This window comes from Callorhinchus milii, unplaced genomic scaffold (genome assembly GCF_018977255.1).
Source record: "Callorhinchus milii isolate IMCB2004 unplaced genomic scaffold, IMCB_Cmil_1.0 Scaffold25, whole genome shotgun sequence".
Classification (NCBI taxonomy): Eukaryota; Metazoa; Chordata; class Chondrichthyes; order Chimaeriformes; family Callorhinchidae; genus Callorhinchus; species Callorhinchus milii.
Window position 1 is genome coordinate 3,899,209 of NW_024704766.1, and position 121,896 is coordinate 4,021,104.

Here is a 121,896-nt window from a genome sequence, read left to right on the forward strand (position 1 = left end):
AAAGAGTATTTCAGCTGCACTCGAGTTTCAGTTTGAGTGATTGATTAGAGTATTTCTTGAGTTGCAAAACAATTTAACATTGATGCCATGGTTTGTGCAACTGAATCCATCTGTTCCAAGTACGTGTATGATCTTAACCTTTCAGGCTGCATCGAGAAACTTGATGTAAAAGTTTCTGTTCATTTAGTGCTCATTGGGAGGCAAAATGTGGTGTAGTCCTGGAGCTCAGTGGTTACAGCACTCGCCTCACAAGCAAGAGGACCTGGGTTCAATTCCCGGACAGGAAAAAACATTGGGCAAGTTTCATTACTCCACCTAGCAGAAAGTAGGAACCCGGCTGATAGTCGATTTTGGATCACTTCTCTCGGGGTAATAATCCCTCCAAAAATCAAAATAAATAGTAATAATTTGGACACTCAATCCACGACTGTTTGTGAGACGCTGCTGTGCACAATTTGTTGCCGGGTTTTTCCCACAAAATATACAGTCAGTTCAGTTTACAGTATATTCAGTATATCTCGAAGACGTAATAAGCGCTATATCAAATGCAAGGATTATCATTATTATTATGCACGATGTGATTTTATAAATATATCTGATGGCACATTTTTCCCACCATTTCGGGCTATCTGTTCAGTAACGAACAGAATTTTGCACAGTGGCCTGGTGAGTAATAAGGGCTTCTTTGGAACAAATCTGGGGTTTGTGGGACCAACAATCCTAAAACGAACCTTGTTCTGATTCGAGCCTCCTTGCCTGCTGAAGTGCTAATGACCCGCAAAGTTTATTTCTTTCAAAACGCACATCACCTGCAGGGTTAAAAAAAAACATTCCACTATTCCGTCTGATGGAAGACGTGCTGTTACGGTGTGGGCTCTGGGGATTTCACGCTTTTATTTCTTAACTTCAATTCATAAAAGGCTATCTTTGCTTTTCTTTCCAGCGGTGATCTTATTAAAAGGTGTATTGTGGGGAGGGCGTGTAAGGGATGCATTATATCCTTACTTTCCGCCCAGTGGGGGCCTGAGTAGCTGTCTATAGTTTAATGATAAGTAGCTGGTCAGAAATGGCTTGAGGTTCCGACCACCAAGGTCTTAAAACCTGGACCCAACCGTCCTAATTACAGCCTCTCTTCAGTTTAAAGTAGATATACTGTCATTGCCGCCTTAAACTTTAGGTTGCATACGTGTCAAGAGCAACGTACAGCTTCCGCTTTCTTTTTTCTTTCTTTCTTTCTTTCTTTCTTTCTTTCTTTCTTTCTTTCTTTCTTTCTTTCTTTCTTTCTTTCTTTCTTTCTTTCTTTCTTTCTTTCTTTCTTTCTTTCTTTCTTTCTTTCTTTCTTTCTTTCTTTCTTTCTTTCTTTCTTTTTCTTACTTTCTTTCTTTCTCTCTTTCTTTCTTTCTTTCTTTCTTTCGAGAAAAGGTCAGTGTAGTGTTTTTTGCACATTCATCAGAACGTTCACACTACCTTGGCCTCATCCTCCATGAGAAACGTCGAGCCCCCAGCCTCACTGCGCTAAGCTGCAACACAAAAGGATTAAAGCCAGGCCAATTGCCGCCCTCACAGCTGATCGGATGGAAGATAATGGCTGAAAATAAGTGAAAGGAAAATGGCCTCTTTACCGCAATAAACTTAAGGCACCCTGTATCAATAAATACAGCCTTGTAACAAGCAAATGCTTTTCGGTTAGAAGTGCACTCTTCGCCCATCCTTATTTTATTTGGCTAAAAAAAATATTTCCCGGTTGGTTCCTGCCATGCACGGTACTCAAAGCATTCCATGATTACCAGCTTCTGTTCATCTGGGACCTTTGATCCAATACAGTGAATCCCCCTCGTCAATGTTCTGGCTATCTTGTTGCGCAACAAGACATTATTATGGGACCTAAATTAAGGCCTTGGGAAGTGAAAGATATTTAACATTCAATCGAGTGAGTTGATGCCTGGTCAGACCTGTGCACGTGAAAGTGAAACACAAGAGGCCAAATCAATTTCTACTTCCTGAGGATAACCAGGAGAGCATTATGAACAGATAACATCGAAGATCTATGCTACCTTGAACTTCTTCTCCTTGATTTTTTTGTAAGATAGCAGGTCAACAAAACCATTTCTGTCTCATCTCAATACATGTGACCAGGTCAGAGTATCCTTCTGAGGCTGTAACGTAAGCATGAGGTTTTTGTTAGTAACCGCAAAGTCATACAGTGCTTTAAGAGAGCTTTGGGGCTCGGGAATGAGACGAGAAAGCACGGATCGATGATACAACAATAATCTTTGCGTTTGATATAGCACAAACAATAATACGTTGCATTTATGTAGCACCTTAGATCATCTTTGATGTCCAGAATGACTATCCTGGAAACTTGCTTCACCAAGTTTCCAGGATAGTCAGTTGCATACTAGGAAACAGCTTTGCCGACTGAGCCATTGACCCAACCATAACATCAAAATTACATGAAACGTTGCGCAGAAACAAGACACAAAGCATCCATTTTAATATGCAAAGGCTCATCACTTTACTACGGCACTGTTTGTGCAGTGGGTGAACAGAAGCAGTACATACTACATTCATTTAGATAATGACAAGGTAATGGCTTATCTCTGTCCTTGATTCCGTTACTGATATCCAAAGACCTGAACTTGTTTCCTGAGTTTATTGTTCGCTAACCAATGCCAACTTCATTTACAAGAGCAGACATCAAAGAAAATGTAATTCTGTTATCAGAAATATTAAAAACAGCATTGAATGCTGATTAATCCATTCAGTGGGGGTAAACATTTCAGAGAATGTTAAAATATCAGAAGGAAATCATTTGGCTTATCACGTTGGTGCCAGCTATCTAATTTAATTCCAGCCTCTGCTGTTTCCCTATACCCTTTAATACTATGTTTTCCTTCAAGTTAAATGTTTTTATTTCACCCAACAAAATACATGGTCACTACACCCTCATAATATATCCCGTAAAGCACTCCTCCCAATGTGAAAGCCGCTATAATCAAATGCAATTCATTTCATGACCTTTTTTTTGCCCTTATCCTGTTTTTATACCAAGTATCTTTGCATTTCCTTTCAAGTTAGTGTTATGTTTTAACTGGGTTTTTTGCTTTCCCTCCTTTGTTATCCTTCCGCTCCAAAACTCAGCATAACACTACTCCTTGAGTAGCTAAGAGTGCAGATAAACAGGTCCCAGAGCGCTCCGATTTTATCAATCCAGCTTGCGCAGTAGTTCATAAACTGTTAATAAAATATTATTATTATTATATGTTGTTACGTGCACTGGTTCAACCAACAACATTGAATAGCAAAGAAACGTTCAATGTCAAGGCTCACATGTGAATGATAGTCACTTGGGTGTGTGCCTTAAGAATGATAACCCATTGGAAACTGTGGCCAAGTAGAAGAAGGCAAACACAAGTGAAAGGGCTTTGGGAGTGGAGAATTTTGAAGGAGAAATGATGTACAACAAACAACAAATTTCATTTCTATTATGCCCTTCACGAGGGGTAGCCTCCAGGAGCGATTCACAGTGGCGGAGTTTGACACCGAGCCAGGGAGAGAGGGAGGGGGGGAGGTGACCGTAAGCACGATCAAAGAGGAAGATCTTTAGGCGGGACTTGAAGATGGGGAGGGAGGGGGCAAGGGGGAGGGATTGAGGGAAAGAGTTCCCGAGCGATAGTGGCCAAAAAAGCGATGGTGGAACAGAGAGACCGAGGGATAAATGGGAGGCCGGAGCTAACTTAAACGTACACTAAACTAAAAGCCACAACTGATTGATGAAAGGGTTGAAATACAATCAAACTATATGGCGACAAATTTACAATACTATATAATACTATATAATGTGCTCGCAGTACTCAAACGAATTGAGTTTCATCAAGTTCATCTGGTTGACATTTTGTGTGACAGGTGACTGAGGAATCTTACAAATTATTTTATTATCATTTTTACTTATCAAAAAATAGATCTTCTGTGTTTATAAGACTGTAACTGAGTTTGATCTTTTTAAAAAAATCCCCAATTACCTTACAATCCCTACACTAGAGATTTCCACTGAAACAGGGTCTGATTTTTTTTTCCCCCCCTTGAAACGTCTTAACTGTGCTATGGTTTGGTTCAGGAGTCAAAGGTAAAATCAGAAGACTTTTTAAGATTTAGTTCGAGATTTACTGTGCAGAGAAAAAGCTGACTGTCGAACGTTACCTATTCCAGATAGAAGTATTCCAGATAGAAGTATTCCCGGTCATTGCGTAACTCAATGTAACTGCCTGCTGAATTTCAGGAAGAATACCCAACAGCACACGTTTCACTATTTTGAATGAATTCATGAATTAAATCAAAACTCCCCCAAAAATCAAAAATACGAAAGCAACGCTTGAAATGTCAGGGCTAAAATAATGTCATCCTTCACATGTGAAGAGTTTCACGTGAATGTAACCTGTCCAATTAAGATTCGATATCGAACTTTCTAAGATTCGATCCACGAGATCATTGCTTCACACACAGTCTATCGGAGCCTGAAAGGAAGTTTAAGCTTGACATTACGAGGTCAAAATGTGATGTTTCATGACAAACTCAAAGTGATAAAACACACTGAATAATTTGTGAAACAATGCCGACATTCATCCTGATATCTATCAAAGGTTTTTAAACTCTTGAAAAATATCTTTTTATGAAAGGATTTATCACTTGTCAGAATCACTCGAGCTATTAGTAAATCAACTTGGAGACGCGATTTGACAGTAATGTAAAGCTCCTTTACACAACTGATGAATGTACCGAAAGCCCAATGCTTGAACATGTTCCCATTATTGAGGAATGGGTGATTAATTCATGTTCCCACCTCTGATGCCTGCAAGTATCAAACCAACATTGTTGTACAAAGTCTTGAGGCTGCTAACATTTATCGGAGGAGGAAAAAAAATTACAACCGGTTTCCATGGCAAACTCACAATCACGTCATTCCTTCTCCAGTCTTCAACGATGATCTTAATAAATGGGATGCTCGGCTGACCGGCTTGACTGAAAACTGTACTGAGACATCTCACTCATTTTTGCAAGTCAGTTGCCAGAACAACTTAAACCAATTACCTGCAGAAGTTTATTTTTTTTTCCAAAAAAAATCAAAGTTAAATCCTTGTCCCCAAAGTGATTAGTATCTCGGAGCGCTTTAAGATTGAAGGTAAACATCTTCTACGTTTCTCCTGATGTTAAGCTTTAAGACCAAATGGTCTTACGGGCTAAAGCTGGTCGGAATTAACTTTATACCTCTCAGTTTACAGTTTCGGGTAACTCTAAGTTTAAAGCGTTTTGCCAATATTACACGTTGGAATTGGAAGCTAGAGAAACAGTCAGGAATAACCTAGTGTATAGTTCTCATGGATCAACAATTGACCACAAACTGGTTAGTCCATTATAAGTCAATTATTTAGCCCATGTTTTCATTCCTGGCGTTTCTTCATTGGTGAACAAACAAACACTGAACTATTCTCTTTCCCCATAGATGCTTCAGAGATACGCTATTGATTCAAACCAGTTTTGCACACCTTTAAGGAAAAAGTAGTGGAGAAAGTTAGTCTCAAACTTCCCATTATCTCACATTTCTTACGCCACAACATTGAACATGTCATAAACACTGAGGAAGTAGTGAGGTCTACATGTGCTGAACACTAAACAATATGCAATCTTTTCATGACATCTTTATAAGAGATTTGGCATTTGGCAAAAATCCCATTAATTCCTCTCAAAAACTTTAGTTTAAGGTGCTGTGATTTCAAGGTCCTGTCACATTTTTACAAGCTTTCGACAGGTAACACCAACATATTTGTTATGTCTGTGTTATGTCCCTTTCAATTTGAGAGAGAAAAAAAACAATCACAGATTAGGAGACATATTGGTTGGAAGATTAACAGTGTTGCATTTCACCGGTTGAACACATCAACTTTTAGTCACATATAAAATGTAATTTGTTGTAAGTAGAGACACGAGAAAAGATTGACAATCTAACATTGTCTTTATATATCTAGTAATAAGTCACTAATTATAGTCACAGGTCATACCTCTCAAACAATTGCCATGACCTAAACCTACCAGTGGGTCATTGATTGTCTCACTGTGCTATTTTGTGTGAGATCTCTTTGTGTCATCAGCAGATTTAGTTTGTCGGCTTAAACTGTCAAATTAATGAAGGCCTTTTACTTCAGTCATTCCGTTTCAAAAGAAAGTGCTCCATTGTAGAAACCAGTTGCCAGGCCCCTTATTAGCAAAAACATTAAAGGCCATCCATTCACTTAATTGTGGGATGCTCAATGCACATCAGACCCGCAAACTACGCAGTGCTGAATGAAACCTTTATGAATAAAGATGGCACAAACTTGACAATTCATAACCGAGTCTGACAGGAAGAACGCATCTGAAACTGCTTTGTATCTCAGCTGTCTTGTCACTGCTCATTTAACAGCTGTAATCGCCCCCATCCCTCTCAATCCCTGATCGTCACCCAGAAAAAAAAAAGCAGGAATAATTTCACGTAAAAGGTTATGATATTCGGTGTTTGTTTGGCTCCGAAGGGGCTATGGAAAGCCAAATCAAAAGACGCAACAGTTTTTCAAACCAACTCGGCTTTCCATGGCAGGTTTTTGATCTTCTCGGCTGTTTAATTATGGGGGGAAGGAGTGAATCCCGTGATTAGCATTATTCGATTAAAGAAAATCAAATCACTCTGATCGTTTCAAGCGAGCAATGTTTCGTTATTACTCCAACCCCTTTTCCTGCTGCGGCACCATTTGTTCTGAGCAAGCGATTTCAAACTGCTTTGGGACCAGGAATGATCCCACCTTCACCCACAAAATACACAATCTATCCACTTTGCAATATATTCTGTGAAGCACTTTGAGATGTATCAACAACGTGATAAGGCGTTATATCAAAGGCCAAGGATTATTATTATTATTATTATTACTAAGTTGGCATCATCCACTTCACTGACCTGCTCAGTGCTACAACAACAACATCAACAACTTGCATTTATATAGCACTCCTCACGCAGGCTTGCGTACCAGAGCGCTTGCATGGTTAGAAGAGGCAATGAAGCAGAGGGCAAAACATTTCCCCCAAAGACAAGGAAAGGGGTGGCGGGGGGGGGGGGAGAGAGAGAGAGAGACATCCCAATTGCTCCTCACATATCCCAGAGCAGTTGAATCAGAACAGTTTCAGAGATCAGAGGTTGATCCCTTGGCCATGGCTTGTGTGTGGGATAAGGGGAACTGAGCAATAAATAAGAGATTTCAGGCTCAGAAAAGAACAAATGTGTTTTAAATATCTTTAAGATGTTCTCATGACAGCGCGAACAATCTTGGCCAAACTCTGACCATTCATTTTCGATCTTTGAAGTGCGTTCCCAAATTAACCCTTCTACCTCTGGGTTTGAATGGACAAACTGCCAGCAGGGCAGAAAGTTTCACTGGGTCAAGCTACACAACAACAACAACAAAATTACATTTATAGAGCGCCTTTCACGTCAGGAGGATGTCCCAAAGCGCTGAACAGTCAGGTGTCGGGGCCCGAGCATGGGGGAGGGGTGGTGTAGGGGTGAGGGAAGGCAGAGAGGTGGGAGGGAGACTATAGGCACGGTCAAAGAGAAAGGTCTTGAGTCTGACCTTGAAGGAGGCGAGGGAGGAAGCGAGGCGAAGGGACCATGTGTTGGAGTTCGAGAGGTTGGGGGCAGAGAGGCTGAAAGCCCGGCCACCGATGGTAGGGCGGGTCGGGCGGGAGACATGGAGCGGGCCGGAGCCCGCTGAATGGAGGGAGCGGGCAGGTTGGTAGGGAGTCAGCAGGTCAGAGAGGTAAGAGCGGGCAAGGCCATGGAGATCTTGAATTTACTAACACGTTAGTGTTACTAAGAGCATTGGCTTCGACGTTGCTTGTACCCCTACCCTCCCCGCCCTCCACCCCTCCTGATCTCAACCACCAGCTCGGGAAGGGATCCCTGACTGTCCAGCGCCTTGGGATGTCCTCCTCACATGTAAGGTTCTCTACAAATATAATTTGTCGCTGTTGTAGGGTGTGCTGAATTGGCTTTAACTTTTAATGCATCAATTCTTGGCTCATTCCACTGGTTCACCTACAAAAAACACAGTCACTTTACAGTAAATCCTGTGAATTGCTTTGAGACGCACTCTTGACATTAAATACGCTATATCAAACGTAATGATTATATATCTTTTTCAAATCCAGATTAAACGAGAACGGAAAACACATGTTATAACAATTTGGCAATGCGACAAGTCTTATAGCATTTTGCGGTAATTCCTGCTTTTGTACAAATTCAGAAGCCATTTTGCACGTAGCAAAGTCTGACAAACAGCCACGAGCCATCCAACCCACCTGGTGCATGGTTGGCAGGACAGTCGGAGAAACTCATACACAAATAATCTCACGGGATATTTAACATCAATCTGTACAACAGGCCTCAGGTTAACATCTTGTCTGAAGGATGTCACCTCTGACAATGATTTATGCCCAAACACTGCACTGGAGTATCTAAATGGATTATGAACTCGAGCCCTTTCTGTTCCACTGACAACCGATCCAGTGAGAAGAGTCAAACTGAGCCCTCAATTTAATTACTACTTTACACATGAGATCCACACTCGGTCAAAATAGACACAACTGATGCTCCTCATTTTTTGAAAATCACAGCCGATGAAGCTATTTCAATTCCCGAATACCCTGATGTCAGCTTATATTTATATAAAATATGCAGTCACTACGCTTTACAGTACGTCCTGTGAAGCCCTTTTGAGACGTCTCGAAGACGTGGGAAAGGCACTGGGTCAATTGCAAGGATTATTATTATTATGTTCAGAAGGCACGTTTCATTCAAATGTACAGTTAGGTCAGTCTGAGTGAAAGGGTTAAAAGGCTTTTGACCGTTTCACTCCACCCGCTTGTGAAACGCCTGCTTTTCAAGTTACTTTCTTGTAGTGCACGTCATATCTAGGGTTACAAAAAACAACCTGTTACCAATTAGCATTATTTGAGTTTGTGCTGCACTGCATCTATATATAAAAAAAACTGTCTTTTATTCCATGTAAGATTATCCTGTGACTTTTGGTCCGATTTGATTTAATGGAGCTTTTTCCCTGCAGCCTATCAAAATAGCACAGATTAAATACAGATCCTCTTACATAATCTGATGTGAAATACTGGCAGGGCTGGGACTGATTAAACCACATCTATGCAAGTGACTTGCTGTCAAATGAGCGGAGGGAGAGCGAGCGAGGGACACAGTTGCCCATATAACTGGTTTGGGCAGAAGCTTAATTGGTATAGCGTTAATTTAACTCGGCATTCTGTTCTACGATAATAATAAATCCTTGCATTTGATATAGCGCCTAATCACATCTTTGAGACGTCTCAGAGCGCTTCACAGAATATATGGTCGAGTGGAGTGACCTTGTGGGCGAAATGCAATGAATTTTCATCTTATTAAGAGTATTTCATTACTCTTTCTGCAATGACGTAAAGAGACGTGCTTTGGCCCACAGCACACAGCTTTCTGTAGCTTGTTCTGAGACCTACTCCCCTCTCCCCTCCCTCCCTCCCTCCCTCCCTCCCTGCCTTCCCTCCCCCAAAACCTGGCTGCTCAGTTGAAGATTGATCAGACTCAAATATCACACGTATAAGGGTATAAGAGATTAGAGTTATCTCCAGGGCCCCAGATTAGTTGTCAGAATAAAACGAGCTGCTTTTGATGTTTGTTATTTTGTTTGTTTGACTTGATAAAATGCTTCGAAGGGCTTCCTGTAATCGAGGCTGATTAATATAGCTCTCACTGTGTGCGCTTATAGGACACCTCTGGTTTGACACATGCTATCAAGCAGCAGTCAGATTGGGTCCAAGTTTTCCGCTGGTAATGCAGTGATTGGAAAACATTCGGGCTTGTTTCTGCCGGGTCAATTTTAGGATGTGGTCGTTTGATTTTCCTGGTGACACTGCAGCCTTTGAACGATTCAGCCTGTGACTCTGGAGTACTTGTGTTTGAAAGCGTTGCTTATGAGTGGGAAGTGTTTACAACCAATTGAGTGGATAACGAAGGCCGCGTTTACACTTGTGGGACCCAAGGCAGCTTTGAGCTCAGCAACATAGTTATGTACGGCAGGAAACTAGGTCCACTCTGGCCACAATCCTGAGACGTCTTTGAGGAATTTACCAACAGGAGAAGGCCATCCAATAGCCTTCCGGGGGTAATAATTCCTTCAAAAAAATAATGATGATAATTTGGTCACTCAATCCATGACTGTTGGTGGGACACCGCTGTGCTCAATTGGCTGTCGCGTTTCAAGATAGATAGTCAATTCACTTTACTGTATATCCTGTGAAGCGCTTTGAGACGTCTCAAAGACATGATAAGGCGCTGTATCAAATGCAAGTATTATTATTGTTGTTTATTCAGCTTGTCAAGGCTGTTCCACCGTTATATTCGATCATGGTAGATCTTTCAATCCCATTGATTTGCTATTTGGTAAAATTTATGCACCTGGACCCCCAAACTCTTTTGTGCATTGACTCCCCTATAGTTTCCCCATTTCCAATGTATTCCCATCCAACATCTTTATGTGTAAAGTGTTTGTATCTCATCATACGTGCCCTAGATTCCTTTGGGTCAGCAGTGGCTTTAGTTTATGGTGTACTTTTAAGAGTTAAGTAGTATGTTCTTTAAGGCGCTATATCAAACACATGCTCCTACGTTAATTTCGAAATTCCAGAAGGCTTTTCTTTGGCATCAACAAATCTGCAGTAGCGCTGTCAAAACCTTAATTATACCTTGTTAACTGGTTATTTATGGACCGGCTTAACTTTATTCTGTGAATTCTGTGTCTTTTGTTCACTTTAAAACAAATGTCCTTTTATTGTTGTTAGATTTGGCACGAGCAATCTCGAAGCTCATTCTGGAAGAACCACACGTCAGTTTGGAAAGATTTTGAAATAATAATAATAATAAAATAATCCTTAGTGTTTGATGTGGGGCCTTTTACATCGGGAGGATGTCTCAAAGTGCTACACAGGAATTTCCAATAACAACAACAGCAAATGTAGTGACTACTTAATTGTGAGTGAACGCAGCAGTGAATTTGCACAGCAATGTCCCACAATCAGCCATGACGTGAATGACCAATTTTACTTGGGGAATTGTTGACCAGACACCGGGAGAAACTCCTTTCCCTTTTCTGTCCACTGGCACCATTCCCACCCCTTAAAAACAGCCGTCATCATCCACACTCTCAAAAACCCTTCCTTCGACCCACCTCTGGTTTCTAACTACATTCTAAACGCCAAACTTCCTTTCCTTTCTAAGATCCTGGAACAAGTTGTTGTTTCCAAGCTTCGCTCCTTCCTCTCCTATCACTCCTCTACAAACCCCTCCAATCGGGTTTCCGTGCTGTTCGTGTCCTCTCCCGCATCAGGCTCTGTGACCCTATCACTCCCACCATCGCCCGGCTCCACTGGCTCCCCATCCCTCAGAAGATAGAGCTCAAAATCCTCATCTTTGTCTTCAAAGTCCTCCACAGCCTTGCTCCTTCCTACCTCTGTGATCTGATAACCTCATAAACCTGTCCACTCCCTCCGTTCACCAGGCTCCAGCCTGCTTCATGTCCCCCGTCCAGCCCACCATTGGCAGTCGGGCCTTCAGCCTCTCTGTCCAGCGCCTTGGGACATCCTCCAGACGTGAAAATAATTACATAAATGCAATTTGTTGTTGTTTTCAAATAGTGACATGAGATCATCAACGTCCACCTCAAGAAGCAGACGGGATCTTGGCAAATGCCTTATCCAAAACGTACAGTTTATGATCTAAGTTTTCAAAGGAAAATAAGTTCAGCAAATGAAATATAATCAATTTTCAGTTTTAAATGCAATCATGCATATAAACAGAATCTTTGTCTCTAATGTTATGGTCGCACCTTCTAAAGAAATAGCTGGGAGGCATCTATTACAACATGATGGGCCTCAAGTCATCTTCAAGAACTACCTGTTCAATTTAGACACGGTACTTAACATAAAATGTACCTTTATGTGAAGTGGAATTTGTTTGAAGTTGTATTGATCATTGAATAACCTTGTTACAAATGTAATGTGGGCACTTCTCCAGTTTTTTATTATCGTCACGTGATTCAATCTGAAGCTGCCTTTTTACCATTTGGTACATTTTGTCTTTTTGAAAAAAATAACGTTATGAAAAAGCACGGAGAAATATCTACGTGCAGGCAGACACGCGCACATCCATAGCATATACGCACTCCACCCTGCGTGTAAAGAGATCTCCTCTTGCACACACAAAGAGAAACAGTATGTTATAATAATAATAATTCTTGCACGTGACATAGCGCCTTACGTCTTCGAGACGTCTCAAAGTGCTTCAAAGAATACACTGTAAAGTGAATTGACGGTGTATTTTACGGGCGAAATTGCAAGTGGAGTTGATTTACAATTGCGTAGAATGATACAACACAGGCAGAGAGCATTCTGCCCCACTAATGTGTTCATACCCCACAGGAGCCTCTTGCCCTCCTACTCTCCACTCCTGTAGCCCTCTATTCCCTTCTCCCTTATGTTTGCTTTACGTTCGCTGTTAAATACTGTCACAAAGTTGGTCTCCCTGAGCGTGGACAAATCCTATCCGCCTGGCTTGCACAATTCTGGCACCTGCTCGATCAACATAAACTCGACAGAATTTAGTACCTTCTCAAAACTGCTATCGTACTATCTTGAAACAAAACCTTTAAATTAGAGGAAGTCCTTGTATTTATTTACAAGGAGGGGAAAGAGCAGTGGGAGCAGTTTCGCCAGGAAGGGGGTAAAAGGCCAACACATTGGAGTCATTTACAAAACAGCTGGACACGGGTTTGGGAACACAATAACGGTTGATTCTCTGGATGGGTGAAATCAAACTAAATGACAAAGGGTCTTTTTCGTCTGAAGCCCTCTTTTGATATAGTCAATGGCATTTTGTCAACAGCTATTTCAAGTCATGGATCTTCCTGTTCCTTTCAAAGGCATATATATATATTGAGTTCCTTGTTTTATCAAGTCGACGGTGGCTGTCTCGCTCAGTTATTGGCTCTCTTGCCTCTAGGTCAGTAAGCTCTATGTTGGGAGTTTCAGTTCTCAATCCAGGCTGACATTCCAGTCCAGTGATGAAGCAGCTTTTCATTGTCGGAGATGTTGTCAACAACAACAACAGCAGCAAATTACATGCGTACAGCGCCTTTCAAGTCAAGAGGACGTCCCAAGGTGCTGGACAGTCAGCGATCTGCACTCGAGCTGGTGGTTGGAATCAGGAGGGGTGGAGGGCAGGGGGTAGGAAGGTGACCGAAGGCATGGTCGAAGAGGAGGCTCTTGAGAGGGGTCTTGAAGTAGACAAGGGAGGGTTGTGCGAGGCGGAGGGACTTCAAATAAGACAAGAAACAAAGATCCTGTCTACCAAAATCCATTGAACATTGCAAGGAATGATTAGAAAAGTAGGTTTTACTATTACTTAAGGCATCTCCTGTATTTCTAAAGTAAAATGCCAACACCAGCTGTATCCTTTCACTGTACTTTATCGGTGAGATAATTATTTTACATCTAACAGTCATACAGAATAGTTATTGGAATATGAATCTCCATTGGCGGATTGCTTTCCGTGGGTAATAAACCCTCCAAGATAATAATAGTAATAACGTTGTCACCCAATCCACGACTGTTTGTGGGACTCCGCTGTGCGCAATTGGCTGCCGCGTTTTGCCCACAAAATACACAGTCACTGCACTTTACAACGTATTCTGTGAAGCGCTTTGAGACGTCTCAAAGACGTGATAAGGCGCTATATCAAATGAAATGATTATTATTTATTTTATATAACTTACAAATGTTTGGGCTGTAAAGCAAGCCCGTTTACACTGCTGGACTTTCACTGACTTGTATTTCACGAATCCATCTAAAAGCTTTTATACGGTGTCTACAACAACAACAACAAGATTCCATTTATAATCCCATTGAGCCAACCTTACAATACTAAAACACTATTGGTCTCTCTTGATACCATTACAGTCAAAGCACACATGTCTGTACACACTCAATATCTACATATAAATGCTGTGGTTAGAAACTTGAGCTTCCAAACCAAATTCTTTGGGGTTTTGTGGTTGGACAGTGCTCCATCTATTTGCTTTAACCAGTCCTCTTTAAAAACTGACCGTTCTTTAAACCATAACCTATAAAGAAGATCCTGGATAGAGATACTTCTTTTAAGCCATTTTCTTTGAGCAAATATGACTTGATTTGATCCAAACTTGTCTTCATTTCAGATCCCAGCTAATAAGACTGGAAATTGGATACTCCAAATAGAACGTGAGTGAGTACACACAGATCGTTCATTGATTATTCTGTTATTTCAATATATAATTCCTACCATTATTAACCCAAAACCCTTTTTTAAGCTTTTGTTATGAACTCCTTATATCGATGCACAACACGTTAACATGTCCATTGACTTCTGAAGTAAAGATCTGTTTATCTTTACCTTTAAAAGGTTGAGGCTGCATTGTTTGATTGAAGAACTAATGTTGATGATGTCCATTGAAAACAATGTGATTAATTGGAAAGGGGGAGAAAAGCTTCTAACACGAGCACTGGCCTATCTATAATCTGACGTCAAACTCTCCTGCACCTATATGAAGCTGAGGCAGCTTTGAAGTCAGGAATTTCAGAAATACCTCAATGTAAATGATGGTGAGGTCTCGGCACAAACAGTAGCAGACGTGAGAGCTATTTTTTGTCGCCTGGTTGTTTCTTAACTCCGCAGATGTTTTGAAATGTTTCGAACAGAGGCTTCTCCAAAGGCCAACTGAGTAAAGCCACTGCCTGGTGAAGGACTAGACAATACAGACCCGACAGCGGCAAGTCCAAATCCTACTCTGCGTTGAGTTAGTTGTTCTCAGATACTTCAGCAGCTGAGACACGACACTTAGCTTCTGCATTCCTGTGTTAGGGAAAGAAAATCAGAGAAGATTTCTGCCCCTGATTGATATCCAGATGCCAATGCTTCAAGATGGCTTGGGTGTGGATATCAGGAGAGGGCAGGATCGGGATGAACTGTGATGTCCTACTTGCAGTTGACTAGGCAGCCAGGGCTCTGTGTCAAGACTTTACGTTAGTCTTGACATTGTGTGTAAATAACAGAAATAACAGTGTAAATTCTCCCACAAAATATACAGTCAACTCGCTTTATAGTATATTCTCTGAAGCACTTTGAGGCGTCTCGAAGACATGATAAGGAACTATATCAAGTGCAAGAATTATTATTATTATTAATTTTATTAAATAACATAACACTGCTGGGGGCAATTGGCTGCCGTGTTTCTCACAAAATATACAGCCAATTCACTTGCAAGTCTCACCACTTGAAAAATCTCAGGGTTCTATTGCTATTTTCCTTCCTTTTCCAATGAAAACTAATACTAATGTTCCTTGCATTTGATATAGCGCCTTATCATGTCTTCGAGGTGTCTCAAAGCTCTTCACAGAATGTACTTAAAGTGGAGTGACTGTATTTTGTGGGCGAAACGCGGCAGTCAATTGCCAATTACCAGTCTTCCCAAATGCAAACATTCTAAAGTTTAAAATCACCCTTTCCCCCTCGACAAATGGGTTTAACGTGTAACAGTAATATCCGGGGATCCAAGGGAACCATAGAGCCAGGAGGAGATGCTCTTCCCCAGCCCTCTTGCTACAAACTCCTTTTTTCAGCATCCACTAAACTGATGCTATCTACCCAATATTACTTGCCACTCACATATGCAGGCAATTAACTTAAATGAAATAATTTCTCAATTATACTGCAGCACTAAAGCCATGCTCGTAAGAAGGCATTAAATAGGAAATATGTTGAGCGAGATGAATGATTTTTGACTTGGGTAGATTTACATTCTTTAACTTTTAATAATGGTTTCACATTTCACTGGCAACACTTCATGGAATGTACTCTAAATGATGGGTATAAACACTCAGGTTCCTAACTTTACATTGTCTTCTCGTTATATCAATTGGAGGTGCTCCGTCAGTGGCAAGCGCTTTGGGACGCTATCCTGCTTGGGGGGGCGGTGGGGCGATATATAATGCAAGTAGTTGTTGTTGAGAAGGCATCCTAGACGCCATCGATAATGTGCCATTGTCTAAAGGTAGGAGGTTGCCTTGCCCCCTTCCTTGCCTCCTTCAAGACCCGTCTCAAGTCCCTCCTCTTCGACCGTACCTTCGATCACCCGTCTACCCCTACCCTCCCCGCCCTCCACCCCTCCTGATCCCAACCACCAGCTCAGGTGCAGATCCCTGACTGTCCAGTGTCTTGGGACATTGTCCTGACAAGAAGGCGCTGTACAAATGTAGTTTGTTGTTGTTGCTTTCGCATATTGGGGTCTATAACACGTGGTTGCTACAAATGGACAGTCCTTGTACCTTAGAATAAATCCTTAGCTTTTTATGATGTGATAAAGCACTAGATCAAATGCAAGGAATAATAATAATATTTGCATTTGATACAGTGCCTTATCACGCCTCAAAGCGCTTCACAGAATACACTGTAAAGTGAATTGACTGTATATTTTGTGGGCAAAAGGATTATTGTTATAAAGAGGTAAAAAATTATGTTGCATAGTGGGTTCATTGCAAGTATCAAATAACATGGAATGCTATTCTTTTGTAACTTTAGAGAATCTCTTCAATTTATTATTTAATTTGTTCTGTATTTTGAGGCTGCTGAGTTGATCACTACAAGGAGAAAGGTACCTTTCACTAATAATAATAATCCTTGATATAGCGTCTTATCACGTGAAATGCAGCAGCCAGTTGTGGACTGAGTGACCGTATAATTGTTTTTTTTTAATTCTTTTTGAAGGGATTATTAGCCCTGGAAAAGTGATCTGCCAATCGACCAACAACCAGGTTCCTACTTACTGCTGGGTAAACAGAAGCCCGTGGAGTAAGGAAACTTGCCCAACTTTTCGCCCTGCCAGGAATCAAACCCAGGTCCTCTCGTTTGTGAAGCGAGTGTCCTAATCACTGAGCTACAGGACTCCACTCTATCAGTCTGGGCTCGGCTGGAACCCAGATCCCAGTGGCTAACTCAGTGCTGGAGTCGATCAGACAACTTGAATTAATGTGAAAGTTTTTCTTCACCATTCAATGCTGTATTTACATAACACGACTGCGTAAAGACGTGGGTTTTGTGATGTAGCTGAGGTTTAGCAGTGTTTCACATTACAGCCACGATTCATAGTAACTTTAATAACGAGGGGAAAACAAACCAGCATTTTGCAACTGTTTCTGCTGTGGACTGGGAAGGAACCCAAGGATGGCTTATTGTTTTTGTTCCAGATACCAAAGGTGTTGGCCCAGCCCACCCTTTTCTGCCTCTACGGATGAGTCTTGGCAGCTTCGGAAGCAGAACCTCGAGTGCTTCATTTACTGATCGGAGCTGCCGCTGAAATGGTCTCTACCAGCATTAAACGCAGTCCAAGGATTTGTGTTATTGTGATCTGTCCGAGGTGTCACACAGGCACAGATAGCGAGCGTTTAGTGAGAAATACCATCAGACCACTTCACACCACGGCTGCCAAGTTTACAAAGCCATAAATTGCTCTTGCACGCTAGATAAATGGCAGGGTGCAAGCCAATTTGTCTCTCAGGTGGATCCGGGCCATTTTTCCTAGTCTGTTCGGCAGTTGCAATACATGCAGCGCAACCACACATTGTCCACTGACTTAAACATATTTTGCCCATTAAAACGGTTAGGCTGGTGCTTGTGCGGAATGAATAGAGAGGTAGGTGTTCCTCTGTAGAAACCTGCTGGTGTGATTCTGGATCCATTCCACAATGGGGTAGGGGTGGTGGTGGGGGAAGAGAAGGGAAAGGGGCTATTTTATTCTGTTTCTGGCAGGCAGTGGACTGTTAGCTGATGGATAGCCAGTGTCATGGTAACAGATGTTACTTATTAGTGAATTAACTCCATCAGTCCTTGGTTCACGGGACAAAGGGATACGATGGACAAGTATTTGTTTCTATATTTCGGCTAAAACAAAAGCTTACCCATGACGGTTGTTAGCGGAGAGCACTTCGCGCATCGTTTGTCCATACATAAGTTGTGGAAGGTTTTGAGAGTTTGCTTATATCTTCTGTTGAGTGTATTTCAATGGATGGCCACCACCTCCTCCAATCAAAGGCAGGATTCTAACAGCCCTGTTGCTGTACCATGTAACCTGACAACTGATATCAGATTTTATATCACCGCATGTTACAGAGCAAAATGGCAGGATGACTCATATGATCCAACCACATGCGGAGGACAAGTTTGCAGGGCTATGGTGAGGGTGCGGGGGAGATTTGAATAGCTCTTCTCAAAAAGTCGGCACAGACACGATGGGCCGAATGGCCTCCTTCTGTGCTGTATAATTCTATGATTCGGATCCAACAGCCACAAACAAATGGACCTAACAACTTTCAAGTGCAGCCCCTCTACTTAACCCTTTAATTGGGTTGATGGAGAATCTACGTACGACACTATCGATTGTTTCTTTCGCCGCGATACACCGGCCTCCAGAATATTCAAGGTCTCCAAATTGACCAAATGTTAATTAACAGATCGCAACAATCCTTGAAATCGGTAACCTTCAGTGTTAAAACATCTCAAACGCGCTTTGCAGATAATTGAGGTCAAGTGTAGTGACTGTGCTTGCAGGGACATCCTCCCGATATGAAAGGCGCAAATTTTGTTGTTGCTATTGTTGTTGTTTCAGGCAATCAGGCCAACTGCGTGATGTTTCTCTAGCATCTCAGTAAATCAAATAGATTCAGAACTGGTTGGATTTGGATATCTACAGTCGGATTTTCACACCAAGTTGGCAAAACTTTGCAGACATGGAGTTACTGTGATACACTGAGGACACCTGCTGGCTCCTTCAGTATTAAATAGAATCAAATACGTAGCATAAGATTAGTAATAATAATAATCCTTGGTTTTGATGTAACACCTTATCAGATCTTCGAGTTATCTCAAAGCGCTTCACGGAGTGTATTGTGAAGTGGATTGACTGTGTATTTTATGGGCGAAATACAAGCATTAAAAAGAGTTTACAGTGCAGCACGTGTCGACGTACTCCAAAGTGAATATTGCACTGAACAAAAAAAATCCTGAAGTCTGAACACGACAAAGAGATAAGTTAACAAAATAAATTAAAATGGAATGCTCCTTATCAAAAAACAGAGGTTGCTGCACATCAATAATAGTTTTTTAAAAAGGGGTACTGGACAAATATTTGAAAAGTATATTAAAGGGCTTGTTTAGGGAAAAAGCAATGACTGGGATTAAATTTTTATTTTGAACTGTAAAGGCAAGAGGGGTTGAATGACCTTAATCTCTGCTAAAAACAATCTATGCTCGTATAGATGCCACCCTTCTACTTTACCCCTAACCTTCCTGCCCTCCACCCTCCCTGATCCCAGCTCCCAGCTCGGGTTCAAATCCCTTGATTTGACATCCCAGCGCCTTGGGATGTCCTCCCGACGTGAAAGGCGATATACAAATATAATATTGTATTGTATTTCCCACCAGAAAGCTGCGCAGGGNAAAAAAGTATTGACAAGTAAGAAATATTTAACCTCAAGAGAAGATCTCATTGCTGTCAGCAAACACCAGCGAAATATAACTGAATACAGGGTATCTGTAAGAGCTTTGTAACCTGAGCTACGTCACGTTTTGCCCCTTAACTCAAGGCAACTTGTCAGTTGTCTACAACTTTAAGTCACCACATTTGAATCAAATAAAAACCGTTTGGGATGTCAGCACGCAGTAAACAAAGTTTTTAATCTGGTTTCCAAAAGCATCACAGGTCTATAAAACAGGAAAAAGAAGGCATTACATCTACCATCTGTTGAGAAACTTTTTTTTTAAGCTGCTATGCAGAAAGCTACACAAGTTTTAAGCTCATGGATCTGGAGGTAAATTGCTGTTTATTACGCTTGATGCTCCGAGTAAAGACAAAAGCCGAGTGGAAGTTTATATCTCATTCTGACATTCAAGCCTCTTTCCACTGCGCTGGAGGGGAATTCTTTTATAATGAAATCTCATCCATCCACCATGGTGTCAGCCTGGCTCAGTTGGTAGCACTCATACTCAAATGGTCAGGATTCTGAGCTCATAGTCTCGGATAACACTCCAACACTGGGGAGGGGCGGTTGGGAAATGCTGCACTGTCAGAAGTGCCTTCCTTTGGATGAGATATTAAACCACCCTCCTACCCCCTCCCCTCCTCACTCTCCACAACCGCCTGATCCCAACCACCAACTCAGGTGTGGAACCCTGACTGTCCAGCGCCTTGGGACATTCTCCTGACGCAAAAGGGCGCTATACGAATGCAATTTGTTGTCGTCGTTAAAGATCCCATGGCATTATTTGCAAAAGCGAAGGGAGTTTCTCTTGGTGTCTGGTCAACAATCTTTCAGATAAAATTGGTTATTCACTCCACGGCTGTTCGTGGGAAATTACTGTGTGTAAATTGGTCGCCACAAACATTCACAAAAAGTCTCTACACTTTATAAGGTGTTGTACTAATTAATTCATGGATGTTGTCGATGATGATGATTATTCTTACTGCCAGAAGGAGGAAGCAAAATTGAGTATTCCCAGAATGTCGTGGTGATGTCCATGATCCAGCTTCCAATTGGGCTCCAGGTGAGTCGGGAATCTTTGAGTGTGGTCTATAAACCCCCATAATAATGAGAACGCAAGCACATTTCCTTATTTAGAGCATTCTCTAATTAACCTGAAAAAAAATGTCTGTCTCTAACCATTGGACCCGAGGGTACATTTTAAAAAAATAACATAAAAGTAACATAAGGTCCTCATGTTTTGGTAATAAAACTTAATGCAGCGAAGCTATAAAAGCACCATATAATTGTTTCCAGAGAAAAGCCCCCATGTAATACAGTTCCTATGTGAAGTCAAGTGCACAGTAACCCCCAAGAAAATGATTAGGAGGCCCGGGCGAAGCTAAAAAGCTGGTGTCATTATGTCGGAGGTATTACATAAATAACATTGACTCCCTTTAACATTTTCAGATGGTGAATGTGCCCATTCTGTTAACCTGTACGCCTTGGGTTTCAAGGAATTTTAAGGATATTTTGGGAAGTCATTAAAATTCCGAAAAGAAAAAAATGAATAAATCCTGGCTGCTCCTGCTGGCACCTCCTGAGCTTTGTTTGGGTTGAGTTTAGTGCCAAGTGGGAGAGATTAGATTGCGCGGCTGCAACAAAGGTGATGGGGATGATATTGCGAAGGGTGAGATGGCCGGTTGGTGTTTCGTTGTCAGCTGGAAGCAATTAGAGCTCATTTGACCTCCTCTTTCGAGGAGTGGGCCCTTCGCTGGTTACACACGCCAATGCCCTGCTGATCGCACGCACCAAAGAGATCTCCTCGGCCTTCCAAGGAGTTATGATGATATATAATAATAATCCGTGCATTTGATATAGCGTCTTATAAAGTCTTCGAGACGTCTCAAAGCGCTTCACAGAATATACCGTAAAGTGAATTGACTGTATGTTTTGTGGGCGAAAAATATACAGTGAGCAATGTAAATGGAATCATGTTAACCAGACACTAATCTTACCTGTTACATGTTGCAGTACTTTACATTGAGGATCCTGCTCCCTCCCATGGTATTCCCATTGACATGTTTTGGTATTCTGTCCATTGAAACGGTAGTCCAATACCGCAACTCTCTGTGTGCACTTCATCATTCATGAGTTATGACCTCGTCCACACCAGCAAAATACAGAACAGATTAAGGAGATGTCTAAGTCCCTTCTTATCTGGTTTTGTACAGAACCATTTAGCTAACCATTCATATTTGCTTGCTGACTCACTTGGAAGAGTATTTGGTTTGAAATGGCCCAGCAAGTGTAATGTAGCTTAGTTTAACATGTGTTTTTTCTGTGCAAATTAGGATTTCAGTTAAGGGATACCAGGATTTAACATTGTGAGTTAATTAGAAAAAATGAGAAAATCAAATAATTAACAAATATTCTAACTCAGGTGTTTAATAATAATCCTATAGTAATAATTCTTGCATTTGATATAGCGCCTTACCACGTCATTGAGGTGACTCAAAGCACTTTGCGGATTACTTAAAGTGAATTGACTGGATATTTTGTGGGCGAAACGCGGCTGCCAGTTACTCACAGCAGTGTCCCACAAAAACAGTCATGAAATGAATGACCAATCTTATTTAATGCCAGTTACCATTCCAATTGATCTATGTTATACCCCTCCACAGTCCAAGATGTCGTGACTGTGATACAGTATGCAGTACTCCACATGAATTTGGGCCAATTTCCTATACAACTTCAACATTAGTTCCTATGAGTTAAACTCCATCCCTTCAGCTGTATATCCATAGAACCAGGAAATAAACAGAATTGTTTCAATAAAATCCTACACTAAAACTTTAGTCCGAGGAAGTTAGGAGTGAATTGTGAGCCAAAAAAATATTTGCTCCTGATCTCGTGTTCCCCCGGCATCTTTCTGATTCTGTTGCTTGCCCTTAACCAAGAGATTATATATAATAATCCTTGAAATTGATCCTGTGTCTTTTTACGTTGAAATGCATTTCACAGCAAATACTGTTTAGTCTAGTGTAGTCTAGTGTATCTGGCCAACAAATCCTCCAGTTAAAATTGGTCATTGAACTCCTGCCTGTTTGCTCTATAAATGAAAATGCGACAACAACTTGCATTTTCACCGATATAGCGCCCTTCACCCAAGGTAGCGTCTCTGAACATTTGTGCTGGTCTTCTACTCCCACAACCTTCTGACCCAGAAGCAAATGTGTTACCAACTGAGGCAAGCTGACACCCTTACATTGTCATAGAGGACAGCACGATTGGAATCTTATTCCCTTTGGTAATTTTAGCTCCGCCGGGTGATGTCAATATTGCTCTGCACTGTTCTACGCATTTCACAAAGGCTTTGGATTTGCAAGCCCGGTTATTTATGGCCTGCTGTTTAATGTTACATTGAGGAGGGTGAATAGTTTCACAACTCCGTCCAAAAGAATCCGATATTCTGTGAGGTATTGTGTTGTTCGGTGTCATTGCCTGATAGAAGCAGAAGGTATGAGCAGTGGCGCCAGCAGATGTTTATAGGTATTGCTGGGTGGGTGTCAGAGAATTGCGGAGAGTTGTTCAATATCAGGCTTCAACAGATTGCTGAAGCTTTGCTCTCGCAGTTAATGGCCTCTATTATCTGGATCCCATGTTTGCACTGCTACCTTGTAATTGGAACTGCACATTTTTCACAGCCTGCCTGGATTTCCTGAAGTCCATGAAATTGGAAAGACGCCATGAAACCTTTACTAGACGTCCCAGATAATGGGATGGTAACTCTTGATAGCCAGGCAGGGAAGGGCATGTTACCCAACACCTTTCGTAAGAGTTCTCGGTCTCTCGAAAATTAAAGGAGTAAAGCCAGGCAAAGTGTGACAGATCCATACTGTTTACTCCACACGACAGGTCGAAATATATTTCTCTCCCTTGGCTATGCAGTGCCGGTGGCTGCTGGCATGAATTTTTGGCTTGCAGGTCAGACATTACAGTCGATCGTGTTTCTTTTCTCTCTTAAAAAAAGGTGTTCAGAACATTTTGTGTCACGTGGGCACATATCGATTTACCTTCCTGAAGCGAATTTGTCACGGAAACTGCTCGAGATTACAAAGGGGGTGTTTTTGTCATCGGGCTAGGGAGAGTCTGACAAAACGGGCTGTACTCATGGAACGACTGAAACAGTATTAAAAGCTTCCTTGACTCACACTAGAGAATGATTGTACTGGATACCTATTGTCTTAGAATTTCTCCCCAAAAGATCTTTTGCAAACAAAAGGTAAATCTCATTCTCTAAAATGGAGAGTTGTGCATTGTAAAGGGAGACCTTGACCTTGGTGCCTGATACATAAAAAGGTTCCTACACATAGAAAGGTTTCCCCAAATGTGCTTCAAACCAACCCACCAGAATCCTGCCCGAATGCTGATAATCTTTTTGCACGTTGGAGTCGAATTTCGGTTGGAGCTTGGCAGATTGGTGTCTGAGCGGAGTTCTGTTAACCAATATTCTATATTTAGGAAAGCTTTTTTCGAGTGGATGCTCATTACCTTCATCCGTGGAGTGTGTTCGAGTGAACCTTTTTGTTCAAAAAACAAGTTTATTTAAACAGAGGAGAAATGATAGTAATACTGGCATTCGATATAGCACACGATCATGTCTTCGAAATGTCTCAGAATATATTGTAAAGCGAGTCGACTGTATATTTTGTGGGTGAAATGCAGCAGCCAATTGCACACAGTAGTGTCCAACAAACAAACAGTCGTAGATTGAGTGAGCGAATTATTTTTTTTTTTAGTTTGTATTTTGAAGGGATTTATTGCCTCGCGAAAAGTATTCCATCATTCGACTAATAACCAGGTTCCTACTTACAGCTTGGTAAACAGAGGCGTGTGTGTGGAGTAAGGAAACTTGCCTTTGGTTTCGCCCCACTGTGCAAGACTCCCTTTCTCGAGCTGCAAGTTACATAGCGCAGGTCAAGTTACCAAGTGCTTACGGACAGACCTGAGCAATTTTTAAACCAGGCAACAAACACAGTGTTGAGTAAACTAGCAGAAATAAGTGCTTAACTGTGCAATGTTCCTACTCTGCACCACCTAACATTGAGAGGTAAATAGATGGTGTGCAGGAATGATTGAATGAGCAGCATCAACTCCCCTCACCTCACACCACGTCCCTCCCCAGCAGCAACATCACCAGCTGCACTTGAGGCAGTGAAACAAATCTCTCAATTGGCTTGAGGCTACTAATAATGTGCTACTGATCCAATTGACATAGAAAAGAAAGGCGCTGAAACCGGCTGAGGCAACTGAAATCAACAAGGGTCGACATTCCATTCCTCTCAAATCTTCATTCCAAAAAAGGTAAAGGCAAGCTATCCCGACTTATTCTATAACTCTAACCGCATCCTTCCCAGTACCAGCCGTCTAAATTAAAAATGACAAAGGGAATCTGAGCAATTGAACCACTTCAATCGCACTCGGCTTCTAAGAATCACAACTCAATCCTACATGGGAAGTTTAGAGGAATGATTATTTCAATCAGCACCTGTTGATCAAAATGTGGCTTATGATCGTTCATGAAGACCTAATTTACTAGAGAAATAAATCGAGATCAAGCAACCTTTGGTCATGGTGTAGACATTTATGGCCACATTCAAAGCACCAGCAGCGAGAATCCTCAACATCTGTTCGAAGGCTAATTGCTTTGTCATTATCTGCAGGAAGGGTGGGATAGTTACAACAATCCCTTACATTTGATATCCCGCCTTCGTGCTTAGGGTTTACTGGACTTGTGCACTGAATTTACTGTGAAGGGTGGGGACTCTGTTTCAATTTGCACACAGACATGTCCTGCGACCATGAATTGAATGACCTATTTTATTTTCATTTTGATGGATTCTCCTTCAAATAAATAATAATAATAATAATAGCAATAATCCTCGCATTTTGATATAGCGCCTTATCATGTCTTTTAGACACCTCAAAGTGCTTCACAGAGGCTTCTTGTATTTATTCACAAATAAAGGATTCTTGTATTTATACCCATGATATAATTCTATTTAAAAGTGTGAACACCGGTTTAACTTTTCTCATTTCTACACTGATCTGCACTAATCAACACTGACCCCACTTTATACTTGGGTCTGAAATTACAGTATCAATGTCACTATCATCAAAATGTCCTTTGGGAGATTACTCATTGAAAAGCGGAAATGGAAACGGCATTAGAATAGTCGTTCCACAGTGGGAAGAAACAAGTGCTTAAAAATATGTGTGTGAATGAGTGGAATATAATTCAATCTCAAGATTCTGACCAAATTCAGAAGCTGCTTTTATTTCACTCTCTTCGTTTATGAGCCCAATCCAAACGCTCAATTGGATTACAGCCTTAATACCCAGATTTCACTTCACTTTGTGGTGCAATAGATCCCAAGTCCTACTTTTGTTCACTTTAAAACTCGCCTCTTAACTTTACGCACCTATATTGTCACTCGCTGCTTCTCACTCTCTTCATGCAAACATCCTGATGTTCTGGGAAAAAGCTGAATAAAGGAGTAGGAAAGGTCACTTGGGCCACATGATAGTCCATGAATAGCAATTCATTTGTTCTACCCGGTTGGTTTATTTATTTTTGGACAAAGCATGAAGCAGCTCTCCAGAAGCGAAGGTTAATAAATTTCTCCTGAGGTGGTACAGAATCACTACAAAAGCTACACGGAGCTAAATGCTAAGCTTCAACAAAGCTGTTGACATTCAGTTAGCGTGTGGACCGGCAGGTTCTGTAAAGCAAGCTTGCAACTGTCATGTCATGTCGGAGAGTTTGAAGCCACTATTTGTGCTGCTGGCAATGTTTTATTCAACTCTTTATCATTTCTTCCCATGAATTAGTTTTGATTAGTCACTGTATTTCATCGACACAACGGAGGAGTTTCTCAATGTTATGGAAGGTAACTAATCCATATATATCTCGTTTGTAATCTCCATTGATTTTCGTGGCCAACCTGTTTCTCTAAAAGATAAATTAAAAAGTATTTAAGGTACTGTCTAAGAAACTCTGCCTCCAATTTTAGAAATGCTCTCAGCTTTAGATATTGTTGGGGAGAAATTCCACCTGGGTCTAGATTTACTCTATTTATGTCACATTTCAAAGCATCCAGAATTTTGTTACGTTCTTGAATTCATCCTTTCCTTTCAAGTCATTTCTCTTTCATTTCTTAAAGGAATTTACAGAATACCAGCTTCCGAATTAAGGCCAAATTGAAGAATTTGCCAAAATGTCTCCCTTAGAATTCCTTACATAGGATATCCCATCACCTCACCCCTCTTACCCCCCACCCCCCACACCAAATCTAACCCCCAGCTCGGGTGTGTTGCCTTGGGTTGTCCTCCCGACATGAAGGAGGCTATATCAATGCAATTTGTTGGTGGTAGTTGTTTGTGTGTGAGAAATCTGAGTTGCTCTGTTGTCTATCATGCAGCTGAACTATAGGCTGTTTTCCTTTTACATTACTAATGTCCATTTTGATGTCAACTGCTTGTGTTTGAGCCCCACGGACTGGCAAAGAGGCGATGTATGGATGTTTAGGATGCTAAAGTGATGGGAACCATTTCCTCCCCTCTAATGTTCACAGCACATTTACATTTACAGCACTTCTGAGTAATTCTTACTGGCCAATCCTGACGAGAGACTCCCTTACACCAGCTCCTATTTATACACACTTCCCATAAGCGAGTACACTCCCTGAAGTTTAGAAGTTGGATCTTTCCTTACGAGACGATACAATAGGTGTGGACCTGAGTCTAACAATGATCCTTTGTGAGAGAGAAGTATCAGTGGATAGCAGAGTGGAACCAGAAAGCGTTGTTTGTTTCAAGAACAAATTAGATAGATTTCTGCGAGTATAATAACTCGGAATACAGTATATAGTTTGAGACAGGACATGTCAAGCGACTGCCAGAATGGTGGAAGGCAAACTAGATGGACTTTGGACTTCTTTCGGCTAGCAAATTCTTATGATCTTATTAAGTAACTGCCAGCAAAGCAACAGATCTGCAATGTGACCAGGAAAGGGATAAGAGATTTCGAAATATTATTCTGTGGAAATTTGACACCGCCATTCAGGATTTCATTAATACTGTCACACACGACAATCAAACATCTTCTGAAAGTATCCTGAAACAAAACTGACACCTTCCCATATGTTAGGAAGCGACTGCTCATTAAGCAACGGATTTGCTGAAGAATACCACAAGGTAACAGATCATGCTTTGGTTATCAGGGGCCTGACCCATGACCAGTCTTAAGATCATTCCAAAACAAACCGTGCGTTCCATCTCCCCACGGGAATTTCCCTTGGTCGAGAATGACTCTCTCCCCAGATAGCCTAATTCTGCAAATATTCGGCGTAGTTTGGCAAGAGCCAAGGTTTGGGGGACAACAGAAAATGACCATAAGTATCACTGAGCAAAGGCTACATTCTGGTTGACCCTTGGTTATCTAGTAACCCTGAGAAAATAATATCTTTTCGAAGCAAATTAGTTCCATCCAGTGCTTTTCTGACTTAGACAAATGACTTCTGCTTCTATGTGCTTTACAGCACACACACCTTCATAGAAGCACACTACAAACTGAAGGTTAATCAAAAAATAGGTCGATTTGTGTGTTTTTTTTAATGTAATCTTTTCCAGATTCCACGCATTAACATGGATTACGAAGATAAATGATCACCGAGTGGCAGGTGGATTCGAATGTTAGGTAAATGCATAGTAATACTCACGAAACAAGTAAAAGGGAACAGTAAAAAACACGTTTCACATTTGCAGAGATGGAGAAAGAGAAAATTCAGGTGTGATTGTCAATTAACTACTCGCTGAAGTTTTCTGAAGTGAATTTTGCTTGTAACACGCCTAATGAAATTATGGATTGATTTAAGGGCATTTACCTGCACATCAAGAGAGTTTTCGTTTAACCTTACATCAATCATTGGTGAGGTTACATTTGGAATATAGGGGTGCATCACAAATCAATCATTAACATTAGTGAACCTTTCACTGTGAATTTAGAGGATTTTCCAACATCGATGATTACAGGACTTTGAGCTGTAAGTTACAGGGTGTGGGTCACTGACTCGAACTTGCACTCATTAGAGAACAATGTCCAGGTTTTTAAGTAAAGACAGGAGATGGATGAATACTGTGCCGGTTGTGAATTATGGGTTCAAGCCCCATGACAAGGCTTTGACCTCATAGTCCAGGCTAACCCTCCAATGTAATGCGGGGTAGGGGCACTTTGTCGGAGGTGCTGTTCTTCGAATGAGACGTGAAACCGAAGTCCTGTTTGCCTATTCAAGCGACTTTAAAGATCCAATGGCATGACTTGAAACGAGAAGGGAAATTTTCATTGTCTTGACTAGCAATGTCATTCACTTTATGGCTGTATGTGGTCATTGCTTCTCCATCCAATCCAATCCCGTGATCTTAATAATGATAATCCTTGTATTTGATAATAATCCTTAAGAAACGCAGCAGCCAATTGCGCACAGCAGTGTCCCACAAACAGTCGTGGGTTAAAAGCTTGTGAAAGCACCTCTCTTTCCTCACCTGCTCTTTCCCTATACCCTTTCATACTTACATTTTCTAAATGTATATCTAATTTCCTGATTATCGGTAAATTACTTGACAAAATACTGACCTCAATTTTCAGGTTCTGATTGAGCAATATCAGATTTACCGTTCATGTTTAGATAATAAGCAGAGCTGAATAGTCAGGCATTATAGCTCACTTTCAGTCAGCCCTAATAAATGGAGAACAAGAACAGCAATTTAACATTACTGCAGTTAATTGCCTCAACTAGTTACTCGTTACAAGATATGCGTTGCCTCTGTTGTTTGTCTTCGAGACTGAAGTAAAAAAGTTTAGGCAATCTAATGGAAACCAGTGCTGACAATACTCTCACTGTCCAGTAATCTTCCTTAGCCAAGTTAATGCTTCTAACCTTTCTCAATCAGCCCACTCCGTTCTGAAAGCCTGGTTCGCTCCCACCACCTGTCTCTCTTCTCCTGCCAACACCCCATCTGTAGCAAAGATCAAACAAACATTATCAAATGGTCAAATGTTCTGAAGACTTATTCTGTTTCACCAAAATTTGTTCCAAATCACAGACTGCACTCTTCCTGCTCATAATCAAAATCTGCAATTACTTATGAACAACTGGATTGTTGAATCCTTTCACTCAGCGTCTGAAATGGAGCCAATAGACACTAGGATTAATCCATTACAGTAAACTGTACCTTGTGATGTGTTTTTAACACAGCTTTCTCTTGTTCCTCAGGGCTTTTTCTCTCGCTTTGTCTCAAGCTTTTCACGATGCCCATCCGGTTTAGTTTCCAACATATTATGCTTCATATTGGACGGATGTCAGCGAGTTATATTGTTCCCTGACATCCAATATTGATGATAATAATAATCATCCTCGCTTTGATATAGAGCCTCTTCACGACCTCTCAAGTCGCTTCACAGAAATACTGTAAAGTGAATTGACTGTATATTTTCTGGGCGAAACTCACATTGATCTTCTTGAATGAGCTCAACTTTGCTGTAGGGTTGGACTAAAGTGTCTGCTGTACTTACGATGAATTAGACAGTGAAGCCTTGATTGAGATCAGATACAAACACTTACGTACATGGACTTAGAATTACATAGACTGTACAGCATCAAAATAGTCCACAGCAATGTTTATGCTCCACCTCATCTATTCGCCTCTCCCTATCACCCTCCCATATTCCTCTATTCTCTTCTTCCCCATGCATGCATCCGGTTTCCTCTTAAAAACATTGTTTTCTGCTTCGGCCACAGCTTCTATCAGTGAGTCTTACCTTCTCACCAAGTTGCTCCTAAATCTCTTTTACATCTGCTACTGGCTATCTTGTGTTTATGCCGCCCTTGTTTTGAACTCATCAACAAGTAAAAAGAGAGTATTTATGTCCACCTTATTGAGCTCTTTCATGATATTAATATTATTATGTGAGCAAACTCTACTTTTTATGTATCTATTGGAGGATGGGAGATAACTAGAGGGGCAAGGGCGTAAAAAGATTATAATAATAATCCTTGCATTTGATATAGTGCCTTATCACATCTTCGAGATGTCTCAAAACGCTGGACAGAACATATTATAAAGTGAATTGACTGTATATTTTGTGGGCGAAATGCGGCAGCTAATTGCCCTGCAGCTTAGAACATTGTCCCACGATCCATAGTCGTGGATTGAGTTACCAAATTATCATTATTATTTATTTATTTATTTGGGTGGGGGTGCTATTACCCCCCAGAAAAGCAATCCGCCAATCGACTAACAACCAGGTTCCTAGGTAAACAGAGGTGTGTGGAGTAAAGAAACTTGCCCAACGTTTCGCCCTGCTCGGGAATCAAACCCAGGTCCGTTCGCTTGCCAGGCGAGTGTTCTAACTATTGAGCTCCGGGACTCCACAAAGATTCTCGTCTTTGCAATAGCGCATGATAAGATACTCCCATGCCAGGCTATATGGTGCCTGATTTAGATCCAGGGGTAAAGATCCTGTTTGTTGAACTGATCTAACGCTTTCAAACTGCAAAGCAAGTTGTGCGGCACAAATGTAACATTCCGTTCCCATCGCTTTGTATTTTTGATGCCTCTGACGAAACTGTTAAACTTGTACTAAATTCTAGGCCAGTTGGCGATGTTGTCTCATGTTCTCTTGGTAATAGATTATAAATCTCATGTGAGCCATTTCTCCAACTCAAAAAGCTACGGCAAAGCTAAGTGCAGGAAATAAGAGCCTTCAACATTTCTGCAATGCCTGAACAGAGGCGATGAAATAATGGGGTGAAAAATGGTGATCGCATACTACATTTCCCAATAGTTCTAGTTGATGTCCAGGAAAAAAAAAACAGGTGACATTGGTATTTGATTGAACCGATTCTCATCTTACAGTGATCAAAGCAGAAATTCACAAACTTTAGTTTGTAAGCACCGTGGTACATGATTACAGCTGCCACTTCTATAATCACAGTTGAATGTTTGCCAGACATTAGCAGGTCTGGGATAAAGTATCTATAGTTAAACTGTCTGCCTGGCTCAGTTGGTAGTATTCTCACTTCGGAGTCAGAAGGTTGTGAGTTCAAACATACTCCACATTGGGACTTTGAACCCGGGCTAGACTAGCATTCCAATACAGTGCTGGGGAGCGCTGTATTTTTGGAGGTGTATTTTTAATGTCTTTCGGCTGAGATGTTAAACCTAAATCCTGTCCGTCTATTCAGGTAAATGTTAAAGATCCCATGGCACCAACCAAAAAGTGAAGTGTGTTTCTCCGGGATTCCTGGCCAGCAACACCCCCGGAAAATATTGCCAGTTATGCACGCTGGCTGCCACTTTCCTCTCCAAAGTAGACAAGTCACTACACTTTACGGTAAATGTGAATTGCTTTGAGACATCCTCCTGACTTGAAAGGCATTACATGGTGGAAGAGTAAGGCTGAATTACTTGTTATTCAACTTAATCATCCCACTAATATTTACGTAAAAACCAGACCCAAGACCAACATTTAAAAATACTCTACGGAACTCAGAAACAAAAATAAAAATCACTAGTGTGTTGATTATTTAGGCAATGATGACTGTTATGCAATTGCCTTCAAAATACCCTCATGTAAAGTATCCTCTGTTTACAAGAGAGACCGTTCTTTATAACGGGTTGAAAACTCAATCTATTTATAAAAGAGAATTATCTGTGAGCCGTCCAAATTACTGGAAATGTTTTAGTCAGTTGAATTTAGCAAGTCGTACACCAGTTACCAGACGTAAGCTCTCCAGTTCCTTGCCAAGTGTTAAAATAAACAGACCATTTTTCTTCCATAAGTTCATCACCCAACGCTTTAAAAGCATCAGCAATTCAATTATCCAAGTGCTAGCTCTCCACCCTCAGCAGTTTTGTAATATATGCTTTGTTCTCACAGATGAACAACTTATCCCAATGTGACTTCTCTGCCCCCACACTTTGGAACTCCATCCACCAGTCCCTTTTTTCTTGCTCCCTCCCTTGCCTCCTTCAAAGCACGTCTCAAGACCCTTCTCTTCAACCGCACATTCAGCCACCCTCCTACCCCTATCTCCTTGCCCTCCACCTCTTTTGGCTCCAATCCCATGCTCAGGTCCAAATCTCTGACTGTCCAGCGCCTTGGGATGTCCTCCCGACATGAAAGACGTTGTTGATGGAGTAAACAAGCCACGTCAATAGTAAATACATCCCTGTTCTCTTCATTACTTTTTAAAGAAAAAACACTTTTATTTATTAAAAGTGTATATCGTAGCATGAAACCTAATTTCGGTGGCTACATGTGTTTTTAATGGTATTTCTTGAAAGAAACTAAACACTATCATGTCTCTAAAAGAGCACAAGACGTCCCATTTTAAGATGAACTATTTATTAATGTGCTTCCAGCTGCCAGCCACATTTATCCAAATAGTATCCACTAACGGTATCGAATAGAATTACTAACAGAATCATAGAAATTTACAGAATGGCTTTGAAAAGTCCCATTGCCCTCGAAAGAAATTCAAACGTAACTGAGAACCATATATAGATCAGTGCCATAATAAGAACAGATATAATTTAGAATTAATTTGATTGAATGGAGAATCCTTTCAATCCAACCCATTGCTTTGGTTTAAGCCTCCATCAAGCACAATTCGAACAGCTTCTTGGTGGGGGAGAGCTTCCATTGATGGGGGACACGTGTCAGTGCCGTTTTGTTTTTCAGTGTTAGGACAAATTGTTGGCCCCAATTTCATCCACAGCTGCTTGTTCTCACAGTCAATTACGGTTTCGAAACATGGGACATGCATTTTGTGCTTAAAAAAAATGGGATGCGGGGTGGGTTTGAGTGTTACAATTGGCTGAGGTACCACTGGGATCCGAAAGGTGTCCCTGATCACTGTCTAGTTACCGCCTGCGTGTGTGTGTTTATGTGCACATACTTCAGGTTAGGACAAAGCTTGGCCGTAGTGATCCCCTTGAGTTCAATTCCTTCTGAATAATGTATGTCTTGGCTCACACTTGGTGGATTCCCATTTGCGTGATGAACTGGAGTGTGACCAACACTACTGGAACCATACTGCAGGATCAGTCAAATCAGAAAATCAGAGGGGAAATGTTATTTAATTTGATCAATAACCTTCAATAACCACCGTATACCCTCACCACCACCCCCCCTCCCCCCCCCCCCCACACACACACACATGTGAAACAACAACAACAAAATTACATTTATATAGAGCGCCTTTCACATCGGGCGGATGTCCCAAAGCACTGAACAGTCAGGTGTTGGGGCCCGAGCATGGGGGAGGGGTGGTTTAGGGGTGAGGGAAGGCAGAGAGTGGGAGGGAGATCAAAGGTACGATCGAAGGGAAGGGTCTTGAGATCGGCCTTGAAGGAGACGAGGGAGGAAGCGAGGCGAAGGGACTGTGGGATGGACTTCCAGAGTGTGGGGGCAGAGAGGCTGAAAGCCCGACCATCAATGGGGCAGGACGAGCGGGAGACATGGAGCCCACTGAATGGAGGGAGCGGGCAGGTTGGTAGGGAAAGTCAGTGAGTGTGCTCTACCTTCAACAGGTAAGGAAGGAGCTAAATGTAAAGGCTAAGAGTGAATCATTTCATTTGGTCAATATTTACTCCTATGTGGCGCTTCTGAATGGCAAAACGTTTCAAAAACAAAACGCTGAACAAAGGAACGAATAAGTAAATGCTTGACTTGCTTCACCCAGTGATTAGATCAATTACGATTGTGTTGGGCGTTCATTTTTCAAACTGATTTCAGTCTGAATGTTCTCACGAGAATGGTTAATTGCAACACGAAAACGATTCTCGGCTTAGAAAGGTTCGAAATGAACCGTTCAAATGAAAAACAAATTCGGATTTGATGCTAGTTAGTCTTTGAGGAATGTTTGGAACACACAGGGCAATCTGTGCTACGGCATGAGTTAAATGAGCAAATTGGCTCGGTGGAAAGCATGTTTGAAATGAACTCAGTAATAAGTTACACCAAATATTAACCGCCTTAATTGTACATCATTTCATGTCGGGCTTAATTGCATGTGATTTTGTGCTAAACAAAACCCTACGCAAAATAATGGCCTTGGCACAAGCCATAGAAACAATTCCCATCCATTTTCCAGGTTTGATTGAGCACCTTAGGCTTTCACCATTCTTTCACAGCTATTCATTTCTGGCTCATGACTCTGGCTTGTTTTTAGCTGCTGTTTGCTGAGAATTAGCAGAGGCCTACAACTATAACTAGGCCAGGGCTTTGACGTTCTGGGGCTTTCAGACAATCAGAACAAAACTAAAGTGGGAAACTAGTTGAAACGTTTGAAATACGCTCTTCAGTTTCTGTAGGTCTTGCGCTTTTCTGGATCGCGAATAATGCTCCAGCATTTGTGTGACACATATGCAAGTCTTAGCGACCGTGTAGGCATGGATTCAGCACAATATTTGGCAGGAGGAACTGGTTTCAACATGTGCAGCGATATGACTGACGATTGTACAGTCTGGTTCAACTCAAAACAACTCTGTGTACTTATTTGACTTTTTAACTGTTTGTCGAGGCTGGAGCAAAAGAATAGGTACAATTTTCGAAGAATGCTTTCCTTGTTACACCCTCTAAATGATAAATTACTCTTCAATATATACAGCTCACTTTATTCAGTGACGGAGCTCCATTACACTGTGAATTGTTTTTGGCGAAATTATTCGCGAAAAAACACGTATAGACTGAAAGCGAATTGTTTGTTTGCGAAATTATTTTTTACATGTCATGTTTCCGTTCTGCATACTGACATAGAAACTTGGTTGTCGATAGGCTAAAGAGTTGTTTATCTTCAGCCATTACCAGATATCTTGAAGGCATCTCAGACTTCTTAAGTGTAAACAGCAAGAAGTATTTTGGGTCATACTGCCAAGATGGCAGCCCACGCATTAGCTTTGATTTGTTGTAATGTGTTGCACATGTACTCAAGAGTTTAAGATTGTGTGAAATTACTCCGGTCAAAATCTGGATTGGTCATTTCTTCCTTCAATATATCAAATAAACATAAGACCTCTCGGGTTCCAACTGTTGGGCATCAACTGGTTTTCAAACAATACAAAGAGTGATGTACTTCTCTAAAGGCAATTATCGGGGACTGTTATATTCATCCCCATATAACCTACGAGTGTTATTTGCAGATATCCAACCAAATATATTTTTTATGCTTATAACATGAAACATAGTTAAAAGGGTGTAGAAAAATACTTGCTAACTAGAGTCAATGAAGAGCAGTCTTGTTGTTCTAGTTATAAAGATTACTCGAGTCAATCAGACACACACTGTGATATATCAAAGATTGCAATTTTCACCCCAATGTCTAAACACCAAATTACGTTAAAATGTAATTCAATGCACAAAACCAATTCGCACGTTAGTACAAACCAACGCATCTGTGACATTTTTTAAAATTAATTTAGTTTCAATCGATGCAATATATATTTGTTAGCCTTTGTGATGTGATGTTTGTCATTCAGAACTCTGCAGCTCGTGTACTGTCCCGCACCAGGCTTCGGGACCACATCACTCCCACCCTCGCTCGCCTCCACTGGCTCCCCATCCCCCAGAGGATTGATTTCAAGATCCTCATCCTCACCTACAAGGCCATTCACGGCCTCGCTCCCTCCTACCTCTCCAACCTACTATCCCCTACCTACCTGCCCGTACCCTCCGTTCCTCTGGCTCCGGTCTGCTCCACGTCCCCCGCCCCAACTGCCCTACCATCAGTGGTCGGGCCTTCAGCCTCTCAGCCCCCAGGCTCTGGAACTCCATCCCCCAGTGCCTTCGCCGCTTCTTCCCTTTCCTCCTTCAAGGCCGGTCTCAAAACCTTTCTCTTTGACCGTGCCTTCAGCTCCCCTCTCGACTCTCTTCCCCCTCCTCGCTCCCTCCCTTCCCTCCCCTCACCCTGACCATTTCCCCCCTCCTCGCTCCCTCCCTTCCCTCACCCTGACCATTTCCCCCCTGCTCGGGTCATGACCCAACTGTGCAGCGCCTTGGGACGTCCTCCTGACGTGAAAGGCGCTTTATAAATGGAATCTTGTTGTTGTTGTTGTTGCCTGCGGTTAACAAACTAGGCTTTTCCAGCTATGGTATTTCATAGGTACCAGCACGTGTATAAACCTTTGAAAACGATGAGGAAAGGTTTTCCATCTTGAACACTGAATACCACAGGGAAACTTCTCATAGTAATACAAACTAGAATAACATTTGGTGTTGCTCTCTTTTCACATGGTGAGCAGCTCTGTACAGAATATACTGCAAAGTGCACTTGATGGTGTAATTTGCCTACGGTGACATCACATAAACATTTGCTAAAGATAATGTAATAAACAACCTCTCGTTTACTGGGCTCTTTAACTAAAGTGAGCATTAGATAAACCCGAGTTTCATTCCCTAAAAGGATCTGATGGAAAATAGTAAGGTTCAGACGAGGTCAGTGGTTTCACAGTCACTATTTTTAGGCAATGCAGACACTGATTAACAATTGGATTAGTTAGCCCAAGTACTTAAAGTGTAGCGAAAGGTTTCTCAAAAAGATTTCGAACAACATCAGTACAAATGCCAAGTGCTGCAGCTTTTGGCTGTTCCCAAGAAGTATCTTCAGTATGTTGTTCTCCTGTGGGTAGAGTCCAAACACCAGCGTGGGCCAAATGGCCTGTTTCTGAGCTGTGAATCTATAACGATTCGAATCGATGGAATATCATTCACCCTAGCAAGGTACTGACTGACCGGTGAGATGACAACAACAACTTGCATTTATATAGTGCCCTTCACGCAGGACAATGTCCTGATGTGTGTTGTGTGAAGACAAGAGACAAAGACAAGTGGTTTATGACTACATTTAAAAAAGGGGGGAAGGCTAGAAGGTTTTAAAAGAGAGTTGTTGGAACATGGAAAGCTTTACAATAAATGGCTATTGAAACCGAGTCCATAACAACATTTGGAAGGCAGTTGGACCAGAACTTGAGGAAGATTTATTTAAAAGGGTCATTTATTTAAAGATGTCATTTCTATCCTGTTCTTGTTTTAATCTTTTCACTTTCTAAAAGGATATCATGTACTATAGAAATAATGATCCTTGCATTTATTATGTAGAGTCCCATTTCATGTCATCGAAACGTCTCAAAGCACTTCACAAGATTTATTGCAGTGCATAATGACTATTTTCTAGGCAAATCTGAGTTTTGCTGTATTATTTTAATAGTGTGCGTTGTGTTTATACTATGCAGCTCTGTGCTTGACAGAAGAGTGAAGTGATGCCAAGCAATATTCACACGATAATAGATACAACAAATGATTAATAGACAGCAGTCCCATGAAGGCTACGTCTTAAACGCAAGAGTGCTTGGAAATCCAACATATGTGTCCAACATAGTATCCAACCTGTAGATGGTTGTTTATCTCTAACAATAATAATAATAATCCTTTCACTTGATATGAATATCGAGACATCTCAAAGCGCTTCACAGAATATAAATTGAGTGTATATTTTGTGGGCGAAACACCTACAAAATTTGCCTTATTGTCCTATCTTTATATTATTTTTATTAGTTGACTATAAGAACGATGTTTTGGTGGGTTTTGAGCAGGACCTTATGTGAACTGTTTCTGTGTTTAATCTCCAAAGTTGTATTTCAATTGATAAAATTACTGTAGGGAGAAAGTTGTAAATGTAATTTAAAGTCTATTTTATCAAGTTTCTTTCAGAAGGTCGCAAGAGAAGTTCATATGAAGAAGACCTTTCTAAAATACTAATCCTCCTGTTTCTCCATCAGGCTATCAAATTGCTTTCTAAATGAGTTATGTGTCTTGGCCTCAAACAGCCTTCCCAGTGACCTGTTCCACTCAGTAAATTCCTTCTGGGAAAATAAATACTTCCTGGTGCCCGTCCTGAAATTGCTCTTTGGAAAACTAAACAACTTCTTCTGCTGTCGGAGAGTCTTAAAAAATTATTGGTCCGAGGCAAATCCTTTCAAGACTGAAGTGCTCTCACTAATTTAATTGCTGCTCGTAACGCATTCCTCTAACAGTGAGGTTCCTTGTTATTGTTCTCCTCTGCACTACCTTTAGGGAACTGACAAACCCCTTGTTGTGTCACAGTGACCAGAACTATCGAGGGGTATCATGACCAGAGTACTATGCAGCTTGAATATGAACTCAACTGATTTGGCAATTTAGCTCATCATCCTTTTTACCTTGTTTATTGCTGCCTCACACTGTTTTGACATGATGAGCGATAAATCAACTGAGACTCCTGGATCTCTTTCAGCCTCTCCCCTTGGCAAGTTCTAACGCTGGAATACGAATACATGTGTTTCCTATTCTTATTTCTCGTAAGCGGGACCTCAGTTATCTGGGTTGAACTTCATTTGCCAATCACCAGGCCAATGTACAAACCCGACTGCACCAACTCTGTTTGCTGCCTTCTCAGATTCCACAGTTGCCTTCAAGTTAGTGTCACCTGCAAATGTAACCACCTCACATTGAGTCTGTGATTCCAGGTCATTAATGTACGCAAACAACAGATCCCAGAGGTAGCCCACTTAATACCTCCCCCCATTTTGGCCTGGGTTGCCTAACAACATTCAAGAGGATAAGATTTTTTTTTGAAGGGGTTATTACCCTGGAAAGCGATCCACCAAACGAGTTCCTATTTACCGCTAGATAAACAGAGGCGTGTGGAACAAGAAAACTTCTAGTCTTCGTTCCTCACAAGGAGGTCCTTTTTTAGGTATTGAAAAGTGATCTGAACTGAAAATCCTGTACAGAACTACTGTAAAAAGCAGCTGTTGTATATCACAAGGATTAATTCAATGCCATGTCTGCTCAGTACCTGGAATTCTTTATCTAGGCATTTCAAAGTCAGCCAATGAAACACATCATTAAGCACAGAAAAATGAGGTGTCTGATATGACTTATCATTGATGATAATTATTACATACACAATGTGTTACTCCCCCCCCACACACACACGCACAGACACCATTCATTTTTTAATGATACCCATTTTATCCAGACATTTTTGTCCAAACATACGAAGAAAGTAAACCCAGAACCCCACTTTTGGATGCATTGAGACAGAGTAACAAGACGCAAACATATTTGTCTCTCAGTAAACATTATAACACAAAGAATTGCAGCTCACAGAACAGAAAACACAAATATCGCCCAAGATAGCGGTAAAAACCTCTCGCAAACACCAGTTAGTATTTTTTACGCAGTTATTTTCCAATCGTGCTTCACAATACTTTCCTAACTGTGGTCCTGAGTACATTTAGTGATTCTTTTGTTAATTAGTGAACGAACCATGCTGGAAAAATTGCCCTTTAAACGTGTGGAAAGAGTTGATTCCAGAATCAGGTCGAAGCCAAGTGATTATCGTTAATGAATGCATTAAGCAATCTGGTTCAAAAAGGGACTGAGCTTGATTTCGTGTCGAGCCCCAACATTTGGTTTATGTAAAGTAGAGAAGTTAACATGACTCTGTGGTGGAGCAAGTGCTTTGCTTTTATGTGATTCTAAGTTCCAGTTGAAGCCAATACTTTAAGCTTCTCTCTAACACGCATGACTCGTTTTATTATCTACTCTGACTTGTGTTTTGTCTCACACGAATATTGGAAGTAACAGCTGTGAACGATGGCACGGATATCACTGAGTGATTTTTTATATGACTAATTACCTACCCCTCCCACCCAACCTCCCCCGGAAGGAGCTCAATGACACCTCAATGAGGTGTGACCTAATGACCACCAGGCAACCACTGGTACTTTGTGTTTTGAGACTATTTTTATGTGAAAGGTGATCTATAAATGCAACTTGTAGTGTTATTACATTGACCATCTAGCCATTCCTCATGTACAAGCCTTAGCAGTGAAGTGTCTTCAGCCTATTTAATCCTGAGGAGCAACGAAGCCAAGCTTGACCTGCTGATGTCCACCGTAGAAGCTCACCGGATAGATATGATATTTACTATCCCAAGTCCTAGGCTATTCAGGGCTATTGTATTGCTGTAGCAGAAGACATCAGCTAATCCCACAAGAATCATAGAATATTACAGAACAGAAGGAGGCCATTCGGCCCATAGTGCCTGTGCTGGTTCTTTGGAAGAGCAACCCGATCAGTCAGAGCTACAAACATGCAGATCTGAAGCTCAGGTGAAATTGCCAGAAAACAAAAAAAGAGCATTTCATCTGAAGCTGTCTACAAAGCAAGGTTGGCGGTCTCGCTCTCAAAGTTTTCTTTGGCATCTCAGTTTTCTGTGAACTGAAGAAATTGAATCAAACCAAATGCCAGCAATTGGCTATTACACGCAATTGAAACCGATCTTGAGAGAGAATTGGAATGAAAAGCAGATATTGACGTAAATCCAGCTCCCTTTACGCAGGCAATAAATCGCAATCAAACTTCACAAGATGCACACACAAAGGGTTTGTATTTGATTCGTATCAAACAAATTAAAATGTAGGTGTTTATAGCTAAAATTATTTTCAGGGGCTTGTAGCTTGTACAGAATATAAAATAATAATCCATGCAGAAAGTTCCTTGTCACACTATTGAAAAGTCTCAAAGTGCTTCATAGAATTTTATTTTGATGTGTAGTGACCGTCTATTTGTAGGCAAATACTGCAGCTGATTTGCACAGAGCAATGTCCTACACTTATCTTTGGAATCGTTTGATTTAGAGAAATTGCACCACAATAATAATCTTTGCATTTGATATAGCACCTTATCGCTCCTTTGAGAAGTCTCAAAGCGCTTTGCAGGATGTAAAGTATTTTTTGAGGCGAAAATGAGGTCCGAGACAAAATAACAATTGACCTTGTTGGCAGGTGCATTTTTGGGGGGGTCCAGCCTGCTACACTATTATAAAAATCATGTAAAAACAAATCCAATTTTAATCTCAAATAATATCAAACGCACACTCAGGCTTGGAGCATCCTTAAAGCATCCTTAAAGCTTTCATTACGAGATGTCTAACCAGGATCTGAGGCTGGAGTGTACCAGCTCACCAAAGCGAATTAAAAATTAGCAAATTATGTCAAAGCCTAAATGTAACCACATGCTGCTTGCTAAAGCTGTCAGTCCGTACTGAGCGGGAGTGGAAGTGTTATATGACATTTCTCAGTAAAGGGAACAAAAACACATACAATGAATTTATTCTGAATCCAACCAGAACCCTTCCGTCAGCTTGTCACAATTAAAGTGCTGGGATTTGTGTTGCTAAGGTGTCTCGTTTTAGAGTTCTGTTATCGTGAGGTGAGACATTTTGCATACCACATATACTGTGCACTTTCCACTCGCGGTGGAAAAAAGTGGTGTCTGTTATGATTTATAAGTACGCTATTGACATATTGACATAACTGCAAGCGATCCCAGTAAAGTGCAAGAATTTGACGATAGTAAAGGATTAAACCTGAGGTCTTTGCATGTTTCGCCAGAACCAACAGCAAGTAATAATAATAACCAACAGCAAGTTCCATTTATATAGCGCCCTTCATGCGGGGTAGCAACCCAAAGCACTTGACATTGGCGGATTCTGCCAACGAGCCGGGGGGAGAGGGAGGGAGTTTTGTGCAGGAGTATCTGGGTGGCAGTTTTGAATTAATTGGATTTTGTGTACGGTAGAGTAGAGCTGGGGAGACCAGGGAGGAGGGCGTCGGAATAGTCCAAGTGACGAAGGCGTGGACAGAGGGTTTCATCTGTGTCGGTCTTGAGGTATGGACAGAGGCGGGCAACGTACATTGTGGTGATTTGTTGTCTTAAATGTCAAGTCGGGAAAACTCACAAAATGTCGAGTAGCAATCAGTACCTCTTGCCAAAATATTTGTATTTATCAGGCTTGCACTGTAATGGAATTCTGTTATAAAACAGAATTACAGAGTAAATTAGAAAAGCTAAAAAATAACTTTAACACTTAGGAATTTGAACCCTGGAGCCCGAGTTTACGAGTCGGCTGGTCTGCTGAGATATGTAGCGTGTGGAAATTTATGCTCTCCCACCATGAACTGAGGAATAATGCCAATTATAATCTACGCAGCACCAAACAGCATTTGACACAACAGCTGGTTTGTCAGATGTCACTGGCAGCAGAGTATCGGGTTGGATGTCTGCCGCAGCGAAACCGATTGCAACCTTGTTATCCAGACCTGCTGCGTTTCAGCAACAGAATGCAAGTTGTTGTTGGGATTCCCGGGGCAGGGCGAAAAGTTGGGCAAGTTTCCTTACTCCACACGCCTCTGTTCACCAAGCAGTAAGTCGGAACCTGGTTGTTAGTCGATTGGCGGATCGCTTTTCCGGGTATGACAATCCCTTCAAAAATAAAATATTAATAATTTATTATTATCAATAAATTATTATTAATAATAATTTATTATTATCCAAGAAAGTTTGTGGGTCACTGCTGTCCACAATTGGCCCACTAAATATACAGTTAATCCATTTTACTGCGAAGCCCTTTGAGACGTCTTGAAGACTTGATAAGACGCTATATCAAATGCAAGGATTAATAAGAGCCACCCATTGCGTGAAGTGTTTTGACACGATGAAGAGCTGTACAAATATTAATGTTTAGAAAACTAAATTGGTGATGAAATGAATTATTGTACGACTGTCAAAATATCACTCTGACTTGTCACTATGGGAACCTACTTTTATCTGTGATGAGTTTTTTTTTTAGCCCTCAGTTCAGCTTCATATTTGAGCCAAACTGTTATGATCTCTTTATTATCTCATGATTTAATGATCACTGGATTTCCTTTGGAAATATTTGCAGGCCATCACAAAAGAGGATATAACCCTCAGTCTATTTTTTTCTGTACTGCTTAGCTTCTAAAATAATTATAGAAGCAAAACAATGGGGAGGCATTTCACTTGGGTATAGATTTACTCTATTTTGGGGGCATTTCAGAGGATCCAGGATTTGTCAAACTATTCTAGTCAGTCACTGAAGTCAGTTTTCTGCAGTTTTTTTTAACTAACGTACAAGATTAAGACCGCATTTAAGAATTTTCCAAATTCAGGATGATCTAAAATGCAACATAAGAGTAAATTGAAACCAAGGTGAAATTTTCTCAGTAGATATTGGCTNTTTTTCGATATTTCTGAAAATAAAATGAATGATTTGAGATTTTTTGCTCATTATTTTTCAGTCCTCACTGAACTTTTGATCAAAACGGACGAGTTTTGTCTCGGGTCAAGTGATTTGAATTTCATTTAAAACTTTTCAATTTCAATGATGTTGTTCATCACTATTTCAATATCAATCAGGAGAAGTGGACAAAGGTCTGTTATAATCTAGATGCACGAGTTATAAATCCAGGTATGCAGAGTATCATGACATGGAAAAATAATATGCCGTCAATTAAAACTGATCAAAATCACGACATGTCAGGCAAACGGGCATTAAGGAATGAGATTTTTACATTTATTATTTATATACTGTATGTCTGTTTCTGGTTTGTGTGTGTGCGTATGTGCTTTTCCAATGCTATACGCTTAGGCAGTCAAGAAGGTTAATTGTGTGCTCATTGTACTTCCATTATTTGTCTAAAGACATTCCCTCCAATACCAACTGAAGCCAGATGGCTTCTGCAATATGATAGCAGTTCCATGTCTGCCAGTTCAATAACATAATTTGGGGTTTTGGCAGTGACTAAATAAAATGACTACAAGTTTAATTACATAAATGTTTGGAGGAGAACAATCTAAATTTGAGGTTGAGACCAGTCTGGAACTTTGGTACATTTTGTATTGGATTATGTTGATCATTCAAAAATGGACCTGGCTTGCTGCGCAGCCAATATGAATGCGCAGTGTGTAGATAATTATTATTATTATAAGAGTCCACACTTGTTAAGAAACATCGCAATTTAGACCCCAATATCTCTGAACTTCAAACGCAATGGAACTTGAGTCCAGATTGCAGGATTGGTTTAATGGGCTGAAGGATCCTCGTGACTGTTTAAAACAGACTTATCTTATCTACAAGTTCAAGGCAGTAGGTAAGAAAGAATAACGTAGGTTAGATACTGTGTAAAGACATCACAAGATTCAGATGAAGCTGATAAACCACTCAAGCTTGACTTTATATTCATGCCTGAAAACCCTTGAAGAGGTTCTGTCTTTGAATACCTATAGAGACTTAAACATCAAATATTTTTCTCCAGCATCGCTGACCTAATTCATTCAAAGTAAAGCCTTCTCTCTCTCGCTCTCTTCTCTCTCTGCCCTTCTGCAAAAATCCTCTTTTCATTTTATAAATGATAACGATTAAACAATTACATAAAACACGCTGCAAACCCATTCCACTGATTCACATCAGGGAGAAGCATTTCAGTTGCAAGGCGAAACACATCACAAACAGCTACAATGATTGTGGACAATGCAGAGCAGATATTGCATTCTGTCCTGTAAAAAAAACATATATTTCTGTTCAAAAATCCAAACAAGCTTCCTACAGGAAATTATTTAATAAGAAAAAGTATATATGATTATACCACAATTATACAATGCAGGCAATAAGGAGACCAACCAATGTTGACACCGAATTTGTTCTCATAGAATAATAGTTCTCAACTCAGGAGGGAGATATGAACTTGATCGCTTCCTGTAATGGAATCTACTGTGCACTCAGTAGCTATGAGCACCATAGGGTTAGAGAAATATAGGGAGAGCAAAAAGGAAGTCATTCCAGATCTAATTAGATCTGATCAATTGGTGGAATGGGCTTGATGGACTGAATAGTGTCCTCTGCTCCTATTTTCCTACGAGTTAAAATTCCCAGGGAGTGCTAATTGTGGATTTGTACCTTTCCTGCGCATTTGGATGTAATATAAAACCACCAAATAAGTCAAAGCAGTTACAACTGTTTACTTTTAAAAGAAATGTCATTTTCTTTTGTACACCTGCTTCGTAAAACTCGCGTTGACATCTTGTTCCAGATTCGACTTTGTTTGGAACATCGTCAAGATAGCAGCACATAAAACCGATGCATCAGGCTTGTGAAAAAGCCAACCAGAACTGCACGGGTTATGTTTGCAAGGAACAGTACTACATATTGCATGGTTTTTACCCTCCCCGTACAGTCAGTAGTGGAGCTTTCCTGTTACGCATGGCCCAATTTCTATTACAGTCCAATATATTGCTTAACAACAGGATTCTATTGCATTAGATGTATAAATCACACAAATACAGCACAAGGCAACTTCCACTGTAGTAAAGGGAGTTTCCTAGCTTTACGTTCCAGACATCTGGTGAAAATGTACCATTAAAACCTACTGGTTTGACTTCACCCTGCTCATATTTCAACTTTTGTTAAATATTTAATAACGTCTGTTGCTAACAATTATTTGAACTTTATACGGATGGACGGGATGTACTTCCTGCAACTTCTTCAGTCTTCTGCAAGCAACTCCCGATCACGTTTGAAAAACTAGCGAGTCTGCTGCCAAGGAAAGCTGGGCTGGTGGACATTTTCCTCCTGTTTGTCTGCTTGCTAGATAATTGCCTAGTTAGCTGTTAGTTAAGCGCTCCGAGACGGCGTTTCTATGACTCGGTGTAATAATAATGATCCTTTTTAATGATCCATGTGGGCCTCATGGCTTTGGATGCAATCGCTCTCGCACCTTCGGAGAATCCGAAACATTGACTGTCCAGCGCATTGGGACATCCTCCCGACGCGAAAGGGCTATAAAAATGTAATTTTATTGTTGTTGTTGATGTCCCAAAGGATTCACAGGTTTCGCTGTAAACTAAATTCATTGTAAACGCTGTGGCTGCAAATTAGTGATAAATAATCCTTGCATTTGATGTAGGGCATATAATGTGCACAGCACTTCACAATTCATTTCTGTAAAGTGTAGTGACTGTGATTTCTGAACTCTTACCAAAGCAGAATGGCTCAGAGCAACGACCACAGCCTGAAACTTGGAAGAAATCTTTTAACTTCCAAAGTCCATTTTGAAATTCCAATTCTTGAGCAAAGCCACTTTTCAGAAAAGACGGTACAGTAGTGTAATTGTGAACGTCAAAATCTTGCATCAATTCTAGACGAGTTTTATTCAGCACACTTTGAGATTGTGAGCAGTGTAAAATGCTTACGTCAGTCACAAACACACATTTTTTTATTGTTTTTCGTGGGGGCAATCAATCTCACCCGTTTGCCTGACAAAAATGGAAAGAAAATGGCAGTACGTTATATTTGACAAATAACAGAACAGTTAAACAGCTTTATATCTTTCATTTTTATGCCAAAATTAAAACACATGATAATATAATCAGCTCCAACATTTGTACTGACCTTTTGGTACTTAAGTGGTTTTAATGGTTTATGAATCTGTCCTTTAGGATTTCACAAAGCCTAAACACAAATCAGTCAGAATTATTTCTTGTAATTTTCCCAGTCTGACACTGAGGACTAATCTAAAACAAGCCAAGGCATGATGCATTTCATTTAGCTAAAATGCAAAATATTAAAACATGCGCATTTATATTCCCAAATGGAATACTGCTGAGACCTTATTAAGTAAATTATTTCTGGGCCATTTTGCTGGGCTTCCGAGGACTGCTTGTGTCGATGGCGTTTGTGGATGTGTAAAATAACAAATAGCTCTTAAAATGTCCCCTGATCATCCCGAAATCCAACTGACACCTGTGTTGTGATTAATTGTCATGAGATGGCAAGGTTAGAAGAGAGCCGACTCAGAACATCTGCAGACATCCCTGTACTTGAACTTGGTCAGAAGTTTCAGTCAAGAAAATGCTCTTTCCAATAAATCTCAACAACTCGTTTCAAGAGAGTTCTAACCTTTAAATACTAGTACATATTCACCCACAAAAAAGAATCTACTTATAGTATATCTGTGACAGGCTTTGGGGCATCATCCTTCGTGATAGGCGCTATACAAACGTGAGTATTTCTGGAACACTCTTCTCTATCCCTTCCCTCCGCCTTGCCCCTTCCTTCCCCGTCTTCAGGTCATGCCTGAAGACCTTCCAATTCGACCGTACCTACAGTCACCCCACCCTCCCCGCCAGCTCAGGTCATGCTCCGTCAAAGTCAAGCGCTCCGGGACGCTACCCTGCATGAGTGAGGGGCGCTACACAAATGCAAGTTGTTGCTGTGTATTATTATTAAGCACACCACATTTCTAGTTACACAAACTTTCAGCATGTCCTGTGTGGCTGGCTAACTCTAAGACATAAGAATGTTTTTTCTCCAACAATTAAGTTCAGTTTACAGGCTCTGCGTGGATTAAAGCCACATTAAGTATGGAGTTCTTCAATGCTTGCTTCCTGGGATTTCTCCATATTCCAGTAATTTTCCAACCAAACTTATTTTCGTCTTTTTGTGTATAAAAGTTGTCCTCCCTCCACCAACTTCTGATAAATTTAACGTATAAACCAATAAATAATGATTCATGCGTGTTTGCAGAATAAATCAAGCTGATCACAATAATATATTCATCTCCTTAAAGTTATGCTTTTAAACTAGACAGAGTGGGATTAAAAAAAAACATGACTGTTACACAGATGAACAAATACAGTAGTGTTTGATCAAAACAGATAAGTGCTGTTCAGGGAAATGAAATGCAAACATTAACCAAAAGGTCAAGTCTGAATGAGGAACAGTATTGAAAAAAATGACTCCCAACATCTTTGTACCAATGCAAACTGCAAACAAACTTAGGGAAATTGAAGCGTATCCAAGTGAAAGCATTCACAAACTTCGTATTCAACACACCAAGAACGTTCCAAAAGTTAATGCTCTCAGTAGTCGACCATTCTCGCACGAGATTTACTGAAACAGCTGTGAATGGGAGGCTCTTATAATATTCTTCATCACTCACAATCCTCCCCACCCAAACCCTCAGAGCAGTTAGCCCGTTTTGCCCAAAATATACAGTCAATTCACCTTACAGCATATTCTGTGCAGCGCTTTGAGACGTCTGAAAGACGTGATAAGGCACTATATCAATTGCAAGGATTATTATTGCCATTATGTCAGACGGCTACTCAAGGTCTTGAGTTTTGATCTGTTCAGTGTTCTTCTCCCAAAAGTTCACACCTTTAAGGAGTCCTGTAGCTCTGTGGCTAAAGCACTCGCCTTGCAAGCAGAGTCCTGGGTTCGATTCCCTTGGGCAAGTTTCCTTACTCCACATGCCTAATAATAATTATTAGTAGTAATATTAATAATTATTAGTATTATACTGCATCTGCCATCTTCTCACCCATATACCCCAGTTATCCCAGAAATTGTGTACATTGATTTGCACCATCAGATGCCCTTCAAAGTCAAATGATTCAATATTTTGTTGTGTGGCACAATATTAACAGGCGTACGAGATACGAGATTCCCAGCGTTGAGTAGGTACTGCTATCAAGAAAGATGGATAAATTTGAAGCTTTGCTTTCTGAGGATTAGACAAATAGTGTCAACGTATTTAAGTGGAAGCTGGTTGCATAGATGAGATGAAAGGGAAGAGAGGGGCATGGGAGGGGAATAGGAGGGTCATATAGAGTTCTAAACACAGGAAAGTTGGGCCGAATGGCCTGTTTCCTTACTGTAACATTCTTTGTAATTCTACACATTGTTCCTCATTTCTATTGGTAATTTCGTCGAGCTACTTTCCATTTCCGAATACGGAAATGAAAACCGAGGCTGTTTCTGCAATAATACCATATGGAGCAGGTTAAGATATGTTACAGTATTTATTGTGAATTGGAATTCTAGTAAATGACAATTGGATAACAGTAACTTCACAGATTGCAACATTGCATTTAAATACCTAAGTTTCAACCATTAATACGGCTACAAATGTAAAAGTCTTTGATATATTCGAAGCTATACCCATAACAGCATCGATCACGCAGCCAGGGAAAGCACAATACATCTTGTAGGTCGGAAAGAATCTCAGAATGTAGCTTCTACCTCCAAACATTGAAGGAAGTGAAAAGCACTGAACACAACCCAAAGAATGAAAGATGAAAAGAATTAACACAAAGAAGTGAAAAGTGCACAATCCTGCTTGTTTCGAAGCTCTCACTTTCCAATGCTTTCTCAGTTATAAATCGACTGCTCTCGTCTCCTCATATTTCCAGTTATATCTTGAGCTAAAGTGCGGCAAAGTCACTACGTATTACAAACAATAAAAGTGGTCGGCTCCTGGAAGTCATGTTGGAATGTGGGTGTGCTTCATCTCCTTCTGTTCCAATTACTAGAAGGTGTTCAAGTTAGTAAACTTACCTATTCAGAATCTACATTACTTGTTATTTCTATTCCAGGAATTGTGAGAACATCAATAACAATTAAGCCGTGCAGTTGGAGAAATGATCTCCTTAGATAACCAAAGCAAGCCCAACTCTGCCATTAATGTGGATAGATTATTAGAAAGAATAGCTAGTAGGTTAGTGAAAGCAAGGAACCAATGAACATAAGTTGGGTAGATGGTGTACACAGCATGACTCCAGAGCATTTTGAACACCCATCATATTAAATAGCCACATTTCCATTTTAATGAAACACAAAACATTCTAACAACCTTTTTTTCCCATTGTATTTTTTTAAAATAACCGCATAACAGGGCGTTTTCTCAACTAAAAGTAGCCCGTCACCTTCTTGTCAGGTTAGTTTGGATCTGATGAATTAACCCAAGGTAGCGAGGTGTTGACAGAACACATGTAATACACACTTTTCAATAAATAGCCCGCTAATAATAACTTTAACGAATTAGCAACATTATGCCATTGGACGAAAATAATACTTTTGCTCAACGCCAATGAAAGACTCTTTTAAATAAATTAAGCAACAGATGGCAAAGTCACACAAATACCAAAGTGCAATAATAATTAGAATACATGTTAACTTGTAATGGTCTGCGTGTTGGTCAAGAATGGAAATTAGGTGGTTGCTCTAATTTGTTTCTCTGTAAAGATGAAACTACCAGGTTATAAAGGGAGCATCGCTTTGTTGAACTTGCCTTAAAATGTACTACATTCAAGCTCCTAAGAAGTTATCTTGCACATTCCACTACTGTGCACAGCAGATCTCATTTGTGCTTCAATTTCCGTCAACCAGCTGTAATGATACCCGAATGGTGTTTTGTCAACGATTCCTGCCTGTTCGTGAGAAAGATATGTAAAAGTCAATCGTCTTGCAGTTAAACGCAATTCTCTGCTGAAATACCGTTCGCTCCCAGCACTTTCTTGCGCTTCGGCAAGAGTAGGACTTGAAATCCGAAATACTGTTCGTAAAAAGAAAAAAAGTATTGAAAAAAATAAAAAGATAAGTTGCAAAATATATTTATTCAAAGAGGAAATGTTTGGTACCATCCCTCAAGCAATTCTTGTCATTTTTAATGACATCATTGATATGCTTGATTTAGAGTGTTTCTAACTGCAGATGCTTGTTGGTGGGTGAGGATTAAATGGAAACCAGAACTTAGAATGTCCTACAAAAAAAATAAAAATTCCCAAACGAAATATCTCGCATCTTTCTAGAGAAACATTCCGGGTTACAGCAAAACAAAATCTGAGAGCGGGCGGATTGCTGGATACTGGGACACACACCTTAGTTTGGAACTCGCTCCACGCTGCCAGAAACGCAGGAAAGCAAAGACCTTTGGAACTCTTCACTCGAAGCTTCTGGGATCAGAAATTCCAACAGCAGGTCACATATGCAGTAGACCAGATGTCTGCAACACAACAAAATAAAGGTTTATGTTTATGTCATTAGTTTATACATAAGAGCTCTGGGAAGCAACCCCGGGTGAAGGGTGATATAAATGCAAATTGTTGTTGTGCGACACTTGATATCTGAAATGACAGCAAATTTTCTCTCAAAACATGATGGTGCCCAACTTTGACGTAACCCCAAAAATTGTATGTACAAATGTTTTCAGAGACAAGGACAATCCAAGGATAAAACTTCGAATGATAAAGATTTTGTTGGGATATCAATACCTATGAGGAAAGTTTCGCCTTCTGTAAGAACTGCATCTCCAAAGTATTCTTTACTGTGTCAGTAAAGAAACCTCTCGCTACATAAACCCTTCAGAATAGGCATGAAGAATGAATTAATAATAATAATCCTTGCATTTGATGTAGCGCTTTTCACATCTTCTTGACGTCCCAAAGCCCTCCACAGAATAGACAGTGAAGTAAATTGACGGTATATTTTTGTAACAAATATAAAGATGTCGTACGCATAGTTTACTGCGTCGTTGTATTTTTAAAAAAGGCTTCATTTACAAATTTACGCTGCTCGAAAATTGAAATCTCTGGCTGAAATAAAAGTAGAAAATCATCTGAACATCCTTCAGAAGCAGAGCCCTGTTATGGTCTGTTCAGAAGAAGTTCAGAATGAAATGGTACTGTGCGCTGGTGTAACTGTGCAGACTGGAATACCTCAAGTGTCCCTTTTCTCTCTATACACAGTCAGTTTCTAAATAAAACCATCTAAACCCTGGTGTAAAAACTCCGTTCAGCAACGTGTGACCCTAATGGAAAATCCCTCTGGTGGTCAACATCGACAAAGGCACCTCACACCGAACAGAATCTTTACCTACGCATTTCCAATTGGAGCCATGCAAGCACTGCACGTCATGTGGGTCAGAATATTTCAAACTGAAGGCGAACACCCCCCCCAAAAGAGGTTACGGTAGTGCGACTGGCAGTTAAATCGTACCCAGAAATGCATTCAGTTCCCTACCCCCTGGGTGCATGCACTGAGCTTCAATACAATTGAGTAAATCCCATTAAATCTGTGGGTGATTAACCTGATGTCAATCTAACACTCCACAGTCCTGTGTGATTTCCAATAAATGTCAGTTTGCGGCATAAAGTTAAACAGAATCCAAACACAAATCTCCATCAAATTGCAACTGGCCACCCAAGACCTCCTTCCATCGCTCAACGAATTAACCTTTTTATAGAGCAATTTATCTTTACAGATCGCCTCAGACTGTCCTGCACAAATCCACCCGTCTTTATAGTTCGTGCTCAGCACCTCTGGGAATCCATAAGGATTGCCATTTACCAAAGGTGGTCAAAGATTATCCAAGTTCAGTTATTATAACTGTCCACATTGTCTTTTTTTTCCCTGAAGATGTAGAATACCTCGCTTTCTTTTATTAGCACACAACGTACAAACGACTACCAGGTATGTGTTCAACCCAAGAAAAGCAACAACAACTACTATTGGATTTATATAGCGCCCTTCACACCAGATAGCGTTACCCAGTCACAGGGAGCCACCGAGACACTTACACCGAAGTGACAAATAATGAGAGAGTGCAGATGCACTAGGCAGGAGATTCAAACTACATACCCGCTGACAGATCGATTTAATTCCCAGAGCTAAGAGATTGAAACCCAGTGCACCATTCGGAATCAAAGGATCTTTAGGTTTAATGGATTTTCAATGGGAGCGATTATGTGTATTTTTGAACAAATTTGTTTAAAATTCCTTATGTAAGAAAGCTGGAAGTCCTTGACTCCAATGCACTGTCCAATGCGATCTATTCTCTACTCAAGGTGGAGTGAGTTTGAGTTTCCCATTCAGTTTTCTTAATTAAGAAATCCCATTAAATTAGCAGCGTAAAGTTGACCCTTTTTTTAAAAACAAGGTCCAAAAATCCCAAACACAGAGAAGAAAGATGAAGAAATCCAGGGAGTACAAATACAGACTCCTGGAATGTGTCTGTCTCAAAAGAGTACTCGTTCAAGAACATGGATTTTAAAAAAATCCTTCTGGATATTGTGTACAAATGATACTGCGATCCTCAAAGGGACAAAGTAAATGGATTTGGATCACGTGGCAGAGATATGGGTTCAGATTTAGACGTGTATGTTGACAGTTTTGTGAACGTTGAATTTCAAGTATTTGCGATTACAAAATCCAATAATATAGTGGAAATAGCCAAAACAGTGAAAACTTAAGAGGATCATGCCAAATATTTCCTGTAACTGACATCTGATCCACAGGTTTAATTGGTATTAAGAGTTTCAGTCCAGATGCATCTGATACAATTCAAAATTTTAAAATCACTAACTTATGGAGATATTTCAATTAATGTCTTCAATGAAAAAAAAGTACATTAGTACAGTAAGACACATGAGACTCATCAGTCGGGACCACAACATTTCATCTGACTTACGTGAAGTAAGAGTTGCACGTTTGTACGTAAATTGATATAAAATCAGACTTAATTAATAATCTACATACAGACTTCAATGTAAGTGCGAAAAATCCTCAAAGGGACAAAGCAAATGGATTTGGATCACGTGGCAGAGATATGGGTTCAGATTTAAACGTGTGTGTGTACGACATGTTGACAGTTTTTTGAACGCTGAAAAACCAGGTCAAACCATTTCCTCGTATTTCAATTCGCCCGTAAATTATGAGATGAGTCTGGAGATGATTTGCTTAATAAAACACCATCATTACAAAGAAATGTAAGTGGTTTGGGTAGAAAACTGAATGGGACTCAGGTCCATCAACAACTTAAGACGATGATACGATTTATAAAGCAGACTCATGCGAGTTTTACTGGCAAAATCAGTTACAGCCGCAGGGTCAATGTTAAACAATAAATCGCCACGCTTTCTCTTTTGGATGCAGGTTGACCCCCCTGTGGATTTTCAGAATTTCTGCTTTTGTTTCAGGTTTCCACCATCTGCAGTTTTCGTTTTATTTCTACAAGTAAAATGTAACTGGATATTGGCTACTGACAGAATTGCATGTATCTGATGCCAGGTAGCTCGGGAAGGGCACTTTGGGTAAACTACCTTCTTGTGCAAATGGAGTGGTAAAATGTATGTGTGTGCGTGTATGTGAGTCTGATCATAGCCAAACTGTCCGGAGAAGAGATGGCAGCAGCATGAAAACATCAGCAGTAAAATCTCCTGCGACTGTAATGGAAAGATTACAAGGAAGGAATGAGTAAAAAGTATAGCACGAGAGAAAAGCATCTGTTGCATAGACATAAATAATGCTCTGACTGAGGACCTTAACTCACCTGGTAAAAGATTTCATTAACAGAAGGACATTGTGGGGCTTTCATGCTATTGATGGTGTGTAAAATTCTCATATTCAATATACACTGGATACTATTATTTTACAGTAAATCCTGAGAAGCGGTTTGAGACGTCTGCGCGATGTGATAAGGCGCTATATCAAATGCAAGGATTATTAATATTAATTGTGAACCTTTGGCCTCTTTTTCTGTTACATAATGATGACTGAGGCGGAATCAAGACGGAATTTAATTTAGTTATGCTCATTCTCACTTAAAAACATATGCCTAACACCATAATCATCAGCTCGCAAGAATTAAAACGTTTTATATTTATTTCCCCCACTTGGACCTTAAATCTTGTGTGCAGGCAAAGTAAAAGTGATAGAGAACATTATTCATAGCTGGCACAATTCTGCATTTCTGCTTTAACTTGTACTTGGGTGGCAAGTGCTGGAGTAAAACAGCCAACTGCTCTCTGTAGAGCAACCTTATCCCTTGTTGGTTCCTCACGCTGGCAGGTGTTGTATTAACTATCCCTCCAGGACAGACCTGCTCAAAGAATTATTCAACTCGTGGAAAAGCAAATTTCCTGTCTGGCCACCTTGCCCTCTCTCTCTCTCTCTCGGAGAGTTTGCAGTGCTCTGAAATGTCCTGAACCGCTTCAACAGTCATGTAGGTCAGAGGATTTTATCAGAATGCAATTTCTTGAAAACCACAGTGCTAATTACCTCAAAGATCCGAATAAAACACGGCCAGCTAAATAACAACAATCATCCTTACATTAGAAATAGCACCTTTCACGTCGGGGTAGCTTGAGGTCAAACAGTGGGTTCAGCCTTTCAGTGATTTGTGGGATTCAGACTTTTTATGAAAGTCCAAACCTTTTGAATTAAAAGTATGCAAACTGCGAAATTAGCCAACTGTGGAGTGGACGAAACTCACAGCCCATTAGCGGATGCAAACGCCTGGATTCAAACCCACACTCAAGTGTGGTGATTACTCGACTGGGTGACCTGCGATGGTTGGGAAGCTTGGGTACGTGTGTTGACATTGGATGACGATTGGGAAACAGCGGCTGGTTATTGCTCCTGATCTAAGGGCTCTGTGACGCTAACCCACCTGAAGGGCACTACATAAATGCAAGTTGTTGTCATTGTCTCTAGCTAGAAACCCCTAGCACTTTCTCTAGCTGGGAAGCGCATGTGTGGATGTGGGATGAGTCAGAGTTAGGCTCTCGTGTGATGGCCAACCATTCTCAATCAAATAACTCTCCACACGCCAAAGCTCACACACGCGAAAACCGGTGCCACTTAGCCCATTGGCGGAATACGCTGTGGAAACGTACCCAGGAGACTCAAAAAGGGAGTCGCACGCTTTCTGAAAGGGGAAGAGAAGAGAAGGAAGACTGCCGACAAATATTAGATACGGTAATATGTGCCACATTTTGCAGACTAAAATACGCAGTCAAATCACTTTACAGTACATAATCTGAAGTGCTTTGAGACGGCTCAAGATGCTATATCAAATGCAAGGATTATTGTTGTTATTACAATAAACGTGGCTAGGGAATCGGCAACGTGCAAGGAAGTCATTACACCATATGTTGTGCAGAAACTCGCAGGGTTAAATTAACACACCTGAGCCAGATGAGGTTCACCCTGGAATGTTTAAACAGGGACATAAAGTCTAGAAGGAGTACATTATGTTCAAAGCACTGTGATTGAAAACAGTCAAAAAATATATTGTTACAATACTTCCCAACGGTTATAATTCCTTGTTTTAACACTGCCTGGAACCTGCACACAGCTTCGGTGGTATAACGTTGGTTATAAACTTACCTACTTGTGTTAAAAGACTGGCATAATTATGGTGAATTCTGTGGATTTACCCAATTGTGAGCTCGTCTGGATCCCCCTCTCCCACGCCAGGAAATTGCATTTACTGGTGACACCAAGCTTAGGAGAAGCTGTGAAATCATGGGATCTTACCAAGAGTTCAACAGGGTACACACCAAAGCTGATCACTGGCAAAAGAAGCACAGCACTGTACACACAAATGTAATGCATTCAACTAAAGTCCACAAAATATACAGTCGATTCACTTTACAGTATATTCTGTGAAGCGTTTTGAGACGTCTCGAAGACGTGATAAGGCACTGTATCACATAAACCCCGACTGCAGCTCGGGTCTGAAATGCTGTACTCTGTCCAGCGCCTTGGGACATCCTCCTGACGTGAAAGGCGCTATACACATGTAATCTGGTTGTTGTATTGAACTGCAAGGTTTATAGTTATTAAAGGAAACTATGAAAAGTGCCCATTAGCAGAAGCAAGAAATTAGAAAGATCTAGACAACATCGTGGATCCTTTGGTCCATCCAGGAGCTTTAAAGAAGTGAAGCGATCTGTTTCATTTTAATGCATCTGGTGTTATTTTCTAGATAAGATTTATTAACACTAAGCATGTTTAAGAGTGAAGAAACAGTCTTGCGAACTTCAAGGGGAAAAGCCAGAATTTCCTTGTAAATCTGCCAGATTTGTATCAAACTTTCTGACGCTTTATACCTGTCACATACATGATGAAGCAGTTACTGCGGATACTTACCAGTGAAGGCATGCACCTAAACTTTTTATTATTATTTTAAGTGACAGTTTTACTTACGAGAGCAGTGCCATATCTTGCTTTCTCTCTGAAAGTGCTGTTATTTTTTTTCTTGCTAAACTCATTCACGTACAAGCATTTTCTTCAAGACTTTCGTTCCTTCCTGCGAGACTGAAATACCTTCTCTCGTCAGTGCTCGAAGCTCTGCATGTTAATTGTGGTAAAATTGCAGCTAACAGAAGGAACGTCGATCAAAAATTTTTACGTCCACCTTGCTAAACTTTGCAATTTTCATAACGTACCATTATACTGATACACAAAAAGGCAAAGTTAGGAGGAATAGCCATACCAATGCTGAATTATTACGGAGAAAATTCAACTCGAAGCTTGTGTATTTGTGCAGTTTCTTACGTTTAAATGGAGAGTTAAACACCTGATGCTCTGTTGGGGAGAAACTCTACCTGCGTCTAGATTTGCTCGATTGAGGCAATGTTTTACGGAGTTCAGAATTTGGCAAACTGTTAAACTCAGCCTCAATTATAAAGTTGGTGCTCTGTAAAAATTCTGAAAAGACCTTTACGGGAAACCACCTTCCAAATTACGGTCATATTTAAGAATTTGCCAAATTCTGGACGCTCCATAAATACTATATAATATTACTAATACTTCAACTCCATAAATGTTACATAAATAGAGCAAATGTCAACCCTGGGGAGTTATTCCCCATGTATTGGACCAACCTGTTTATCAAAGGATTCTGTAGCGAGTCTAAGATGTGACGCCAACTCTTGCGATATCCCTCTTCACCAAGGACCTCAGGCACCAGAGCTGTCGAAGAGCAACAGAACAGACGCATAATCAGAAGACGTGCAAAACAATCTCAACTAAATTCTTTTTTGCTACAAAAGATCTCCCCAGGAAATTTGGGTGGATGTTAACGTTTTCGTGAGGGAGCAAAGTGAAAACGGTTCTTCCAACTCATCAGTTCCCATGTTCTGCGCTCACATATGTAATTACAGGGAACTCTATAAATGAAACAACTTAAACTATCCATGCATTTGTCTTCAGTTCCATGTTATGCAGTTTAGAGTTTAAATCCACCAGATTTAATCGAAAAACGCATTCCATGTCAAAAAATTCAAATTATGGTGATCAATACTGTGGTCATTAACCTCAAGGCTACTGTGTGGAACCTTCATCACCGGGTCACTACAAATGCACTCACTGCTTTGGGAAGGTGTCACCAAGATGCCACAAACAGCCTTGAAGTTAATGGCCAACTAATATGGAGGAGAAACTGCTGCTCCCTTTGAGTAGTGCTAAGGAATTGTAACATCCACCCGAGCTGCAGACGGAACGTTGTTTTAACGTCTCATTCAAAGGACGGCACCTCAGATAATGGAGGACTCCTCCATTACTGCACTCAAGGGTCAGCCTAGATTATATATGTTCCAAGTGCTAATGTGGAGCTCAGAGACGAAAGTGCTACCAACATGACACACTGACAAATAGCTTAAAAGCATTTTGTCTAGGTCACATTCAGAGTCGCAATCTGTCAAATATAAGTGTTTCAGACTCTTCTGGTGATCATAAATGAACCGCCAACAAGTTTTAGACATGTGTTAACTGGCGATCGAATCTATTAGTCATTAAACAAAACCTTTCAATATAAAAGGATAAACACTAAAATTAACTAAACTCATGGTGTCTAAATGGTCTGTCCAACTAAACGAGGCAGAGCAATGTTTGCCACAGCCGAAGTGTGAAGTGTTTACACAAGAGTTTAAAACTCGAGATATGATCTTAACAATAACAGTGCAGCTTGACAGTTGTTTTGCAGATGGCAGGCAAAGTACTAGAACCACCAACAGAATATAGGATCAATTAACTTACTAAAGACCAGAGTACAATCACGCATAAGTTTTTTTTCCCTTAATCAGCAATAGGCTCCAGAAGGTCATGACAATTGACAGCAATTACTATGAAGCGCCTTGAAATTGTTTTGACGTATAAGACCCTATGAAAAGCAGGTTCTTTCTTTCTTTACGTTCTCAGAAATACCGCTCCACAGGTTAGTTACAACAGTCTCTAATATGAGTGAGAGAATGCTTGGAACTAGTGAGATAGTTAGCTTCAAGTAGAACTTCGAAAGGCAGAAATTACTGTCAAAGAACCAAAACAACTTAAAAATCAGAAATATTGTTTATCTGAAAAAATTGGAGGAATGAAAAAGTTATCATTGAAAGTCATTGCAATGCTTTAATAATTTCAAGGATTTACTCCTGAAATTCTCTCAACGATCAAGGGTATTTCAAATAGGACTGCAGGAACCTGCACACTTATATTCACGGAAATAAATGATTTGGGGTGAGATACATTGCCTTAAAATGTACTCAATAATATATTTTTTAAAGTTTTGATGTAGTATCTTTAAGTCTAAAGTACTTGAAAAAACGAACCATTTTGAAATGGCTGTTTTTATTGATTAAATACGTATCAGCGATAACCCACATATACAAATCTAATCAGATTCTCAAGATATGAACTTCCACCACTTATCTTAACGCTATTACGGACACAACAGATTCCTTCTCCCCTACACATACTTCCCCTGTCTGCAGTTTGGTTTTGCGCGACAATCAGACGTACAAGCTTTGAGACAAAGAGAATTTCGATATCTTATTTAACGATAACAGTCCTTTCAATTTACAACAAAAAAAACACAGTGCATTAACCTGGCAGTAACTTCATCAGAGACTGGTAGGCTTGTTCTTGCGTCTGCTGTTTCTGTTCCTGTGACCTGACCGGCTTTGGCCATTTTGGCAGAGTTCCTCCAGGCCAGATAGCTTCCTGTAAAAGCCTGAGGTACACAACCCAGTGTTGGGTGCACGTCAAGTTAGCAATCTGCACCTCAAGCCACCTGCAGGCAGAAATTAAACGGTGAGCCAAGGCTGTAAAGAACATGTGCATGACATTAGCTGAACAATTAGTAAGTGATCAATCATCCCCTGCGTGTATGAAATTAAATAGGACAAACAAACCCTTATCGTACATTCTTACATAAATATTGTAAAGATGCACATTTCAACTTACATTTAATGGATAAACAAAACAGAACGAGGGGAAAAAAACGGTTACTTCAGTGCAACTAATTTTTAAAAATATATGCATCTCCCAACTGTAAGAGATAGATACTTAGGGTTGAGCAGCCATTTCAGCAACATTGAGAAGACAAAACATTATCCAAGTTATTTAAACATAAAGAAGAACGTGGGAGCTCGCGTAAATGTTAAGAGAAACATTTAACATTTCCCTCTGGATCCTAATATCAGGGCCATACAACATATAGGAATCTCGCATCTCAAAAAGTCACCAACTCTACCCTCCTCAGTCACTTGGTCCTACTACTTCCATGATCTCTATACTGTTTTCTAATGAAATGTTGTCCTTTTCTGCAAAACAGCACAGTGGTTAACAAAGTTAACTCCAATACTCCAATGTTAGTGATGGTATTCGGAGAAAGTGTGGCATGATTTCCAGCTTTTGTGGTTATCGGGAATTCGAGGTAAGCCACCAACACATGAGATCAAATCTGCTCTTGTTTTTCCGAACCTAATTGCCCTATGAGGACAGACGTAACTACTGCAACGCCAGGTAATTTAAATGTACTCCAGGATTAGCTGTAAGAATAGCACACAACCATCTGATAACGTTTTGCAATGTTAAACTGAGAGGTATCTGAAGAAAATACATATGAAAGCCATTACTGCTCCCAGAAATCTTTTGCAAAGAATATTAACTCTGTTTCCAGCATAAATTTAAGGTTGGGCTTTCATTTTATCTGCAATCAGAGACGATATGTGAACGAGCTATGTACACAAACAGAAGCAATTAAAGTAAACACTGGGTAAAAAAAAATCTGGGTGGTCCAGTGATGAATCCAAACCTAACGGCTAATTAAGTAGCTCCTGTAACAGAGGTGATATGCATATTCTTTAGCATAAATGAATTGCATTTCTCTGGATCACCTAGATTTTAAGATAATTAGCGAATGATCACTAGAATACTGGGAAGTTCCTAGTTCAGTACAAAGGGATTGTTACTGAAATGCTGACCGCATAAAAAAACCTCTGCCTGCTGCAAACTTTAAAAGAGTCAAGACACTTTGAGACTAAAGGACACTAAATTGCAGGGAAAAAGTCAGGATAAAATCATCGAGATTAATTACAATGATCATATAATCCTCTACAATTAAGGGTCAGCTTGGGTCAGTTACAACAGACTCGCGCATCTGGGTGAGAAGGCTGTGTGTTCGAGTCGCATGTCAGTACTTGGGGACCCTTTATAGGGCAGTACTCCATTGGGGGAACACTATGTGTTCATAAGAACATAAGAATTCGCTCGACGAAAAAGTCCAAGGTCCATCTAGTTCACCTTCCACCATCCTGGCAGTCACGTGAAATGTCGTGTCCCCACTGTACACTGTGTCCCGAGATATTATTTTCTTGCGGAAATCGATCTATTTGTTGTTGAAACAAATGACATTTTCTCCTTCCACTGTCTCCCTGGCGAGCCTGCTCCATAAATTTACTGCTCGAAACAGTCCCCTTTGCCAGTTTAGAGGGACTGTAAAGACCCCGCTGCATATGAAGTTTAAAATTTATGCGTTTGCATTTAAAAGCTAACTAAGCTCCTGACGCATTCCTTTTGCAGTTTTCAGTTCATTACAATCCAGGTTCAAACCTGATATAAACTGATTACAATTTCAACTTTGTGTGTGTGCCCTTTGGTGCCGAACTGTTCATGTTTAAACCAGGGCCCCATAGTAGTAGGTGAAAACTAATGTAAATTACTGACCACGTTTCTTCATTGAAGATTTCCTCCATCAAGCAATACATTTTCGGCAAAGTTAATAAATCTAACCGCAGTGGCCACAAATGTTTGACAACTTGTTTGAAGTAGTTCACCGCTTATTGCTTATTTTGGCTGCTGGATGTCAAACTGATGTGAACAATCCAATCGTTACTGATTTCTGATGCACAGCGCTTTAACTAGACGTATATTAATACTTGATATCCGCTTGACACCTGCTCCCTTTTCAGCTCGCGTACAAATGACATAAATGTCTCTTTTTATATAAAAAAACTAAACACTGGGCCGTGCAGTTAAATCTCAGGGTCTAAATCGCAGCAGTCTCAAAAGGATTTGTAACTAACAAATCCCAGATGCACCAGAGATAGCCTGCTGCAACTCTTCTTGTATGTCAATTTCACAGAATTTGTAACTGAGATCAGCGTTCAGCAGAGATTTGGAGACACGAATCTCTGATATTCATGACTTAGCAATGTTTGCCGTCAAAACATAATCGTTTGTGTGCAAATAAATACACTGATAAAAATTAAGAAATACATCAAGACAAACTTCCTGAGCACAGACAGGTAATTATTCCAAAAATAAATGGGTCGCCATTCTCACTATCAGCTTCTACCATACACCATAATCCTTGCATTTGACAGCGCCTTATGAAGTCGTGGAGTGTCGTTGACTGTATATTTTGTAGGTGATTAATATCGAATCACATCCTACGCAGATACTATGTTGATCAGATTTGAAGTCTAATGTATTTCAAATGGAAATTGAAGATACTTGTACAATTACTCAAAGCTCACAAAGAGTGTTTCACTAGAAATTGTTCTTAAACAATTCAAGTATTCAAGAAAAAAAGGTTGCACTTGAAATCTCTACAACAATCTAAGCACTATTTAGAATGGTTAATATCAATGGGAAGCTTCCCGCAGCAACACTAGTCCACTACACTTTGTCGACACATACATAATGTCTCAATACTTACTGTGTTTAAGCAGGCATTTCTTTTTTTGTTCATACTAGAATTTAGCTCCAACCGAAAACAAAAGTGGGTCTTTAGATCATGGTGAACAACTTGTCCTGCTTTTAGGATCCTTTATAGAAAACCACCTCCATTTCACCAGGACTTCGACGTCATTGAATTCAATTTGCAATCCATCCTTCTGATTTGCGTTCTTCTGAGCGAGTCGAGCTCAGATTTCTTTTATTAAAACCGATAACCTAAACAAAACCGCCCAGATACATCGCTGAACCCTTCCAGATGAAATCCTTTACAGTGTTCAAGCACACTCATTTTCTTCATGATTATGGCTTCTTCCAGTTTGTTACTTAACAGAAAAACAATGGCAAAAACTAAGAGTTAAGAATAAAGAGAACAAGTGTTCTCCTCTGTGGCTTTCCTGCAATGTTGCACTATGTTTTTGAGCATCGTGCTGAAACGGATTGAATAATTTTTCAAACGATTTAAAACAAAGCCTTACTTTCTGCGCCTCGTCCTTTTTCTTCAAACATGCACAAGTCCAAACCATTCCTGTCTCTGGGTACAATTACTACTTACCTCAGGTAAGGCAGGCGATTAAGTTGGAAACATTTGGGCATTTTAAACTCAACACCAAATAGCTGCTTCTATTCAAAAAAAATTGTAATATAGAGCAATGACATTTCATAATCATTGTGACAACTACTCTCGTTACCTCTAAGCCTGTTTAGACAACAAAGACAGGTTCAGAGGCCGAGCAAAGGAGGAGAGGTGACAGACCTAATCATTGAACTTCATGAACAGCTCAAATGAGTTTACTGATTGATATTCATTGCATCCCAAGTTTTGTTCAGTGGCTCTGAGCATTTCTTAAAAGCCAGCTCACCCAATGGTTGCAAGATCACTACATGGGGAAGGTTCCACTTGAATATGACCTAAAAGGTCTCATTTGTTCTCTGAATCACTTCATATCTACTCACAGCAGTATTAGTCGGGGCAAAGAACTGGATTCAAATTCGAACCAGATCAAAATTCAAACCTCACGCTTACCTTATAGCTAAGAGACATTCAAAGATGAGCTTTGGAAGCTCAAATGGCCTCAAAGAGGAAAAGATGCCAACTTGTGAAAATGTCTGATGAAATGTTTCTTTATTAAGAAACATATAGTACGTGTAGCACACAGTACTTGTCTAGCAAGGACCACTTTACGTGTTTAGGCTTTGTTTTGGATAAAGACAAGTCCGCTCTTCCAAATCTCCCCAATGAGCCTGACAGGATGATCAAGCACTAACATGAGCAGTCTAGTTTTGTCAAATTCAAAGAAACTTTGCTTACTTCCAGGTGGATCTGTTTAGACATGGTACTGATCTATCAAAAGCAAACAGGGTGAAGGATTGAGTACAGACTGGGATCCAAACTCAACCGAGCCTTGTGATTGTAAGCCAGATCAACCAACTGTGTTATGCAGCATGTTTTGCAATTATCTAAATTTCTTCAGCAAGAAGGTTCTACAATTGCTGACAAAAACAGTTCTTTGGTTTCCAATCCTAAATCATTTAAAACATGGCAAGCTTCACGGACGCTGAGATAGATGCGTTCCATTCCCCTCACAATATGTTTCCAACTCATTCTAACTTGCCCCATTTTCCCAAACTCTGTAGGCTCTAAAGTCGGGAGAACCTGCAAATGATAAATACTGATAGTAATCATCTTTGGGTCTTCCATTCTGGGATGGGAATGATCGATCTGTGAAGCGCTTTGAGACGTCTCGAGGATGTGATACGGAGCTATATCAAATGCAAGGATTATTATTATCCTTTAGCTCTAATAGGATTGCAGTTTAAAAGCCGTACAAGATGCATGTTATCTTTTTATCAACAATTCTAAATATGGAGATGTTCATCCAACTATTGTTCATATTCATTTACATTCCTGTCCTTTCTGTGGATATATCAGAAGGTAAGTAGTTCAGGCTGATGTTGCATTTATTGAAACAAGTGTGCGTGACCTGGCATAACTTATTAATGTCTCAAAGGCACAGAAAGCACAAGGAAGCAATTGTGCCTGCTACATCTAGCACTGATAATATCAGCTAAAGATTACGTAGTGGAACCTGGTTTTCATTACTGTACTGTGCTTCAATATAGTTAACGTATAAATCTATTATAAAACACCTTGGATTACTGAAAACCCTGTAAACAGTTTGGCTGTTTGATTGTTTGATCTCAGTGGAACGTAGATGTTGAGTCAAACCCTTTTATGATGTCTAGAAACGGAAACTTTTCTTTGTTTCCAAACCCTCTCACCCAGCCACCCCCAAAACTGGCTAAAGCTACGTCTTGGTCTGAAGGGACACAAGATAAATCGCTTGATAAAAAGTAATTTGGTGATCTCAGAGTATCGAAGTAAGTAGGTTTGACTGCACAATAACAATAACAAGGCTTTAGATTCCCAGAAGTGGAACAGAATTGTCGTCACTTTTCCGAAATCCTTTTAGATATCCACAAATGTAATATCCTGTCCGAAAGCCTTAATCGAGGCCATAACACAGGCTTCCTGTCGCCTTGAAAAAAATATGCAAATCAGGCCGGTCGTATATTAAAGGAAAAAAGCATCATTTCAAAATAAAAAGACAAACTCGGGAAAGGATTTCTTTCTAATTTCTATTATTTCTATTTCCTTGAAGCTGATAATACCACCACGATTTTTGTTGTCATTTATGTCTCCCGATTATAAAGGCGAAGCACATATTTAGGAAGCAACGGTAATGAAATTTGATGAATCAATTAGATACTCAAAAAGAACATAAAGAAATAGTGCTAAACTATTTAAATAATCCAGTCAAAAATATAAGCAAATAACAGTGACTGATGGCACAGAGAAGGGGATTTCTCCCAGACAAAAAATCCACCAGATAAAATTGGCCATTCACTTGATGGCTGTTTGCTCTGTATCTTTACCCTACAAATTCACAGTCACTGCAATTTACAGTAAAATCATTTGAAGTGATCCGAGATATTTTGACAACACGATAAGATGCTATATCAAATGTCCTGAAGCCAATTTCTAATGAAATGCACTGGTTCAGAATAATTTATAGACTGTGATTAGGCATTAACTGAATTAACAGGAACACGAGGGGGAAAGAAGAATTACGCGGCCAGAGAGCAGTGTTATGTTATTTACATTACCAGAAGTTTCAGAATTAATATTTCCACGTATTATTTAGTCAGATTTTTTATCTTACAGAAATCTACTGATGTCTGTCTAGACGTGAAAAATGTGGCATTTCTGATTCAGCTCAGTAAACACTTCAACTCGCCTGCGCATTTTCTGCACCTTCAGCTTTCCAGAGCTTTACTGCCAGGTTTTCACCGGAATGTAAATGACAAGAAATTTATTAGTTCAAAGATGGTCCCCAAGTCCACGAGACCCCTTTCAGACTCTAACAAACATTATTCACACTATGCAAGGACTATTACTATTATTATTATGGAAATTATTATGGCAATGTGCACATGAGATATTTGTAATAATTAAAAATGTTCTCTGTTAAAAAGACATGAGCAAAAATGACCTTCTCCTATTAGCTTTTTTTTAAAACAAAGGCAAATTAAAAATATGTACTGAGATGGTCAAGAAATTTCTTTATTTTGGCACAAACTAGTGCCAAGGCTTTATTTTGATTATTTAAACATGGACTCCACAACCACAAGATATAAAGGAGAACTATTTACACCGCAATAAGTTGCATCAGAACATTTTAATTGATGAAACATGGGTCCCAATAACAGAGGCCATATTTAACTCTAATAAAACAGTCAAGATTTCTTCAACGGTGGGTTATTTTCTAAGAAACATTATTCTGAGTTGAAGAGTTCCTTTTCCTCACGATATCTGGTACTAATTTCTAAAGATCGAAATTCCAGGAGTTAAAAGAGTTGATGGATTTTCTTTTTCTCACCAGTTCATTTGCGCTCAAATATTCTGATGGAAGCTGTCTGCTTCTTCCCTGGAAACGTGATTCAATCCGACTATTAATTTGCAAGCTATTTGAACCTAGCTCTACACAGGACACGAGAGTTGGCGAAGCTTCCACACAGTTCAACGGGTCAAAAATACTTTATCGCATATATGGCACGGTCATCTGTGAAACGTACAATGTTTTGGCAAATGCCACTTGTGGGAAGTACAGAAAAATAGCGCATTAATAGAGGTCGAGAACTTGCATGCCTAAATATCATACATGGCATTTATTAAAATCTCTTGCAACTGGGAATGGCGAGATGCAAGTTCTTGCCTTTTAGCTATGGCGAAAAAAATATCATCTCCCCATGTTCTCACCTACTTTCCTGAATGTCTTACTCAAGGTAGCAGATGATTCCATGGGGCACTTACAGCTCTTAGCACAGTAGATTAAGTAATAATTCTGCGTATGGCAGCCTGGCGTGCTGGTTAGTTGGCTAGTCAACTGTGGTTCCAATCCACAGGGGCCATAAGCCAGGCCCAAACCATGTACTTCCCTTGTAAAACCTTTTGGGAGAGGCTGTACCTCATGTTTAATGGTGCAGAAACTGAAACGACGCTGTAAAAATCCCATTCCAGCTAATGAGAATTCCGAAACTCAGATTCTTGACGGATGACAGCTCCCCGAACATCTCCACCAATCAAATTGTCATGAAACGGTAAGGAAAAGATTGCCTTTTTCTCCGGTCACAGAAGGCGCCAATATTTTACCAGCTCTTATTGTGCTGGAGTTGGTGAATTTATTTTGAAGAGAAACTGATTTTTGTGTGCACGCTCACATAAACAGAGACACACATACAAACTGAGCACCAGCCAAGTCACACAAGGTCCATTTATTGCCTCATAAATTTAGAAACTCCCAACACATGTTGCTTAATTATTTACAAACCCACGCTGGATATTTTGCTTGGACAACAAAATAACTAGCAAGGTCTCAAATTGAGGCGGTATTTTTCGGTTTGCCATTTACTGGTTCCAGTCTTATTATAAAACATTAACTGGAAACGTTTGCTAGGATGGGTGGCTGAGACCAAGATACTGGATCAGTTTTAGAAAATCTTGATGCTGGCTTGAGAGGACAGTAGGGCGAGACGAGGATGACACAAAATGGGCTGTTTTCACCCAAATTAATCTTCCTCTAAGTGGATTTACCTCGGTTTCAGTAGGAGACTGTAACAGTCCAATTCCTTTCTTCTTATTCATTCATTCCGTTCTGACGAAGGGTCATGGACCCGAAACTTTGACTCACTTTCCTTCTCCATAGATGCTGCCTGACCTGCTGAGTGTTCCCAGCAACTTCTCTTTTTGTTTCAGATTTCCAGCATCTGCAGGATGTTGTGTTTTATCCATTCTTCTTAGAGCAGAACCAATATAATAGAAGGAATCTCAAAGTGTTATGAATTGAAATGTGCTGTGTTTACGCTGACCACAGCACTGGCGATCAGGTAGTTAGAAGTGAATGTTGGGTGCAATCCCATGAATTTAGTGAAAACGTGATAATATGTTTCTTCCAATCCAGTTACTGACCTACAAAGAGTCACATACAGCTCACGTCCTCTCACCCATTTGGACTTTCCAGGTTGAAGATACATCTACATCTCCAAGTCTGGATAGCTGTGGATCTAATCATAAGGTATTTTCCTGCTGTAAAATCAATATATAGATTTAGATAGCTGAATAGGAAGAAAGGGTATGGGAACAAGCCAGGAGAATGGGTCAAAAAAGATAGTTCTTTCAGAGAGCCAACATATGGATCAAATGGTTTCCTTCTGAGCTGTAAACTCCGTGCTTAAGGGTATCCAAACCAAACTGAGAATTCAATACCTCCCACCTACATGCGCAAGTTGCAGAGATACACTGTTGGAATGGAATGCGCATTCTCTCCCTGGAAGGACCGAGCCTGTTTACCTAACTCCGCAGAACGGCAGGAGCCAAGGCTTGGTGTTTGCTGGGGTAACTGTTGGGAATCTGACCAGCTAAACCTGCGTAGCTTGCCAACGATATTACTGTCTGGAAAACTTTCCCGTTCAATGTTACCAACTGGGTCAAGCTGGCATCACTTACACAGTAGAGGTAAAACTTATGCCAAACACAATTTGTACACTGAATTATACAGTGCTGATTGTAAAAAAAAAGGAGTACTAGTATGGGAAAAGTCAACAATATGCTTTATCTTTACAAAAAAATATACAAATGAATTAAAAGTGATGTAAAAGGGTCTAAGGAATATCATTCACAGCAATAGAATTGCCCGATTGACAAGTAAACACATTAGGACAGGGGAGAAGCATTATTGTTAAGAACACAGATATTTCTGGGGTATTTGAAACATCCATGTGATTTTAATTTTAGCTGAATATGAAACAGAAAAAAAGACTTTCATACAACAGACAAGTTGCTGGAAGCGAAACCTTGTCTTTTTTGGCTTTAGCGCTCATAAGTTGCGGCACCACTTGACTTATTGCGGTCTCAGTGATCTTAAGAAAACAAGCCTCGCTCTTGGCTCATTCAGATTGTGGTCAACTCCTGATCCCTTCCTTATGCAGAGGTAACTGAGCATTGTGCTGCGGGAAGTTTTACAACGGAGCTTGGAAATGTCCTGAACTTGCAACAGAGCTGGGAAATGTCCTGTATCTGCAGTTCAGGACAGTTTTCCTATTCTCACGTCACAAATGAACAAAAGAATCTTTGCATTTGATACGTGTTAAAACGGTCTGAAATGGTTTCACAAATAACTGCTGGAATGTTTAGTGACTGTATCTGTAGGCAAACGCAGCAGCCAATTTGCACACCTCAAGCAAGGGCCTACACACGGGGTAAGAAACAAGATTGATTGTCTTATTTGTCCAGTGCACACAGAAAGGACGTGGTTTAAATTGAATTCCATATATTTTTGTGGGGAAGTGGCCAAGTGCACATTAAAATAATAATAATCCTTGCATTTGATATAGGGCCTTATCGTGTCTTCAAGATGTCTCAAAGAGATTCACAGAATATACTGTAAAGTGAATTGACTGTACATTTGGCGGGCGAAACGCGACAGCCAATTGCGCACATCAGCGTCCCACAACAGTCGTGGATTGAAGTGACCAAACTATTAGGTTTTTTTTAAAGCAATTATTACCCCCGGAAACGTGATCCTCCAATCGACTAACAAACGGGTTCCTACTTACTGCTAGGTAACCTGAGACATGTGAAGTAAGAAAACTTGGCCAACATTTCGCCCTTGCAGGATTCAGGTCTCTCGCTTGCGAGGCGAGTGCTCTGACCACTGAGCTACAGAACGCCATGATTCAGAAGACAGTCGAAATCTTTCATTTGAACCTACTACACTGTGCCTGCTCCATAAATAGATTTCTGCTGGTGAAAACATTAATAATGCAAAATATTTAAATTCCACACAAAACGAAACACATTCACAATTTTCCTCGGCACACTATCAGACATGTAAAAGTGTATTTTATACCTGGCAATGAAGTTGAGCCAATTACTACCTTGCCAATATCCTTGTTACATTGACATAAACAAGTGCAGGAAGGTTTGCGACAGGCAATATTATTTTAGTGTTATAGAAATGTGAGCTACTGTGTGCGAAACACCATTTCATTTCCCTTCGCAATGCCCCAAAACAAAAAGATAACTAACATTCCAGGCTATTTGAACTGAAAAAGGATGGTATTTTGATGTGCGATCTGTTTCGTGTTTCTTTTGATGTCTTCATTTTCACACCATCACATTTTTCTGCAACCAGCTTCGGTTGCTCAGATAAAAGCTCATTTGTTATCATTAAGTCAACAGTGCTGATCCTCAAAGCAATTGAAATCTATTCCTCCCCAGCAAACACATACGATGTTGTGTAGTAAAACTGGGTTGCAGCCAGGGCCAATGGAAAACTGCGGAAAAATTTGCCCAAAATTGCTGGGAAATTTGCCGACTATTACGAAAAATTGTGTGGAGTCGATTGGTGCTATCGAGAGGTACATTTTACTGCCAACTTACATTTTTTCACTTTATTGATAAATTACTAAACATGAAGAAGTTGGGTGGGGGGGTGTGGAATGGACTGCTAAACCCCATTCATCCTTCTCCCTTCAATCAATTTGTTTGACTCCAAATTCATTGGGAGATGAAGAAAGGAAGCGCCTTGGTTGAAATCCTGCCCAAATTTCGGGAATGATTGGCACATAGTGTGATTGACCACAAGGATCGAGACAGGTCCCAGGGATCCTGGACAGTTAATGTTGGTGGCTCTGATAGCAGATTAATGATAACCATCTTTGCATGCGATGTATAGACGCCTAACGTGTCAAAACATCTCAAAGCACTTTTCTGTAAAGTTGAGGAACTGGGAGGATTTTGAAGGTGAAGGTCGACAGCCCATGTCCCGCATTCAGCCATGAATGACCTTGAACGACCAATTTTACCAAGAGGATTTTTGGTCAGGATACTGGGAGAAACTGCCTTCTCTTTGCAAATAAAGCCATGGGATCTTTAACGTCCACCTGAACAGGCAGATGGGACCTCAGTTGAATGTCTGATCCAAAGGACGGCACATCCGTTACATTTTCACACGTGCATTCTGGTCGACTGCTTGGGTCAAGTGGAAGAAATGGTTCAGCAAAGTATTAAAAACACGGCGATTTTTTTTTAAAGAACTTACACCTTAAATCGGCAAGGCTAACTCAGCACTGTTTAACTAACATCGGGAATTAAGAGCATTTTATTTCTTCTGATATTACTGAGCGGATATTCAATAGACAAAGAAATAGCTTCGTGATGATTTAAGTGGGAGATTCGAGTCTTCGTGCTCACTTATATTTCCTGCTGGGATAGTTTGTTCTTTTTTTCCCACTGCTGCAGAATAATTGCGTGTCTGAAGTTGTTCTTTCATGCACAATAAAGCAAGTGTGTTTTGTACGGTCCCCAGTCTCTCAGGTGGGCAGATTTAATAACAAGTGAGTGTTGGGGCAACAAACACTCAGCAAACAATCTCTCTTTAAGCCAGAACTGAAGAAAGCTGCAGGTGACGGCCTTTTACTCTTTACGGAGCTGTGTGAAAAGATTAAACTGTTGTTTCACATTCTGCAGACAATCCATTTTCCCCTGTCTTCCCACCTTTAACGCGGACAATTCCCGGCAAGTAATAACAAAAAGCACTGTAAGTCCAGGCAAAAATTAATATCGGAAAACAAGGGAAGAATGGCCTTGCACTGGGCTAAGAATTTAACGCTTGTCACGTGTGCAGGATTCCATTGTTGGTGTCGACTTAACCTCTGCAGGGAGCAGCATAAAATGATTTGCTTCTTGCTGGGAACAGGGTGAAATAAAGTATTGCTTGGTCTACTATAGCTCTTCTCAGGTTTCAATACGCCTTTTAGACCACAGCCTCCGCTTTCTTATAAATGAAGCCCACGACGGGAATGTAAAAGGAGGGGACATGGTTCAGGCATTCCGATTGCAACACTGCTTCTTCGAATGCTGAGATGTGACAAATGTTGGTACATTATTAAATAACCAGTCAATCTTCAGTGTCCCGAACCGTGGTGTCAAAAAGGCATGGGTTAGAGCAACCCAGAAATTCTGCTGATATGAATTTGTTTCGCCCACAAAATATATAGTCACTGCACTTTAAGAGTATATTCTGTGAAGCCCTTTGAGACGCCGCGAAGATGTGATAAGGCGCTGTATGAAACGCAAGGATTCGCATTATTATTGTTCAAATACAGTAATTGCAATCAGTAACAAAGAAAGCAATTTCCCCTTTCACTAGGCTACAGTTCCACAGGAAACTCATCAAGCTGATAAATGATGGCTCTTAGGGCCCAAAGCAATGGAAGAGTATCACAGCCAAGTCCAAATCCCTGGACAGATCCCCTAACCCCACGACATCCGCGAGCACACACACGCACACACACGCGCTTTCCAGCAGTGATCTATTTGGTCACCGTCATTTTAAAAATTCTGCAGAAGTTGCACTCAAAGAAACACTCCCTATTCCACTAGTGCTCCAACACCCCCCTCACCCTCAGCATATCCTCTCTCTCTCTGCCGATAAATGGCCTCGCTGGTAAGGTTTTAAGTGGCAAAATACACTGACCAGTTATTCTTCTGGGAGAATTGATAAACGCTCCGAAAAAGGCCGCCGCCGGGCTATCCAACATGTTGGCGTATTCTCTCTTGAATCGTCCTAATGGAAACTCTGCCTACTTTGACCCCCTGTTAGATCTATAGTATAGAAGGGTTGCCTGAGATTCTGCTGTTTATCTATTGTGACCACAAGGAGCCCCATCATTTGTACTTAATTGTTACCATCTTGCTAATGTTTTGGTTGGCATGCGGTCGTTTTTTCTTGCAAACTTATCAGAAAGCACTTAAGCCAATCTCTTTACCACGTGGGTTAAACAGATCAAAAGCTTATATTGATTAAAACAATCACTCTGCTTGCCAAAGGTATGATTAAAAATGAACAGAGACAAACAAGAACATAAGCAGGCATAGAAAATTCCTGTCGGGTCTGCATATAATCGAACAGAAACCAGGGAGCGGGCAATAAGTAAAACTTTGAAAAGAATGAGCTGTGAGGACGGAGATATGTTTGGTATTGAAAGAATGACACACAGCTAACTCTAGTTAAATTATAAATAGCGGTGTTTGCTAACCTGGGTTAATAAGCCTTCTATCTCCACTTGACATAGCGCCTTATCACGTCGTCAAGATGTCTCAAATTGCTTCACAGGATTTACTGTAAAGTGGTTTTGACTGTGTATTTTGTAGATGAAATGCAGAAGCCAGCTGCCCACGGCAATGTCTCAAGAACAGCCATGGAGTGAGTCTGATCGATTCTATTTTGGGGGATTGTTGGCCAAGACGCCCGGAGAGAGAAACTCCCTTTTCTTTTCGAATACCCCCTCTGTACCCCCTCCTCGTTCCCTCCCTTCCCTCCCCTCACCCTGACCATTTCCCCCCAATGCTCGGGTCCCGACCCAATTGTCCAGCGCCTTGGGACGTCCTCCCGACGTGAAAGGCGCTCTAAAAATGAAATCTTGTTGTTGTTGTTGTTGTTGAATAGTACCAAGGGATCTTTAGAGCCAAAGATCGGTTCAACGTCTCATCCGAAGGACGGCAACTCTGACAATGCAACACACCCCCAGCACCGTATTGGAGTGTCTGCTTGAGGTGGGACTTAAACCTGCAACCATCTGACTCAGAGGCAAGAGCGCTACCACTAAGCCAAGCTGTCACACGTCAGGTTTCTTCATTTTACACTGAGACAGTTTAACAAAGGCTTCAACGTGCAATGAAAAATTCATGCTGTTGGCCCCATCAAATAAGGATCCGAGTTTATCTTCACTCCCGTTGCCACCACCTTCACTCGGCATGGAGCTGAGAGATGGAATTGGGAGGGAAGTCATTTAATTCTTCAGTAGATGAAGAGCACAAGAGGATATTTGATCACCGATTGCAGGTGGCAGTTTGCACGCTAACAGACGTGAGTGCCAACTGTACCACTCCGCCAACTAGCTCAGAATATTCCATCTTTGGGAAATTCGGCGGGGTCGGTGCTGAGAGGATTACGTCAAATAGATCAATGAGCTGACACACCACCCAAAGGTGAGACCAGAGTCAGGGTGAGCTTCGGTTTGATGTCCCTGAAATCGAATGCACTCGCTGTCGAGTCGAGGCTCACTCATGAACTGTGATCACAAATTAACACAAGGTCCCGAAGGATGTCTGGTGCCCTTGCAATGTAACACTGAAACTTGTGGCATGAATAAAGCATTCGATGGGCCCAAATGAAATATGCCTTTACGTTTCCAACGAGGAACGCAGACATAATTCAGTCACGGCATCAACACTTGGGAGTTGACGTCATTTTTGACATTGAAATATGATCCCATCCATCAATGCGTCCTCCTTTTATGACCTTTTTTGCAATGACAGTTTGAATTGCCACTCTCGCGTGCAAGTGTTGCAATGGGCTATGCAACATTAGGTAATCAGCTGCGTATTTCTTAATCAGCATGCAGCATGGTGCGTGGCTGCTGGAACAATAACGCACAGCAACCGAATAATGTCTTTCCCACGCACGCACACACAACTCAAAGGTGTATGTCGCAAACGTTGACACAAGGGCATGAATAACCCCTTGATCAAATAACATCCAGCCGTCCTATACTCTCTATATAACACACATTGAAGGTTTAGCACAATCAAGCCCCCCTTGCTCCAAGAACAAGCCTTGAAAGAAAACTCCAAATAACTGCTGAGGCATCTGAAAAGCAGACCCCCACCAGTGATCCTTGATAATCTTTATATTAAGATCTTAACTTACTGACCTTTCCTCCAACGTATAAATTGGAGCTTTTTATTAGGCCTCCTGCCGAGCGGCTATTGTCAAACCACAGCAACTATATTCTTGATTCTTGTCATGATCGCTGGTATTCAGAGGTGCTCCAATACATTTGTATTTGTATAGGGCATTCCATCGATTGCTTCCCCTCCTGCTGTATCGACCCAACAACTTTGTTGGAGAACCAGATTCACAAGAGTATTTTAATTCAGATTTGCTGATTACCTAAGCGCTTTTAGACGCAGGCAAGCTTTTACCAACTAGAAAAAGAAAATGCTTAAAAACATCCCTTAATTAAGGACACATTATGATCTAAACTGATGTCTTTGGAGGCATCAGAGCAAATGGAAATCAAGAATATTGTCCAATTACTCTACAGACTAAATTTTAATGATAAACGTGTACTATTGGCTAGTCAAAGAAATTTGTTATTTGAATGAATCAATGAATGAATGAAGCAAAAGCACAACTGCGGAGAAATTGCACATAGATTCTAAATTTCGTCTTTGCAGCATTTCACAGCATCCTCAACGTTGCAAACTCTTAAACGCAGCCCTTAATTTTAAAGACGGTTTCCTGCGAGTTTCTTTCAAGGACTACAGAAAACCACTTCAAAGATTACACTGAATTTAACAATTGCCCAAATGCTGGACCCTCTGAAAATTCTCCATTAATTAGAGTAAATATCGACCCAGAGTATATCCCCTCACAACCACGTGCTCAAGAGAGTAAATCAAAAGTGTGGACGAAGACAAAATCTTCGCCCGCGACCTCACGTGAAGAAAAAAAAACCGAACATGTCTGCTCCAAAATGTGGCCAGTCTGTAAGGGATTTGTGGTGCGTGCATCGTTAGCGCTGCTGTAAACATAAGGAACGAGAAGCTTTGAGGCAGCACACGATTTTACTTGGAGCGGAGACGCCATGATTTTGTGGTCACGCTGCACATTTGGTGGTCTCGGAAGCAGCGAGATTCAACCTGCATCAATAAGGTTAACGATTCCCCCAAATAAAATTGGTTAGTCACGTCTTGGCTATTAGTGAGCGGTACATCGCTGTGTACAAATTGGCCGTCGTGTTCGTCTACAAAATACACTGCACTTTGCAGTATCGCTGTGAAGCGCTTTAAGACGTCCTCCGAACGTGAAGAGTTGCTGCATCAAATATAAGTATTATTATTATTAGTATAAATTTAACTGACCCTGCTCTCTTACTGTACTGACGCAGAACATAGCAGAAAGGACAAAAGGAACTTCCCACTCTATGCTGATATTCTGGCGGGCATTATATAAACCCAACATGAAATACAGCGTGAAATTAACTAAACATTGTTCAGCAGGCTGTGGTGTCTTAAATTTACAAGACACAAACTGTACAGCGATCATAAAAAGATCTTTTAATACATACAGAGATTATATTAATCTCTGCCTTTGAGTTTTGAGCGATGAGGTAAACTGAATACAACTAAAGCGGCTTGCATTCACAATACAACCAGATAAGGTAGTATAAGGTGTTTTTCAAACTGAACTGTGTTTACAGGAGAGACAGTTAGAATAATTTGTATGTCTTAAAAGGACTGTGCAGAGCAAACCCATTCTGTCCAGCGTTGATTTGTGGTTTACTGCTGCCATCTGCTGTTGATGTTAATAATTTTCAATTACAATTCAGAGCTATAATCACATTTTCTGTATTCTCTCTCCAGCTTGCAATGCATGTTATAATGAAACCCAAGCGACAGATCAACAGATGTATTTAGCCTTTCTCAAATATAGTAATCCTGCACTGTACTTGCACTATAAAATCAATATTCAGTACTTAACAATCGACTGAGTGTAATATAAAATGATTTCCCTGACTAAGATGGACTCTTCTTTTTAAAAAGGCTTTTTTTTAAAAAACATAAATGCCTTTTTTGGGGAGAATAAGGATAAAACTGTGACTGTGCAAACCCAGCATGCGCTCTGCCCAGCACTAAACTGGTTTTACTATGAGTATTTGTCTGCATTAGGTTCCTGCTAACATGCTTCACTGTGGCTGTAATGAGGATTATTTTGGCCCGACTTGCACTACATGTGTGGCGATTAACTTAGATGGTACCTCTGGGATTGGAGCGGATGAGAGAACTAACTTGCGTGTGTGTGCGCTGGCAGAGTGACAGTGAAACATTCTGCCCGCTCCTCCAGGACTCATGGGATCTCCCCAGAACAACACCAACAACAAATTAAATTTGTATAGCGTCTTTCACGTCAGGAGGACATCCCAACTTTAGCCTAAGCTATGTTTCTGGCTGAACTATTATGGCCAGCTTTCAACAACAAATTACGCTGCATTTTCTCTATAAGCACTGGGTATTTATCTTAAACGTTTACTATTGATGTCTATTTACTATAATATTCAAAGTCTAGCAAAGAATAACGTTTCTATAAACCAACCTCACTTAAATATTGCACTCTTTGTCAAGTTTGAAGTATTTGAGTTGCCTCCCCTAAACACAAGTCAATTCGAAAAACATCAGAAAAATTGCTGATTGTCAAATATTAGGAGTAAGAAAAAGGCAACATTTTTATAACTGGTAAACTCATTAGGATAACGTTAAGTATCGTACCGGCTTCAAGTAAGATCTTATGCATTTAAGAGTCAGAATTTTGGAGAAAAAGCTTTAAGTATACTATTTAATTCACATATTGTCAATCTCCCTCCAAAACAGAAGAGAAGGGAGCTTATCCGAGTGTTCTGGCCAACAATCCCCCCCCGATAAAAATCAGTTAATGACTTCATGGATACTTGTGGGACAGTGATACGCTGAGTTTCACCTACAAATACAGTCAGTGCAATTCACAGTAAAAAAAATTGTAAAGCGCTTGGAGATAAGGTGCTGTATCAAATGCAAGGCTTAATAATATATTTTGATGCTGAGAACTTTACGATCAGGTTTAATAGAAGCCGTGGTGGAGAATGAGGTCAAATTATGCATCAGTTATTTGGGAAGAGATGCAGAGATAATCCGTGAAACGTGAAAGACTTTGCCTCACACCTTGGTGCGTTTTCTCATCCACAAAAGCACCACATGTTGTTGTTAATAAAAAACACATGAAAGCACTCAACAAGCACTGGGCTGGTTTACAGAATTAATAACATCTTCACGAACCCTCACGTCTATTCATGCAAAGCAGCAATTAAAAAGAGCTTGAAAAACGGTCTCATTTGCCCAATCCATATGCCTAAAAAGTAGCTCAATGTGGCAGGGTTTCATTGCTACGTACGCTTCTGATCACCAGCTATAAACTGGGCAAACATTCTGTGCAGATCTAATGCGGGAGTTACGGGCAGAGGGATCAAAATACCTGCAGTAAAAAGGAAGCCATTTCGACTGTGGCGCCTGTAAGGACAAGAAGTGGCCATTCAGTGAGAGTGAAAAATTGGTTCTCCAGTAGTCCATAAACTTGCCGACCTTGGCAAATCGAGTCGGCTTATTCAGTAATTTACTGACAAAGTGAAGGATAGCCCACTGTGCTGCTGGTCTGGTGGCAACCTGACAGCAAACAGGAACATAATCAGCCACAACTCCGCGAGGTTGGATCCAATTTGGAGGCTGATTTTTAAACGTGGTTATTAAACTGCCAACAATTTTTTTTTAGACTCAATATTAAGTTTTTAAAAGTTTTGTTTGGAAATGGCTGCACTGAAAGCCAATCTGTAACACATGCAATTCCACGCTGAAACCCACCTCCTGGAGTCGAAATTGAATTGACGCCCTTAAAACTGGATTTATAGGACACTTGTTAGCCTGATTCGAGGCAGTTTCTTCTAAATGAGGCATAAGGGAGCAGAGATATTGTAAAGAACCTATTGACAATGTACATTAAACCTGTTTGGGTGGACAGTAAAGATCCTGTGCCACTATTTAAAAAGAGATGGGAGTTTCTCCTGATGTTCTGGCCAATAATCCCCCCCCCCAGATAAAATCGGTCATTCACATGGCTGTTTGTGAGGCATTGCTGTGTGCAAATCGGCCATTGTGTTTGCCTGGAAATATAGAGTCACTGCTCTTTAACATAAATCCTGTGAAGCGCTCAGATTTGACAAGAGATTTTTTTTATTTTGTTCAGGCATCAGTGTACAATAGGTGTATGTTCTACACGAAGCATGTGCACAGCCGTCTCGTAATTTACAAGGAAATAGTGAAAGATCTCTCATGTTGTTGAAAGGTGAAGCCGTAATAACACAAGCGTATTATCAGAATTTCTTTCTGGGAAAGGTTAACCATTGAAGCAACAAAGAAACGTAAATTAACACTTGGAAGTTTGTTGCTGTCCGATTGGGCGGCAGAAACTATTTTTTCCACGACGCACGATCTGGAGTGAAAAATCATTCCTACGTCATATGTGGTCAGACTATCTTGAGATTGTCTCAACACTTCAGCGTGAAACAGTGTTGCCTTACGCTCGGTGACATTTCTTTTCACACGTGAGTTTATCTCAACTCAAAGGTGACTTTTTCGCATCGCGGTTTCGCATTCCTGTGGCCTAGACTGCATGGTCCAGGAAACAAACAACATACATGGCCACTAACTAGTCTGACTGACTGACTGCCTTCCCTGAAGTGCAATTTTAAGCACGCTTATTAGTGCTGTAATTATGCTAACTGTTTAAAAGTAGCGTATAAAAATATTTCTTAAATGGTTATTTTTAAAGCAAATCTGCACAGTGATCTGGCACACGCACAGAAGTTTAAGGGTTTTTTTTTATTTGCCCAGCTTAAACCGTTAAAGAAAAGAGGCTAGGGTGTAACCCTGCCTTGGCACAGTTAAGAGCGGGAATGTGGGGATGGGGGAATGCTGATTTCACCGCAGTCACACAGTGGGAGAGCAAAGTCAAACTCCTGATAACTCGTCGCTCCCAGGGAAAAGGGCTCGGAGACAACTTAATAACAACAACCCTTGCATTTGATATCGCGCCTTATCACGGCTTTGAGACGCTTCTCAAAGCGCTTCTCAGAATATACTGTAAAGTGAATTGACAAGTGTATTTTGTGGGCGAAATACGGCAGCCAAGTGCGCACCGCAGCGTCCCCACAAAGAGTCGTGGATTGAATGACCAAAACAGCGTGTAGGGATTGCGTTTGTGTCTGCGTCTTTAATAATTCCTAACTTGGCTTCACCGCTCAGCAGAATAGCTGAAGATCAATATTATTAATAATAATAATGTTAACAGTATCATAGCTCACACAATTGGAACCTCTGGTAGTTTTGCAAGAATTATTCAACATTTGTAGCAGGTAGAGGAATCTATTTACATCGTGTTCTTCAGTTCTGTATTCCAGATACATGACATGACTTTAAATGGCAATGGCAGATCAGTGGATTTGATGCCAGGAAGCTTCCACACAGGCTTTAAAAGAGGTTGGTGATTCCTATAAAAGTATAGTGGTGGAGCAAATTCAATTAGCTCATGAAGAAAAACTGCACTTAGCAGCACAACATGCACTAATATTACTGTGTATTTCAATCTGTGCTGAAGTCATGCGACGATATAAATCACAACACTATGACGGCTTCATCGCTTGCCATTAAGCTGTCATGAATGAGGTGATTTACGGTGGTTGAGAAAACTGTTGATTGTTATCTTAGGGTTTAAAGATGTGAAAAGATTAACAGATCCATATTGAGTGAAAAATCATGAAACAAATCAGGGCCCGTGCCTGTGAATATCTTGCCATTTTACTAATTTACCTGTCAACTTGCGTCGTCATCAAATACTTTACATGTTTTACACATATCAGAATGTCCGATTATAACTCATACCATAGTTAAAGGTCTGCGGTTTATTTTGTCAGTTTGTGGTCTGTATTTGACACGGTAAATAAGATAACGCCAATCCTGAGCCAAGACCGTTTATTTTGAACACACACACAAGACACAAAAATCTGGTGACTCTTATCAGCAGTTGTAGCCTTAAGAGATTTATTGGTATTGCAATTTGGGTCACTGTTTGAAATTGAAATTTTCTGAACAGGAATTCACTCCACTGTATCTGTCTCCTGCTATTAGTTTGGTATAAACTATAAACGCTCCGAGACCCTATCTGGTGTGAAGGATGCTATATAAATCCAAGTTGTTGTTGGGAAGAGAAGACCTTCAGGGCAAAACTAGCCTTTGACCAAGGGTATTAAAAAATTAAAAAATCTTCTGCTGTCTGCTGAAGTTGCATCCAGCAGATCAATACTGGAATTCTCAAGAGGGGTTAAAGTTTGTGCACCAATATTCAAACTCACCTACACATCAGGAAACCCAACCACCAGTTGGAACCATGAAGGGATCCCATCTAAAGATGCATTTAGAGCACTAAAGTATTTCACCCATAAAATACACCATCAAATCATTTTACACTATATTCCATGAAGCTCTTCCAGACATCTTGAAGATGTGATAAGGTGCAATATCAAAGACAAGGATTATTATTTACTATTATAGGTAGAGTGTGAGAAGATTGGTTTCTACTTCCCAGCAGATGGGAATGGCAGTTTTCCGCAAACCACCTCCTCCAAGCATGTTAAGATACCACGGAGTAACATTTACAGTCATTCAAGGAATAACGAAGTTGAAGACAGAATGGTAGCAATAAAGCATGTGTTTTTCTACTGCAGTAAGCAACAGTCTGATTGTCACATTAGATATGGTTTGATCTTGGTCAGTCATGTAAAGCATTCACGGTCTTCCACTTATTTCTAAGTGTCAGAGTGTACTGAAATTTAGAAATAAGAGGAAGATCTGTTAAACCTGCCCCCCAATGGAGGACTTCTTATCTTTCTTGCTTGGAATATAGTCCTCAAAAGGCACTGGTTCAGCTCCGTGGGAGATGGCAATTAAGCTCTAAGCTTTAATGGGAGTTGATGCAGTCTCTTTTTCAGACGGACTTCATCAGAAGCATGTCATGTCGCCATGAACTTGCACTGACCTTATAAAAATAACAAGATTCTCCGCCAAAGCAAAACATAGGATAATCTTGCTCAGGAAGCAATTCATCCACATCTAAATGCTTGTTCCGTGCCAGCCGAATGGTTAATCGTGAAGCAGATGTAATTTTGTCCTTTCTGAAGTTCGGTTGAAGTCGTAGGGATTCTTCACACTCCACCCTCACAACTAAGGAATGGGAGTCAAATAAAAATCGCAATAGTGGAAGAAAAATGATTCTCTGTTCCTCAAATTGGCTAAATACTGCTTTCTGAACATGACCCTTGGCTCCTATCATAAGGTCATGTTCACAACCCATCACTGGGTTGTGAACATGTCACTATGACCGATAAATATCAATATCTCTAGAAAATGAGTACAACATTGCCAGCAAGTAATTAACTTTATAAAGGGAAGACAACAGAGCAGTTGCACAAAGCTTACGGCACACTCCCCAAAAAACTTCCCTTTTTTTTTAATAAAAAAAACTTGCAGGAGCTTTGAACCAAAAATTGCCCGTTATGTGGTCCTCAGATTGCCCTGCTGGCTTAGTCCCTCTGTGATGCAACAAAAGACGCTGGGCAACTCTTTGACAAAACAATACCATTTTCGGTCAACGGATTAGTTGAGTAACACCAGGACTAAAAATACAGGCGAGATTTATAGAAATAGCTTCACGATAGAAATATTCCTGCAGTCAGTCAAGCCTCCCTGGGTAGAAACTATCAGTGGACTGCAGGTCTGAATGTTTGGTGAAAAAATATCTGATGTTAAACAGCATGACTGTGCAGCACTGACTGGTGACTTCATGTCAGCAAACACTTGAAGCTGGGGTATATTCAGTGCACTGGGAGCTAATATTACACATAAGGAATCGGCTTGCTTGTCACAGGCCGGCGACTCCAGAAATATCCAATCACAAGAGTATCGTTTCTTTTTTTTTACAAAACGCGCAAGGAAAATATACCAATTATTTTCTGTTTCAGTAGCCGGATGAAGTACTTCATTTTCTGAAAACAATGAGGCCGCAATAGTGGAAGAAAGATATGACACGATACATTGGGTCCGTTAAATCAGACCCGCTTTACCAGACGCGGCATTATAGATATCTTCGACCGTGCGATCGGTCACCCCCCCCTTCCCCTCCCTTCTCCCTCCCTGACCCCAGTTCGGGTCTGAAATGCTGTACACTGTCCAGCGCCTTGGGACGTCCTCCCGCCGTGAAAGGCGCTATACAATGCAATCTTGTTGTTATAGAGAAGCGCCTCCGTGACATCAAGTGGCCGATGGCTTTAGCAAACAAACGCCTACCCACGTTTTTCCAGCTTTTGCTCGAACGCTGCTAATGTCAGCAGGCTTTCCTTTGCGCCTGAGCGCTCGGTGTAGTAAGACAGTCAGCCCCAGAAGGGTACCACAATTCCGATATACTGCGAGTCTTAAGTTCATTCGTATTATGTACGAATATCTCACCCGCAAAATACACACAGCTGCATGACTTTACAGCATACGCTGTGAAGTGCTTCGAGACATCTCAATGACATACTAAGGTTGCTTATCAAATACAAAGATGATTATTATTTATTATAATGGGGTCCAACAACAGTACCTTCATGTTAACCAAGAGCAAAAACCACCTTACCCTCCGGGCTTTGACTTGCAGGATTGAGTAAATGTCTGCACATCCACTTCTGCTAGGATTAGTACAGAGCCACCTTGCTTTGCCAGGACTGACTGCTCAAAGCCAGTTCAGCTCCATGGAGACCCAATTATCATTGTCGAATTAGTCAAAGATAAAATAAACTGCTCTGCTGAAGCTATATTTGATTTTGGATTTATTTTGTTATGAGGTCACTGCATTATTGTGTGGAGATGCGTGTTAAATTTACTCGTGTGTATAAATATATTCTTAGCATAATACCCGAGTGCAAAAGGTCAACAGAAGCACAAGTCGAAATGAGCTCAAGCCAAAGGGAAAAGCATGTTGCTTAAAGGTAAATGCAGCATTTATTGAATAGTTAATTCAGTAGGAATGTCACAAGAGCCACTTAAAAAATCAGAACCAGTCTCCAAGTCTCTCACGGAAAGAAAATGGGATTTTTAAGATTTTTCACTGCAATTCTCTTCTCTCTCTCTCCTACCACCAACTCGTTGCCCGATCCTTGTTACATTGCTCCCTTCTATTCAACTTTCCTGTTCTTTCCTACTCCCTTCAGTCCTCCAGCAGAGCTGCTATTATAACTAGCTGACCCTATAACCCTCGATCTCCTTTCTAAACAGATATTGATCCCAGGCCCTTTTAAAGGTATCAATTGACCCAGAAGGAACCACATCCGCTTGCAGATATGAACCACATGTTGACGCTGCTGAAACGGTCTGTGACACTGAACGCAGAAGGAAGCCAGGACTTGAGGTTTAGCACCTTGAAAGGAATGATACTTTCCCACACAGCATGTGCCATGGCTACAAGGTGGCCCTTTATCACTTCAGGCAGATGTCTGGTTTCCAGAAAGTGCAAGCCCATTTGTGCTTGTAAATTATAATAGCGGTTACTCGGGGCTGTCATCTCTCTCTGCAGTTTGAAACTGCTGATCCCTGTGGTATGATACAACTGTGCCTAATGCTTGAAGCTGCCAAGTGCAGATAAACTACACAAGACAAAGTCGGTCTCTATTGCCACCTTCAGAGCACACCACGGCAAGCCAAGGCAGCTCATCTAATAAAAAAACAAACCATGATGTCCAATAACATCAACGGCTGCCGGGAATCCACTCGTGGTGATAAATATGATTAACTGAAGGGCAGGAATTTCTTATATTCTTTTATTTTCCTTTTGTCTTCCAGCCCGGATGGATTCACGATAGATGGACGCTCCTGCCGAGAATACAGGGAAAGTAACTTGCGAGCAGCATTCACAACAAGATGCGCAAATGGCGTCAGCAGCCCAGGTTTGAGAGGCGGATGTTTAGGTTGTTAAACCACGGAGACACCTCGCCTAACCTCACTGTGTGGCTTCAGAAATGGAGAGAACAGGAATACAGTACTTTAATGCAATCTGCAAAAGGGAAACCAAAGTCTAACATCGTTTAGCAATTTGGGAAAAATTTGCATCACTAACGTGACAGGTTAAGTGTTGATGAAGAGGCAGGAAAAAGGAATAAGACAAATACCCCACTACGTACACGTGGCTGTTGGCGATGCAGATATAACAGTCGATTTTGTGTGTCGGGCTGAATTTATTGTGGATTCTAATCTCGAATAAAGCGTACTATGTAAGTGTTACTAGATTGTGTTTTCTGGAGAAACCCTGGTCTGCTTAAGTAGAGCATAAGTAGCATGAACAGATCTACTGGCCAGAAGCCAGAATTTGTATCTCCACAAAGGCACTGAAACAGCACTGCAACAGATGACCTCTACTCACTCCTGCGCTGTCTTTTCTGCCTGTGTTCACTGTTATCACACAGTGTGGGGCCATTAATTGAGCATTCAAAGCAATCCATTGAGAAGACTGCAGCCATTCCATTCTGGCTCCCTTCTCTCAGGGCCAAATGAGCTGTTGTGTGCCAACAAAATAATAAGATAATAATCCTTGCATTCGTATAGCGCTTTTAGACGTCTCAAAGCGCTTCACAGAATGCACTGTAAAGTGAATTACTGTATATTTGTGGGCGAAACACGATTTGCGAAACAAGATGGTTCTGTACTAATATCTGACAAACCGAATATGAAACAAATAGCACCGTAAAATTTATACAATGGAGAAATTAGTTAAACGCACTGTTAAAAAAAAAATTCCTACAATGTTAGAAAAATTCTATTAGAGCAACTTCACTTTCTGAGCAAGATGGAGGGCAATGAAACAATTCTGGCACCAAATGACTTCTGTCTCGCCAACAATAAAATCCTCAATATAAACATGGAAATTTTAGCCACCGACTTCCAATAATGTAGCACACATAGGAAAGATCCATTCCAGGTTGCATTGGCACTTGCAGGTCAAACAGCTCTAATGACAATTAAACAAAATAATCATTCAGTAATGTCACTGGGCATGTATCAATGTACTTACTGTGTCACCCAACACAACAGGCTCAGTATGTGGTACTGCGATTGACTTAAAGAAAGTGACCAATGCTACGGAAATGATACTGGAGTAATTCAATTGCAATATTAATACCCTAAATAGTTGATTGTTAACAGATGCCCCTTAAACATTAATCACTGCTAATAGCGCGCTTCTCCCTCCACAACAAGCAAGTATCAATGACACCCACTGACAACCAGCTTCAACAAGATGACAGTCATAATAAGTAAGTGCCTACACTACAGGTATGTGCCAAAATGGGTAACTGCAATAAAACTGCAATGATTTCTGCACAACTATTACATATTAGAAAAAATGACCGGATAAATTAAATTGTGCAACCATTAAGCATTAACAATGGAGAATAAAAATCTTTAAGAGTACAAGTTTAGTCACTCAGTTCACGACTGTTTGTGGGGACGCTGCTGTGCACAATTGGCTTGCCACATCTCGTCCACAAATATACAGTCAATTCACTTTACAGTATATTCTGTAAAGGGCTTTGAGACGTCTCGAAGATGTGAAAAACGCTATATCAAATGCAAGGATTAATTTTAGGATCATTATAAGGGTCTATATAGGCGTAAACCTCAATAACACCTCAATTTACCAACTTCCACATGCGCTGGTTTAGTCAACCAGAGTTTAGAGTGGGGAGTTAGAAGTTGGTGCTTGTGTAGTAAACTGAGCACCATGGGATTAAACTCACTTGACTTGCGATCATTAAACTCTTAAATATGCTTCACTTTTTAGCATTGATTCAGCACAACAGAATCAGAGCTGAAACACAGGAGAAGAATGGGCTCAGACCTCTCCTAATTCAAATCAAGTGATTCAATATAAGGCAATGTACTATTTCCTCCAAAGTTATGTACTTTGCGGTCCAGATATATATATTTGAATACTGAAGGCCAGTTGGTTACAGGTTTCCATTCCATTTTTCTTCTTGTAGAAGAGATCTTTAAAACCTGGGGACGCCAGATTGCGTGTTGGCGTTTAACCAGCTAAAAACACATAGCTTGCCATCGATACTGCGGTCCGGCAAGCTTTTCCGCTGGATGTCCAGGCTAGGACCACCTTATACATTATGGCTTTGGCTTGCAGGGTTAACAGGAGCTGAGTAGGATGATCTCCTGCCCCCCAAATGACTGGTATGCCCTTCCAGGTCCTGACGATAAGCTAAAATAGCTTGTTATGAATCAGAATGACTGGGCTAAATCATAGTTAGCGACGAAAAGAAAACAAACTTATAGTCAGTCACCAATTCTAAATTCTGGACTGTCTTAACTGAAAAAAAAACACATCCATTCCAGCAACAGCATATAAACACCCAGAGGGGGCGGTCTGAATCAATATTTAAAATATATGGTCCAGTCTGTCAGCCACAGTTTGATTCCTATTGTTATAAAAACACAACGGTAAGCAATATCATAAATTTACAACCAGCGGCCAATGTCAATTCCAATTAAGTATCGGGGTATTGATAACAACTACAACTTACATTTAAATAGCTCCCCTCACGTAGGGCAGTGTCCCAGAGCGCTCAAATGGCAGCACGGTACATTGATATATGTATTTTGAAGCAGCTGATCTCTATTTTAAGATTAAAATAAGACCTAAAGTGCTCCATTAAAATGTCGCAGCAGCCTGGTTCAGCCTTAAGAAGCCGATTCAGGATCTCATGTGGATTGCCTGAAACTAATATTGGTTAAATATTTCTGGGTTGAAGCTAATTTCAATCTGTGCATAGGTGCTATTCTACGAGATCGTTCCAAGGAACCTGTGGTAATGAAGAGAGATCTATCTCGCTGTTATTGGCTTATTATTAACGTGTTAAACAATTCCTGCGCTATGTGCAATCTTATGTGGAACAAACCTATAAATGCATTATAGAGGTGGGAAAGGGAAGCGAGACCTTAGCACAAATGAAAACCAGCTTTGCTACTGTCCAGTAACACTTTACTGCACGGGTGGGCTCCTCTTTAAGAGACCCAGCAGACCTTTTTAAAAAAAATGGTAGCTCTGACTTGCAGTCGTTCTTCCAGTAAAGTTTGCATCAACTGCAAAGTGGAGTCCCGTAGCTTAATGGTTAGAGCACCCGCCTCGCAAGCGAGAAGACCTGGGTTCAATTCCCGGCAGGGCGAAACGTTGGACAAGTTTCCTTATTCCAAACGCTTCTGCTTACCCAGCAGTAAAGTAGGAACTCAGTTGTTAGTCGATTGGCGGATCGCTTTTCCGGGGGTAATAATCCCTTCAAAAAAAATTAAAATAATTTGGTCACTCAATCCATGGGACAATTGGCTGTTGTGTTTCGCTCGCAAAATATAGTCTATTCACCTTACAGTATATCCTGTGAAGCGCTTTGAGACATCTCGATGACGTGATGAGGCGCTTTATCAAATGCAAGAATTATTATTATCACTAGGAACGTCTGTAGGACATTCCAATTAAAATTGAGAACATTTTCCAGTGCCAATAAATGAACCAAAGCTAAGAGCAGCTATTTTAATTAAAGGATGCACTTATTAACAAAAAGAGGCTAAAGATTTTATTGTAGACCGAGGACTTATTACTCTGAAGTAGCAACTGATTACAGTCCAGCTTTGCGTGCTCCCATGCACGATCACAAATTGAATTCCCCTGCATGTCTAGTTCCTTAGTTTAACCTGTAGGAGAGTAAAGCATGGAGCGGTGTAGCCTTTCTTTGCAGTGGGTTTAGAACAACAGACATATTTATCTGGAGTATTCTGTCTTTGCTGTCTCAAAGTCAGGAGACACTAAATATTATAATGTTCTATTAAGTACTCTATTTTCAATTTTGTTAAATTAACAAAACATTTCGGGGCAACAGTCCACATCACAGCTGTACCAAGATAATGCCAAATCTCCTCATGGTGGTTTATTCCATGCCTTAGCAAAATTAAGCAGCAACAATCACCATGGGGCATTTTTACAAGGCTTTAATATCAGAAGAAAACACATAAATAATGGAATTAAACCCGTGGCATTTGCTGTCTGGCATGCAGATGTGTGTAGTTACTTTAGAATGGTTTATTATGACCATAATACTACATTAAATAGTGAATCAGATGGAACAAGTATGACATTTACATAAATTACCTCCCGGATTTTAGTTCCGAAGAACAGAAGAAAATGTTGTGTTATAATAGTGTCTTATCACACTAAAATGTCTTACATCCCTTTACAGTATTTGTGTCAAGGGCAGTTGATTTTTTTTGTTATAGGCTATTTTGTGCACAGAGAGGTTCCACGAACAGCCGTGAAGTGAATGAATGTCAACAACAAAATAACATTTATAGAGCGCCTTTCATGTCAGAACTTTGTCCCAATGACCAATTAATCTTGGGGTTTTTGTGCACCAGGACATTGGGGAAACGCTCCTTTCCTTTTTTCAAATAATGTCAAGGAATTGTCAATGTTTGCCTCTAGAACAGGCAAATGGGAGCCCCATTTAACATTTCATTACAAGGACTCCTCCAATGTTGCACTGGAGTGTCAAACTAGACTAGGAGCTCAAGTACTGGGTGTGGAACTTAAATCCACATTTTTTGATACAGAGAATAAGAGCGACTGAGCCAAGGTGACATCACCAGAAAGCCAGATGCAATCCTCTATCCTGTTTGGACATCCTTAAGCGTGGTGTAAGGAAAGGAATAAGAAAACCAGGAGGGCATGAACATTAATATTGGAAAAGGGACTCGAGTGTATTATCAAAAGAATCTTTCAACAGAGCAAACTAGGAATGATGTAAAAGAAACCTGGGCGCATGACTTCCATGTGTATTCACTAGTACCAAAAGGCAAAGGAAGAAATCAAAACATGAATGAGCAAAATAATTTGAAGAGGAGGACATGAGGAGGAAGATAAATACATGGCGCAGCCGTGCCATGAGCTTTGTGGTATACAAGCGGTCCGGATCGGATGAAGAGTACTGCATTAATGCAAGTTGTTGTTGAATAGTGCCAGTTGAAAGAATATAAGGAGTTAAATGCCGAGGCCTGAGGAGAATAGAATCCGAAAAGCCAAGTAGGGAGGAAAAAGGTAACATGTCCAAGGTGTTATGCAAGGATTATTATTATTATTATTATGCTTTCTTTAATATGAGCTCAGTTCTTTGGAACTCCCAACCAAAGATTCTTAAATGGCCTGTGATGCAATTTACAACCAGTCAGGTGGTTCCTGCAAAATGAGGCCTTGTCCTCGCGAATATCCTGAGCGGTTCAAGTCTGCGGCGGTGTTCAGATCCTGTCACCTGTTCATTCTTCGCCTGAGCTTGAGTAGCCAGATTGGAATGCTGTATTCTGTAGAAGAATGAAATTCAGTCTGGCTTTGTGGGAGAGGCGCCAGGTAGGTGGTTGCTGATGCAAAGAACTTTTTTCTAGGTGCTCTTGCTGTGCGAGGGAAACGTCCTAATTGTACATCACCACACCAATGTTGGAGAATCTTTATTTTTGAAGACTTCTGAGAAAGGACCCAATTATTACCTCGAACAATTTGATGAGGTACAGACATATTTTCATCAACAAATCATTTCAATCCAAAGTTGGTGCACAGTCAGAGATAATGTGTGCAATTACAATATTTATCAAAGAAAAAACTATGTGTTTTGTCAGGTGCATCCTTGAATTGAATCTAACTTGAATGCATGAAATCATCCAGCCTAACTGAGGCAAAGTTAATGTCTACCAAAAAGACTCGATCCTCCAAATTAACCGAGCTTTGGCAAATCAAAGACTTCAATAATTTCCATAAGTAGTTCAAATCCTTAAGGACAGATTGTGTGTGTGTTTTTTTAAAAAGTTCAATTTATATTGAGTTTTTGCTCGACAGTAGCTTGATTGCAGTAGCTTTCAATGTATTGTAAATATAATTAAGAGCTCAGAAAAAACTGTTGGTCTGTTTCATAATATACGCTTTTATAAAAACAAACCGGTATTATTTTTGTTCAATGCAGTGCTCTTTACAATTCACAGGAAACAGACTCACTGTTCCTATAACAAGTAGGGAGACATTCAGAGACATATACCTACACCACGAAAGAAACTTAAAAATGTTCGGCATACAAGACAGCTGCTTCAAGAATCAGCTCTGCAAATTCTAACTACGCCGATTTCTTTGAGGGTCGCCAACAAATTCAGATTTGTGGAATGTCCTTAAATTCACCTGAGGATGTCCGGCATAATGGCGGCTAATAATACGACCTAAAATTCCATTCATCATTTTGCCAATTTTACATGTTGCATTATCACATTTGAACCCATAAAGACACATGGGGCCATAACGTTTTATAATGCTTCTTTGTTCTCGCCATGTACCGATACAGAACTGTTCACATCTACATCGTGGAATTTGGATTGCTCATCAGACTCTCAGATAGGCTCTTGCCAACCTGCGCCCAATACTTTCTGGAATTAGGTAAGCAGAATGGATCCCTCCAGGGAGAGAGACAGAGAGAGGGCAGAATCCATTCCAATAATCTACCTCTATAATTTCCATGTGTAGGTGGGATGCATGGAATTCTCAGTTTGGTTTTGATACTCTTGAGCATGGTGATAGGTTTCCACACGTGTCAGACACCCCGCTGTCCCCAAAAATAAATGAAACAGATGGAAAGTGGCAATGGCTTTTGCGATGGAATCAGTTTCATGTCCACCTCCTCCTCAGGGTCGATGTCTCTGAACACACTACTTCCAATCCACCATATTAAATGAAGAGACAGGGTGGTCAAGCCTTGGCATATGGAATACTTAAGCGCTCTGAGACGCCGTCCAGCGTGGAGGGCGCTTTATAAATCCATGCTGCTGCTGTTGTTGTAATCATCAGTCACCAGCACTAGAATAAGTTTGTTGAATGAGTGAAACCTGGCCAGCTACAAACTTTTCTATTCAGGAGCTGCCACCCTGCAAGTCTTCAGAATAAAACTAGAAAACCTGGGGAGAATTATACTGCCCAGCAGGAACAGGGCATTTATTGGCGATACGCTCTGGTGAGAAAAGACGTTAAGATTAGATCCTGAAGACAAAGATTGTTTTTTTTGCTCAATCAAAAAGGGAAGCTCAGAAGCAACCTTCGTGTCAACACCCAGGCAGAATTTGGTAGATAAGGTCGTGTAAATTGGATATCCGTGCTTGCATGTTGAAATCTGACAATACCACTTAATTGTTCTTCTGCATCAGCATTGGTGAGGGCTACACAAGGCAGCTCACATGCTCAATCAACAGAGCCAAAGCTACCAGTGAGAAATCCAAGTCGGTAAATAACAGTGGAGCATCAGAAGAGTCACAAAGCTTTAATAGCAAATTGGCCCTGTGCACAGACTGACCAAGATCTGCAGAGACGAGGGATGATACCCACGGATAAAAGAAGCCAACAATCCTGATCCTCACACATGCCAAACCAGCAAAGGAAAAATCTCGTGCCAAGGACTAACCAAACAAACTGTCAACCACTACTACAGCTAATGCATTTTACAGGATCCTCCCTCATGTTGAGCACATGTGCAGATAGTCGAAAATACTCTAAAGCAAAACAAAGGCTCTTTTTTTAATATACTGCTTCAAAAAGAATAAAATCAACTAGAAAGCATCCCAGGGTAAAGGAATGTTAACAAGATAAGATCCCCTGATTTTATCTGATGACTCAATTCTGCAGGCGACGGCACATAGCAGATTGAAGAACCATTACTTTTTAGTGTGTACGTCACAAAATAGAATTCTGCTAAATACTCAATATTTGAACTCGTAGTTAAATTAGTTAACACCAGAGTTAATTTAACAGATGGCAACATAGCCTTTTTATAGTGAAAAGAGTGACATGAAGACAATGATGTTTTTAGCAGATTTTAATCGCTGAAGTCTGAATTTAATTTTCACCATGTGTGTTTGAGAAGTATTTCAGTTTGTAATGCCAACAAAAAATATTAAACCTGAGAACGACATAAACCTGGATTGGTTACAACAGCAATGAAGTTAGTTCAAAATGTAACTTTGATAAATAAATCCTGTGTTTTTTGTAATTCTAATTTACTGTGTGTACCAAGTCTCAACTCCGAAACAGAAATAATACTTTATTCCAAATAATTATAGGAAACAATTTGTTCTCAGGTCACGACCGCCAAGATTTGCTTAATAAATTTACACTCCTGAATGACCAAGTTATATGGCTCTAGACACTGTTGAGCATCTTTGGTTTGTGCCAAGTAAATGCTGTGCTATTTTACACACATCCCATCACTTCCATAAGATTTGTGACAAAGGGTATTTAGGAAAAATTCTTAGGAATGAAATTTCCAAAAATGGACATTTTCCACTTCGATTCAAATTTCCTAATTTTGAAAATGATAGTAGAAACAGCGATGGAAATTTGCCCAAACTCTTACCTTTTTAAAAAAAACTGTGCCATGAAAGACGTAGAGAACAACTATTGTGTTCTAGTTTTCTTAATACAATTTCTTAGTAAGTTACAAGTCCTTACAGGATGTCAATTCACAAACAGTGACCTCAAGCAAATAGCTGAACCAGCAGATTCCACAACGAGCTAAATTCTAACCAAATTTCAACATACAGCATTGTCTTGAATGAACTCTTGAAACAACAAAAAATTACATTTATATAGCACCTTTCACATCGGAAGGATATCCAAGGATGACATCTTGCAGCCTGCCAGTCATGTGAAGAATAATCCACATGGCTATTAAAAACAACAACTTACATTTATATGCAGTAAAATCCCTAGGAGTAAAGTACTAGAAGAGCCGATTCAGGTACAGCACCCAAATCCAAGTCTTTAACGGAAATGTACTTTACAGAGCGTTAAGAATATTTGAGGGGAAAATAAATAGTTGGCACAAAAGAAGACTGGGTTTGTTGTCGGCTGCTTCAGTAATGAACACCATAACACCCACATCAAAAGCAAATAATTTGTAATGCTTCAGGAAATGCCCTTAACCCCCTGATGTGCTTTTGCCGTATGACACACTTTGTACTTTCTTTGATAGTTAAACAAAGTGCACTCGAAGGCATTTTTGGTTAAGAATGGCAAAGATGAAAATGATGTTAAAACTGTGTGCGTTTCAAACGGGCTTTGTGCCATAGCATGTTAAAAAAAAATTACACAGGATACAGATGCCTAATAATGATCCAGTGACAGAATGGAAAATAACAGTATGGGATAAATGAGCAAGTGTCAAATTTAATAGCATAAACATTAAGATAAAAAATGAAATATGGCTCGTGTTCAGATCCCCTTTCGAAGCAAGTCATCTAAAAGCACTGCACATCTTGCCAATTTTGGAATCAAAAAGTCCAGTTGATTCGTAAGAGTACTTTGAGGTAACATTAAATTCCAGACCTAAAATTTCACCATTATCTTAAAATTAAAGAGTGATAATAATCCTTGCATTTGATATATTTGAAAATTCTTAAATGCTTTTTTGAGGCAGCTTTCAGATGAAGACTGAAATGTTTTCCCAAATTCTTTGTGAGTTTAAATTTCAAGGCAAAAATGCTCTTTACAACCCAACAGAGTACGTATGGAATTTCAGATTTCTCATTACCACTGGAAAACAGAATTAATATTTGGCCATATTCTTTGAATTTGAGTTTCAATGCATTCAGTATTGTCTCAAATTATATACACATATATACATACACACACACACACACACACACACAGTATATATAAAAAAAAGTGAAATCAAAGAGAAAAATAAGATCTTTCTTCACCAAAAGCACTATTCAACCGCAATCATAAAGGGGTAAGGAACGCCATTAATTGCTGACATCGCCAAAGGTCCTATAGGCTTAACGCTGACCGGAATTTGTTTTCATTACAGTTTGCAATTTTCTCTTAAGAGTTGTCGATTCCCATAGTTTCCTTAATATTGCCATTTTAACTACAAGGTCATAACGTTTTCTACCAAGAAATTAGGTTGTTGTAATATTATTAAACTACACTAAAAAAAACCTCAATTTTAATAAAACTTCAAAACAGATGCATCAAGCTTGAAGTTGGTTTCTAATCCGAATAAGAGTTTCAAATGGAATGTGTCTAGCTGCTTGAAAGTCTGCACATAAACTCACGAGCAGCTACCTATGTAGTGACTATTTTCAGGCTACCGACTGAGAGAGTTAAAGTTTTCAACATCTTCAAACAATTAGACCATCGAACTCAACATCCGTTCTCTCAAAAAATACTTGTTGGAAGAGATATTTTACTAGGACATACGTGGACTCTCAACAAAAACTTCTACTCATAAATTAATGTTAGGAGTCACGAACAATCATTAACGGGAACATTTTTAACTGAACAATGCTCTTTGGGGTGCCATTAATACTGGGTGCTAGAACATTTATTGAACTTAATGTTGTAGGAACATAAGGAAGTGGTTAATGTTTTTAAAATAATAATCTGGTAACTCACTAAACAAAATGCTTTAAGTCTCATTGGTTTCTTCTAACCACAGCACCTCCTGTAATATTTTGCCTGACACCTAAGTATCTGAAAACCCTGCCAGGTTAAAGTCTTGGAGCGCTGCATGCCACCCAATTTATTCTTTTACTGGATGCATTGAGACAATGCCATCATGCAGTTTGCCTTACAAATTAAAACTTTAGAATGAACACTTTGTTATGATTTTATGCCTATCTTGCAATGAAAATACCCCCAAATAATACTTTAGGGAATCAATTTGGAAACCACAGGCTTTAAAATCTACCAAATATTTCGAGTTTGCGAGTTTGGACACCGTTACAGTTGCACATGCAATTCTTCTTTAGAGTTATTTCACTATTTTTAAAGATAACATGGGGTAGGAATAGAGTGGACTTGGAGGGGAGAGGAGACGTGAATAACTTTGTCTTCTAGCAGGATTCTATAAAATTCTTGCTACAAGAGAAATCAGAAATTTGGGTCACAATAAGCCAATAACTCTCAGAGTATGCATGGATGGACTGTCCATGTTGGCATTGCCCATTTGCAGTATCATTCAGCTGAACCCACTCAACCTTTGACTATGTGGCAAGTAGTCGGAGAGTTAAGTTAGTTATAAAATAAAAAAGAAATTGGCTCAGTCTAAGAAATTGTCTTCACAACAAAAATCAGAAGAAGTGTGTTGCCCAAGATGAAATTCTTACTCCAGCTGGTTTGAGTTCCTAGCACTACTCTGCTGCTGCCAAAATATAGGGGTTATCAGAGAAAGAAACGTCAGGTTATTACCTTCGGTGAGTAGGGAGGGTTTACAAACTCTGTAAAGCAATGTCTAGAATTAATACAAAATCAAGCTTGTGTCCGAATTAAGAACAAAGTTACAAGACGTACCCAATTTCTTTTGCCTAAAGAAGTCGATATTTTTAATCACCTCCTGCCTTGACTATTCCAAAGTCCTCTTTGCCGGTCTCACAGGCTCCACTATCTACAAAATCCAACTAATTCAAAACTCCGCCACCCGCATACTCAGCTGCTCTAAATTCCGTACCCCATCACATCAGCCCTCACCAGGCTCCACTGGCTTCCTATGACAGAATGGATCAACTTCAAGGTCCTCACACTCGTTTGCAATTCCCTACACGTTCTGGCATCTCCCTACCTCTCTGACCTGTTTACTCCACCACCCGCAGCCTCCGGCCTCCTCATTGTCCTTCATCCCCTCCACCATCGGCGACGGCCAGGCTTTCAGCCACTATTCCCCGAAACTCTGGAACTTTCTCCCTCCATCCCTCTGCTTTGCCTGTCGCCATTTTCAGATCACGTCTTTTTCAGATCCTTCTTCTTCGATCTTCCTTAAGTCACCTCCTCCCTCACCCCAGCTCGGCTTCAAGGTCCGCCACTGTTAAGCGCTGAGACGCTACCCTGTGTAAAGGATGCTATATAAATCCAAGTTATCTTTGTTTTTGATCTAAGCCCTGAATATTCCTATTCAGAATTTTACTCTGAATCCCTGAAGGACAAATTTGACTCATGTACACCTCAAATATGTCCGGTGTCCTCAATGGTCAAACGTCAGTTATTTTAACTTTTAATAATTTCTGCTTCACGAGCCTTGGGAAGAATCACCCTCGTTATATTTACTGTACCGTGGGTGGTCATTTCCTGCTTTGAGAATTTCCAACAGGCCATCCGAAAAATCAACACTAAAATGCATGGAAACTATGGCACGCAAGGCCACTTGGCAAGTGTAAAGTAAAGCACACTGACTCAGGCATCTGCCAACACATAAACAAGCGGGTGCTACAGTATTTACTATTGGGAATCACATCTTTGCCATGCAGGTTTGTCGGATATAGCATTAAATTGACTCCCGCTTTGTTCCATTTCTCTCTTTCAGGTTTTTCAATTAATGAAATCAACAGCGTATGAGTACTTTTGAGTAGCTGCCTGCACTCACGTGGGAGAGTTGTTGACATTCATTTTTACTGTTGTGCAACCAGATGGCAGAAACACAATGGTATCCCTACACTTTTCACCAAATGACAGAGTTAAGCATTCCCAAGTTATGACACTGATCAGGCATTGAACTGCTTCTCGACACTGACCTACTGTTATATCTCAAACAAAGCTTTCTCCCCTTTGCAGACCCCAATTCTGGTTTCATGTGCATAGTGCCTCATTGCAGCATTCATTAATCATCAAAACATCAGGAGGCAACTGCGCTGTAGACTCCCCTCCATCAGGAAGTGGATTAAGTCTGCCAGAACTAAATTGATTTACAACGTAAAATGGCCATCAGAGATAAAAGGCCTTCGTCCAATTTTTCTCAGCTAGATTTCAATTTTGCGAACCAATTTAGCCAGATCGTGCTTGATATACCATTTAATAGGTATATCTGTGAGCGGGAGCAAAAGAAGGTGGCATTCCTTTCTGCATATTGAGCATCGGGCACTCAAGTGAGGGAAATATATAAACATGTAACCTCCTTTCCACAACCTACCTCACCTTTTAACTCCAATCTCCCAACAGTTCTCACTGAATCAGTATTGAAGCTACCATTTCCACCACTGAAGCTACTCTCATGAACTTCCTAGTGAATCTGCATCTGTCATCCTGTTCTTCTACTTCATTCTCCATGCTGCATCAACACCTGGATAATGAAAACATTTTCTAGGCAGGCCATGAAGTTCCTGATAAAGATAGAAAAGGCTGACTTAATACCTTCACACTCGATCTAAATCTCAAGACTGCAACATAGCACAGGCTTTTGCAGGCTTTTGGCTGTGCAGAATTATTGTTGGCGTTGAACGCATACATGGCACTAGATTTATTTTGAACAGCTTAAACTTTTCATAGTGTAAATATGCGAAGAGCCAAAAACAATGGAATTGCAATGGTCAAATTGTTTCACAAACAAGCCAGATCTTTCATAATAAAGGGCAGTTTTGTTGCTCCAACTGTGAGCTTGGCTGAAAAACTCCTGAACATTTGCAGGAGGACTTGATGGCCAAAGAGAGCTGCATCTGGTCCCGTGTTGTATTTTAAACACTTCAGAATTTAAACACTGAAGACTGCAGATGAGGTAAAGTCGAGCAAAACGCAAAGAATCATATATTGTAATATAGATATAATATAATAGTAATCGTTGTAGTTGCTATAATGTTCTATCGCGTTGTTAAGATGTCTCAAAGCGCTTCACAGAATATATGTTCACAGAATAGAATATCATATTATATTCACAGAGTATAATAAATTGTACTCTCCCCTTTACATTCTACTGGCATCGAAATGCGCATAGATGGTAGAACACAATTTAATTATACATCAGTGGTTTGTACACAAACTCCTGGACAAATGACGGTCCCACGGACCTCCTTCTGCGTTGACAATCCTATGAATTTATAAGATTAATGGAATCCGCGTCATTAAACGTTAAGAGGGAATAAGATAAATATTTGCAAAACGAAGATACAAAAAGTTGTGGGGAATGAGCAAAAATGTGAGGTTGAAATAAACAATTCAAGTGGGAGGTATGTGGGTTGCCTTGCTGGGAGTAGTGAGCGAGGCAGAATCTATCTTAGAATTCAAGATGAAACCAAATATCTAAACCGGAGTAATTTGCAGGAGTACAGGAGAAAAGACAGGTAAATGGGACTGAATGGATTGCTTGTTCAACTAGCCAACAGAAACACGATAGTCGAATGGGCTTCCTCTACGCCGTAGATTTCTGCAAGCACAGCATTGAGACGTGCTTGTTTTGTGTTATACGATTCTGGAGCTCACATAAAATGCAGAGCTCATTAGGTAGTAAAATGAACAATGTATTAATTTGAGCTATGCTAAACAGCTGAAGTATGCATGTTGGGCTGCATGTTATTCCAAAATACTTTGTTCAAATCTCAACGTCCTCCCATTAACACAAGTCTGTTTCACAAGCTCAGCGTGCTCTCCTGGCTCCAAAATCCTGCACATCTGGCTGAAACATAACAAATCTGATAAACATCCCATATCTCTTGGAAAACAATCAGAATTAACTAAAAACAAAGTGTGATTAATTAAATCCCATGTTTCTTCTGCTTTCTTTTACCTTCTTTTCTGCCTTGTGTCTCATTCGATTTTCTCTCCATGCATGCACTTCAGCTTTTGTTAAATCAACCGCTCTGGGACACTGCCCTGCGTGAGGGGACGCTATATAAATGCAAATTGTTGTTATTGTTTTGTTAAATCGTTATTTTTGCCGCGGGCCCAGTTTGTCAATTTTACCAACTCCGGTTGCGGACTTCAGGGTAAATGTGCCGATTCTAAAAACAATCTCAAGAAAGCAACACTTCGCACATCGGTAAACTTTTCAAACCAACCGCTTTACAGGGATGGAGTGAGAACCTGAGCAGGGTAGGCAACAGTTCTGGCAGGTGGCAGAAGCCGAATGCACACTCAAACAGATAGTTTATTACCCAGTGAATGCAGCTCACATTCAATCAAATAAGTACTTTTGAAAGAAATAACTGAGTAGGTATCTGCTTGGCAAAGATATTGCAGAACACAGGGCAGAATGGCAAATACTCCACCGTACTGCTGGAGCCAGGCACATGGGAAATGTTAACGGGAGACAGAAGCAGATCAAGAAAATGGCCATAATTTTTAAGAGGTAAATGAAGGGGAAAAAAAATCAGTGATAAAAAATTAAGTCATCTTCAAAGCTGGATTCTGTACAGTTTTCACGGAATGGGCGTATAATTAAAAATGCACGTGCAGCGTTTTTATAGGCAGTGACCATCATCGCATAATTCCTTTCTGTTCAAAGTTAAAATCCAGAACACAATAGACATGTCTACATTCCACCATGCTGGCTTCGGTTCCAAATAGGAACAGGATGTTCTGACATTTTTGTCATTTTTCTTTAGTCGTTAAATAATACTTTCGTGCAAAGGCGGTTTTAATGGTACGACTTATTTGCATGAACCAGCTTAAAAAAAATGGCTTCCTTCTACAAACTGTGACCAGGAACGTGCCGATCTACGCATTCCTCACAGATATTATTGTGCAGCACTTCAGACTAAGCTAGTGATTTAAGGTATCCGTCTCATAACCCTTGGATTAGCCCCATTACAGTCTATGCAAGGGCAATTTCTGAGGGGAAGTGCTGTTGCCTCAATGAGGAACTCTTGAGACGCTCATAAGTACAAAGAAACTATCTCATACCAACCACATCTACACCACTCGCCTATCTACTGAGTTGGTAATGATTCATCATCAGATGAGACTGGACCTTGAAATCTTGCTGGAAATAAAAGATAATATGATTGGAGTTGGAAAACTTGGGACAGTAGGGTGAAATGATTCCATATCATTTCTTGACATCAACTAGAAAAAGGTCAACTTTGTCTGCAGAGCAAAATGGAATAATGCTATAAAGTCAATCATTGAAATGTAACTTACAACATCAAGGACATCTTCTATTTGAAAGAAGACCTTTAATTTTCATGAACCAATTATGAAAAAACTCGGAAGGTACATCCAGAACCGGTCGTTTTCTTCTAACTTTATATTTCTTGGTGATTTTTTTATATTCAGGAACAGTGAGAGACACAAGTGCTCACTGGTACCATTTTATAATATTTCTCATTTATTTGCCAATTCTTTCTCTCCCATTTTTCCTACACTTTATCCTTGTTAAAACATGACAGATTCTATGAGATATGTACAGCAGATGGGAACAAATGCCTCCAGGGTAGACTGTAAACTCAATGATATCATACAGAAGATGATGCTGTAACAAATTTAATGCACCTGCATTCAACAAGATGCTCTGCACAGAAGAGAGAACATCATATTGCAGTTTTTACAACATTACTCTCTGCTTTACTTTTGCTATACCTGTCAGATGACTGCTTACTCTGAGAAATATTTCAGATGTAGCAGCCCATTTCCTTTGGTTGCTCTTAAACCACTGTCGTGGTTGTGTACAACCACAATGTACAAAAATAAATTACAAAGCACTCCCGAGGTTTCAAACCAGGAGCAAATAAATAATAATAATCCTTGCATTTGATATAGCGCCTTATCATGCCGTCAAGCCATCTGAAAGAGCTTCACGGGACATACTGCAAAGTGGATTGACTGTGTATATTTGCAGGCGAACGCAGCAGTGTTCCACAAACAGCCAATACGTGACCGATTTTAGTTAGGGAATTTGTTGGTCAGGACAACGAGAGGGACTCTTTTCAAATAGTGCCATGGGATCTTTGACGTTCACCTGAACAGGCAGACGGGACCTCAGTATAACGTCACACCCGAAGGATGGCACATCGGACGACACAACATATCCCTTAGCACTGCATGGGAGTGCCTGCTCAGACTATGTGAGTTCAAGTCCCGATGTGAGATGTGAACCTTCTAACCCAGAGGCGGGAGGGCTACCACTGAACCAGACTAATACACTTGTCAGAACAACCAAACCCCAAGGGAATGACAACCCCCATTTGGTTCAAATGGAACATCTTCCGCTTGTGTGCCATTCTTTCCAATTCTGTGTGCAAATAATTGTATAAAACTACTGCACATAATCCTGGTAATTATTAGGTCTAAGCAATAACACATGGAAACTGCGAGGGGGAAAAGTTAACTGCATCGTTCGAAGAAATAAAAAAAAATTGCTAAGCCTTTGTGTTGTTGTGCAAGGCACACCTTATGCACAATGTTAACATAAAGATAATTTATTCAGGGCGGGTGCTTTGGGAAAGATAAAGAGCTTCACAAAGAGAGAAAGGTATACTTTATAGAAAAGAACAGCCTGAAACAAAGAAGTAAAGAAAACAACACAGAGAAAGAACGGAGAGAGAGTGAGAGAGATAAAGAAACATTACCAGTAAACTAGGATACAAGATGTGGTGCCAAGCCTCCAGCTACTCATTTGTGCTATGTCTTCTGCCACTATCTGATTATTTGGGGGCGTAAAGCCATTTTTCCCCTCCTCTTCTACTGAACGATAAAATATTGTTTCCAATAAGTGTTCTAAGAGAGTGAATATCAGGAGGCAGTTTTTCACACAAAGGGTAGAGGAAATCTGGAACTCTATCCCCACTCCACCCAAAAGGCTGTGAATGCCGGATCCATTCATGTATTCAAGATGGAGGTAGATGAAATATTTGTTAGGTCAGGGTATTAAGGGATATGGGGCAAAGGCAGGTAATTGCAGTTGAGGTACAGATTTAATAGGCTTGATATTGCTGTATTACTCCGACTTGATGGGCCAAACAGCCTGATTATGTGGTGTAATGTTCTACTATCCTATATTAGGCAAGATGTTTGCCTTAAATTGGTGGTCCTGTAGTAGTTGGAACCTGTTAACCAGCTTCTGGCTGGATGAAAATCTGTAACCATCTGTTGAAAACAAGTTTAACCTTGCAAAGAAAATAGTGTAGGTCTTCTTCAATCATCTGGGGGTAAATAGTTTCTCAAGCAATAGTGTGCAGATGCACATATACTTTATATCCTTCAGCTGGGCTGTCATTTTAGTTTTTATACTTCTTTCCAGTGGGTACCCTTGGGTAACTTTAAGCTTTTTTATTTACAATGTTGCTTAAATATGATTAAATGACCTGCAAGTTTCATTAAGTCACTTAAGTGAGTGCAGGATTATTGATGTCCAACAGTGATCTACAAATGCAGATTGAGTTAACCTCTGGGAAATGAACTGAGGGAACACATAATACAGAGCAGTGGATAGGTATGCAATAGAGGGGACAGAGTTACAGATAAAAAAAGAATAATTTCCTTGAAAGCTTTTGAGATATGCCTTACAAGAACAGCACCCATTACCAGTATTGTAGTACAATGAATGAAAACACAGTTGAAACCACTTCAATATTGCAAAGTCAAACTCAGGTTTATAAGGTACCGTGACTCACCACAAAGAGTGCAATACAAAAGCAGCACAACAGCCCGTTTTAAGGAGTAATAATAATAATCCTTGCATTTTAATGTAGCGTTTTAACTTCATTTAAGACGTTAGCAGTACCTGAATGGAGAGTTTCAAGTCAGCTCTTTGCTAAATCAGCTCTTTACTTAAAATGCAATCTATTTGGCACTCCTACTGATGGCAATAAACTGATTGATGGGCAGGTCACCTGAGAGTACTGAAATCCTTCTGCTAAGTGACTTGATTAAGACGGTGATACTGAGCTTCAAAAAATGGTCGGGTTTGTAAGTTCTGCATTTATATTTAAATGGAGGGACATCCCACTGTTTCTTCTCCAGCGTTACATGGCTGGTCAGCATTCCATAACTGCAGTCTGTTTATGATCTGAAATGGGCCTTTTTTTTTCTTTTTCTCATAATTTTTGGCTCATGGAGGAAAAAAAATTAAATTGCTTTACACATTTTATTTGTCGAGGCAGCACCTGTACTTCCCCTTGGGGAGGGGAGTTTCCTGGTTCTAGCTGAGGTCATCTGGAAGAGGGACAGAATTCTAGTCATCGGAGGCGGTCTATGAGGAGTGATAGAGGGTTAACTTAAGGACATGGAAAAAAAGAGAAAAAGCACCTGTTTTATAACTCTGCCAAATCCTGCAGAAACCAATACTATACAGAATCAACCAGTTTCGTGTTATCCTACTGAGAACGTAAAGTACTTTAGGCACAAGAAAACAACCGGGTTTTCCCAATGGCAGCACAGAAATGCAATGTTACGAATTACATGTCTCAACAACACGAGGGAAGGAACACATGCAACGTTCAATGTACCCATTTTTTCACTGGTCTGTGCTGGACCTCACAGTAAAAAATACCGGTCAACAGATAATTGGGGAATAATAAATGGCTCTTTCCACTCTGCACACGTCTGCATTTGTGGAATTCTTTTTTTTTCAACTTCCCCAAACTTAGTCACACCTCTCACTTCAAAGCCACGGGATTTTATTTTGGAGACAGAGACAACTCAGTAAGGAGACAGTAGGAGATCCCACAGCAAAAGAATGGTCTAGGATATTGTGGTGCCAGACAATTTTGCTGCTTTACATTGCAGGTTATCTTCAAAGGCAAGCTCACAGAGTAAATTAGTACAAGTTACCCCAAAGTTATCTTTACAAAGAATATACAGCATGGAAACAGACCACTCGGCCCCAAACAGGCCCTGCACGTGTTTATACGCCACAGAATTAACATCCCAAGAGTGGCGTTTGATGGGTTAAGACAACAATGCAACCAATTATTCAACATTTCAATTGAAAGTTACAGCTTTCATTGAATAAGCCAATATTTATCCCTAACGACACAATTATCAGTATATGGGCACATCAATCGGTGCTTAAGCCATTCATAGTAATGGTAGAATTCTGACCATTGAGTAGGTACTAATATAATAATCCTTGTGTATTAGACAAGATGATATTGTTACTGATTTTCAGATTCTTTACAAAATGTCAGGGTGAATGTGAACGAAACAGCCAATATTCCAACACTATCAATCAACTGGTGCCAGTTGCTTCAGCGTTAGGATGCCAGAGGCAGTATAAGAATTCGGACAAAACAAAAAAGTTGTTTAAATGAGCCCAGATCCACTGCCAAGACGGTCTTACAAATGCATGAAAATGTCGAACGAACAAAATCTAGACATATAAATATCAATAATTAGTAGCACAATCGTCTTTCGTCAGGTCCTGGGAGGGAAGCGAAGAAAGCAATCATCACTTCACAAGATACTGTGCAGCAATGGGAGTCACTTGGACAGGTTATCACGCCTTACACTGAAGTCCAATATATTCCGGAGTATAAATAGCATCCAACTGAATAAACTCCAGTATACATCAGTTGAAAGGTTAACTGGAGTTAATAAACATAGAGGTCACTATACTCAACCAATGTTTTTCTAAATATCTTTTTTATTGCTTCAAACGGGCTATTAAATTTAATATTTCAGCTAAAATGATTATGATCTCTGTGTTCCTTTTAAAAAAATACTTTGTGTTATGTTATGATATTATGCAAAGGGTGTACGATATCGCATGTGATTTATCAGTGACCTATTTTGTTTACCTCAGTGGGTGGAGTGAACGCATGATAAAGGGATGAGGCTCATCTCAATGTTGAAAATATTTACCTTTAATGTTAGATTTTTCATAGAGACATATCAATGGAATCATGCTGGTATGCACGTAGGTCTCATTACCCTCCCTGTGTGGCTCAGGATGTGTGCCGAGATACCACATGAGCTGGACTGCATATGTAGAGAATTACACCTACCTTTCTAGCAGGGTCCCACACAGAAGCCTTATAACCTTCTGCATATTTTCAGTGCAAAGCCAACTCCAGTGATCCTTCATCAACAAGCACAGAACATCCAGGGCAACATCTGCCAAGGCCATTTCAGAATCTGCCATTCCAGAGAGAAACGAGGAAAATATTATTACCAAGTCTGCAAGGTTTGGTTACAAACATCCCAAGAAACATTATTAAATTGCTCACTCAATCCACAACAGTTTGTGGGACGCAGCTGTGTACAATTGGCTGCCGCGTTTCGCCCACAAAATATACCACAAAAATTCACTTTGTAGTATATTCTGTCAAGCACTTTGAGACGTTTCCAAGACGTGATAAGGCGCTATAGCAAATCAAAGATTATTATTATTACTACTACTACAACATATCCCTGCGATGATCAGAAACTAAGTGAAGATAATCAAGATGACAATTCAAGACAATTGCTTATTGGAAGATCAACTTCATCCATCCTTGGGAGATGTTAAACCGAGGTCCTGTCTGCCGGTCTGTTTAGGTGGACGCTAAGGATTCCAGTGTCTTGCCCAACAATCCGCCAAATAAAATCAGTCAGTGGCTCCACGGCATTTTGTGAAACATTGCTGTGTGCAAATTGACTGCTGCCTTCCCCCACAAAATACACAGTCACACTACTTTACACGATATCCTTTCACGCCCTTTGCGATGTGTTGATGTGATGAAGCACGATGTCAAATGAAAGATTATTATTTGTGTTATGAGGATGATTATTAAATGTGTCACACTTAAGAGTAGGCACATTTACCTAATAAAAACTGAGTAAGCAGTAAAGTATCAAGATTAAAGGTTATATGTACTTTGTGGCTTGTCCTCTGAGCGAGAACCCAATAATCATGATCAAGCTTCCTAAGAATTCCTGGTGCTATGATGACAAAGAATTAAGTCAGGAGACGTTTATTTACAAAAACAGTGTTGAAAGCAAAGTACATCATCGCTTTTAAAAGGCTAACAGACCTTCCTTTTAATGTCTAAAAAGAAAAAATATACTTGACAAAAAAATTCAACATATTTAGGCCATTGCAGATATGCTAAAAGTTATGATCCTTCATATAAGCTGTCATATAACTCCAGAACAGATACCTGACTTAGCACTGGAGGCTCAGTGTGGAAATGTACCCCAGCTTCACTTAAAAGCATAAAGAAAGTTAAAATACAATAATAATCCTTGCATTTGATATAGCGCCTTATCACATCTTCGAGACTTCTGCACAGGATATACTGGAAAGTGAATATTTTTTTGACTGTCAATATACATCTTTACTCTTACTGAAATATATCAAACATGAGCCAGAAAGTTGCCAGAGTCCAAAGTCTATACTGAGGTATTCCGCCTCATTTTTCACGCACAATCTAAGGGCTATGCAATGAAATCCACTCAAAGGCATTTCATTGTTAATTAAGGATAAATTTTTTTTATTAGGTCCTATTAATCTGAAAATGTCACAAACCCCACCTTCAATTTCTTTTCTTTACACCTCTCCTACGGAATACCAGGATTGACGTTTGGTGTACAGAGAATTGCAGACGCACAAAAAAGTGGGCAATTGTTCACTGCTAAACTCCTGCTGTTTCACTTTTTTTTATTACTCATTTTCACAAAAGCTGTGTAGCAGCGACAGACGTCAGCCTACAAGATACAACCGTGTCCAAAGGGTCATAATCTCCAGAATGTCAACGCAAAACTAACTTTTCTAATTATTTTGTTGAGTAATGAAGACTTAAAAGAAAATACTAATCTTGGCAATTTTGTAATGCAGCAAACTGGATTAGACCACATTTACTATCATTTCTTGGCAGCAAAGGAAAATAGCAGGAATCCATCATTTCCTGTTTTGGAAGGAATTTCATTTAACAAACTTTCCGTAAAAGTAGAAATAATAAATAACACTTCGACAAAGTGGGGGTAAATACTTTACGCACATCATTTTGTTTCCAGGTTGCAAGGCTTGTAAACGTAGTACACCACCTCCATCTAGTGGAGAATGACAAGTAAGCTTCAAGGTAGTTTTCTGTCCGTACAATAGGTCAGCAAATTAAAACATGGCAAAGAAAAATGCCATTTGACCCACTCCTTCCTCAGGCCCAGTACCTTCTAACCTCTCATGGACTCTACCCCACCTGTCAAACAAATTCTCCCCTTTGCTCAAACATAACCAGACAAAACATGTACCCATTTCCCTCAATTAACACTGGCATGGCTGTTTGCCATCCTACACCCGATGTTTTCTCCGGAATTAGGTAAGCAGGATGCGGGGAGAGAGAGAGAGAGAGTGTATTCCATTCCAAGAATTTATCTCTGGAATTTACATGGGTAGGTGGGATGCGTGGAATTCTCAGTTGGGTTTGGATACTCATAAGCAACGGTGATGGGTTTCCACACGTGTCACTCGACAACCAGCTGACGCAAAAGAAAACTGACACCACCAGCCATTGGATTGTACCATGTCCTGTCCAGGATTGTATTTGATCAACTTAGTTTACACTTAGGCCCCTGTGTCTATCCAGTTGATTTTGGAAGGAGATAAGCAATAGAACTGCCTTGGCTGAGAATCCGTCTCACAGCTAAACCCATTTCATATCTATTTTCCAGAATATTGACTGTCATTGAAAACTGTTGTGGCGTGCCACTATCTTGTCTCGTTGGCAGTAGGAAAGTCTCAATTTGCAGCCAAATATACCGTAAAGATCAGGGATCAGTCAGTGCTTGTGGAGCTGGAGATCAGTTCCTGACAGGCGGTATGATGGGATAAACACCCCCAGCTTGGGTGCCAAGCCAGTACTGTTAAGCTCCTTGGGACGTCCTCCCAACATGAAATCTAAATTTGTGTTACACTGTAAGATTAAACAAACCAACAGCTGAAATTCTGTGAATCCATTAAGCTGCATGTTCTCGCAATTCTAAAATGGGGTGTTCATATCCAATGCTATGCAATATGGAGGGGGATTTTCAGTTCCACATTACTCTATTCCTGGGAAGAGAGATAACTTTATTCCCAGCAATACAGACACAATATAAAGATAAAGTATAAGAAAGATGAGCTACGTAAAAAACAGACTAGTGAATTTAGTTACTGGAAGTATATAAAAATGAAGCCAGTATTTTTGGATGTACTAGAGCCTAGTGGCAGACATTTATGTTCTAAGTAGCACTTACAATAATGAGCACCCTGAGACAAGTGTTGTTGAGTCCAGCTTTAGAAACTACTGAAGGACAAAATGTTTTCAGATGAGCCATAAATTACTGCCAATATGTATGGAACATGCAGAGGTTAGGGCTTTGAGCAGTTTATCAAGTATCATACGGTAGAATATAAACAAGTAAAACCAAAAGCAATTCCTAAGCAGAACTAAGGAACTTAGACGACGAAAGCTAAATAAAAAATGCGTGCCTTATGGCACTTTGTGCAGCAAACGAGACAGGACCGATTCCAAAAAATAAACTGCTGTAGCGTAATTACACAGAACATTCGCTCCATTAAATGAGCAGACTGAAATGATTTGGCACGTTAGCACACTTTCACTGCAGATTTCAAAGCACGGGGCTGAATAAACTGCATCTGTTTCTGCAATACAGACCTGTTATGGTTCTGAGACTCTACCCCACGTGAAGGGCGCTGTACAATGCAACTTGTTGTTGTTGTCGTGGTAGTACATTCACACATATGAACAAACCAGACTTCGAGAAGCGAGTACTTTCAAGAACTTAGGGAACAGTCAACTGGCACACCTGTTTAAGGATGAACACCAAGTATGGGGAAAGAACAAGAGAATGCAGCTAAATGGATAGCTCTTTCAGAGAGCCATCGCAGGCTATGTGACTTCCTTCTGCTCTGTAAATTTTCATGTATCTATCTCTTTCAATCTCCCTGCATCCCAACCCACCTAGAATATTAGGTGCAGTTTTGGTCTCCTTACTTAAGAAAGGACATCCTCACCTTTGAGGGGCTGCAGCGTAGATTCACTAGGTTGGTTGGTGGGATGAGGGGGTTGACCTATGAGGATAGGTTGGGTAAACTAGGCCTGTATTCTCTAGAATATAGAAGAATTCGAGGTGATCTTATTGAAACCTATAAGATTCTTAAGGGTCTTGACAGGGTAGATGCCGTGAGACTGTTTCCCCTGGTTGGAGAATCTAAAACGAGGGGTTATAGTCTCAAGATTAAGGGTCAGCCTTTTCGAACTGAGTTGAGGAAACATTTCTTCACTCAGAGGGTAATGAATTTGTGGAATTCTCTATCCCAGAGGCTGTGGATGCTCAGTCCTTGTACATATTTAAGGCTGAGATTGATAGATTTCTGAGGATAGAGGGATGAAGGAATATGGGAATAGGGTGGGTAGATGGAATTAGGTTAGAAGATCAGCCATGATCTTATTAATTGGCAGGGCATGCTCGAGGGGCCGAATGGCCTACTTCTTCTCCTACATCTTATGGTCTTATCATATTCCCTCATTATAAACTGTCTTCAAAAGCTTTTCTTTTTTTGAATAGCGATTGCACACGATCGTTAATAGTGTAAACTAGATCAATATTTAGAACAAATGGTAAAATATTTTAGCGTGTCTCATCCCTTGCATACTTCAGTGAGAGAATGCTGAGATCCCAAGGAAACAGAAATAGCTTTTCACCCAAAATATCAGGTAATGCTATCTGTCCTGTGGCCAATTGGTTTCAAACCTTTATAAACATTTATATCAGCTCAACACTTTGGTAGCCCCGTCTAGACCGGATCCATTTGGCTGGTTAAGACAAGTGTTTACTTAATCCTGTTATTGGCATAATCCTATATTTATATATTAATATTCAAACAAAATTCTTCTTGGATGGTACAAGTGTGTATTTCTGGTTTCATTGCTATCATTGTACACATCTGTGGGATGGTTGGCATTCGGAACTGACATTAAGGTCTGAAATCTATATCCAAATGTCAGGCTCGGAGCTGCTCGGCAAGAATCCCTCCATCTAAAGTTCGCCTTTGGATTTCTCAATGGTGAAGTCAGTGTTGTGCTGCAGCCACAGCTGTTATCCATCACCACCACCACCAACAACAACAACTTGTAGCGCCCTCCAGGGTAGCGTCTCAGTAGCATCTCGGAGCGCACCACATCGTTCCTTGCGGGGTGTTTTTTTTAATATTAAAGTACCTCAAACTGCGAATGGCTTCCACAGCGTGCACTGATCCGATTCAGGAAAATAACAATGGATCCAAAATGACACGTGTTAGTTAAGTGTCGATTTGAGATATTGTTCAAACAGGAAGAGAGATGCAATTCAATATACAACTACAACTTGCATATATAATATATATGTGTGTGTGCACACACATATATAGTACCCTTCATGTGGAGAAGGCTCTTGTAGCTCTTAATATAGATTAGGAAGCACAGTAAAAACTTAATAGTAATAATCTACATAATACCAGACAAATGATCCTTTGGAAGAGGGGTGGGCATCAACTTGTGACACTGTCCTTTAGGACTGAATGGAGAAGGGTCCTCTAGTCATCTTTGTTTAGTTTTAATGACAAAGTTCTAGTGCAAGTAGGGTGTGTTCCTCCAGGGAGAGAATGTGCACTCCATTCCAGTCAAAGGAAAACTTGGATGAATAGGTGGCAAGCACATGTGTAACTCTGCCTGGTTTATTCTTTTAACCATTGGTCAAAGTGACCAAAAGACATTTGGAAGAGTTTTACATAAAACACAAAGGGGTTAATAAAGCCAACTATCTACACGCAAAATCAAGCGAGGGGACCTGGGTTTGATTCCCGGGCAGGGCGATACATTGGGCAAGTTTCCTCATTCTGCTTACCTAGCAGTAAGGAGGAACCCGGTTGTTACTTGATTGACAGATCATTTTTCCTGGGGTAATAATTCCTTCAAAACGTTTTTTAAAATAATAAATTGGCCACTCAATCCACAACTGTTTGTGGGACGCTGCTGTCTGTAATTGGCTGCCGGTTTCGCCCACAAAAAATATGCAGTCAATTCATTTTACAGTATATTCTGTGAAGCGCCACGAAACTCCTCGAAGACATGACAAGACGCTATGTCAATTGCAAGGATTATTATTATTACTTATATGCAGTGAAGGACAACCAAGAGCAGATTTGAGTCCTCTCCTGAGGAGAATACCTCAATAGCAAAAAAAGAGAATAAGATCTGAATGGTGTTACTAAATAGGAAGGAATGGTTACCTGATGCCCTGATGCACATTCTGTTGCATGATTCTGAGTTAGATAATGGCTGCTTTTTTTAAAAAAAAAACTAAAAAAAAAACCTCTGGCTTAAATTCTTATTTACTAAAAAACACAAGCTCCCTCCTGGCACCGAAACTCTCAGACATTCCAGTCTGAAGCAAAAATATTATTAACCATGTCCGCTGCCAAGGTTTAAAAGAACCAGAGAAACTCCTCAGCTACAACACCTAACTGTTCAGAATTAATTAAAAGTACACTCCTTTGGGCATTCTTCTGGGAGTACGTCAAACTCCCTGTTTGTTGAACGTGATCCATGATATAAAACAAAATGCATAGGCACCCCACATTCTTACAATAATGTTTTGATTAACTTTCTAAAAATGTGACCATTTGTTACAGCTGACATTTGCACTCGTCAGTGAAGCACTGACAGTGGCAATCAAAGCGTCCGTAAACGACTCAACGCGATCTGAATAGAATTGGTATAAATTCAATTCAAAATCCGATTGGAAGGACGAGATTTACCTCTTGCGTTTTGCACTTGCGTACCTGAATTGAAATTCCGGTCAAAAGATGGTGAAGGAACGATCTGCGGTCTCTTGGCTGAAACCTCTCCTTCTACGTTGATCTCCTCTTTGGTCCCTTTTACCCCCGCGCTTGTCTGCATTCTCTCCAGCAGCCTCTCTTGCTCCAAAATGAAATCCTCCATCCCCGCTAAGCAAAGGCCCTCTGATGGCAACTGAGGGAAAGGGAAAACAGTTGCATAATAATAATGAAGGTAACGAAAATTCAAGCATATTCACTCGACCATTCAGCCTACCAACCACCAACAGGCAGTTAAGTTAGTGAGATCATAACCCAGACAAAAAATAACACATCGTCAATTCAACACATTTGCAAAGCCACAGCTCCCACTGCTCTTTCAAGATTCTTTTGGAATCTCTGAAAAACGACAGCACATTCACCTGCAAGATACAGTTACTATAATTTATAGTAAAATCCTGTGAAGTGCTCTGAGCCCTCTTCCTGACATGAAAGGGGCTATATTTATTAATCATTGATGTTAATTCACCCCAAAATACAGTCAGTATATTCTGTGAAGCGCTTTGAGATGTCTCCACGACACGATATATTAAATGCAAGGATTATTATCATCAATTCGGGGGTGGTCAAATGTAAAGTCACACACACTTCGTAAATAAATGCAAAGCAGCTTGGAACTGCAATGGCTCTGGACACATTAAGTACCGGCTTTTGAACAGGATTTGATCGGATCTAATAAACAGCCTCTGTTGTATACCATGTCGAGCAAAACGTTTCTATTGTTCCAGACTTCAAACGGAAACAAGACAAAAATACCGGTTACTTACGCGATTCTCATTGAAGCAATAGGTGACTTTTGCTTGAATATCAGCAACACTCAGGACTGGTGCAATCTTACTGGATGAAAACCTTAGACGAGATCTGCAGAAACAAGACGAGGATCAACAGGTACAGGGGGAAACACACTGAGGAACAGCAAAGTATTGTGTTCTGCATCCATCCTGTTTAAAGCTCTCCTTTACACCTCATGCTGACCTCTAAAAGCACAGTTCATAGTTGCTTCACCAGGCTCGACCGTAGCACGCAATACAATTTCCATACTGAATTAATAAAATAATTTGTTTGCCTACAAAACCACACAGCCACTACCCTTTACAGTACAATCAGATTGTTACTGCATAGAAAGGGCACCTACATTCAAGGGCACCCTTGTCTTCAAGAAGAATGGTCGCACAAGTAATGTACTGGGAACAGCCCGTAGCTGCCATACAGTACAAAATGACATTTGTCTAGCGACTTTCACGTCGGGAGGACGTCCCAAGTACACCAGTCTTCAGGAGTGTGGAAAAGGGGGGAGAATATTGTACTCCCACAACAACTTGCATTTATACTTTTACACACTGAAATGTTATTTTAACAATGTTTTCATTTAAGACTCACTTGGTCGTTTTTTTTCCGTCTGACTGAGATTTTCCATCCACCTCGCACTCTCCCACCTCCTCTGTAGGGCTCTGGGGTTCTGCTCGGGGGAATGCAGTCTTCAGTGTATCCACAATCACACTAACCACAATCTGCAAGAGGTCACATCTCTCCACAGTTACTCCCCTTAGCCCTGTTATCCGCCATAAACCTTCTTGACGGCTTGAGTAAAAGATGTTAGGTTTGTCCAATGTCCAGGAAGCAATATAATAAAAAATTGTGGAGATTTTTAGAACTGTCATAAATTTTTTATTAAATGTTTTTTTAAAAAAAACTAAGCATCATTTAATTAGTCAGAATATTACCACTACAGCTTTACGGTCCATTAAGGTGAAGTAGTGAAATATGCACTACATTTTATTTTCACATTTAAAAGAATAACAACCTTAGAAGTTTCTGCAGCAAGGGAACATTCAGGGAGACCGATTGATACTGAACAAAATAGTTGTTTTTAAAAAAATTAAGTTATTTTTAAACAGGTTGGTCAATTTTAATCCAGTTCAAAGCACCTAACCAGTTACGGAATCTAAAACAATCATCACTTGGTTACCATCCATTGACAGCAGTCAAAATCCCACTTCTCCCCTTACCTTGTCAATCCGGGATACGATTGATTTCTTCACAAAAGCGATCCTGGCATCAGTGTTCAGAGCTAGAAACTCCTGCATTTCTTCACAGTTTGCACTTTCAGGAATTGCGCATAATTGCTGCGCAGAAAAAAAATACAAGGTTAGTTATTGGTTCTGAAAAGAAGCTTCACTGGCAAAAAAGTTCAATGAAACGAAAATAGGGCCTACCCTGTACCTATGATCGCTTATAAACAAAAAAGCAATATTTTTGTTAAAGCTCTACAAACGGGATGCCACAGAAAGTCAACGGAAATAGATCACGTGTAAATGCTGTTCTGTTTACGTAAAGGGATGGAAGACGTAGATTAGCAAGTACAGAACTATATACGTAAAACAATATTTGGAATTTCCAGGTATAGGTTAGATGCATGGAACGCTCAGTTTGGTTTGGATGCTCTGAAGCACGGTGATGGGTTTCCTCATGTGTCAAGGACACCCGGCTGACCCCCAAAAAACCGTAGTGAGAGAGAAGCTGACTGCTCTATCAACCATCACACAGGGAAGTGATCAACTGCAGTCGTGCACCACTTTCCTCTCACCTTAAGAAAGGACTCGAGAAGGCTTTTCCGAGCCTCAACTTTGTCACTATCCATGTTTCCAAAAGGCAAGTCTGGAAAGAGCTTCTTTGGTCCCTTCACATCTGGAATCAAAGAAGAGTTTATGAGAACATCGAGTAAACATCTGGAGTTTTGAAAAAATATTATTGGGACAAACAGTTTGTCCACAAAACACAGACTTCGCAGCAGGGTTATCTGATACGTTAAGACACAAGCCACATGTGGTGGATTGGGAATCCAGATGTGGCAAAACCGCATTTTTGATTAGTAAATAAAAAGTGAGTAATGGACGCATTGGTTGGGCACGTGATCTCATTACTTATATTCGAATGGCATGTGTGTGTGTACTTTGACCTTCTTGTTGGTAAAATGGAATGACGAAAAGCAGAATGTGCAAGTGTTTTTTGATCATTGTGTGTGCTTTACTTCCTTGACACTGTGCGCAATTGGCTGCCGTGTTTCGCCCACAAATACACAGTCAATTCACTTTACAGCACATTCTGTGAAGCGCTTTGAGACGTCTAGAAGACGTAAAAAGCACTACATCAAAATGCAAGGATTATTATTATTATTATTGCCGACTGCTTATTAGTCATCTGCTAAAATGGTGTGAAACACGGGTGAAAACACTGGATTTCAGCACCATGGAAAACACCGCCAATATTGTAAAGCTAGGGGAGCTATCAATTATGGTTAGCCCAATCAATCGGAATAATAATAACTAATAACGCTTGATATAGAATAACAACTCCATGCCTCCACACATCCCCTTTCACCTTATGGAAGCCACCTAATATCACAATGAGATTTGCTTTGCAACGAAGTGGGAAGACCGTCAATGCAGTTTGTGAAAGAAAGGCTGATGGTGAAAGCTTTTACATTAAGGCAGAGAAGTTGCAGCACTTAACGGTCTTACAATAAAACCCTCATCCAAAGGCAATTAAGGATGTTTTGAGGTAAATTCTTTTATCTTTTGAATCCAAATCACAGCAAAAATAAACAAAGAAGGAAAACATGAAATACTTGTCACGAGAATAATAACATTGATTAATTATAAATAAAAGGGACAAGAATGCTGGCAAAACATTTACACGTTTATTCAGCTGCTGCCTTGTGCTTTGCGGAAAGTTGCAGAAAATATTTTGATTGTGATCAAGTGCATTCAGTCTACCAGATCAAAGTACTATCTTTTTGCTGGAACAGGTGTTTCGGTGAAAATAAACTGACCGCTTTATAAACTTGCTGAACCGAATGGGAGCAACGATCAGGTGGGCTTGGGGACGTGAGCAAAGCTAAGCCACAACCTTGAGTTCAACTGAAAATGCTGAGAAATCCATAGATTTCTACTGGTTCAGTATATCCTGGCCAATCATCCTCCATGTTAAAGAAAAAATCCTCATGCACTTCATGGCTGTTTGTGGGATATTGCATCTACAAACCGTCTACAAATACACAGTCACTACCCTTGACAGCAAAGAATTGTGAAGCACTTCACACCTTTCAATCTGGCAAAGCGCTGTATCAAATGCAAAGATTGTTACTGTGGTTATGAAGTGGATTTTTATTTGATTCAATAAATCGCAGGTTGCGCGAAAAACAGCCACGGTTACACTGTCCTGCTGAATATTCCCGCTGAAACTCACTGTCTGGCTTACACCTGGACAACAGCCACTTAAGTAAGGTACCAGAGGATAGCTGTTAGCATCTGGAGGAGAGGAACAAACAGGGCAGGCAAGTAAATATGATAATTTCAAAAAAAAATGCGAACGGCCATTAGAGCAGTGGCGGGTAAAGGGGCACCGATTCGATTTCACGCTCAGGATTATGAAATAACGGGTTTCCTATCTCAGTCTGGCAGGCATCAAACACAAGTCGGACTCTTCTCCTCAGGGAAGGAGAGAGAAATAAACGGGAAAAATGCTAAGGCCTTCCGCAGAAAGAGACCAGTCGAGGCCACGGAGCAACTTCCCTGTGCACACTCTTGGCTTGAGAACGGTGCAAAGCCTTACAACACGCAATAATAACCCTTGCGTTTGATCCAGCGCCTCGTCCCGTCTTCAAGACGTCTCAAAGCGCGTCGCTGAGTATAGCGCAAAGGGAACGGACCGTAATGTTTTGGGGGCCAAAGACGCGGGCGGGCACGTCGTACCTAAGACGCGACGGGGGTAGGGGGGGGGGGAAAAAAACAAAATCCTTACTTTTGATGAGTTTGCGCAGTTCCGTCTTCTCCTCCAGTCTGGTCTGCAGGTTCAGGAACTCGCTGTAGCGTCGGTTCACAGTGTGGTAAGCCACCTGCTGGAGCGTTCCAGGGTGATCCGTGTCCAGTGCAGTTTCGTACTGCGGAGGCCAGAACAGATAAGAGGCGATTCCCAACCACGTACAACCAACCAAAGGGACCATCTCGGACGCCTACCAAAAAGACCAGCTAGGACTGACGATCCCCCCCACCCCACCCGTGCCCCGGCTCACAGAGACCAGAGCCTCCGTCTTGCTCCTCCTCACCTTACCAGTCTTCCAGTCTCGTAATCATCCGACCTTCCTCTTCGTCTATGCCTACGGTCGACTCCCCTCTCTTACCGGCTCGGCGTCTAGATCTGCCGCTAATAAGCGCTCCGAGATGCTGCCCTGGGCGAAGGGCGCTACGTAAACGCAAGATGCTGTTGTTCAAGGCATTTGTACCCTTTTTTTTGGACACGCACCAAAAAAAAAACGCACAACTCTATGCTTAAAGAGTATCCGAACCTGAGTTCGGGAGCTCTCTCGATTCCAGGCAAGACTTCCCCGGATCCCAAATTTCATTTTGTCTGGAATGGAGCGAGCACTCTCTTTCGCTCCACAAATACGCAGCCGCAAACACTTCACAGTAAAATCCTGTGAATCGCTTTTGAGTCAGCTCGGCGATGTGATAAGGGCCCCATAACAATGCAAAGATTACTGTTATATATTATAATTGCGTATTCAATAGCGAGCTGTTCCACCACGGCAACAACTTGCCTTAATAGTGTAGAGAGTGTAAGGGTGTGACCCTCCGCCTCTGTGTTCCTTTGCTGTGATGGTTCCACAAATTCTCAAGTTCTGAATGACCACAGGCGTATCAGGGCTGCAAAGTGGGTCAAAGGCGTACGTGGGCAGATTCAGTCCCGTGGGCGAGGAGGTATGTGCGAGTTCTGCGGAATGGACGTCCAAGGAGTTACTGGTGGGACTGTCTGATGGAACGCACTCCTTTTCCTGAAACGACTGCTGTCGCGAAAGAATCCGGATGGTCTCGTGGGCCAATACGGTGGAAGAAGCTGCCAACTTGGAAAAGATTTCATCCTTCCCGTCCTCGTCGGACGCATTCTCAAACCCCACGGACTCCGGGTTCTGGTCAAACGATGGCGCGCTCGCGGCGTCCGTGTCCGAAACGGTTAATTGACCAGCGGTGGTCAGCTCATCTCCGCCTCCATCATCTGCCGTCTCCAAAGGCTGAGACAGTCCGGTGGGCGCCAGCCTCTCCGCAAGAGTTTCTTCGGCCGTCGGCGGCGCCGTAGAATCGGCGGAGTCCTTCCTCGCGTCCGAAAAGGGGGGAGAGTCGTCGGGGTCGTACTCCTCGCACGAATAGAACAAGGTCAACTTATCCGGCCTCTGCCGGTAATCGCCGGCCCCGTCCCCGACGGGCTCCCCGTGGCCGCCCGCGTTGGGCCCCCCTCCGGGCGAGCAGCTCGGCAAGTCTGCGGGCTTGGGGGTGGGTGTCCTTTCGCGGACGGCGTACCCTCCCTCGGGGATCAACGGCAAGGAGGCGGGCACCTCTGGCCGGGCAAGGCGGCGGCGGCGGCTGCTGGGGTGGTTGCCGTTGTTGTTGTTGTTGTTGATGTTTTTGTGGGTGTTGTTGTTGTGGACGGTGATCCTGTTGTCGGTGTGGCGGTGGTGGGGTGGTTGTTGTTGTTGTTGCTGCTGCCGTTGCGGTTGCGGCTGTTGTTGTTGTCGCTCCGGTTGAGGAAGAAGACGCCGGTGGTGCTGTGGCGGCGGCGGCTCCTGCGATGATGACGACGAAGATGACGACGACGAAGAGGGCGGCGGTTGTTGTTGTTGTTGTCGTCGCTCCGGTTGAAGAAGGCGACGATGCTGCTGTTGCGGCGGTTGCTCCTGCGACGACGACGACGATGATGAAGATGATGATGGCGGGGGTGGTGGTGGTTGTTGCTGCTGCTCTCCTCCTCCTCCTCCTCCTCCCCCCCCACCCCGCACGCCTTTACCCCTCTTGGCCGCCATGCCCACGATGGCGCTGTTGAGGCAGTCGGGGTCGCTCAGTTTGCCGACCAGGGGCAGGAAGACGTTGCAGGCCAACAGCTCGCGCACCAGCAGGCGGCCCGTGCGGCTGCGCAGCTGCGGCGCCGGCACCAGCGCGCGCAGCAGCAGCTCGACCGTGGCCCGCGCGCGGGGCAGCTCGGCCGCCGGGCCGCCGACCGCGGCCTCGTGAGGCGGCTGCGGGTCCAGCCGCCCGGCCGCTCCCAGGTAGGCCCGCCAGACCGCCTCGGTGTCTCCCGCCGACCCGGCCCGCCCGACCGCCGCCGCGTAGCGCTCCAGGTGGCGCCCGCACAGCCGCAGGGCTCCCCCGGCCACGGCCTTGCCGTCGGCCCGCCCGGCGCGGGCCTGCAGCTCGAGCGCGGCCGCCCGCAGGGCCTCGCGCACCTCGCGCTCGAAGCCCGGCTCGCGGCTCACCGCCCGGCGGTACCACGAGCTGACGAAGTCGCGGACGATCTTGCCCAGCGTGGCCTGGATCTCGGCCGACAGGAGGGAGGAGGCCGCCCCCTCGGACCCGGCCGCCGCCGCCGCCGCCCCTCCTCCCCGCGCCTCCAGCCGGATGAACCTCTCCAGGTGGACCGGGCTCCCGGCCCCCAGCACCAGCTGAGCGCCCAGCCAGCCGCCCAGCAGCGCCACCAGCAGCCAAGCGCCCAGCAGCCAGACGTTGAGCAGCAGCTGCTGCAGGAGGAGGCCGGTCAGCAGCAGGGCCCCGAGGCCCAGCCACTTGCTGGGCCCGGTGCTGGGCCCTCCTCGCCCGCCGACGCCGCCGCTCTCTCCCGCTCCGCCGCCCGCAGCATCTCAGCTCCTGCAGCCGGTCTCTCCCTCCCCACACCCCGCTCCAGAGCTCGGCCGATTCCCGACCCCGGTTCTGTTTACATCCCGACGGGCATCAAGGTCACACACACACAAAACACACGGGGGAAGGAAAAGGCGCAGCAGCAGCGCCACCTGCCGCCCGGGAGGAGCTCACTGACTGACACTCACGAGTGGGAAGGAGTCACTGTGACGAGCCCGTTGAGGGGAGGAGCCTCTAGGAGGAGGAGGGGCTTGTTGAGCATTGGAGCCTCGAGGGTGAGGGGCTCGTTGAGGGGAGGAGCCTCTAGGAGGAGGGGCTTGTTGAAGGGAGGAGCCTCTAGGAGGAGGAGGGGCTCATTGAGGGGAGGAGGAGGGGCTTGTTGAGCGTTGGAGCCTCTAGGGTGAGAGGCTCGTTGAGGGGAGGAGCTTTGGGGAGGAGGGGCTCGTTAAGAGTGGGGGGTGGGGGAGTCACTGGGCAGAGGAGATCATTTAGATGAGTCCACTGGGGGGGAGGAGATCTCCATAGGGGGGGGGGCCTCTTGGGGGAGGGACTTATTCAGAGTCATTGAGGGGAGGAGCTCCTTAACATCAACAACGACAAAATTGCATTTGTAGAGAGCGCCTTTCACGTCGGGAGGACGTCCCAAGGCGCTGGACAGTCGGGGGTCAGGACCTGAGCATGGGGTAGGGGTGAGGGAAGGCGGAGAGGTGAGAGGAAGACCAAAGGCACGATCGAAGAGAAGGGTCTTCAGACCGGCCTTGAAGGAGACGAGGGAGGAGAAGGGACTGTGGGATGGAGTTCCAGAGTGTGGGGGCAGAGAGGCTGAAAGCCCGACCACCAATGGTAGGGCGGGAGACATGGAGCAGGTCGGAGCCCGATGAATGGAGGGAGCGGCAGGTTGGTAGGGAATCAGCTCAGAGAGGTAGGAGGGGGCAAGGCCATGGATGGCTTTGAAAATGAGGACGAGGATCTTGAATTCGATCCTCTGGGGGATGGGG

The 121,896-nt window shown here is 41.1% G+C and overlaps 1 protein-coding gene across 1 annotated transcript; it reads right to left on the reverse strand.

Moving 5' to 3' along the window:
• Positions 1-49,497: 49,497 nt before the first annotated feature.
• Positions 49,498-120,900, reverse strand: LOC103180350 (sorting nexin-19; the record flags this gene model as incomplete). The annotated part of the gene is made up of 13 exons (XM_042343827.1): positions 49,498-50,923; positions 51,374-51,498; positions 58,163-58,250; positions 60,158-60,342; positions 106,363-106,492; positions 113,160-113,349; positions 113,981-114,074; positions 114,594-114,724; positions 115,223-115,339; positions 115,801-115,901; positions 118,017-118,155; positions 118,813-119,574; positions 119,698-120,900. Coding segments are annotated over 12 exons (3,264 nt in total), but the record flags the coding sequence as incomplete, so codon positions are not given.
• Between the last annotated feature and the right edge of the window lie 996 nt (positions 120,901-121,896).